At 38.9% G+C, this 144,179-nt stretch overlaps 5 protein-coding genes, 1 long non-coding RNA gene and 1 other non-coding gene across 11 annotated transcripts in view; 4 read left to right on the top strand and 3 right to left on the bottom strand.

The window, feature by feature from the left end:
- The window catches only part of LOC148851611 (uncharacterized), a 9,370-nt gene extending 193 nt beyond the window's left edge, over window positions 1–9,177 (top strand). Inside the window, exons 2-5 of one of the 2 annotated variants that reach the window (XR_016099386.1) lie at window positions 804–936; window positions 1,087–1,147; window positions 8,689–8,798; window positions 8,891–9,177. This is a non-coding gene — a long non-coding RNA (uncharacterized LOC148851611). Of the gene's footprint in view, window positions 1–803; window positions 937–1,086; window positions 1,148–6,413; window positions 6,553–8,688; window positions 8,799–8,890 lie in introns of those variants that run through there. The other variant, XR_016099387.1, reaches the window with a different exon arrangement.
- A 688-nt stretch (window positions 9,178–9,865) lies between these two features.
- Window positions 9,866–10,517, bottom strand: LOC148851610 (histone H3.2). The gene has a single exon (XM_088945538.1). It carries the CDS (start codon window positions 10,427–10,429, stop codon window positions 10,019–10,021), a length of 411 nt encoding a protein of 136 aa, XP_088801664.1. The 5' UTR covers window positions 10,430–10,517; the 3' UTR covers window positions 9,866–10,018.
- A 20,257-nt stretch (window positions 10,518–30,774) lies between these two features.
- LOC148851609 (exocyst complex component SEC5A-like) lies at window positions 30,775–98,946 on the top strand. The gene is made up of 21 exons (XM_088945535.1): window positions 30,775–31,345; window positions 44,679–44,830; window positions 45,807–45,901; window positions 58,493–58,687; window positions 58,899–59,026; window positions 59,138–59,296; window positions 62,214–62,318; window positions 64,697–64,771; window positions 64,942–65,079; window positions 65,195–65,386; window positions 82,011–82,154; window positions 83,203–83,329; window positions 83,445–83,655; window positions 88,388–88,503; window positions 88,602–88,839; window positions 89,638–89,734; window positions 91,034–91,111; window positions 91,222–91,278; window positions 96,615–96,764; window positions 97,502–97,717; window positions 98,452–98,946. The coding sequence occupies exons 1-21, from the start codon at window positions 30,947–30,949 to the stop codon at window positions 98,671–98,673; spliced, it is 3,294 nt and encodes a 1,097-aa protein (XP_088801661.1). The 5' UTR covers window positions 30,775–30,946; the 3' UTR covers window positions 98,674–98,946.
- A 7,830-nt stretch (window positions 98,947–106,776) lies between these two features.
- LOC148851608 (pre-mRNA-splicing factor ISY1-like protein) lies at window positions 106,777–108,404 on the top strand. Its single transcript, XM_088945534.1, has 2 exons — window positions 106,777–106,960; window positions 107,371–108,404. Exon 2 carries the CDS (start codon window positions 107,388–107,390, stop codon window positions 108,273–108,275), a length of 888 nt encoding a protein of 295 aa, XP_088801660.1. The 5' UTR covers window positions 106,777–106,960; window positions 107,371–107,387; the 3' UTR covers window positions 108,276–108,404.
- A 6,871-nt stretch (window positions 108,405–115,275) lies between these two features.
- Window positions 115,276–115,359, top strand: TRNAL-CAA (transfer RNA leucine (anticodon CAA)). The gene has a single exon. It is a non-coding gene; the product is annotated as a tRNA-Leu (tRNA).
- Window positions 115,360–116,087: 728 nt separating this feature from the next.
- LOC148851606 (Plastid-lipid associated protein PAP / fibrillin family protein) lies at window positions 116,088–118,012 on the bottom strand. Of its 2 annotated transcripts, XM_088946299.1 has the most exons (7): window positions 117,476–118,012; window positions 117,233–117,348; window positions 117,023–117,145; window positions 116,755–116,853; window positions 116,598–116,642; window positions 116,390–116,463; window positions 116,088–116,276 (listed from the first exon to the last, which is right to left on the bottom strand). In XM_088946299.1, exons 1-7 carry the CDS (start codon window positions 117,774–117,776, stop codon window positions 116,192–116,194), a joined length of 843 nt encoding a protein of 280 aa, XP_088802425.1. In that variant the 5' UTR covers window positions 117,777–118,012; the 3' UTR covers window positions 116,088–116,191. The 2 variants fall into 2 exon arrangements, with proteins under 2 accessions (XP_088802425.1, XP_088802426.1); XM_088946300.1 differs by lacking the exon at window positions 116,755–116,853.
- A 12,036-nt stretch (window positions 118,013–130,048) lies between these two features.
- On the bottom strand, window positions 130,049–140,799 carry LOC148851605 (sm-like protein LSM3B). Of its 3 annotated transcripts, XR_016099212.1 has the most exons (4): window positions 140,609–140,790; window positions 134,521–134,616; window positions 130,521–130,601; window positions 130,049–130,324 (listed from the first exon to the last, which is right to left on the bottom strand). XR_016099212.1 is itself a non-coding variant. In XM_088944572.1 (3 exons), the coding sequence occupies exons 1-3, from the start codon at window positions 140,723–140,725 to the stop codon at window positions 130,244–130,246; spliced, it is 294 nt and encodes a 97-aa protein (XP_088800698.1). In that variant the 5' UTR covers window positions 140,726–140,799; the 3' UTR covers window positions 130,049–130,243. The 3 variants fall into 3 exon arrangements, 2 of the variants coding, with proteins under 2 accessions (XP_088800698.1, XP_088800697.1); XM_088944572.1 differs by lacking the exon at window positions 130,521–130,601 and having other exon boundaries at window positions 140,609–140,799; XM_088944571.1 differs by lacking the exons at window positions 130,049–130,324; window positions 130,521–130,601 and adding an exon at window positions 130,814–131,498 and having other exon boundaries at window positions 140,609–140,799.
- Between the last annotated feature and the right edge of the window lie 3,380 nt (window positions 140,800–144,179).

The following is a 144,179-nucleotide window of genomic DNA, read 5'->3' as shown; positions in this document are numbered from 1 at the left end:
AGTTTTTTGCTTCATTCTTCCTTTAAGATCATGGTAGTTTTATGTATAAAACTTTGAGCTTGGTATTCTTTAATTATTTTTGTCCTGTTTGAGCTTCTGACTCCTTTGGTTTGCAATTGTATATAATTGATGTAGCCTGCACTATATCAATATTATAAAACACATTTTCAGTAATTTTAGAACTTGCCATTGCAATAGGTTCACCAGGGAAACTCTCCAGTACCTGAATTTGTCCTAATATGATGCTTAATCCTGAACGTCCAATTTGTCAAATGCTCAAAGACATTAAGAATACTTTACAGAAGAATCTGTTATATGGTTATATGGCTGAATGAGGAGTTGACACAGAATCCTTAGGCCATCTAAGGGCATGCATGTACTAGGTTGTAGGTGCTTATTCCATTGGCATGAATAAATATGTCAAGGGAGCTTCTTTCTTTTTATTTTTCACTTAGGCTGTGTTTGGTTTGAAGGAAAAGGTAGGTTAAGGAAGGGAAAGGTGGGGAAACCTATACAAGGTTTATAAAGGTTTTCCTACCTTTCCCTTCCTTTCCCTACTTTTTCCTTCAAACCAAACATAGCCTTATTGAATTTAGGCTGTAAGTAAAGAGATCTTAATTGTTTAACTGATTCCAACTAGACATGCAGCTTTCATATCCTAGAAAACATGAAATTCCTGTTTTAAGTTATTTCTCCACATATGGAAATTTCTACATTTACTCACGTTTGTACTTTGTATTTAATCACAGTATATTCTGTTCAAGTCAAATTGATTTAATTTTTCCCTTTCCATCCTAATGTAGACTTGGGGGAAAGACCATAGAAGGTAGCAGATGCTAGAGTTGTACTAGAGGATGGTTCCACATGGAAAGCAAAGTGTTTTGGTGCTCCAGGAACCCAAGCTGCTGAGGTGGTTTTCAATACATCTCTGACAGGGTAGATTGCCTTTTTCTACTTTTTTTCTCGCATTTTCATTTATTTCAGGGATTTCTGGTTAAAAATGATTATTTTTACTAGATGGCAAGCATATAACTTTTTTAGCAATCATTCCTTCAGACTCATTTCCCTAGACCTACTGTTTTGCAGGTTTGGGGGTGCTAATTACACTGTTTCAAGTATGATTAGAGTTCTACTCACACCATTGCATGTACAGCTCTAATTCTCTATTTTTTAACTGTATACAGCTCTATTTTTTTTCTGAGGAGGATTAGCATTCCTCTTTGCAGGTTTCCTGTCTATGAATGACCTTTTTCCCCTGTAACTACTTTTTGAAAGTTTAGTGCCAATAAAATCATATAGAGGCCCATTCAAGGTTGTCAATTTCCTCCATCATTTTGTTGGAATACGTGTGCCTTTTCCTAATTTTTTGGATCCTAGTTCCTAGACTTCGGTCTCTTTAACCTAACTGCTATCTTCCTAATCTTTCTTGAAAACCGTATTTTCATATATTTCCTATTTTTTGTTATAAGAAAATCTAGAACTTCCATGTTCTTAGAGCCAAGCATTTGCCTGGCTGATAAAACGAATAAGATAAATTCTTTTGATATACTTAGAGAAAGAACGCTGATCAAATACACACACACAAAAGAAGAAAAATAAAATAAACCAGTAAACCTTCTTCATAAAATAATCGAGTCCTCAGAGGAAAGGAAGACTTTGGCTGCTATAGTTGTTTCTGAAGGGACTGTAAAGTGGTAGTAGTATTTTCTAGTATTTTCTTTTAATTTTCTAGTATTTTTTTATCAGAAATAAAGATTGCTTCATTAATTAAAATATGTGGAGTTAATTACAGTATTTTCTAGTATGTTGCACAATGTTTTTTAGCTTCTTTGTGGTAATGTTATTCTCTAATGCCTCGTTTTATATCCAAATTTCTTGTTCAGGGCCTTTGGGGTAATTCCCCTTTCTCCTTTCCTCTTTGTTCTATATTCCTCCTTTTTCTCATTCATAGAGATAATTTGATAACAGCTGAAGTGGTTGATCTGAATGACTTATTGCTTTACCTTTATTAGATGAAATGGTATTATAAATTTATAATAAGATATTTGAGGGTATAATAATAAACACAACATTTCATTTGGATATTAAGGAGATCGTAACCTACTTAGGGCCTGTTTGGGAGGGCTTAAGCTTAAGTTAAGCTGTTTACCAATAGCAGTTGGTTAGTACTTGGAAGCTTTTGTCATTAAAAAAAGGGAAAATTCCCAATTAGTACCTTGTACTTTGGGCCTAGTGTCATTTAGTCCCCGAACTTTAAAATGCAACAATTCAGTACCCGAACTTTTAAAATGTGTCAATCCAGTACCTTCCGTTAACTAGCTGTTAACCAGCCAGCCATTAAGTAGCATTTGAAAAAGACACAAATGCCCTTCGATTTTCATCAAATTTTCTTTATAAACCATCCAAACATTGACAAAAAATTAACAGTCCCAAATCCTTGTCTCTTCTATTCAAGAAAGTTGGAGTCATCAAGATGCCCACTGAGACATGACCCCAACTTTCTTGAATAGAAGAAGCAAAGATTTGGGACTGTTAATTTTTTCTCAACGTTTGGATGGTTTATAAAGAAAATTAGATGACACTCAAAGGGCATTTGTGTCTTTATCAAATGCCACGTAACAGCTAGTTAACAGTAGGTACTGGATTGACACGTTTTAAAAGTTCAGGTACTGAATTGTCGCATTTTAGAGTTTGGGGACCAAAATGACACTAGACCCAAAGTATAGGGTACTAATTGGGAATTTTCCCTTAAAAAAACATTATGGTAGCTTAAAAGAAATAAAATTTAATGAAAAGAGAGGAAAGATAATTTATCTTATATGAAATGTTTAAAATGAAAGACACTAAAGCTGTGGCAAAGCTACAAAAAGAAGCTTCAGGTGAGAACCAATAATGTGGATGAACAAGGCACCTTTGGCTCCTTGTATGTAAAGTTGAATATTGTCGTTCAGCTTCATGTGCTTCAAAATTCATAAAAGCTGAAACGCAGTGATGAGACCAACTGATGGTGGCTCAGTTGTTAGAATCACTGACTCGTTGTATGTTAGGAACCTGCCTAACTCAGGGCTCTTCGAGGGGCCAACCTCCTGAATTCTTGGAAGGAGAGAGAGAGAGAGAGAGAGAGAGAGAGAGAGAGAGAGTTTAATGCTGAAAGAGTCCTCCTCTATTCCTTTTCTGCTTTACTACTTATAGTGTTACAATCTTGACTGTTACAGCTGTTACAAGTGAATGGCAGTTGTTACAAGTGGCTGGTTAGTTGAACTGATGTGGCCTCCTCTTGTAAAACTGACTAACTGCCTTCTGTTGGTCTGTTCCAACAGTCTTGACAATCCAATTGGATGCCAGTGGTTACAAGTGGATGGCAGTTATTACAAGTGGCTGGTTAGTTGAGCTGACGTGGCCTCCTCTTGTAAAACTAACTGCCTTCTGTTGGTCTGTTCCAACAGTCTTGACAGTCCCCCCTTCCTTTAGGGCGACCTTGCCCTCAAGGTCTAATGTGGGAAATTTGATTGCAGATCTAAGTAGGAAAATTTGAGTCCATGTGCATGAATATGGGCTGATCTGGGTCTCATCTTTGCTTTGTCAGTGTTGCAAGACTAATGGGCCTTGGGCCCTTGCATGTCTTCCCTTGTAGATGGACTGTAGAGTTTCCTGATGTGAAGTCCATGGTGAGACGGGCCCAGTCACAGACCACGGGTCCTAGCTGCCTTAACCATTGAATGCCTAGCACCACGTCTGCTCCACTGAGATGGAGAGGATATAAGTCCACCGCAAACTGATGACCCTGAATCTTTAGTGGTAGGCCCATGCAAATGCTATTGCAAGAGAGACTGTTACCATTGGCCACATGAACCGTAAAGGTCGTTGTTGGTTGCACCGGAAGTCCCATTTTATCCACCAAGACTTGAGTTATGAAGTTAAGGGAGCTGCCACTGTCTATGAGGATTGACACTTGGTGTCCTAGAATCAGCCCTGCAACTCTCATTGTTTGAGGGGACGCAAGTCCCATAAGGGCTTGTAAGGATATTTCAGGTGTGCCATTGGACTGTATTTCCCATCCTAGGTTAGATTCTCCGCACCCAGGGATGTCATCTTCCTCTTCGGCATCTGTTTGGAGGAGAAACGCTTGTTGTTTCTTGCAACGATGGCCCGGCCCAAATTTCTCTTTGCAGTTGTAACAAAGACCTTTGTTTCTGCGGGCTTGCATCTCTGCCCAAGTCAGCCGTTTGAAAAGAACCAGTGGGCCTGGGCCCAGTACTCCTTCCTCCTTGTTTGGTGTTGTTGTCTTTTCTTGCTCCCTTCTTGCTTCTGGACCCCATGGTCGCTGCACCTTTCTTGCTAGACTGAACTTGTCCTCATACAATCTTGCTAGTGCTGCCACATTGATGACCGAAGTGGGCTGCATCGCCTTCACTTCCAGTCGCAATTCTTCTTTTAGGCCGCTGATGAAGCTTCCCACCAATGCCTTCTCCATCCACCCTTGGACTCTCACGGCTAGCCTTTCGAACTTCACCTAGTATTCTTTTACTGATCCCACCTGCCGCAACTTTGCCAAATTTTCATCAAGATCTTTGAACCCAGATAATCCAAAACGGACAGTCATGGCGTCCGTGAAGTCTGCCCAGGTTTGACGAGGGTGCCCCCTTCGGTACCATTGAAACCAGAGGATGGCTTCCCCTTCAAGATGCGCAGAAGCCAGAGCTACCCTATCTTGCCCCGGTGTTTCATGGTAATCGAAATACTTTTCAGCTTTGAGAATCCAGGGAGTTGGGTCGCCGCCTGAGAAGATGGGGAAGTCGATTTTGGCTATTCTTGTAAGTGCCCCTGTTCTGCGGTTGTTTTCATTGTTGCGCTCTTCTTGGCTTCCTCTGTCAATATTTGTTGTCCCCTGCTCCAGTCGAAGGAGGAGAGCAGTGAAACTTTCCTTCATTTCTTTGAGATCTGAAGACATTCGATGGATCTCGACTTCCATCTAATCCACTCGGGTGTCTATTGATGTGTTTCTTGTGTTGGTCATGCTGGCTCTGATACCAAATTGTTAGGAACCTGTCTAACTTAGAGCTCTTCGAGGGGTCAACCTTCTGAATTCTTAGAAGGAGAGAGAGAGAGAGAGAGAGAGAGAGAGAGAGAGAGAGAGAGAGTTTAATGCTGAAAGAGTCCTCCTCTATTCCTTTTCTGCTCTACTACTTATAGTGTTACAATCTTGACCATTGCAGCTGTTACAAGTGGATGGCAGTTGTTACAAGTGGCTGATTAGTTGAACTGATGTGGCCTCCTCTTGTAAAATTGACTAACTGCCTTCTGTTGATCTGTTCCAACAGTCTTGACAATCCAATTGGATGGCAGTGGTTACAAGTGGATGGCAGTTATTACAAGTGGCTGGTTAGTTGAGCTGATGTGGCCTCCTCTTGTAAAACTAACTAACTGCCTTCTGTTGGTCTGTTTCAACAGTCATGACAATCCAATTGGATGGCAGTTATTACAAGTGGCTGGTTAGTTGAGCTGATGTGGCCTCCTCTTGTAAAACTAACTAACTGCCTTCTGTTGGTCTGTTCCAACAGTCTTGACATTGTAGCAGAAACCTGGGATCAAAATCATCAAATCCTGCTGCCACCAGGGTTGGGGGTGGGCCACCCCCTTTGTGTAGGCCCATGAAGCCAAAAAAAAAAAAAGAAAAGAAAAACAGTGACGAGAGGTACTCATGTTCACTAAGAGACACATTCATTTAATTCTGCCACTTCAGCCATTATCAAACGGCCCCTTAGTGTGTGTGTGTGTTTTGATAAGAAGTATAGTATCAATTCATTCAAAAAGAAAAGTACAATCAGAGGCTGTAATGAGATACAAGAATAGATTCAAACCACATCACCATTGGGGGATACAAACAGACTTTCAAAATTAAACAGAGAGCTACAAAAAGAACTGTCAACTTTAACTTATTTGATGACCAAGAACAGAGCTTCCCCACAATCTTCTGCCACACTTCATCTTCTTGACAGCTTTTGTTTTGAAATATCCTTGAATTTCTTTCTTTCCAGATCACCCATAACACTGCTTCATTACAAGTGCCATAATAATAATGCTAGTTTGCATGAATAGAATTTGTAGCAAGAGTTTTAGACAATCAGTCAGTGAAAATGATTACAATGATGAGTTATTGACAATTATCACAGATGTGGTCAATTGTTGTTGGACCGAAGTTTGGTGCTGACAATATCAATTGTAGAAATGACAAAATTGCAAAAACTAAGTACACACCCCCCCCCAAAAAAAAAAAAACACTCTAACCAACTCTATATGTGTTTTCATTACAGATACTGATAGTGCTTATATGTGTGTTATTCATAATGTGGCGTTTGCTGTGCTATGGACCAAAAACTGTATAGGCCCTTACTTTGAGTGTGTTTCTGTAGGTATCAAGAAATCCTTACAGACCCTAGTTATGTTGTCCACTTTGTCTTGATGACAATCCTGCATCTTGGGAATACCGGCATTAATTTTGATAGGTTTTGTCGGTTCAAGTTATGACCTATATCTTCTACTGTCATACAATGCTTCCTGGATGGTTTAGTGATTAGAAGTTTAAGTATCAGGTAAGCATACTCTGCTATTGCTCTAATATTACTTTAGAAGCATATATGAGCTCTGATGGTATTTTCAATGAACTGTTCTCCACTACCTCAAACTGGTGATGCAAAGAAACTCTTGGTAATTATTTGGCACAAAGGAACACCATGGAATAAGTGACTATCAGTATTTTATGTGCTTTTCTTTTCATACAACTTGATGTAACCGTTGTCGGCCACGTACCAATGTTTTGTGATGTAAAATTTTTTGGCAAAGTACCTCGTTATTCGACCCGGTGGTGGCGTACCTTAGTGACGAGCTACTTGGTGGCGAACTTCCTGGTGGCGAACTGCCTTGGTGGCGAACTACCTGGGGGCGAACTGCCTGGGGGCGAACTGCTTGGGGGCGAATTGCCTGGTGGTGAACTCCCTGGTGGCGAACTGCCTGGGGGCGAACTGCCTTGGGGCGAACTGCCTTGGTGGCGAACTGCCTGGGGGCGAACTGCCTGGGAGCGAACTCCCTGGTGGCGAACTGCCTGGGGGCGAACTGCCTTGGAGGCTAACTCCCTGGTGGCGAACTGCCTGGGGGTGAACTCCCTACTAGGCGGTCGATGCCTTAGAGAATGTTGGAGCTCCCTGGTGCAGCGCAATCCGACTACCCTCAGCATGAGGCAGTCTTCTTTCCTTTGTAGGCTGCGGGAGATGAGGGACCTGTGAGAACTTCATCTTTTCCTCCTCTTTGTAGGTGGCGGGAGCTGAGAGACCTGCGAGAACTCCATCTTTTCCTCCTCTTTGTAGGTGGCGGGAGCTGAGAGACCTGCGAGAACTCCATCTTTTCCTCCTCTTTGTAGGTGGCGGGAGCTAAGGGACCTCCGAGAACTCCATCTTTTCCTCCTCCTTGTAGGTGGCGGGAGTTGAGGGACCTCCGAGAACTCCATCTCTTCCTCCTCCTTGTAGGTGGGGGGAGCTGAGGGACTTCCGAGAACTGCATCTTTTCCTCCTCTTCGTAGGCGGCGGGAGCTGAAGGACCTGCGAGAACTGAATCAGAGGTCCCGAGGGTACTTTCCCAGTGGGGGCTCTCCGATGCTTAAGTTAGCACTCTTATTGTAGAGAGCTTTGAAGATAATATGAGAGAGCTAGAGAGCAGGGTTACTTCCCTTTCTTTTCCATCCCCTTCCCCTTTGGGGGGTGAGGTCTTTATATACCGGAGTCTTCGCGGGTTAGGTGGGTGAAAAGCCTCCAAACGGTAAGACTCGTCGCATCCGGTCAGAACCGGGGTACGGTGGTGAACTCCTCGAGGTCGTCAGGCTGGCGCTTGTGTCAGGCAGCCAAGTCGGCACCTGGGCCGGGTTGTCAGAGGGGTGCCTGCGTCAGTCGGCGGGTCAGTGTTTAGGTCAGGTCGTCAGGTCGGCGCCTGTGTCAGTCGGCGGGACAGTGCCTAGATCAGGTCGTCAAGCTGGCGCCTGTGTCAGTCGGCGGGTCAGTGTCTAGATCAGGTCGTCAAGCTGGCGCCTTGGCCGGATCATGCGCTAGGCTGGTCCAAGTCGGCCAGGTTGCGCAGGCCGTGCACAATTCGCGCACAGTTCGCGTAGGCCGCGCGCGCCGTGCAGTTCGTGCGCGCCGCGCGCAGGTCGCGCCAGGCCGGCCAGACAGGTGCCCGGGTGGGTCACCAACTTCGTAAGTTTGTTGGCTGGGTGTTTTCCTAGTTGTCACGAGGTGCCACGTGTCAATTTTACTGGAGGGCCAAATCTGCCCTCATCACAACTCATTAAATATTCTATGGTTATCATAGATCCTTTCTCCTGATTCTTTAACTTTGCCCTCCAATTTATTGTTTTCAATGTTATTCTCGTATATAATAGATGTTGTGGACACTAGAGCAATTACACGTAGATCAAGAGATGGAAACCTTATAGCTGTTATTAAAACACTGATGAATCCTAACTGTTGGAATTGTCCTGCAGATGGGATATTGTTGGTAAGATTAGGTTCACTGGTTAAAAGGTCGAGAAGCACTAGTTTTGATTCACATTGTTGCAGCTTTCTTCTATGATCTAATTAAGATTATAAGGAAACTGTCTGAGAAATCAAACCTCTTGATATTTCTTTTGCAATTTTGCAGGTGTTGATTTGATTAGTGATGTCTTCTGCAAGGCCCCATATAAATGGGTTGATAAAACAGATTCAAAATGAAAATTCAAGAATTGTGCTGGAGATGGAGAAAGCTTTCATGTTAGTAATCGCTGTGTCAAGAATTGTTTCTTATGCTGTTGAAACAGTGAAGGAAATTCTGGGAAAAGTTCATGTTTATGGAATTTGCACAGGTCATCAATTGCTTGGGCAGGCATTGGGTGGTAAAACCTATAAAATGAAGCTTGGCCATAATGGAGGAAACCACCCAGTTCACAACCTTAGAAATGGCTGTGTCAAGATAAGTTATCAGGCATGTTCATTTTCTTGTGCATTTATGTGTATTTGTTAATAAAACCCTCTTAATTTAATTTGAATTTAAAGGTAGATGGGTATTAGCCTGGTAATTACTGTAAACATCACCTCAGATTTAATATTAATCAAAAGATAATATGGCACATCAGTGTCTTCTTCCTGCTTATTGTCATTTGTTCTGTTAAAAAATCTGTGTTGCAGAACCATAATTATGCAGTTGACCCTGCATCTCTTCCAGGGGCTGGTTGAAGTAACCAATCAACCTGAACGATGGAAGTTATGCTGATCTTGCTTTCCCTGGCTTTATATATCATGTCTCTGCAGTATCACCTAGAATATCCTGGGCCTCATGATTCAAATCCCGGTAACGAATTAATCTTAAACCCTTAATCCCCAATTAGAACATGATTAACATAGTCAAGTATGCCACGACATAGTTTTGCACGAAGCACACTTTGGGCTTTCTTGTAGGAAAAAAAATGATGGGGTCAGGTAAGGAGGGTTTGTTCTTCTACACACACACACACTGCATTACTTGACATCCATGCTTCACCACGTGGAGCTGCTGGTGTTGCAGGCATACACATTTGCTTGCTCCGCATGCACTAACGTGGGCATATTCTCACATAAGTTACTATTTTGTCGTATTTTTACTCATTTTGTAGAACTGCAAATACCACATAATGATTGATCGGATCGGCTGCCCACTGAGTGCACACCACAGCCCAATTCAACTACCTCTCCTCTGGAGTAATGTCCAACAGATCAAAGTTAGTTTAGAAGCTAATAGATTCTGGAATTACGGATCAGTAAAGAAAAGGAGAAGAAAATCCCAATTTAAGTACGATACGCAGGTTTGGTAAGAAAAGAGAGTAAGAACTAACTAAACTGAACAATCGCTTCGGTCATTACATTCTTCATTTGATGTTAATAGATAAGTCTGAACCCTAGACGGAAACATATAAAACCAAGTAGCAAAGGAAACAAAAGAGAGCAATTGAGTAAAATCAAGCCCTCTCTCCTCTGATTCTCCTAGCCAATTGAATATCTTTGGGCATAATAGTAACCCTCTTAGCGTGGATGGCACATAGGTTGGTATCCTCAAACAAACCAACCAAATAAGCCTCAGCCGCCTCCTGCAAGGCCGCCACAGCGCTACTCTGGAACCTCAAATCCGTCTTAAAATCCTGAGCAATCTCACGAACAAGCCTCTGGAAAGGAAGCTTTCGGATCAAAAGCTCAGTACTCTTCTGGTACTTCCTGATTTCCCTAAGAGCCACTGTTCCGGGCCTGAACCTGTGGGGCTTCTTTACTCCTCCGGTCGCGGGAGCGGACTTACGAGCAGCCTTCGTCGCGAGTTGCTTCCTTGGAGCCTTTCCTCCGGTAGATTTTCTGGCAGTTTGCTTGGTTCTTGCCATTTCTCAGAACAGAATGATGGATAATGAGAGAAGATAAAAAGGAGCAACAAAGGATTCGCCGAACTGCTTCGATTGGAGTTATAGGGGGTTGCCTAGTTTATTTATAGGCAACCTCTCAAAGCGTGAAATCTTTTAAATTTTAGGAGATGTGGCGCGAATAGATTATGATCGTTGGGTTTAGAATGAAAGGAACAATCAGGATTCTCTATTAGAAAGTACACGGATCGCGATCCGTGACTTTTGGCTTTCCTTTCATTCTTTCGCGGTCCTTTTTCTTTCGTGCCTCCTACGGGTCCTTACGGTTTCGTGCCTCTCCTACCACGTTTATGATTCTCGTTTATTGTTGATTTTCGGATATCATATCTTTTCCATATGATAGTCCAATCCTAACAGAAAAAAGGAGGAATAAAGAAGTCTGTTTATAAGAATAAAAAGTCGGTAAAGACTAAGCCATCAACCGGAAATGATGAAACGGCCATGACATTAATTAGGAGAAATGGAAAGGAGGGAGGAGAAATCAAAAAACATCGACACCCTATAACATAACATCTCCCAAATGATAAGTATGGATGATGTTTCCAATGCACACTCATATGTGCCTATGGGGCATGGGGCGATCTCTATGGGGGCACTGATGCAAATTTCAAAGCCAAACATTCTATTAAGTCACTTAAAAATTATTGACGCCCCATCTAATGATCCATGTGGACTTATGTGATTGGATGAAATTTTGGCTTCACCATCATCCGGAATCGACTAATAATTGGAGGAAATTGTTGGGTGTTGAGTAGGGATGTTCATACTCCAATTTGGTGCGGTTTAAAGAATATCTCAAACCAAACCAGTAAATTACGCTTTGGCCATTTGAGAAATTTTTAAACCAAACCATTTTGACATGGAAACCAAACCAGACCAAACAATTTTATTACGGTTTGGTATGGTTTCCAATACGGTTTGGGGAACTTTGGACCATTATTTGATTCTATTTGGCTTAACCCAATTAGAAAGTCCAAATAAAACTCCTCTAAAAATTAAAATTTAAAACTTCTATTTTTTTTTATTTTATTTTTTTATTGTAAAATAAGAGAGTTTATTATATATTTATAATTCTATACATTCATTTAGATATGCTATATTATATATACATCATTTATTTATATAATTATATACATACATACACCATTTCAAAGTTTGGACCGAACAAAACCACAAACTTGTTTTGGTTCGATTCAATAATCCAACTCAGTTTGAATTAAAAATGGATCAATTTGAGTTGTGTTGTTCCTCTATTCTAATTTGAATGGACCCAAGCCATTTTGGAGTAGATTTCTATCGGGTCGGACCAAAACCTGGTCCATTGATAGTTGCAATTGTAGGCCTTTTTTTTGGGTTTGATAGATAATATGAAAGTATTGTATTAATGAAAAGGAGGGCGAGAAGCCCTCAATCGAATACAAAAGGAGAGTGCCTATTGATGGAGCGCAATCTGGCCAGTCTTAGCTGTTAACGATTTCGCCTCTAACTTGAGCAACGAGGAGTCTGAAATGGAGAAGATGAGGGAACTCCGGGGGGAACCCGATGAGATAACTCCAAAGCTCAATTTAGTATTCTCTCAAATGCAAAGTAAAGACCAGATGGCGCAAAGTTCACATACCTTGTTGTTGGGGGTAAGGGCCTTTTATAACCACTTTGCACACTCACTCCGAGGCCTTTGTCAGGTCGAGTATGATTACCTCTGTTTCTACCGATTCGGGTGTCATCCTTTCTGCTGGGACAGAACGGCCACTGCTCCTTGTCGAAGCCATCTCTATAACTGGAGATGGCGGTGTCAGGTGGTCGTTTGAAGTGCAACCGTCAAGCGTCAGATCCCAAGTCAGACAGGTGCGCTGCCCCTGGGTACGAACTTCCCCGGTGTCAGGCATGGTACGGTTTGTTCAGTTTGGCATCCTGGAGGCGAAGTGTTGGAGTGGTGAGCGAGGTGAAGTCTTGAGTTCGGAGGCATGTCCTGTCTTGCCATAGTGCAGGTCTGTTCGGTGAGGTGTGTCCCGAATTGCTATAAGGCAGGCCAGTTCGGTGAGGTATGTCCCGAACTGCTATAAGGCAGGCCAGTTCGGGTTACTGTCCTTTGAGTGGCTTGGGGCCTAAGGGAGAGTTCGGTCCGCTGGTTTCTCCCCTTGGTGCTCGCGCCTTAGGCGTGCTTTTGTGCCGAGTTGTTGCCTTTCCCACGTGTTGCGTAACTATGAGGTCGGGCCAAATCTTCCTTCATCAATTGCCCCCCACTCCTCGCGCCAAGGGTCTTGCCCTGGCGCGGGGTGTGTGCGAGGTAGTAGGTGGATTTGTCTCATTCTTCGAATCTTGATAGCGCGAGGTGCTTTGTCGAGGTTCTTCAGTTTTCTGGAGTGTCCAAAAAGGCGGGAGACGTGCCTACCTGCTTACAAATGTTGGCAAACGTGGCGGCGCGCGTTTATTTTAAATTTCAAAAATCGCGTCGTTGGGAGATGTGACAACGGGTCTTTTGATTTTGAAAAAAGCGTGCCACTACCGTTTTGAGGAGACGTGCGTTGGCAGTTGTCAGTTGCAGAAAGACGTGCATGGCGCATTGTCAGTTTTAGAAAGACGTGCACCGGTGCATCGTCTGTTTTAGAAAGACGTGCGATGACATTTCATCAATTTCAAAGAGACGTGTGACAATCACGTCTCGGTCTCAAGGGACGTGCGGTCAGCGCGAATGCAGGTCGTCGGATTGGCTTTGATCTGCACTGTTGGTTCTTGGTTACTGTGGCTATAAATAGTAGGGGACCCCAATCGATTTGTCACTTCTGCGATTTGCTTCTTGAGCTCGCGTCCAACTTTTCAGCTCGAGTCCAGGCTTTCCAGTTCGCGTCTAAGCTTGTTATTTTGCCTCCAAAGTTTTCTTGCTTGTTTAAGTTTTCGGAGCCTTCAAAACTTTTTTCGGGTGAGTACTTTCTTGAATCCACCTTTTCTCCTCGATGTCTAGCTTGGATAGCTCAGACGATTCTTCAAGTAGGTCTAATGTAGGTTCTACGAACCGAGTCTCATCCCCTGATGGCCTTAGTGATCCTAAGGTGGAACTTGAGGACAAATTCGAACCCGTAGGCTGAGCCGCTTTGGGCACTTTAGCGTCTACCTCTCGTTGAGGTCGGATGCTAGATAGGTTTGGTCCTTCGACCATGATGCCCGAGGAGCTCCAATCTCTTATTATTTCTAACAATTTGCCTGGTAGGTATGCCTATTTCATTCCTTCGGGTAGTTTTCCTTGGGAACGCGGTCCTAATGAGATCGTGATATTTTGGGAGCAGCTCGTTGCGGGGCTGTGATTGCCTTTCCACCCCCTTCTCGTCGAGGTCATAAACCACTTCGGCGTTACCGTTGGCCAGCTTCATCCAAACTCTATTCGGAATTTGGTCGGGACAGCCTCCCTTTTTCGCGAACAGGGCTTCCCTTTAGACTTGAAGATATTCTCCTCTATTTTAATGCTCAAGAAACAAGCGGGTTCTCTTCCCGGGGGAAGGCGGGCGTATTACCTGTCTCATCGCCCGGGTTTTAAGCTTCTACTCGAACTTCCCAACAAGGTCCCGCACGTGGAAGCGGGACTACTTCGGGGTGCGAAGTGCACAGGGGTGGCCTTTCCAGACCGGGTGGGGGGAGACCGCTCTTGATTCTGGTGTCACTCTCAATAAAGAGACGGTGAAGGGCCTCCGGCAATGGGCACGGCAGGGGTTAAAATGCCATCAGTACCTAACAGAGGGCAAGCTTATTGCGGTTGGCCTGAGTTCGGGTAGGTTCCTTGTTCATAGGTTTCTTGTTCGCTTTGTTCCTTTGTTTTTTTCTGATGTTGAACTCTTTTCTGTAGGTGTGATGGACTCAGAGAGGACTCATGGGGGGTGCCTGTTCCAAGGCAAGAAGAGGAGGAAGCGGGTCGCCAAACGAACTCGTACCGAGCTGCCCCAGGATGAGGAGCCTCAAGTTCCAGACCACACGTCGGAGGATCTGCCCAGGGAGCCTGAGGTGGCTCCTTCAATGCAGGAAGCGGTAGGGGCCCCTTACGCCGAGACCACTCACACGGGTGCTCCCGCCTACTCTAGTATTCCTGCTTACTCTGGGTCCGCTCATACGCGAGCTGGGCCCTCAGGCTCGGGAGCTCAAGTGGAGTTCAGGAGCGTGTTGTCGCCGAACTACGCTCTTCAGAAGAGTAGGGAGGCCACTTTCCCCGAGGAGATCGCAGTGTGGACCAATCTTCCCTTGAACCAGGTCGTTTGTCGTGTCGTAACTCGTGCTATGGTGGTGAGTCAAATTTCGTCTTCCCTCTTTGTTTTCTATCCTTCTTTCTGTCATTAATCACTTGTTTCTTTTGGTAGGTGAACTCTTCTATTCACGCCTTAGCGGCCCAGGTGGAGATGAGCTCGAGGCAAACGTGAGCTGTCGAAGAGGCTTTTCGTGCCACTGAGGTGAATGCCCGAGCTGCTGAGGCGGCCGCTCATGCTACCAAAGAGGCTGCTCGCGTTGCTATGGCTAGGCAGGCGATGTCTTAGCGGGATGCCAAGGCCATGGGGGTAGTCGTGAAGCATATGGCGGACCTAAGGTTGGACCTGCAGCATTAGGTTGAATATCTTCAGAAGGACATCAGGGAGAAAACGCATATTTTTTTCCAAGGTATCGAAGATGCCAAAAAGAAGGTCGTTGAGGACTACATCACCTCGCCGCGTTTTGACGACCTGATGGTAGATTCTTATAGAAGGGGATTCAAACTAAGCCGGTGGATGATCCGAAACACGTACCCCGACCTCGATATTAGTGCCATATCCACTTCGCGTATAACTCAGGAGATGGCCAATGCTGCTGATGGCAAACTAGATTCCGAAGGCAAGGCAAGGCCTTCGGGTGTCATTGAAGTGCCTTCTGATGGGGAAGAAGTAGCTCCGGGCTTGTAAATTTTTTTTTTAATGTACTCTTCCTTTTCTTGCAATGAAATAGACAATCTTTTCAGTTAAGTGTTGTTCTTTTTTTCGAACTGATAATATGACCGATTTGTTTCTTGCCCGGGTTATTGCACTCGCGTGACATGTTTCGGTGTTTAATACTTAGTCTCTGCTTTGCTTTAGACTTGTCTGATATTTTGCCAAACTGATAGTATGCCCAACTTTTCTTTGCTTGTCTATGCCGAGGTTCCTCTTATTAGCTTGGCATCCTGGCCCTTTGTGGCGATTTCGTTCACTTCGCTTGGCGGTCTATAGGTAGTATCGCCTTAAGTTAACGATGTTCCACGCTCGGGGTACTTGTTTGCCTTCTAAGGTTTTGAGCTCGTATGCCCCCCCCCCCCGAGCACTCTCTTTACTCTATAGGGCCCTTCCCAATTTGGTCCAAGTTTGCCCACGCCGGGTTCGGGCACCATAATCTTACGGAGAACCAGGCTGCCAACTCGGAAGCTTCGTTTCTTTACTCTGGCATTGTAGTACCGAGCTACCTACTGCTGATAGGCCACTGTCCGAATGTGCGCGGGGTCTCTTACCTCGTCCAGTAGGTCGAGGTTGGTATGTAGCTCATCTCCGTTCGTCTGATCGTCATATGTTTCTAATCGCAGTGTAGGTACTTCGATTTCCGCTGGGATTACCACTTCGGTGCCATAGGTGAGGTTGAAGGGGTCTCTCCCGTGGCGGTTTTTTCTATAGTTTGGTGAGCCCATAAAACACTTGGTAGCTCTTCCGCCCACAACCCTTTAGCTCGGTCTAGACATGCTTTCAGTCCGCGTAGGATGGCTCTGTTCATTACTTCTCTCTGACCGTTTGCTTGCGGGTGCGCGACCAATGTGAAGTTCTGCCAAATTCCCATACTCTGGCACCATTCTTTGAACTTTATATCCTCGAACTATTAGCGGTTATCGAAGATCAGTACCCGAGGTAACCCAAAGCGACATACTATGTTCTTTTCAAAAGAAGTTCTATATATTTTGGGCTGTAACTGTTGCTAGAGGTTCAGCTTCTATCCACTTTGCGAAGTAATCTACTGCCACCACTAAGAACTTTCTCCCACCTGTTGTTGACGGGAATGGCCCCAGGAGGTCGATCCCCCATTATGCAAAGGGCCATGGGCTGACGAGGTATTTGAGGTCAGAAGTAGGCTGATGGTGGATATCGGCGTGCTTCTAACACCTGTCGCATTTTCTAACGAGCTCGACGGCTTCTACCATCATCGTTGCCCAGTAATATCCTTGTCGAAGTGCTTTTTTGGAAGAGTGCTCTGCCTCCCAGGTTTCCTCTGCACAGACCTTCAAGAGTGTCGCAGAGTACGAACTCGGCTTTGGTAGGTCGCAGGCAACGCAAGTAGGGGAGCATGTAGGACCGTCGGTACAGCCGTTCGTCTATTATGATGTATTTGGCTGCCTGGCGCTACACTCTCTTGACTGCATTGCGGTCTGCAGGGAGGGTTCCATCTAGCAAGAAGCTCGTGAGTGGGTCAATCCAGCTCGGCTCTGCTTCTAGGATGAGAGCGACCTCCTCTGCCCCACCGAGAATGCTAGGCCGATGTAAGTCCTCTATATACATGGTTCTCATGGTGTTGTGACTCGTGCTGGCTAACCAGGACAGAGCGCCGGCCTCAGTGTTCTCTAACCTTGGGATTTCCCTGATGAAGTGTGACTGGAAGTTGAGCAGGGCCTCTTTTCTTTCGCTAAGTATGTGATCATGGAGAGCTCGCGTGCTTCGTACTCACCCGTAACCTGGTTGACCACGAGCTGGGAATCGCTGCAGATGACTATGGGCTTTTCTCTTACCTTTTGTGCTAGGTTCAGCCTGGCTATTAGTGCTTCGTACACTGCCTCATTGTTGGATGCCGCGAACTCAAAGCGTAGTGCATATTCCAATTTTGTGCTACCCGAGCCGCATAAGACTATTCCAACCCCGCTGCCCTGCTGGTTCGAGAAGCCATCTACGTGAATGATCCAGGGCTCCTCATCCTAGTTCGCACTTGGCCTGACCAGGAGAGATGCCACACTGGCTGCTACTTCACGAGGTTCAGACTCTATTGGCTTGGGAGCTCCGGGTTCACCCGAACTGGGGATCTCGGGATCAACCGGTCCAGGGGCTTCGAGGCTAAATGTGCACTCGACGATGAAATCTGCTAAAGCTTGGGCCTTAATGGCAGTCTGTGGCTTGTACTGGAGGTCATACTCACTGAGTTCGATGGCCCACTTCATCAGCCGACCGGAGACCTCGGGCTTGAGCAAGGCTTGTCTCAGAGGTTTGTCAGTCAGGACGACGACGGTGTGAGCTTGGAAGTACGGGTGAAGTTTTCGAGCTGAAATCACCAGTGCGTACACTATTTTTTCTATCTGCGGGTATCTCGTCTCTACACCCTGTAGAATTTTACCAACATAATAGACGGGTCGCTGGACCCGATCTACTTCCTTTATTAGTACCGAACTGACCACCTCGCCGCTCGCCGATAGGTACACTTCTAAGACCTCGCCCTCCTCGGGTCTGGCTAAGGTTGGCACTGTGGCGAGGTGGTTTTTAGCTCGTCGAACGCGAGTTGGCAATCTCGGGTCCATTCGAACCCTTTGCCTTTGATTGCCTTAAACAAAGGCAGGCAGCGGTCTGCCTATTTGGACATGAAGCGGCTCAGAGCGGCTATGCGGCCGTTTAGCCTCTAAACCTCTTTTACTTTTCAGGGTAGTCTCATATCTAGGATGGCCTTTATTTTGTCTGGGTTGGCCTCAATACCGCACCGGTTGACAATGTACCCTAGAAACTTACCCGATGTGACACCGAAGACACACTTGTTTGGGTTCAGTCTCATTCTATATTGACGCAGAATTTGGAAGACGTAATCTAAGTCTTTTATTAATTCCTGTGAAAACTGTGTTTTGACGACCATGTCGTCTACATAACATTCTATTTTCGTGTCAATTAAGGGCCGAAAAAGCTTATTTACAAGTCTTTAGAAAGTCGCCACAGCATTCTTTAGTTCGAAGGGCATGACCTTGTAACAGTACAGTCCGAACTCGGTTATGAAGTTGGTTTTTCCTCATCAAACTAGTCCATCTTGATTTGGTTGTAACCTGAGTAGGCGTCCAAGAAACTTAGCAGCTCATGTCCCGAGGTCGCGTCCACTAGGCGGTCAATTCGGGGCAGGGGGAAGCAGCCTTTTGGGCAAGCTCGGTTTAGGTCGGTGTAGTCATAGCACTTGCGCCACTTGCCATTTGCTTTTTTCACCAACACTGGATTGGCTACCCAGCTCGGGTAATGAACTTCCCTTATGAAGTCCGCTGCGAGGAGCTTTTCGACTTCTTCATCGACCGCCCTCCAGCGCTCTTGGGCTAAGTTGTGTTTCTTCTGTCTAATGGGTCTAACTACAGGGTCAGTGTTGAGTTTGTGAGTTATAAGGCTAGGGTCAATACCGGGCATATCCGCTGCGGACCATGCAAAAATATCTAAATTTTGAAGTAAGAAACTCACTAGTTCAATTCGTAGAGGCTCATTCACGGAAGCACCGATCTATAGCATTCGCGCGGATCTGTAGTCGAGGTCGGGACTGCGACTATTTCCTCGGTGGGCGAAACTCATTCCTTGCCCTGCTCCGTAGGCCGCTCCAGTTTGAGGTCGTCAGCTGCCTTGGTTTTTCCCTTTAGGGCGGCAACATAGCATTTGCGGGACTCAAGATGGTCGCCCCGCGCTACCCCCATACTGAAGTCTGTGGGGAACTTTCTTGCCAGATAGTAGGTGGAGACCACTGCCCGCAGAATATGCGTAATTGGCTGCCCTATTATGGCATTGTACGGGGAGGGGGTCACGACCACCAGGAAATCGTGGTTGAGTCTTACCCCGCAAGGCCATGTGCCGACTTCCACAGGTACTGTTATCTTCCCCAGGGGCCTGACTTCCTCTCCGCTGAAGCCCACCAGAGGAGTGTGCGCAGGCTTCAACTCGCATCTATGCAATTGTAGTTGGTCGAACGCCAATTTGAAGAGGATGTCCGCCGAACTGCCTGAGTCCAGAAGTACGCGCCGGACTTTGAAGTTGTTGATCCTTAGTTTTATGACGAGCGCGTCATCATGGGGATAGTGAACACCTCGCGCGTCGTCTTCTATGAAAAAGATCGGTTCTTCCGTCTTTGGCCTCTTTGGAGGGTTTTGCTCATCTCGGGCCGCCTCGCGAACTAATGTCCGTGCTGCTGCCGAAGTGCAACCTGCTACCACCGAACCGCCCACTATCACGTGGATGGTTCCCCGAACTGGCTTCTCTTCTGGGGGAGGTTGCTGCAAGGCTTCAGCCGGTCTGCTGCTGGACTTGGGGGCATCCTTTCCGTGCTCCCCTTGCCAACCTGCTTTATTATTATTGTCATTATGTACAAAATTTCTCAAGTATCCGCGACGGATGAATCCCTCTATCTCGTCCCAGAGATTATTACATTGTTCAGTACTATGACCGTGATCTTTCTGAAAACTACAATATAGATTTTTATTTCTCTCGTTTGGATTACTCTTTAGGCGAAGTGGCCACTTTATGTAGGGGGCGTCCTTGATCGTCATCAAGATCTCGGTCCGCCTTGTGTTCAACGGTGTGTAATCCGTCCGAACTGCTAAGGGAGCTCGGGACGACTGGCTTGGTTTCGCCTCTCGGGCCTGGCTTCTTCTATCGCCTAGGTTGGAGGGCTCGCCTTCTCTTTTTCTTTTCTCGACCCCGCCTTCGGTTCTTTGGTTGATTTCTTCCTCTGTTCTCATGAACTTGTCCGCGAGCTTGAGAAAATCGCCCATGGTTGCTAGCTGGCTGGCCACCATGTGCCATTTGAATTCTTTGTGCGTTACCCCTCTTTTGGCCGCTGAGAGCTGTACCGCGGGGTCTAACCGTGGTATCTACAAGCATGCTTCATTGAACCGCTTGATGTAGCTCCAAATGGATTCTCCTTCCCTCTGGATTACCCCGAAGATACTTTCCTCGGTTCTGGGGCACCGCTTGCTGGTAACAAAGTGTGCAGTGAATATCTGCATGAACTGGGCCCAACTTCTTATTGACCCGGGAGCTAGGTTTCGGTACCAGGTGTGGGCCACCCTCTGAAGGTGGTGGTGAAGGCCACACACATGCATGACTCACTGGCCCTAGCGAGATTCATTTGTGACTGGAATGCGTCGACGTGATCGTTGGGGTCAAATGACCCATCATACTTGTCCAGAGTGGAAGTTTGAAGTCTCTAGACACGGGGACTGTCAGAAGTTCTGATGAAAGGGAGGAAGGAATTGAGAGAATTGGGATAGTTTTTACCTCATCCGAGCTTGTCTCTTCCTTGCCTCTGAGCTCGGGTAGGACATGGGTAGCAGTTCGGCGACTTCGCCGGTGCCTTCTTTGAGCGGGCCTGGTGCTGTCATTGCTGGCCTCCATGTTTTCGAGCTCGATGGGCCCGGAATTTTGGTCTATTGCTAGGGCACTGAACCGGTTCTCCGTGAGTGGGAACTCAGGCTTGGAGCGCTGATGTGACTTTGTGGGCGAGCTTCCTGACCCGCCTGCGAGCTGTGAGGCGGGGGTAATTTTTCTTTGCTTTCGGCCTGGGGATGAGGCCTGACTATTAGGGGGTTCTAGGGTTGGGAAGCTTCTCCTCGGTGAGGTCATCTACCTTGAGGGGAAGCCTTAACTGGTTCGAAACGGGGTGCCGGGGGGGAAGCAGTGACTGGTTTAGGGGTAGTTGAGGGAACTGCTGCTGATAATGGTGTTGGGAGAGGTGGTGTAGTACCTGTTGTTGCTGGAGTTGGTGCTGCTGGAATTGTTGCATTTGGGCTTGCATTGCACGCATGCATTGCATTTGGTCGTCTAGCTAGTTCTGGCGGGTCGCTAGTGGGACAACAGTTGGTTCAATGAAGTTTGTTTCAATAGGGAGTGGAAGAGGGGTGTTCGACAAAGGAAGGTTCAGGGGCGCCACTGCTTGTGGCACATTTAAATTGGGGATCCCATCCACTGAAAGAGGGATGGTGAGCTGCCCAATGCACACCACGGGAACTTGGAGCTGCTCTCCGATGATGGTCATTTCTGTGCCACGTCCGGCATTGTTGGAGGAAGCCATGGGTGTTGGAGTTTTTTGGAAGAAGAGTGGTAAGAGAGGTAAGAGGGATTTAGAGGGAGGTTTTTAGAAGCTTTCCCACAGACGGCGCCAATTGATGGAGCGCAATCCAGCCGGTCTTAGCTGCCAATAATTTTGCCTCTGACTGGAGCAACGGGGAGCCTGAAACGGAGAAGATGAGGGAACTCCGAGGGGAACCCGGTGAGATAACTCCGAAGCTCAAGTTAGTATTCTCTCAAAAGCAAAGTAAAGACCAAATGACACAAAGTTTACATACCTTGTTGTTGGGGCCTTTTATAAGCACTTTTATTCGGTTTGTATATATAAGTAGGAACTACAACAAAACAGCCACATTTTTGCTTATATTTCATGTAAGGGCCGTTTATCACTACACTACGATATCTCTCACACTCCTCATGTAAAATTGTTTTAAGAAAAAAAAATCATGTACGAAAAGAACTAAAGATACCAACAGAAATTAACTAAAAAAAAAAATGATGGACAACCACTAATCAAAAAGGAATTAGCAAGCACGTCCATAAAAAGCTTCGAGCACCTAACCCAACTTAGAAGCACCCTTTCCACTTTTTCTAGAACCTCCGCTTCAATGGATTTAGACTCAAAAATCCTCTAGCTGCGCTTTTTCCACACCACCTAGAAAATTGCTAAAGGCTGATACTTCCACAAGATTTGGCCTTTCTTTGAGAAGCAATTTACCCTCCAACCTGAGATTAGATGGGCCACAAATGTGGGGAACACCCAAGCCACTTGGAACAGCCTGAAGAAATGGCACCAAACTTGGTAGGTGTAGGGGCAGTGGGTCAAGATATGATGAATGGACTCATAAGCTACTCCATAAAGTCTGCAAGTGGAATCTAGCTCCATTATGCGTCTCAACAGATATTTAGTAGATTGAGCCTTGTCCTTAATAGCCAACCAAACAAAGAATTTGATATTTGAAGGGACCTAAACTTTCTAAATCCAAAACCATGGACCCTGACCACCCCTGTTAGTAGAAGCTTTGTAGCAGCAACTAATTGAGAATTGACCCTTCTTCCCGATTGCCTGACATCCCTAGAGTTGGGATTGGGTTGGATAGCACTCAAGCCGCTTAACAACACTCCGAAGAGATCCACTTCCCAGTCATTTAAATTCCTAGGAAATCTGGGAGCCCACACCACTTACCCACTAATAAGTTCATAAAAATCCTTAACGGCATCATCCCTATTCACAGAAAAGCACGAAAAGAGGGTGAAACAATTACGCCGGAGGAAGATTTGAACACCAAGTATCATTCCATAAAGAAGCCCCCCTAGACAAGGCCGAGTGTGATAAAACAGTCCACAATAGGTCCAACCTTCCCCTGAAAAGTCTATTTTCTTAGAATTAATGCCGATGTCTTTGCTTGGTTTGCTGCTGACATGCATGGAATCGACCGTTCGGTCATTACTGAGCGTAGACACGAGTTCTAAGTCAGTCCGACAAAGAAAGATGAATTTTGCACCGAAGCATTGGAAGCTATAGGAGAGGAAAGTGACGAGCTACTCAATGTCGGGGGTTCATCTGAGAGGTACATTACCCTAACTGGTTGTGGTTGTCAAATGTGGTTATGGTAAAGAAAGCTAATGGGAAATGGTGGATCTATAATGACTTCACAGACCTTGACTGAGCCTGCCTCAAAGACATTTTTCCTTTGTCGATGATAGACCACCTCGTCGACACCACCGCAAGGTACAAACTACTCAGCTTCATGAATGCCTTCTCTAGATATAACCAGATCAAGATGCACCACGAGGATGAGGAGAAAACTTCATTCATCACTAAGCACGGCACTTACTGCTATAAACTCATACCCTTCAGCCTCAATAACGCCAAGGCTACCTACCAGCACCTTGTCAACAAAGTTTTCAAGGACCAGATGGGGGGAACGTCGAAATCTACGTGGATGACATGGTGGTGAAAAGACTGAAGGCCAACAAGCACACCGTGGACCTAGCCGAGACCTTCGACACCTTGCAAAGATACAACATGAAGCTCAACCCCAGAAAAGTGTGCCTTCGGTGTCACATCAAGCAAGTTCTTAGACTTCGTCGTCACCCAACGAGGCATAGAGGCTAACCTAGAAAAGATCCGAGCTATATTGGATATGGCACCACCCCGATCGGTCAAGGAAACTCAACGACTTACCAGTCGAGTAGCCGCCCTCAGCCGCTTCATGTTGAAATCGGCCAACTGTTGCCTACCCTTCTTCCAAGCCATCAAGAAACTAAACAACTTCTAATGGACAGAAAAATGTCAACATGCCTTTGTAGAATTGAAGTCCTACCTCGCCTCACCTCCCATCCTCACTCAACCATTTCCAGAAGATGTCTTGTACTTATACTTATTAGCTGAAGTCATCATCTTGGAATTGATCAAAGAAGATGGAGTACAGAGACCAATTTACTATGCCAGCAATGTTCTATTTAATGTTGAGACCCGATATCCCGAGGTGGAGAAGTTGGCCTTCGCCTTGGCGGTCTTGGCCAAGAAGCTTGGGCCAGATTTTCAAGCCCACGCAATCACAGTCCTAACCAACCAACCCCTCAAAGCCATCCTCACCAAGCCCAAGACCTCGGGACGACTAATCAAGTGGGATATTGAGTTGTTTGAGTTAGAACTCCAATACCAACCGAGGCCTACAATCAATGCCCAGACCTTAGCAGATTTTGTGACAGAGTGCACCTACAGCCAAGCCCTCCATCGAGCCCTCGAAGAAGAACTAGAAGAAAAACCTCGGCCAGATGAAGGAGCTCGGCCCACCTGGAAGTTGTTCATCAATGGATCATCCAACTCCAAAGGAAGTGGAGCCGGCCTCATACTCCTCACCCCGGATAACACCAAAGTGGAATACGCGCTGAGGTTCGACTTCTCGACCTCCAACAATGAAGTCGAGTATGAATCCCTCCTCGTCGGAATACAACTCATAAAGGACCTCAACTCACAGTACATTGAGGTCTTCAGTGATTCCCAACTGGTGGTGAACTAAGTTAACGGCGAATACGAGGCTAGGGAGCAGAGCATGACCAAGTACCTCACCAAGGTGCAAGAACTAAATCGCCACTTCCAACACTTATCCTTGTGATAAGTTCTACGGTCCGAGAACATGAGAGCCGACACCCTATCAAAGTTGGTGAGAACCTCGGGTACAGCCGTTAGTTGCACTATTCGCATGGAAAAGTTAGTCTGGCCCTCCATTAAAGAAGCCCAAGTCCTTTTGGTATAGGTCGAGCCGTTTGCGGATGGATCCTATCGTCAACTTCCTTATGACCAAGCAGTTGCCCGATGATAGAAAAAAGGCCAGACGAATCCGACGTCAGGCCGCACACTACACTTTGCTTGAAGGGAATCTGTACTAAAGGTCATTCCTTTTGGTACAACACGTCCATGAAAAGCTGAGAGTGAGTACGTGCTCTGAGAGATTCACGAAAGCAACTGCTGCAAAAAGCACTAAGGCAAGGGTATTTCTAGCCAACAGTTCAGAAGGATGCAACCGAGTTGGTGCAAAAATGTGATAAGTGCCAATGACACTCCAAGATCTCCCATCGACCGACAACAACCCTATCGGCCCTTAACAGCCCTTAGCCCTTTGCCAAATGGGGCATGGATCTCCTTGGCCCCTTCTCGCAAGCCACAGGCAATAGAAAAGTACATCGTCATCGCCGTCAACTACTTCACCAAGTGGGTCGAAGTCAAGCCCCTAGCCATCATCACAGCTAGGATGATACAAAATTTATTCTAGAAGAACATTATCTGCCGCTTCAGCCTCCCCCACGTGCTAGTCATTGACAATGGAAAGCAGTTCAACGATGCGTGATTTCGAGAATGGTGCGCCTCCCTCGGCATCAAGCAGCAGTACACCTCGGTAGGCTATCCTTAGACCAATGGCCTAACTGAGGTCACAAACCAAACTAATGTGGAAGAGTTGAAGACCAGACTCGACAAAGCCAAAGGCCTATGAGCCAACGAAATGAACATCGTCATGTGGGCATAGCGGACGACACCTCGGACAGCTATGGGAGAAACCCCGTTCAACCTAACTTATGGCACCGAGGCTATCATCCGAATAGAGATCGACCAACTGATGCTTCAAACCGAGGCGTACAGTGAAGCCAAGAAAAGAACTTAGAACAAATTTAGACCTATTGGAAAAGTCAGAGAACAAACGCAAATAAGAGTAGCAACCTATCAACAGAGAGTAGCTCGCTACTATAATTCAAGGTGAAAGAGAGACACTACCAAGAAGGAGACATCGTCCTTAGAAAAGTCATGGTGCCCGAGCCTGGTGTAGGCAAGCTCGGCCTCAATTGAGAAGGTCCCTTCAAAGTCAAGCAAGTCATCGACCCTGACACATTTTGGCTCGAACACTTAAATGGAAGACCAGTCCCTCGGATGTGGAACTCGGAGAATTTTTGGACATATTACTAATGAATGTAACCCTTAATGACCGAACAGTGAATGTTAGTGCAAAGTTCTTCCCCCTCAGCCTAGTGATTTAGTATACAAGTTCTTTCTTTTTACAAGCGGCCAAGACCCCTCAGCCACACGATCGCCCGACGCGTATAGCCTCCTCAGAGGCCCCACGCTCAGACTGGACTATGGTCAGGACATACACTTCTTTACGAACTAAACGTTCGCCTAGCCTTTGCGCTAAGGCAAAGAGTAACAGGGGCTTTGGCTACAAACATTGGCTAGTATCCTTAGCCTATAACAAACAAACACACTAAAAGTAGTCCAAGTACCTTGCCAAACAAGAAAAGATAAGCCAGGTCGACCAAGGTATTACACACCTCCCCCTGGTCCTCGACGGTGGCAGGCCACCTCGGCTTCATAATACTTAGCGCGACAAAGGTCCAGTGGGATGCAACCCCAAGCACCTCAACCTTGGCAAACCGATCCCTAGGGGGACAAGGAGCATGCCAAGAGAGTTGACTTCAGCCAATGCCCTCGGCGGCACAACTCGACCTTGGCCAATACCCTCCAACTTCCTAGAATGAGCGACTAAGTAATGGGACACTTCGGATAACAACTTTTACTACTTGTGACCTCGGAGGGGGCATAGACCCCTCAGCAAAAAAGAAAGAAAGAAAGAAAGAAAGAAGAGAAGAGGAAAAAAACAACAAAGGCACAAAAATATGAACATAAAAACAAACAAAAATTAAAGTAGAAAGGCGGGCCGCTTACATACTACCCTGGAAACAGAGTCCTCGACAGTAGAGGGGACCTTAGGGGGAAGGGTGTCGATGTCCAGGAGCACCTTCAACTCTCCACTTGGAAGTCTGGCATCCGCCTCAACAACTCCTTCTTTGTGTCTTCAATCCGTTCCAGGTAGGCTTCGTCCACGTAGTCGACGAGGCATTTTTGATACTCCATTGTCATCTTCCAAACAAGGATGGTGTCTCGAAAGTTTTCCTCGGCCTTTGTAGCCCGCTTTTGGGCCTCCAACGCGAACCCATCAAGATGGACATGCTCAAGCTCGTACTTCTTTAGTTGCTCTTGAAGCCTGGCAGTCTAAGCCTTCTTCGCCTTCAGGTCGTCCTCCAACGTCTGCTGGGGCTGCTTCTCTCCCGAAGTTGAGAGGGTCTCATCTCGACTACTCTTAGCCGAAGCCACCCGCATTGTGAGCTGCTCATTTTTCTTCGCAGCCCGATCCAGATGATCGAGGAGGAGCCCGAATCGATCCCCCAGACGATCAAGAAGGCAAATAAGAGCAAAAGTTAGCCACAATTCACCTCGGCCAGAAAGTCTAAGCCTTGATCCCGGATGATGATGGGGTCCGTGTTCATCATACCGAGACAATCCCCCTAAGTGATCATCCCCTTAATTAAAGCTCTACCGACCCCCTTGGTATCAATAGAGCCCCCTTCCGGACATTCCATCTAGGGTGGAACACTCATGTGAGGAGTTCCTCCTCTTTGACAATCTCCAATGAAGACGATGGTCAGACAAAGGCCAGGTCGCGAGACTCCTTGCCAAAGGCCCCCTCGGAGTAGCAGGGACCTCCTTCCTTCGCTCGCCGCCCCTGATCGAGCGGTCTTTGTGCGCTAACCTCTTCCCCGGAGGAGGATGAGGTGCCTCGGCCGGTCTCTTCTTGCTGGTCCCCTTCGGCTAGTCTCTTCCCTCCGTCACCCCCTCCACTAGCGGGGGCTTGAGGCCAGGATGTCCTCTCGACAGGTTTGGACCCCCTCTCGACAGGCCTCCTTGGCGTCTACCTCCCCGACATCACCTCAATCGGGGCCTTCTTCTTGGCCATGGCGCTCTCTAGTAGCATCATCTTTGCATCCACCGACATCTCTGCAAAAAGACAAAGTGGGGAGTCAGTACCTCCAAGTAAAAAGAAAGATCGACATGTTAAAAGTCGGCAGCAGGACTTCTCCTACCAAGGGGGGCAGGGCTGAGCCCAACGAAAAACAAAGGAATCTCCACCTCCACTAGGGGCTTGGCCCAGAGCGTCCCCAACCGGAGTAGGTGGGATACCGCAGTGGGTTCATTGACCCGAAGTAAAGGCACAACCTTCTCGGATGTTTGGTGCATCTCCCCCCAACCCAACCTAAACGGCCAACCCTAGGGACAGGAAATGAAGAAGAACTTGCTCTTCTAGTTGTGGATAGATGAAAGGTTGTCTATAGGTCGGCCTCTCCGATGGTGAAGTAATACACGTCAGCCTCGGTTGTGTGTGACCTCGGCACAAACATAGCATGAAATAACTTCAGTGTCAGTTCCATGTCCTGAAGCCAAGCCACTACTTGTATGGCAATAATAGGCCTAAGGGCGTTAGGGGCTAGCTGGCTAATGGTTACCCCATACCACCTCAACAGCTCGGAGACTAGAGGATGAAGGGGAAATTTGAGGCCGAACTCTAGGAAGTGCTGATAGACACGGATTTCCCCCTCCTTTGACGTTCATGGCTGATCACCGGTGTCGGGAACCCTAAGTCTTTAGGACACGAGAATGTAATATCTCCTAGCTAGGGATTTCACTTGGTCGAAGTCAAGAATACTGTTGTACTCCGAGCATGGCAGACAACTTATCATCACCCCTTGGGCAGCATACTCTGCCACCGTCCTTGGGCTGGGCTCAGAAACCTCTTCCCCCACTACCACTTGGGGGGACCCCTCGACGTCACGGACGCAGCGCTCTCACAAGGAGAACCATTGCCCCATTGGCCACACTAGGTGCCTTTGGGGGCAGTCCTCTCCCTCAACACCTCGACCTCATGCCTCGGAGCTGGGACCTCGGCTACCGATGAGCCTTGACCAGAACTGGCAGGCGAAGGGTCTGATAAGAGCCTGCTCCCGAGAGGTCAGGAAGCTTGTAGCATTCGGGGCCGAAATCGAAATAAGACATGATGAAGTGTTTACCTAGGAGAGGACAAGGGCTGGGAAATTCTAAGGAAAGTGAGTAAGTCGAGGGCTCTGGGAAGCAAAGGTCTCTTGAAGGCAAGGGCACCCAAAAGCAAATGGCGAGAAAAAACATGACTAAGGCCCCTATTTAAAAGAAAATGGATGGTCTAGATCACACCCCATCCAATGGCTATGCAGCGATCCCCTATACGACCTTGTTCGCTGACCAATAGGCATCGCTTACCTCGGGAAGACGAAACGACGCTGAGCGAACCAACCGGTCCTCTCGCCACAACTCGTTGGTTCACCCAACTGTGCTGACCTAGTGAACGCACAACCCGACTCGCCTAGATCCCATCTCCTCTACGGTTCACGGGCCGACGATGGTGAGTTCCACCTCACAAGTAGTTAAGTTACCAACTTGGGCACCCAAGTGCCTTGCCCTTGGCACCCACAGCCGAAGACGTGGCCTCCACCGACTTGCCTCCACACCAACACGGAAACAGGGCAGGGGGGCAAGGTCTCCCCTCGTCCACCTACAACAATGACCTTGAGGCCGAGGCTGAGGCCTCCCAACAGAAGGAGCCTCTACGGCATCCCTTAGAGAAAGGAATGAAGATCAAGTTGACACCACCGCAGGCCACGTCATTCTCATCCCCGACAAACGAGGCCAAGGCCCTTACCCAGAAGGCCCAATGGCGCCTCCCACAACACAACTAACACACTCCCTTTGGCCGAAGCCGAGGCCCTCATCTCAAACCTCGAGATTGGGGGGCAAATGATGTAGGCGCATGTGACCGCGCCCAATGGCAGGGCGGCACATCTTAGGCGGTAGCCTTCAAAGCAGACCTAATCAGGGCGCAGGCAAAATAGAGCTCGACGTGCATTCCATAACCAATGGCATGGCATCACTTGGCGACCTCGGATGACTGCGCTCCTCGCGTACGGATAGTATCCGGACTGTCTGAGCTCACCTACCTCCTAGTGGCCTCAAGTATAAATAGAAGGTACCCCCCTCAAGGTAAAGGATTGAAACTTAGACTCTCTAGCTAGCACTTGAGAACTCTTGTGGCCTCGTTTGGTTGCTTACACCTCAGACCTCATCCATCTTATACCTTTCATACTAACTTGAGCATTGGAGGCTCCGCTTCGGGCACCACATGGAGACCTCTTACGCCCTCCTTCATCCACTCCTTGCAGAACTAATCTACTAGTCCTTGGCCACATTGGCTTACGAACGAATTGATAGTATTGTTCTCAGCCCATTCCGAAAAAAATATTAATTGATTAGAGCTAGTCAATTGTGAAAAACAATAGGAGTGAGTAAATCAATTTCGCAAAAAGACAATAGGGGTAGTTTTAAGAGATTTACCTTTTTTTTTGATAGGTTATCCAATAAGTTTCTTAAATTACCTTTTCACTAAACCTTCGATCTACCTATATCCCAATATCTAATCGATTCATTTGCACTCCTATGACAATAGAAAGAATGCTAGACGCGTAGACCACGGTCAAGTCAGTAAATTTTATCCATTGAATTTTTGCAGAAAAACAGACCTATATCGACTGTACAGGTGGCTATTTCTAAAGTGTATCAACATGCCCCGTGCAAATAATTAATAATTCATGACTAACTGCCGTTGCACAAAAATGAAAAGAGGAAGATGATAATCTGTTGCCAAAGATCAACATTTAAATCCTTCGTGACCATAAGATTTTATTCATATAACAACGAACGGCATCTGACACGATAACAAAAAAAACAACAAAGATTCATATCCAAGGGCACACGATACACATTGAGAGGCATTCCAAAGATTGGAAAATTATAGCCGTACGATCGTACACAAGCATTACGACAGATAAGTAAAGCCAGCAAGAAGAGGGGAAAAAAACACGCTCCCTGTCTCAAACCTCAGACTTTTCCGTATTCATCACTCATCATTTCATTTCATCACCTTGCTCGTTTCACACTGTATCCACAAAGAGGAAGGGAAAAAGGCAAATTTGTAATCACTGTTCATAGACAGATCCAGAGAAGTAACAGAAGAGAGATAAAGCAATTGAAATGTCAAGCGACAGCGAGGACGAGCTTCTGCAGATCGCTTTGCAAGAGCAAGCCCAGAGAGATCTCAATTACCAGAAAACCCAAGCTTCGAAGACTTCGAAGCCAGTCGTTAATCTTGTTCAACCACCTCCACCTCCTCATAAGGGTTCTGCGCCGAAAAACCCTAGCGTAAAACCTGCTCAGATGCAGAAATCTCGTCGAGCTGCCGATGACGATGATGATTCTGAGGTTGAATTGCTCAGTATTTCATCTGAAGACGAGGATTCTTCTAAAGGTCGTGCTTTTGGTACTAAGAATCGGGGTGCCGGCGGTGGTGGAAGAGGAGGGAGAGATGATACTGGTGATCGGGGTTGGGACGGAGAAGAACCGACTTGTTGGAAGCACGTTGATGAGGCCGAGGTAAGTGATAATTTCCCATTGTTTAGTTTTCTTAATTTCACGATTCGAATGGAACTAAATTTTCAATCTGTGAAGTTATTGATTCTCGCTTTAATTTTCGAAACTTAAAATTTTCCACTGATACGGGCGTTTTGCAGATAATCATAAAACACTGGCTATTCACTGCTAATTCGAGTGCTCCTTACATGTAGAAGCCTAGAATAATACTATAATAGTTAGTTCAGGGCGAATTTTTAAACTTCAAGTGCTTCTTACATGTAGAAGCCTAGAAGGTAGGACTGTATGAGCTTTGGGTTACTTGAAAATTTTCCATCATCTTGTTAGAATATTAAAAAACTTGAAGTTCAATTATTAGCATGTTGATGACGCGTTCCACAACATATTGGGATGCTTTATATTCATCTTCTCTATTCCCACTACTTGAGATTTGATTAAGATGAGAAAACTACAGGGTGATGAATAAAGGTAGAAGTGAAAGAACAATGAGGTGGATAAAATAAAAGCATCTGAAGTTTGTTTAGACTACTGGACTTGTCATTTCGTTAGTTGTAGGGGTGTTCAGGGTCCAGTTTGGTTCGGTTTGGAGGAGATCTCAGACCAATCCAGTAAATTACGGTTTGAGAAATTCTCAAACCAAATCAAATCATTTTAGTATAGAAACCAAACCATTCTATGTTTTGTCCAGTTTATAGTACGGTTTGAACCATTTTATTGGGCTTAACCAAGTTAGAAAGCACAAATAACATGCATACCTACATGAATAACAAATATAATTCAAATATCAAATTGAAGTGTTAACTAATGTCACTTATATATAAATTACATTTACACTTTCTCAAACATACACAGCTCATTGGGCATCAAATTACAAGTTAAAAAATTGAAACAAACATCAATAATGTATGAAATGTTAAATGAATACATACAATCGTACATGCATATGTTTAAACATATTGTTATATACTATATACATTAATAAATAAATATATCCTTAATAATTTGGTTTAATACGGTTTACAGTTTGGTCTTGTTTCTAAAATTTAGAAAATGAAACCAAACCAAAATATTACGGTTTGAGGAATTCTCAGACCAAACCAAACCATTTTAAGTCCAAACCAGACTAAACTTCTAATAAGGATTTGGTTTGGTGTGGTTTCACAGTCTAGACCATTTAACGAACACCCCTAGTTAGTTGTTATCCTCTTCTAACTTGAGGTAAACTATAAACACAGTTGGGAATTCGGAGTAGTTTGCTCAAAACTTACAAACCACAGGTTTATCTTTGACCTGGAAAAATATACGTGGGACAAAACAATAGAGGTCAAGGGGACCCTTGATTTTCTTTTATGTTGGTTAGCTTATACTTGTATGCAGCATAAGTAAATAGTGTTTTGCAAATTAGAGGCTACAAAAGTTGCCTTGTATTCATCTGGGTTTTATTAGTCATATTTGCTTTTTCTTTTGGATATCCATGGAGGAAAACTTTTGTAAGATCAAAAAACAAGAGACACCCCTAAGACAATGCCCATGTTAACCAGAAGTAAGGAGTAAACAGTGTTTTTAAAATGCAGAAATGTGATGCATAAGCCAGAATGCAAGAGGCATAAGCCTCCTGACAATATTTTCTTTATTCATAAACAATTAAAGATGATATAAAATAAATACAAAAGTGGGGAGCTTTTCTTAACAAATTTCCAAGCAAAATACTTTTGAGGCTTTCTAGAAACAGATACAATGAATGGTTGTAACCAAAAAGAAAAAAAAAACAGACAAGAAGAGCTTATCAACCATTAATCATTGCATTCTAGTTCTTACTAGGTAATTCACAAGCAACAAATTCACAATTAACAAATTTCATAAATTTGTATAACAGAACAAAGCATCCTAATATTAATAGAAATTAAGAACAGAAAATTAGTATAACAATTAAGAAATGACAATGACAGAAAATGAACATGTTCAACAAAGCTTTATTGGGGAAGTCGGTTTGGAAGAGAAAGGGAGGCCCTTTGGAGGAGAGTGGTGGCTTGTAAGTATGGGGTGGTGAACTTTGGGTGGGATTCAAGGGAGGTGAAACACTCGTATGGAGTTGGTGTTTGGAAAGGAATCATGCGTTTCAACTCTTTGATGATCCCTTTCTATACATGGAAAGTGGGGGGTGGGTCGAGTATAAGGTTTTGGGAAGATGACTGGTTGGGGGTTGGGAAATTCTGTGAAATATGCCCAAGGTTATACAATCTGAGCAAGAAAGGATTACCTATTTCAGAGTGCTATAAAGTAGTTAATGGTGCTGTGGTTTGGAATCCAAATCTTAGAAGACCCCTTTTTGATTGGGAGGTAGAGTGTTTGGAGTTGTTGGCAAAACTTCAGGCATTGGAGATCAATCCCTCAGTTGCAGATGTCAGATTATGGAAAGAATGTAAGGATGGGAAGTTTACAGTCAAATCAATGTACTCGGCTTTGATCAGAAATCAGGTGGAGGCTGATCCAGTTAGGGGTGTTTGGGGGAAACCAGTGCCACCAAGGGCTGAAGCATTTGCTTGGTTGATTGTGAGAGGCTGCATTCTAACCCAGGATAACCTAAAACTCAGAGGTCTTCAGTTTCCAAGTAGGTGTGTGCTGTGCTTTGCTGGAGAGGAAGATGTTTCTCACTTAATGCTTCATTGCAGCTTTACATATTCAGTTTGGTCCTATTTCTTCAAGTTGTTCAAGGTGGACAGGAGCTATATGGCAGATACAGCTGAAATTTTTAGTTGTTGGCCAAGAATCCGAGGTGGTGTTAAAACCAAGATTTTGTAGACCTGTATTCCCTTTGTCGTTTGCTGGGAGATCTGGAAGGAAAGAAACAGAAGAATCTTCGAGGAGAAAAAGAAAAGTATGGAAGAGGTGGTGGCTGTTATCAGTTTGACAGCTATTGGATGGGCACTGCTGCTTCCAGAGTTTCAAGGGATGAAGAAAAAAGATTTTGGTGCTGATTTCTGGACTTCTCTGAATTCATTAAAAGAATGCTGATGTCTGTTTTTGTTCCTGAAGTGTTGTTTTTGTTTTGTTGTGATCTTGCAATGTTTCATTTGTATTCTGGTGGGGGTGGCATCTTGTCACCTAGTTATATTGTACTGTTTTCATTTTAGCAATAATTTTTTCTTTATTTATCTTCAAAAAAAAAAAAAAAGAAAAAAGAAAATGAGCATAATGTTTTAAAGCAATTGATGAAGAGGAAATTGCATAAGGAGGCAGTCATACCATACTGTGAAGGCTAGAAGTTCCACTCTTGGCAAATCTGTTGGCATTACATGGCTTCTGTGTCCAGTAGAACTACCTGTCAAATCTAAATGTGATAACTCTGGCTTTTTTCTGATGAAGTGTGGAGTTTTCACAGGCCTATAGTTGACCTGCTAAAATCACCCTATCACAATAACTGAATTCCCTCATCTAGCATTCCTCAGAAACGGGTAAAAGAAAGGTTGTGGTTCTAGATAACAGTTAAATCTCTGCCCCGATGAAGCTTCTGATAATCACAAGCCCAGAAAATGCATAGATGAAAAATCTATGCATTACAAGGAATTGTTTGCTACATTGCAAGGAATTCAGATTGCTCACCAACTTAGCCTAGTAAATTTGATAATAGAAGGAGATTACAAGGTGGTGATGGGATGGCTACAAAACTTGGATTCTGTTCCTTTGTAGTACAGAGATGAAATTCAAAAATTTAAATGGTATATGAGGGGCGTGAATGTAAGAGTACACTGGGGCAGATGATCAGCAAATTCTTTGGTTGATTGTCTTGCTAAACAAGGGACAAACAGGGATACTTTATATTGGGCTCAGCTGTAATTTGCTTTTAATCTGTTTCTTTTGTTTTAAATTTGGGGGAGGTTGCAACTCGTGCCTCTCAAAGGGATGCTTGTACTGATTTAAGCTCTTTATATCAATAAAGTATTAATCATTTATAAAAAAAATGCATAGATGAAAATCTTAGAAACTTAGAACAGTTGCTGGTGAAATCACTATGTCAGGAGAGCCAGGGTTCCCAACTCAGCAATTACAAAAAATTTAGTTTAATTGGTACTTGGAACAGAAGGTGGCCAAGACCAGACTATCTGCAAACGCAGTGAAGAGGACACGGATATGAGGAAACAATCTTTCACTGTGGACACCATTTGGATGCCTATGAAATAATCAATTGTTGAGACTGAATGAGCAACCCTTGTGATGACCTCATAAAAAATGTCCTTGGAGGGGGATGATCTAGGTGTCATGGTGGACATCATTTCCTGAAATCTTTTATCTTTGGCAGAGGCAAAGAGGGTATTTTGAAGACAGATTCAGAGTGGAGGAGTGGTATGAGGGAAGGGTATAGAGAAAAGGTGACAGCGAATCTCCTTGCCTTATACCCCTTAGAGCCTAAAAAGATCTCTGACTACCCCATTTAGCACAATTGAAAACTGGCAAGATTGTAAGCAACCTTTATCCATTTGCCCCATCTACTTCCAATCCCACATTTCTCCAGCACTTCTATCAAAATCTCCTAGTCCACACAATCATAGGCTTTTTTCCAGATTCAATTTGCACACAATCCCTTTTCTTCCTGGATTTTCTAAAATCCTCCACACACTCATTTGCAATAAGTATTTGATCCGCACTTTTCCTTTCTTGAATGAAGGCCCCTTGGAAGTGAGAGATAATCGATGGGAAGGCCTTTTTCAAGCAAAGGGACAGGACTTTGGCTAAAATCTTGTATTGACTTGTCACCAAACTAATTGGCCTAAAGTCCCTGGGTGGCATGCATCCACTTTTTTAGGAAAGAAAGCAATAAAAGTAGCATTTACTCCCCAATTGATACATCCTCTGTAGCAGAAGTTTTAAAAGCGCAAGGCGCAAAAATATAAATGCTAAAAAATAAAAAAAAATGTTAAAAAATTAAAAAATGCCAAAAAAATAAAAAAAAGCAAAAAAACCAAAAAAATATTAAACATGATATTAATAAAAAATAGAAACTTAAAATTTAAAATAAATGTTTTAAAAAACTTATTATCTAAAATTAAAATAGATAAACATAACATGTAAAGCATATTCAAACGAGAATTTAAAAATAAAATCAAACATATAAAACATTTTCATGCATGTAAAACTCACAATCTCTTTTTTTCTAAATTGCATTACTTCAAGTAGCTAATGTGATGAAAACATATTACATTCCTGATTCTACGAGTTGCCTTTGTGCCAACGCCCCTTGAGGCAAGCCCAAACAAGTCTATGTTAGGGTCTTAAATTCTTAATTCTCACACAGAAAATAATGATTTTATAATTTTAATTGCTTTTTAAGAAGATATTTTATTAGGATGAATGAATGAACAACATTATCAAATAGGGGGGGGGGTTCTACTTCGCTTTGGTCCCGGTCTAACCTCTAGGTTCAAAAAAAGCAAAAAAGTGTCAAATTTTCAAAAGGCGCACACCTAGGCTGAGATGCAAGTGCGCCTTTTGAAAGGGCTTCTCCTAGGACTTGGGTGAGGCACCTACCCTAAAATGCGCCTTGCCTGTGCGCCTAGGCACACCTTTTAAATCATTGTAGAACTCCTTAAAAACTCTCATGAGGTCTTTTTTAGCCACTCCCAACAATCTTGGTAAAAAGCCATATTGTAACCATCTAGGCCCAGGGCCTTAGAGCGGTCCATAAAGAAAACAACTTCCTTAACCTCCTCTTCTTCAAAATTTCTCTCTAATTCGCATCATAAAACACTCCCTAACAATGGCCAATCCAAACCTTCTAGCCTCCATTTCTCCAGAACTGGCCTTTTATAGATTGATTTAAAGTAGTCCACAAAGGCCCTTGCAATCTCTTCTTGGTTAGTGATTCTTGCACCTTCTAACTCCAACATAGAGATGAAGTTCTTTTTCTTCCTTCCATTTGCAAGCTTATGGAAATAACTGGTGTTCCCATTCCCCTTAATTCATTTTGCTCTAGATTTTTGCCTCCAAGATATCTCCTCCCTTAATAAAGTGATCTCCAATTCCTTTTTCATTTGAAACCTCTTTTGCTCCCCCCCCCCCTCAAATTGACCTAATCCTTCTTTCTTAACAATCTCCTCAATTCTCCCAAAATGCTTGAGATTCCAATCTTTGATCTTTGCTCTAAGATCTTTTTATTTTATTTTTTTATGGAATTTTAACCCTTCCCACACATCCTCTGCAGTATCCCTTTCCCACCATTCTTTGGCTTTCTTCAAAAACTCTGTTGAAGTTTGCCACATATTCATGAATCTAAAGGGTGTTGGACCTCCTTCATTTAGCCTCTTCCCAATACAAATTGGCCAGTGATATGAAGTGAGTCTAGGCAATACTCTACCCGTCAAACCCTCCCAAACTGAAGAGACTAGAAATCTGTCCAATCTTGAACAAATGGGGTTCTCTTGGCAGTTTGACCAGGTGTATCTAATCTGCCCCAATCCAACTTCTTTAAGCTCGAACGCTTCAATGAAACCATTAAAATTCCTCATGCTTGTAGTAATTCGTTGTCTTGGGTTGTTGGATTCTTCAGTAAATCTGATGACATTAAAGTCCCTGCCCATGCACTACGGGCCTTGCCATAGACCTCTTGTGTCTGCGAATTCTTCCCAAAACTCATTCCTCTCCCTATATGAATTTGACCGGTAGACATTTGTCAATATCCACATGAAATTATCGGCCACACTTCTCAGTTTAACAAAGACAGAGAATTTGCCTGTCAGTTCCTCTACACACTCCATTGAATCTTCATTCCACAAGGTTACTACACTCCTAGAAGCTCCCCAAGGGTTCTTCTCCATCTTCTTGCTGATGCGAAATCCTCCATCCTCGTGTACTACAAAAAATACGTAGTCTATTTTCCCTTATTCAATCATTCTATTGGAGATACTTGAAATTTTCCATGGATATACTCATTCTAGTTTTGTTCTTTCCCATTGCCATTTTTTTTGATTGGAAACAGTAACTTCATTATTACAACTTAAAAATAGCTTTCTAGAGTTAAGTACAGCTGTCAACCCCTAAACAGGTGTTGAGCCCCCAATAATCTTTCTTACAAAACTGCCTAGAACATTCTCTCCCTCACAGTCCTTTGTTTAGCCAACGTGTTGGCTAAATCATTAGCTGATCTCCTTGTCCATTTGAAGCATGCACCGATCTCCCTTGTTGTGTTGAGGATTTCCCTTATGGGCTGTCTATAAATCCAGGCTCCCAACTTACCCGATTGCAGCCACTCAATCAACAATTTAGAGTCTCCCTCTATCCCAATTTGGTGTAACCCCAACTGTTTGGAATATCTTACACCTTGAAGCAAGGCCATCACCTCTGCTCTCAATGATTCCTAAACTCCTATTGGTCCTGAAAACATAGCCACAATTCTGCCATTTTCATCTCTGAATACTCCTATACCTGAAGGGCCCGAGTTACCTCTAGAACTCCCATCGAAGTTCGGTTTCACTCTTTGTTGTGTTGGTGGGGACCACAATTCCTGTACAGTAGGTTTTATGGAAGTTGTAGATGCCACCACTTCCCAATTCCTATAAATGTCTTCAGCTGAGAAGTCTTTAAACAAATCCAAAGTTTTCAACCATTGAACAGTCATAATGATTATCCTTTCTACAATTTCCTCCTTGGATTTCTCCACTTCTTTAAAGATCCTATTGTTCCTTTCTTCCCAAACTGATTACTTCCCATCTTGCCATTCGTTCATCATAACATCTTTCTTCCAGAAATAGTTGTCTCACATAGTCACAATAATCTGGAGGAGTGTTTTAGAAGAGGACTGGAGATGAACAGATGAAATCCTTGGACCTATTCACAGACTTTACCTTGATGATCTGCTGAGAAACTGTAAAGGAATAGCAAATTCTGCCCAGATTAAGAGGGTCACAAGCCCTTGGATCTCTCCTCCCACTAGTTTCATAAAACTGAATTTTGATGGCAGTAGCATTGGGAATCCAGGGAAGTCAGGTATTGGGGGTGTCTTCAGAAATGAGGAAGGGAATGCTTTAGCTTTGTTCTCTGGCCCAATTGGAGAGGGTGACTCTCTCAGGGCCGAGATATATGCGGCCAATGAGGGAATCCAAAGAGCAAGGGACTTGAACATTAGGAGGCTGATTACTGAAGGTGATTTGGAGGTGGTGGCAAGATGGTTAAAGGAAGATAAGCCTGAATTGTGGAACTACAGCAATGAAAGGAAAAAGTTAAAATGGCTGGCTAAGGATATTGAGATAAAATATAGCTGGGTGAAGAGATCTGCTAATTCCTTTGCTGAGTGGCTAGCTAAGCAAGGGGTGAATGGAGATTCTTTGTTTTGGTCTTATTTCTAATTCTGTTTTTTTACTTTGCTTGTGGGGGAGTTAAGACAGTTTACCTCCCTCTGATTGTATGTATTCTCTTTTTAATTGAAATTCAATGAAGCTATTTGTTATTGATCTGAAAAAAAGAGGAGATCCACTGACAGCAACAGCATAATTATTGGCTCTACTTCAAGGGCTGAAACTTGCAAAGCAGTTTGGGTTTCAGTTGCTATAAGTGGAAGGGAACTCTCAGGTGGTAATTTCCTGGACACAATTTCACAGGCAAATTCCTTGGGTTTAATGGCACAGGATCAGGGAAATTGAAAGCTTAACAAGGGAATTAAATGTTACTTTTAAATGGGTGAGAAGAACTGCAAATGGCATTGCAGATTCTTTAGCTAAACAGGGGGCAAATAGGCAGCAGTTATTTTGGGCTAAATTGTAAGGCTGGGTATGGGGACTGAAGTGTCTAGTTGTATTTGATTATCTCTATGGGTGTGGGTAACTTACCCATGTTAGACAGTTTTGTATGCCCTTAGCTTCAATCAAAATTGATGTACTTTATGAGTTTATTGTAAATGAATAAAAGTACATATTTGATTCAAGTTCCCTTGGTATGTTTCTGTGTAATACCCTTAAACTGGACACTTATTGAGACTCGTGTTAGTTTAGAATGTTCACAGCCAGTGGGTCGGTCTGGGGAGACCTATCCTGACAAGGCTGACACTGTGGTGCCACCAAGTCGGTTGGGGTGGCTTGTCTCACCTACCGGGGTGAGACCCTAGGCACATACAGTGTGGGATTAATTGAATCTTTGAACTGGACCAGATTTCCAGTATTGCCCTGGACCTTGGAGATTGATGGGCAAAACTGGAAAGTTACACCCGACCCCTAGACTCGATTATGATACTGCACTAGGTGTCGGATCGGGCTGTCTTTGATGTACCAATCAGTGAGATCCTTAGCGGGGGTCAAAACCTGGGTATGTTGGGACAATCCGAGAATTCATCTGAGTGGGTGATCATAGTGACATGATCGGCCCCTTTGTCGGACAAAGGTAATGATCGGGGATGCACTCTCACTGTTGGAAACCAAGACTGCCGGCAGCTGATTTCAACCGTTGAGATTTGTTTTGCAAAGTATATTTTATATGAGATATAAAAGTATATATATTATGGTTTCTAAAATGTTTGCAAAAGGGTTTTAATTCCCGGGATCCATATAAGTGGAGAGTGCAACACTGTTCCTTGCAGCCGAGGGAGATGTCCTCTCTTGTCGGGCAGTGTATGATCATTATGGGCTGAGAGGTTAAGTGTAAGACCATTGAGGATAATACCTGATGGGCTAATCTTGCATCTGCCCACAGTCCCTGGGTGTTACAAGGTGGCTTGGCCCAGGGACCACTTAGGGTAAGTGTTGGGCCCATAGAGCCCATTCGATGGGTTTCAGGGGGTGCACTATCTTAATAGTGTATTCGACCAGGCCTTGTAACAAAGGCTGGGCCGAACCCATGTGGCTGATGTGTAGATCAATGCTTGGGTCCCACGCCATACAAGGAAGCCCAACTGGGCAGCAGTTAGGAAGGTTAAGTGAGCACATAAGCTTAATGGGCCTAAAGCCCATTTTGAACTGGGCTATTAATTTAGTTAATTAAAGGGGCGAATTCTGAGATGGATTAGCAGTTATGATAGGGTCTTTATCCTATCCACTCAGAGAGTCCAGATCTGAATGTGATTCAGATCTAGAAACCTCCTAATAAGATTAGGATAAAGCTAATCTAATCTGCAGATAAGATAAGGGTTTATCCTTATCACTAGAAGAGAAGGCTGATCCAAATATGATTTGGATAAGCACCTCCTAATGGGATTAGGAGCTGATCTTTTCAAGTTAACAAAAGGAAGGAGGGGGCGGCAGCCTTGAGAGAACAAGAAATACATCAAATCCTCTTTAGTGCTGAAATCAAGAAGAGAGAATTCTGCACCCTGCGAATACTCTCTTGCCGCCTCCCTGCTCTTGCCGCCCTGTTTGCCAGTTCGATCTCCAATTGTGGGAGAAGTCAAGATTGGATCTTGACATCAATTCTTTGAGAAAGGATTGAAAAGGAAACTGTGCTCACGTTCCATCCTGCTGTTTCTTGCGAAGGACAGAGTTCTTGGGGAAGAACACTGCTGATTCTGCTCCATCCTGCACTGTGCCATCTTCAGTGGGAGCAGTCTTTGGATCCTTCCTTGGGCGTGAACACCTTCGTTGGGAGATATTGCTTCTCTGTATCAGGTATTATTCTCTCCCATTCCTTTTGGTTCAGATCTGGTTCAGTTTAAGGTTCAAGATTTATCCTTGAAAATGTGATTTTCTAAATAGGGAATGTGATTTCCAGTTGAAGGGAGAGAAAAATTTTTGAAATTCGCCCCTTATTCCGCAATTTTTGGGCGTCCATGTGATGGATCTCTCAACCCTTCAACCCACACATTTGTAACCTCAAGTTTGATATATTGTTTAATAATATTTACCTTTACTACTCAGAAAAAAGGGAGGTTATTGGGAGGGTGTTGAGGCTAGATGAACCATATTGGAAGAATTTCTTTTCTTTGGATGGGAGGTAGGGCAGTGGTGTTGGTATAAATGGTGGTTTTTGATGTCTGTGTTGTCATTTTTTTGCCTTTTCTGTTTCTGGCCCTCCTTAGTAGGGAGTTTAGCTCTATGCTGTTTCCTTTTTTCTGATGACTTCTTGCCACTTGGTCGTATTTTCCTATTTTCTCTTTCTCAAAGAACCATTCAACCTAAAAGTTTCAGCTTTTAAGTGAGGTCCTTGAATAGGTTTTATTCTCTAACATGCCCCCTCACAAGAAAGCCCATTGGGCTTGAAATGTGGACAGCACAGGCCCACCCATAACTTGTGCTGAAACTTAATTAATTATAATGGGGGTGACAAGAAATCTATTCAACCTAAAAGCTTAAGCTTTTAAGCGAGGTCTTTGAATAGGTTTTATTCTCTAACACTCTTAATAAAACTTCCTTCTTCATCAAACAAAAATCTTTGAGGCCTTTGGAATTCTTCTCATTCTAAATGTTCATAGACTGATGGTCATGGTCAGGGACTCAGAGTATTCTTAAGATCTTACAGTGGTTCACCATACCAAGTCTATATCTATAACTCACAAATATCACTGAGAGATGCCTAGATCACATCAAGAAGTCTTGAGAAGTGGGAGCAGATCTTGGGTGTAGTTGCCAAGTGGGTGAAGAGATGGTTGACTGAATTACAATTGACCTTCAACATCAGGTAAATGTAAGGACAATTAACTGATTTTAGCATCTCAAATCATTTAAAATGCGATATCACTTTTGGGTGGAATCTGATATTGAGCCTAGGTATTCCAGGAACCTTGTTGATTGATTCTTTCTTGACTAGAACAAGGCTGTAGTTATAGAGGGTGAAACCTTTGGAACCTCCTCTGCCCCTTCATGGTTTATTGGTTGATTTGAAAGGATTGGAGTTGCTGTAGTTGTGACAAGGGAAGTAGAGTGGAGGACATTATAGTAGCTAAAGTCCTAATTGCTTATTTATGGTCATTTGCCATCTATTGGGGACTTTGAAAGGAGAGGAATACTATTTCAAGTGAGAGTGGAGAACTCCCATGTGTTTTTGTTTTACTGGGTTCTTCTTTATATAGGGCTGTTCATGGTCCGGTTTGGAGAAGATCTCAGACCAAACCAGTAAGTTACGGTTTGAGAAATCCTCAAATCAAACTGAACAGTTTTAGTATAGAAATCAAACCGTATGGTTTGGTCTGGTTTCTAATACGGTTTGGGCCATTCTATTGGGCTTAACCCAATTAGAAAGCCTAAATAGCATGCATACCTACATAAATAACAAATGTAATTCAAATATCAAATTGAAATATTAACAAATGTCACTTATTACTATTATATAAATTACATTCACACTTCTCAGACATAAACAACTCCTTGGGCATCAAATTACAAGTTAAAAATTGAAACAAACAACAATAATGTATGAAATGTTAAATGAATACATACATAGATATGTTTAAACATATGCATTATATATATTATATACATTAATAAATATATTATTAATAATTCGGTTTAATATGGTTTACGGTTTGAGAAATTCCCAAACCAAACCAAACTGTTTCAAGGCCAAACTGCCAATTATGGTTTGGTTCGGTGCAATTTTGCAGTTTAGATCATATAATGAACACCCCTATCTTTATTGGTTGCATTTTAGCATTTGGATAATTCAATGGGATAAACAGAGTCAACTTTGGGAAGGACTGGTTCTTGTAATTCTTGTTTTATTTCTTGTATTCTTTTCTTTTTCCTCAAGGCTGGCTATAATTTTGTGATGAAAGAGTTGTGGGGAATGGAAAATATCTTCAAGGACTGTGTGAGTAAACTTTGGTTTTTGGTTTGTTAGCAAGAAATTGTGGCATGTGTGCTGAAAGATGAATTTCTTTCATATGCCAATTCTGAGGTTTTAAACTTTTGGACAAGTTCAGATGTTAGCTTTCTCTCAAGTAACTTCTCTCCAAATTGATTGTGGTGGAAGGAGGTTGAATTACTTACTTTATTTTGACAAGCAGCTATATTTGATTGAACCAAGCTTCAATAAAGATGTAGTTATTGTGTTATCTCTTTCCCTTAATGGTCGATGGGGTCAAATGAATAGTAAACGTGCCAAGGAGGGATTCCATAATTTTTGTTGGTTTGTTATAATGACCTTCTATTATTTTAGCTCCTTCACCTTCTTGTTCTATTATTGTTGGTTTGCAAATTCTTTTATAACTACATTAGTTACCAGTTTGGGGAAAAAAGATCAAGCAGTAGGGATCAGAAGTGACATCTTCTAGGTATTAAATTTTTTTACTCTTTATATTCTGTATTTACTGAGGTTTTGTTACACATTTTAGTGTTTTATAGCCCACTCCACCTTTCCATTTTTTGTTTTCTATATATAATACATGCCAAAGGATGAAATATTGATTCCACTGCCTTTATGACAGCTTGCCCGTAGGGTTCGTGAGATGCGAGAAACAAAAGCAGTCCCAGTAGCTCAAAGCTTGGAGAGGAAGGTATCAACCTTGGGTCAGAAAGGGCTTAACAGTTTACAGTCTTTTGCTCGTGGCATGGAATGTATAGATCCTCTTGGACTAGGGTAAGCTTCTCTTTCATTGATAGAACATTTTCTTAAATTTCACGCCCACAAATGATTGCGGGTATTGGTGATCATTAACTTTCTATTGATATTTCTTTTATCAATTTATTGAGATTTAGAAAAGAAAATGATTGAAAGAATATATCAGCAAGAGTGCAAGACACTGCTTTGACTACTATTAGAGTTACTTGAACTTAATGAGAGAGAGTAGGGGTGCAGCCTGGGAGGGCCTGGAACCTCCTGTGGCCTACCGTGCTGGTTCCCTATAGTCTATATGATTGTTGTTCTTTGGTCTATAAAATTGAGCTTTGCTATGTCAAGACACTTCTTCTTCTTCTTCTTCTTCTTCTTCTTCTTTTCTGGAGTTACTTTAATCAGTTAACGTTTTAATGCCTATGTTAATCCCAGTGTTGCATGATAGGGGACACGAGTCAGAATCCAACACATGTCAACTGACTTTGTAAGATGAGAAAACATGGACCCATGGACATGTCTATGGAAAGTATATACTATTAAAATAGCTCATATTTTTAAATTCTAACATACCTGCAAAAGGGTCTAAAATGTTGCTTTATTACTAAGTAACTTTTGATATGAAAATGGCATTCATATTGTACATTATTTGTTCATTTATGTCAAATAAACTAGGAGATAAAAAAGGAAATGATATGTAGAAGTGTCCGTAAGTGTCTGTGGAGTGTCAGATTTTGATGTGTGTTTGTGTTGGACTGTTGGATACATCATTCATTTAAAACAGTCTATGCAACATTGGTGTTTCCATTTCAATTCAATGTTAGTGTAAGCACTTCATTTGAATATTACCTTGATTTTGAACTATTTGAGGTAATCAAAATAATGTAGTTTGTGTACCTGCCCCTGAAATTTTTATTTTTCTATTTTTCTTTTTCTTATGGTTATCCTTATCGTGTATTAGCTCCACTAGTTTCCTTATATAGCTTTCTGTGTACTCTGACAGGATAATAGATAACAAATCATTAAGATTGGTTACTGAGGCTTCAGAAAGTTCTCCAGCTAAGCCTGATAGAGATTATTTAGATGCAGCAACTCGTGGTATTCCATTGTTTTTCCATTTGATTTATTTAATTCATACAAAAATATTGATTAGTCTTAAGTTATTTTCAAGAATGTTCTGTTGTTGACTAACTTTTTCTCTTTTGTCCAATATATACATTGTGATTTACCAAGGCCAACTAAAGAGGGTGCCTGGCACTTTAAATTGTAATGTAATTCTTTTACATACACATAGAGTAAATGGTGGAAGCCAAAACCTTTGAGTCCCTAATCATCTTTCTAAGGGGCAAGGGCCTTCTGCCCTTGAAACAAACCAACTAACCACTTCTTGGCATTCCCCTTTAATCAACAAACCAACCCAGCCTGAAGACTAAGCTAATTTTATTCCTTCAAGGGGAAAACAAGGTTCTGCCCTGAATGAAATTCCTGCCCCATCTGGGTCTGGATAACCTAGTAGTCAAATGATCTCTGCATTGCCCCTACCTAGGGGTGATCATGGGCCAGGATGGACTGGCTTAGCACCTATAATAAGGAGTGTAGCCTAGGCCTGGCCTGGCCAGACCCCAAGCCTGAAATATAAAGCCTGGACCAATGCTGGCCTTTTGGGCCTATGACTTTAAATATAGAATTTATAATTTATGGAAATTTGTTGGCCTTTTATGTATAATATTTATGTTGTAATTTTTATAATATAACATATGGAAGTGGATAAATCCCTGGCGTCGGATGGTCTAACTAGTCTTTTCTATAAAAAGTGCTGGGAAGTGGTGAAAGAGGATTTGATGAAAGCGTTTCAAGATTTCCACCAACTGCAGCTCTGAAAAGAAGCCTTAATTCCACTTTCATATCTCTAATTCCTAAGGTGGAAGGGGCCACTAACATCAAGGATTTTAGACCCATCAGTTTGCTGAATAGCTTTTATAAAATTCTAGCTAAGGTTCTAGCAGAAAGACTGAAAACAATGCTGAGAACTGTGATTGCAAAGAACTAATTCACATTTATGCCGGGTAGACAGATGCTAGACAGTGTGCTGGTGGAAAATGAGCTGATAGATTCAAGGAAATGGGAAGGGAATCCAGGGCTGGTTTGCAAACTGGATTTGGAGAAGGCCTACATGACCATGTCAACTGGAAGTGTTTGGATTTGGTCTTGGAGAAGACGAGTTTTGGTCAAAAATGGAGGAACTGGATCAAAGTATGTATTTCCTCACCCAAATTTGCAGTTCTAGTTAATGGAGAACTGGCTGATTTCTTTAAGAGCTCTAGAGGTCTAAGGCATCCTGTTTATTTGTATAATGGAGATCTTGTCTCTGTTTGTAAACTGAGTGAGCGAAGAAGGTTTGTGGAAAGGGTTTGAGTCAGCTCCAGGAGGAGAAAAAGTTCAACTTCAGTTTGTAGACGACACCTTGTGTTTTATTGATGCAGATCTAGATCAAGTGGGGGTCATGCTTGGGGTGCTGAGCTGGTTTGAAGTGGTGACAGGCTTGAGAGTCAATTGGACCAAGAGTAAAGTAATTCCAGTGGGGAAGGTAGAGAATCTTGAAACCCTTGCAGAAGCTCTTGTTTGTTCGGTTGGTTTCTTGCTGACAATGTACATTGGCCTCCCCCTAGGGGCCAAATGCTCCTCCTCACTAATTTGGGAACCAGTGGTGGAAAGACTAGAAAGGAAATTGGCTTCCTGGAAAGCCAAACATCTTTCCTTGGGGGGGGGGTAGAATCACTCTCCTAAAAAGCTCTCTCTCTCTAATCTTCCCTTCTACTTCCTCTCCCTCTTTCCAATCCCCACTAAAGTGACTTAGAAATTAGAAAGGCTTCAGAGGGATTTCCTGTGGAAAGGTTGGGAGGAGAAAAAGAAAATCCATTTGGTTAGTTGGAATCAGGTTTGTACCTCAAAGGAAAAAGGTGGCTTGGGGGTGAGGAGTCTGAAAACTTTCAATAGTGCGTTAATGGGAAAATGGATTTGGAGATTTGCAAGAGAAAGAGATAGTTGGTGGAGGAATTTACTTGCAGTCAAGTATGGAACATATAGAGGGGACTGGTTAGCGAAGCCAAACCTTCCTTCCCTGGGGTGCTCTCTTTGGAAGAGGATAATGGAAGTCTACCTTCTTCTCCACAATGGTCTGTCCCCTAAGTTGGGCTTAGGGCATCGCCTGAGTTTCTGGAAAGACAAGTGGTGCAATAACAGGTCCCTTGAAGAGATGTTCCCCCAGATTTTTCAACTTGCAGAAAACCAAGAGGTAAGGGTGGCAGATTGTTGTGAAGTGATTGGAAATAGATTTGCCTGGATTCCTGCTTTCAGAAGACCTTTTCAAGACTGGGAAGTGGATCAAGTGGTGGAGATGCTGGGCTTGCTCTCCAACCAGATGTTGAGCCCCTTGGAAATTATTGGATCTGGAAGTGGAATGCAGATGGAAGCTTCACCGTGGATTCCTCTGTCAGAAGGTTAGTGGGTGGATGAATTGAAAACTTTCCTGCTATTAAAATTTGGAACCAGATTACCCTCTTCAAAGTGAATGCTTTGCTTTGGGCTATAGTTTTGGACAGAAATCTATCTAACCAGAATCTGGCCAGAAGAGGAGTCCTGATTCAGAACATGATGTGTGAGCTGTGTGGTCAAGCAGAAGAGGATAATAATCACCTGTTCATCCATTGTCCTATTTCGGCAGCACTTTGGGATCACTTCCTTTCTTTTGAAGGTCTTTCCTGGGTCATGCCAAAGCAAATTTCGGATCTGCTATCGAGCTGGGACCTGCAAGGCCTCTCTAAGCTGGCTAGAAGTGTCTGGTGGGCCATCCCTGCAGCTGTGATCAGTTCCATTTGGTTGGGGAGAAACAGAAGAATATTCCAAAATAAAGCTAAGAATGTAGACTGTCTTATCTCCTACGCTGTGGGAAAATTAGTGTCTTGGACTGCAGGTGTAATGTAATCTGGGAGTTTGTTCTCAGTGGTTGCTCCTCTTTTGGGGCTTACTTGTATGATTTTGTTTCAGTTAATAAATTTAAGTTACCTTTTTTCATTTTTTTAATAATATCAAATATTATATGTAAACTAAACTAGGTATTTATAAACTAGAAAAGGCGAGAGAAAGGAAAGATAGAAGTTTAAACTATGTTAGGTGCATTAAAGAGGAAGATCAAAGAGTCTTGGTAAAAGATAAAGAAATCAAGGAAAGATGGGAAAACTGTTTTGAAAAATTATTAAATGAACAACATGTAGAGGGTGCTAATGGAGGAGAGTATAGATCATCAATGCTAATAGTGTTATAAATAACATGTACCTTTGCGAAATAACATGTCCTTTGGTTAAATGATCTATGTTATGTTGTAATTGGCTATGGAGGAAACCTCTCCCTCAACAACATCTTTTTTATTTTCTGAATATCAATGAAATCTTCACTTTTCAAAAAAAAAAAAAAAGAACCATTGAAGTGAAATAGATGTTGAATAAGATGAAGGGAAAGACATTAGGACATGATGGTATTTCGATATTAGTGTGGAAAGTATGGGAGAGGTAGGCTTCTTATGTCTATCTAAGGGGGGTGTTTGACAATGTGAATGCTTTTATTTTTACTTGCTTTTGAAATTTCTCTGTTAGCAGCAAAACAAAAACATTATCTAACGTTATTTTTGTTTTGAGAACTGAAAACAATATGGTTTTGTTTGGTTTAGCTTCCCCTTGAGGATTAAATTGGGACTTTGGTTTTAAGAAGGGTTTAAGGGATAATGAATGTGATTCCCTCATTTTGTTATTAGCCAAACTGGATAAGGTTTTCTTGGGTCAAGATTTGAAGGACACTAGAATTTGGTCCACCTCCTTTGATGGTGTCTTTTCTTGTGCATCCTTTTTCAACCTCCTTATCCACTTTATTTCCTTGGGGGTGAACTTTCCAGTGAAAGAGATTTGGTGTAAGCTTATCCCTTCAGAAGTTCAAGTTTTGTGTTGGGCAGTGTTCCTTGGAAAGATCAATACTTGTGATATGCTACAGAAGAGAAGGCCTAACATGCGTCTCTCTCCTCATGTGTGTGTGCTTTGCAAAACTAGTGGCGAGACCAGTTGTAAGAATGAAGAAGGAAGAAAGGGGTTCATTCGAATGTATTGTGTATTCTATTGTTCACTCCCACAAAAAAAAAATCTAATATGAGAACATTTCTGAAAAAAAAAACACTTCTAAGATAAGTAGGGTTTTGGAAAGTTGACGAGGGACTTCTTGTGGAAACCAGGGGAGGAGAGGAAGGATCATAGGGTGGATTGGGAAATAGTATCTCAAAGTAATGCTGGTGGAGGGTTATGATTAGGTAACATTTGGAAGAAAAATGAAGCTTTGTTGGGGAAATGATCGTGGAGGTTTGAAGGTGAGAGGGATAAGTTGTGGACTTGGGTAATTTTGAGCATTCATGGTTTTTTGAGAAAATTTAACCAAGATTTATTGAGAATAAAAAGGGGGGGGGGGACAAGAGGAGATATACAAAACAGGGGGGAACCCCTACAAGTTACAAAGGAGGAGGCTTGTCACTATACAAATGCTCCAAATACAAACCAAATTTATCTAGGCCATCTGCAGTATGATTGTATTGCCTAGGAATCCAAACTAAGTTAACATTCAATCCATCCAAAGAATACCAAGCTTCAGTCAGATAGTGATAAAGTCTCCAAGGGCCCCCTTTTTTGTCTCTTAACCATTTTATTGTATTTGCTGAATCACCTGCAATGATCAAATTCTGAATATCCAAATTCTTAATTATCCTGATTCCGGTGAGAGCAGCCATCACTTCAGCCTTTGTGGAGTCGGCCCAATCGATTGGGCCACTAAAAGTCCAGCAGATATTGCCCCTTTCGTCCCTTACTGTACCACCAATACCTGCAAAACCGGATTGCCTAAGGCACAACCGTCAAACTTAAGGGTTATTACACCTTCACTGATGGAAACGGGATGCCTCAAGGGAGTTTGCTGAGGATGAGGTAGAAACAGAAAGGGGTGAATATTTCTGATAATATCATTAACTGAAAGTCCTTTAAATAGATCTGAATTCACCGACCAAAGGATGCAAAGATAGGTAATATCTGAGATTAACTCCTCCAAGGTTCTGCTTTTATTGTCAAAGATACGGGTGTTTCTTTCATCCCAAACGCCCCACATTACTGCATGAGGTACTGATTGCCAAAAGACTTTACCCCTTTTGCTAAGCCCTATTCCTTGCCATTGGTTCAAGTTGTCCATAATGTGTTTTGGAAAAGCCCAGCTGTACCCTGACATATTCAAGAAATGGGACCATATCCTTTGAGTGAAGCTGCAATGAAGAAGAATGTGATCTGCAGATTCACCCTCGCTGAGACATAAAATACAAACATGAGGAGAAACGGAGCGTCTTCCCAAAAGCTTTTTCTGAAGGAGATCACAAGTATTAACTTTCTGGAGACAAGCTTCCCATACAAAGAAGCAAATTCTTTAGGGGATGTGGCTGCACCAAATTTTCTTGTAAGGAAAAGAGGGATGCTCATCTTCAGCAGTCGAAGCCCTGAACATAGACTTAGAAGAGAATTCGCCATTTGGGTGAAGGGTCCACAGTCGGGTGTCAGAATGAGAGGGGGATATATAGGCATCTTTGAGGGTTGGATTAAAGCTATTAAATCAGAAATCTCCGTAGTCCCTTAGGGGTCTTCTGAGGTGGAGGTTTAAAGAATTCTTGGCGGACTGGTTTGGGAGGCAATCAGAAATACAGGCTTCTTGGACAAGGGTGAGGTTAAACATCCTAGGGAAAGAGGCATCCAGGGTAGATTCCCCCCCGCCAAAGATCTTTCCAGAATTTAATTTTAGAACCATTTCCCACTTTATACCTTATAAAAGGAAAGAAGGAAGTATGAATGGAACATATACCTTTCCAAGGATTGATGGCCTTTATCCTGTTCAAATGGAGATTGCAATCCCACCTGTTTGTATTTCGTCCATATTTACTTGAGATGACAGCAGTCCAAAGAGCATTAGGTTCTTTCGGAAATCTCTAGAGCCATTTGCCTAGAAGAGAGGAATTTTTTTCTTTAAGCTGTCCAATACCCAAACCGCCTTCCTCTTTTGGTCTGCATACTTGTTTCCAGCTGACTAAATGGTTTCTCTTATCTTCACCACCTTCCCAAAGAAAATTCCTTTGTAGCTTCTCAATCTGATTTCTGACCTTGGTCGGAATCTGGAAGACAGGGAGAAAGTAGACCAGCAGATTTGAAAAGGAGGCCTTTAAGAGGGTAAGCCTACCCCCTTTGGAGAGATAACACTTTTTCCAAGTCGATAGTTTCTTCTCGCATTTCTCCAACATAGGACCCCAAAGTAAGGGATTTTGGATTCCCTCCAAGAGGCATCCCAAGGTAGGTAATGGGGAGATTCTCCACTTTGCACCTCAATAAAGATTTGAAATTTTCTAGAAGATCCACTTCCACCGAGTTGATAGCCACAATACTGCTTTTGCAGAAATTAACTCTCATACCAGTGGGAATCTCGAAACATTCAATTACCATTTTAGTGTTTGTGATGTTGGTTATAGAGGCACTTAAGAATAGGATTATGTCGTCGGCGAACTGTAAGTGAGAGATGTGAAGTTTATCCCTACCCACTTCGAAACCTTTCACCATGTTGAAAAGAATTGACTTGTCAAAGAGATAATTAAATATATCCATCACCAAGGTGAAAACTAAAGGGGAAAGAGGGCAACCTTGTCTTAGGCCCCTGTTTGCCTTGAAATAACCTTTCACTTCACCATTTATCAATACTGAAAACCATGGAGAGCCAATACAACCTTTAATCCACTTGATCCAGTTTCTCCCAAAACCTCTTAGCCTTAAGTAATCAAGAATGCAGTCCCAATCCACTTTGTCGTACGTCTTCTCAAGATCAAGTTTCACAAGGACCCCCGGGATCCCAGAGGATTTTTTGTCTTCTACACACTCATTTGCAATAAGAATGCTGCCTACAATTTGGCTTCTTTTAACAAAAGCAACTGATTTGGAGAAATTAGATCTTCAAGGACTTCTTTAAGTCTGTTGGCTAGAACCTTCGCCAAAATTTTGCATATGCTCCCAACCAAACTTATGGGTCTAAAGTCTTTAACTTCCAAGACTCCCCCTTTCTTAGGGATGAGGCAAAGAAAGGTAGAGTTAAGGCCCTTGTTGACAATGGCAGATGAATGGAAGTCCCTGAAAAACTCCATGAGATCCGACTTTACAATTTCCCAACGTTTTTGGAAGATGATGGCTGGGACATTGGGACTTTGGCAAGGTCTACTAGAGCTTTTCCTTGGAAGTCTATACATGCCATTCTTCCTTCCTTTTTGCAGCATATCAGGTATGATCTCTGCTTTGGGAATCATGTAAAATTCTAGGAGCACATTTGGGTGGGTGATGTACCTTTAAAAGACCAAATTCCTTCCTTATTTTCCCTCTCCCACTATAAAGACAAAGTTGTATCTAGTTTTTTGGTTCCTTCTAAGTCTAACTTTGGGTTGGATTGGGATCTGGGGTTTAGAAGAGGTCTAAGGGATTAGAGGTGTAAAACGGGCCATGCTTGTGGCCTGTGCAAAGTGCAGACCGTGTCCCCCCTCCCCAGGGATAATTTGGGGGCTTGGCCTAGCATGACCCACGGCCCTAGCCCATGCGAGCCCATGCCATGGGCTTGGGCGTGCGCCGAATCGGACCAGACTAGTTTTTTTTTGACATTTTTTTATTTCTTTGCTAAGTAAAACTAAAACATTTAACTTTCCTTTGGGAACTATTTGAAAAAATAAGAAATCTAACAAAGAAATGAAAAAAATACTTAACCAAATAAAAAGTCAAAGAGACAACGACTCAAATTGGAAGAAAAATAGGAATTTTATTTCATTTAAATTTGAATGATACAAAGCATACAATGGTCGAATGAATGAAATATGAAAATTGGAAAATGGAATAAATTAATAAAATATAAAAAATGCAATATAGTTACAAATCGAAAATAAAAAATTACATTATTAAAAAATATCAAATAAATAAAATAAAATAAAAAAATTACAATAATTTGAAAAAATGCTATACAACTATTGAGTATACAAAAAATATTGACTTCATCATTTTCTCCTATTGTTCTTGACTTTAATCATCTGTTTCAGGTGAAACATCAAGTGTAGCTATTGGAAGGGGTATTTTGGTCATTGTGAAGTTATTTATCACTTTACCCAAAATGCCCCCCAAACTAGCTGTTATATAGCTGTTGGGGGGCATTTGTCTCATTCTTTCTCCCCCCCCCCCAAAAAAAAAAGAAACCAAAATACATAAATACCCCCCTATATGGTTGTTGGGGGGTATTTCTGTAACCCTCTCCAAAAAAGTCTCCAATGACTAGTTCATCGGGCGAGTCGAGTGCGACCCGTGTCGTGTTGGCCCATGGACCTGGAACCCCATGCCCAGCACGGTTTGGACCATCTTGCCGGGCCTGGCAGGCCCGCGTGCCGTTGTGCCATGCCGGTCCAAATTTGGGCCGGGCCACGGGTGGCACTGCCCGATTTACACCTCTATAAGGGATTTAGAAGTTGAAAATATCATGAATCTGATTAAAATCTTAAATGGGGTGGTGTTGGATCCCTTAGAGAGGGATACGAGATCGTGGACTCTAGCTCCCTTGGGGACCTTCTCTTGTGTTTCCTTCTTTAAGTCCCTCTTGCGTTCAATCAGTAATTTTGCACAAAATTTTCCAGTAAAGGAAGTTTGGAGTGAGCCAATTCCTCTAAGGATTGGAGGTTTTTGTTGGGAATCCTTCTTGGATAGATGTAATACTTGTGACTTACTCCAAAGAAAAAGGCCTTTTTGGTGCTTGTCTCCAAATCGATGCATTCTTTGCAAAGCTAATGGTGAAAGCTCTTACCACTTAGTAATTTCTTGCCCCTTTGGTGCTTGTTATTTGGGACTGGTTTCTTTCTCTATGTGGTTGCAGGTGGACTCCACTGCCAAATATTCAAAGCTTGTTTAACTCTTTGTTCCTTAGATGGCCAAAGAAAAGGGTAAAGATTATGTGGAGGTGTGTGAGGGCTGCTATTTGCTAGACTATTTGGGAGGAAAGGAACTCCAGAACTTTTTTCTTAAAATGATTAAAATCTTTGGACTTGTTTGATGATGTTTCGACGGATATGTTTCTGAACAGTTGGATGGAGGTGGTTAATTCTGCTCTTGCTCGTTCTTCTGCTTGTCTTGTGTGGTCACCACCAGGCTGTGGCTTTATAAAGTTAAATTTTGATGTTAGTAGCGAGGGCAATCCAGGTCCTTCAGGTGTAGGAGGTATCTTTAGAGATGAGAATGGGGAGGTGAATGCAATGTATTCAGGTCCCATTGGGGTTGGGGACTCTCTTAGAGCTGAGGTCTATGCTGTACTGGAGGGTATAAGGAAGACCAAAGAACTAAATATACAAAGCTAGTTGTTGAAGGGGACTCAAAGCTAGTGTTAAGCTGGTTATAGAAGGAAAGTGGACTTTGGGAATTTGCTAATGAGAGGAGGGAAATTAAATGGCTAATTAGGGGGTTGGAAATCTAATTTCAATGGGTGAAGAGAACACTAAATGCATTTGCAGATGCTTTGGCAAAGAAGGGGGTGGGAAGGGATCAAATGTCTTGTGCTGTATTGTAAGTTTTTATGTTGTTTTCTCGGAAAGAGTTAAGCCATTTTATCTCTCTCTGGAGTGTTGTAACTAGTTTATTTATTAATATAATGAATTCCTGTTATTGATAAAAATAACAGATTACAAAAATGCCCTTATTTGGGTGCCCAAATATAAAAGAGGGTAAAGAAAAAAAAACCTCTCAATAAATTATCTATTATTTATCAAAAAAAAAAAACCTCTCAATACAATGTATTCTCAACACTCCCCCTCAAGCTAAGCATAGATGTCTATCATGCCTAGCTTGCCTAAATTACTGTCAAACTTTGGTTTGTAGACCCCCTTGGTGAGAGAATCAGCAAGTTGGTCTCCTGATTTCATGAAGGGTAGGCAAATCTCTCCACTGGCTATCTTCTATTTGATGAAATGTTGGTCTACTTCAATGTGCTTTGTACGGTCATGTTGCATATGATTATGAGCAATGTTTATAGATGCTTGGTTGTCACAGTAAAGTCTCACTGGAGTATCTGTCTGAATTCCCATTTCTATCAATAAGGTTTTTAACCAAAGCAACTCAGACATACCATGCGCCATTGCCCTGTATTTTACCTTTGCACTAAAATGAGCAACGACTGATTGTTTCTTGCTTCTCCATAAAACCACATTGCCCCTACTAAAGTATAGTATCTGGATGTAGATCTCCCATCATCAACAAATCCTGCCCATTCTGTATCTATATAAGCCTCAATTTTCAACTGTCCATGATTGACCAGGACATCCCTTCAAATATGTAAGAATTCTATTGACAACTTGCATATAAAAGGTCCTTGGCTCATGCATATATTGGCTTACCATACCAACTGCATAGGATATGTCAGGTCTAGTCAAGCAGAGGTAAAGGAGCCAACCAACTAATCTTTGGGATTGTTAGTTAGTTCCACCCTATTGGACATTGGCCACTGCTTAGCTACAACAACATGACCAAATTCTGTACAAATGATAAAAGCATTCAAACCTTCCAAATTTTTAGATGAAAAAGAATGAACCTTGTTGTCTTCAAAATGTTTGAGTCTCAAATGCACATACCACAACCACCTACTCTGAAATGATTGGCAAATTGACAGAAGCCTGAAATACCAAACCAGTCTCCAAATCCTTTTCCTATCCTTCTTCACATGTTTTTACTTTGTCCTTCCTGATGTAGCCAAAACCTCTTGCCTCAATAAATTGTTGCAACAAATCAGCCACTTTCTTCCTTTCAAAAACTTCCACTCCAGCAAACAATGCTACATACAAAAATCCTTTAAACCGCATCACCATCTCTTTAGCAACAATCACCAAAGATTTTCTCTTTCTTTGATTTTCAATAGAATTCCATCCTCATCTTTTATTTTATCCAGAAAAGAAACTCTTTGCTTCAATATCTGCAGAATTTCTCCACCCCTTCAAGTGAGGCAGAATTCCATCCTCAGAAGTCCAAGCGAGCAAAAGACACATCTACTAACACTTCCTCTACTGTTTGTGGGCAACAACGAGACATCATTCCTTCCTAGGATACCCTAACTTTTTTTTAACCCAAATTGGCCACCGCCCTGCATATAACCAGTACAACTGAACCAAAACAGCTTTGAAATACACACTAGGTTGAGATATTTTTTATCTCCTTAAAGGATATTATTGTCAAAATGTGGCTGATCAGAGATGAAAATGGTTCTTTTTGACTTAAGAGGCAACCTTCAACTTGTTTTGTAAATCTCTCTGAGAGGGTTCCGTCATGATCTTCTCTCCACCCTATATTCATGGAAAAACTTTTGACCTATTTGACCTGGATAAGGCACCCTTGTACAAGTATCTGGGTATCATAGGTTTTGGCCCAACAGAATTGCCATTTGGTCAAAATAAAAACCTTTTATGGACAAGTTTTATTTTTTTGATAGGTTACGGACAGATTTTATTTTAAAAACTTGAAATCTTTAAACAGTTAATATTAATGGGAAACCACTGGTACAAAGTTGGGTATATGATATGGTAAGGTTGATTTAGATTGTGGGAATGAATGCATGGCTAATCCAGTGGCCCCCCTATCTGAGTTTGATAGTTGGTTTAGATGGGTCACCAAATTCCTCCCTGTGGCAGAAATAAGTTTAATCATGTAGAGAAGGTTCCTACTTGATGTAATTAAGAAACCTTTTTGACAATAAGTGTGGGTGTGCACACACACACACACATATGACCTGTGGAGATAAAGACTCCAAGGATTCAGCACTGACCAGTCTAAATAACGTGATATAGAAACCATAAAGAGAGAAGAGAGAAACCAGAAGCTAAAGGGTTTTCTAGTACCATTAATCTCCATTCCAAGGAACCTTACTTTATTGAAGAGACGCTACATATAGGCCAAAATGAATAAAAAATATATATAAATATACATATACAAGGTGCTACTGCTGGACAGTAGTGCAGTAAGAAAACTATGTACAACACTTACTTTCTTGTCTGTACAAGATGGAAACAGTATGAACTATGAGTTACCTTCATGGTGCTTCATTGATTATTTTTGTTTTTAGTTACATTTTTTTTATTGGAAACGGTAACTTCATTAATACAACTTAAGAATAACTTTCCAGAGTTAAGTACAGCTGTCAACCCCTAAACAGGTGTTGAGCCCTCAGTAATCTTTCTTACAAAACTGCCCAGAACATTCTCTCTCTCACAGTCCCTTGTTTAGCCAACGTGTCAGCTAAACCGTTAGCTGATCTCCTTGTTCATTTGAAGAATGTATTGATCTCCCTTGTTGTGTTGAGGATTTCCCTTATGGGCTGTTTTTAGTTACTTTTCTCAAGAAATATCTTCCTGGGATGTTATCAATTGTCTACAAAATGCAAATTTTATATTTGTAAGCATTGTATTAATGTCTTGTCACTTGCTATTGGAGCATTGTTGGTTATTTTGATATTTACTGGCCATTTTTTTGTGGATCATGTCTGGGCATCACTATGGATGTCTGTGTGCATTTTTTTCAGAGAAGTTGATGTATTTTTCTGAGAAGTTCGATTCAAAGTTATTCTTATCCCGGATACACCAAGAAACAAGTGCTGCTGACTTGGAGGCTGGTGCTCTTGCTTTAAAAACTGATCTTAAAGGAAGGACTCAACAGAGAAAGCAATTAGTAAAAGAAAATTTTGACTGTTTTGTCTCCTGCAAGACAACAATTGATGGTATGCTACCATTGTATCTCATCTGGATTTGTTGGTATAATCTTTGTGATAACAGTATATTCGAGTTTGTTTTAGTTGTCACTAGGTGGTTTTTCACTTCTTATTTTAAATAATGCTTATTGTGCTTCTGGTGCATCACTTTTCTTGTCATTTGAATGTTTCTCAGTTAATTTTATTGCGAGGACTTCTGACAGTTTTAATTCTTGAGCAGATATTGAATCAAAATTGAGGTGGATAGAGGAAGATCCTGATGGTGCAGGAACTACTCATTTGTATAATTGTATACAAGGTGTTAGTTCACAGGCAAAGCGTGCTTTTGAACCATTATTTGAGAGGCAGGTTGGAAAAATCTTAATACCAAATTGATCATCAAATTTGAAGATTTTGGATATTATTTCGGTCAAATGAGCTTGATATGCATTTTATTTTCCTACACTGACATCATGGTAGGTTCAAGCAGAGAAGATCAGGTCTGTTCAAGGAATGCTCCAGAGGTTCCGCACACTATTTAATTTGCCAAGTGCAATTCGTGGGAACATCAACAAGGGTGAATATGACTTGGCAGTTAGAGAATACATGAAAGCAAAGTCGATTGTCCTGCCTTCCCATGTACACATGAATTTCCCTCTTTTTTAAGCAATTATAATTTGCATGTAATATTGCTTGAGGCAAATAATTTTTTTATTGGTAACAGCAAGTTTTATTAATTTATAATAAAAGAATGAGGTACAAAATTGGTAACAGAAAATATTTTTGATAGGTTAGCATCTTTAATTTTTGAGAAAGAGCAACTTTCATTAAACCAAAAGAGAGGGAGGGGTGTACATGATCATGAGATGCTGTACACGAAGAGGAGGTCTTAGCAACAAAAAGAACAAAAACTCACGATGCAGGTAAAATATTTGCACTATACAAAAAATCCCTTCCCGATCCTGATTCAGCCAGCCTCCAAGGCTTAGTCCCTTTCTTGTTAATTCAGCCAATCACATTCCTGGAATCTCCCACTAGAAGAGACTCCGCCTGGAGGGATTTAGCTATCTGGTGGCCTGTTAGTTGTGCTTGGACCTCAGCTTCTGAGGCATCAGTTGCAGTTGTTGGTCCACTGAAGGCCCACAGGCTCCCACCAGGATTTAAAATGACTTCTCCAATTCCAGCAGCTGGTGGAGACTCATGATTTCTTCTTAGATTACTATCAAGAAGGTGGGTAAAGGCACTGTTTGGCCTTGGAGAGAGAGCAGATTGTAGGATTTCCAAGAGATTTCTGTCCAGATCACCATAGTAAATGCTTCTGAAGCTCCTATTAGTCAGCATCCAGTAGTTAAACAAAGCCAGGATACACCTTTTCAAAACCCTCTAGAGAACTGCACTTGTTTTCAAAATTTCTTTTGTTGTGCTCTTCCCAGATGCTCCACATGACAGCATAAAATACTGCAGTCCAATACACATTACTCCTCTTTCCCAGAGTTGGGAGAGATCCAGTGGAAGCTGTCTTCTCTAACTAGGTCAAGAAAAAATTGCCAGACTACAAGCCACCTTACAGTTGATAAGATGGTGACTATGGGTTAGCATCTGCTATCCATCCTTTTTGTGCCATGCAAGATTAATTACTATTCATTGAATGGTTGTCACTTGAATCTCAGGATACAATATATGAGTTAATGATAAAAAAATCTTATGATATCTAAGATTTTTTTTTGAAAAAGGTAATGTAATTTTATTAAGAGGAGACAAAGATTACAAAGCGCCCTCTTCAGGAGGAACAGACCTGAATCAGGGGCCTAGGAACAGAATTACAATTTACAACTCAAATAAACTGTTTTTTCCTTGATATTTGTTTATTTGGCCACCAGATCAAAATTATATTAAAATGAGAAAAAATGAGAGATAAGTAATGGTACAAGGAAAAGGAACTGCAGGTGAAAGGATGATTACAGACCACTGGGTTGGCATTGGCAATCATACCTCCCATACCCTTTTAATACAAAAATACATAGGACCTAGTCCAGAATGGACAGGCCCCAAATTAATTCATTTTCCCCATCCACTTATAGCTAGAGAATTTGCTAACTCATTGCAGATCTCCGTACCCAATCAGATGTTCCTTCTTGCTGCTAGAGCTCTTGCTTATTTAAGACGAGGATAAAGAAACCAAGGGACTTCCTGTCCATCCAACATCCAGCCAATCATAACCATGTTGGTTCTCCTTGACCTCCAGTCTATTGTAGCCTAGGAAATGGATCAAGTGATGCCCCTGCACCAGTGGAGCCTCAAGGCCCCAAACAAATAATCCATTACCTGTTGGATTTGAATGGAATGCAGCAGTCACCCCTCAAAGCTTCTCAATGCCCCAATATCCAAAGTTCCTTGAATATTCAAGTATCACCCATTAAATGGTTTGATATCTCCCTACAAGGGAGGGGACTAACCTGATGAATAATATATCTGGAAACTGATGATGAAGCCCCCAGTTGACTGCCCTCTAAGCAAGGCTCTAAGGCACCTTGACAGCATGTCTTGATCTGCACATTGTAGATGTCAACGGTTGAGGATACTATGTGGTATCTTGTCCTGCACTCTCAATGTATTGCTAATCCATGCCAATTTTTTTTCATTGGTTGTGCTTCAATCATTCATATCATATTAGCACCCATATCTACATTGTAGACCAATGATTTATTTTCTCAAAAGTCAGTTGTCATCTTCCCACAGATGAGATGCAGCCTTAAACCAATGGAGTAACATTAGGTAATGTGTTCAATGGTATGGCTACTGCCCTGTGGCCCTCATCTGAAACTCTGATCTCCACCCAGTTAAGCCTGTCCTTTTGTGTATATGTCTATGAGTTAAGTGCCTTTGTCGATGTCTCAACTGGGGCTTGTCCAAAAAGAAGTTATCTGCATCAAAGGTTCTCTCTGCCATCTGCTCTGGGTACCTGTCAGTTACAAGTGACAGAGTGAGTACCTAGGAGTTCTTTCAATTTCTAGAAAAATTTCTTCTCAGCCTCCATACTTTTATTTTTTATTTTTTTCTTTTCTTTTCTTTTTTCCATAGATGGTTGTTAGATGGATACCCTTCAGAGAGTAATTAATCATGGTATGTCTTTTGTTGTCCTCTGCTGGTTACTGCCAAGTAATATCTGGTCCAAGCTTTTCAGTAATAAAACTGATAGAATGTGATTATGAGTCCTTATTTGCAGGCAGGACCAAATTCAAACTGCTTCTAGCTTGCCACAAAACAAATTTAAATGTTCTCCCCACCCACCCTTTTCTACTGATGGGCAGTAAGATCAAGAAAAGTTTAGTAGAAACAGAATTATATGAGTACAAAGAAAGATACTCGCATAATGGGACAACTGAGAGACTAGTACAAGAGCCCTATCTCATCTCAAACTATTGAAGTTTAGCTTGATCAACCAGCCATGGGGGGGTAGGTGGGTGGGTAGCTGAAGTAGGATGTATATCATTTGCTTTCAGATGTGGTCTTTCCACCGTAACCATGTTCTCATGATGATATCATTTGCTTTCAGGTTGGAATACTTAAACGTGTTCTTGAGGAGGTGGAAAAAGTGATGAAAGAGTTCAAAGGCATGCTTTACAAGTCAATGGAAGATCCACAAATAGACCTAGCGGATGTAAGTTCTTATTCACTTTGTTTGTGTTTGTCTGCAGTATTTTGTCATTCTGAATCCAAATACATGTGAAGAAGCATTTGACATGAAGCATGCTTCATTTCTTGTTGAATGGGTAATTGTGTTATAATAAATATATAAGTTTGGGAATAGTATTCATGGTTGTAAGGAGAACTGCAAATGGAATGGTTGATGTATTGGATAAACAGGCAGTTAATAGACCTAAGGTTGCATGGGCTATAAGCAGCCTTGCAATATGAGAAATGATGATGGCGTATCATCATCATCATACATGCCTTACCCCAACTATATGGGGTCAGCTACATGAATCCTGTTTTGCCAATCCGTTCTATTTAAAGCTATATCCACTGTTAAACTATTAGTGCTTAAATCATTTCTTACTACTTCTACCCATGCCTTTTATGGTCTACCTGAGCTCTTCTAGCTCCTTCAATGTGTAGCAAATCACTTCTAATTGGCACAATTGTTGGTCTTCTATGCATGTGCCCAAACCATCTTAGTTTTCTCTCTCTCATTTTATCACATATTGGAGCTACTCCTAGTTCCTAGGTTCTTATGGATAACTTCATTCCTAATCCTATCCTTTCTAGTTTTTCCACTCATCCATCTTAGCATTCACATTTTTGCCACATTCTTTTTCTGGACATGTTTTTTGACTGTCCAACACTTTGCTTCATACAACATAGCTGGCCTTACAACTGGTTTATAGAATTTTCCTTTTAATCCAAGTGGTATTCGCCTATCACATAAAAGTCTAGATGCACACCTCCATTTTTCCCATCATGCTCTAATTCTTTGGGTGTCATCCTCCTCAATCTCTCCCTTGTTATGAATTATTGAACCAAGGTATTGAAAATGGTCACATTGAATTATCTCTTGGTCTCCAATCCTAAGTGTATCTTGATTTACATTCCTATTATTACTAAATTTACATGTCATATACTGTTTTTTTTGATAATTCATGTCATATACTTTGTTTTGGTCCTACTTATTTTAAAACCTCTTGTTTCTAAGGCATTTGTCCATAAACTTAATTTTGCATTTAATCCTTCATTAGTTTCATCAATTAAAACAGTGTCATCCGCAAACAACATGCACCATGGAACTTCCTCCTGAATATGTTTAGTTAATTCATCTATGATCAGTGCAAATAGATAACTATATTTTAAAACCTCCTGATGATGGTGATCCTGTCCATAATTCTTTAATATAGTTGAGCACATGGACATGCTTCCTAGAACCTTTCGTGCATGTTATTTAATATGGTCAATTACACTAACTGCATGTTGATGGGCATCCAGAGATTTGCCTGCGTTTCAAGAGGATCCTGAAACTGGTCCTTTATGATATTGAGATCTTTAAGAGGTATAAGAGGTGTGGGATCTATTTTATATACAAAGCTAAATTTTCATGTAAAAGTACGAACTTAAATAAAAATAAGACTGGCTTTCATTCACAGGTTGGAAGTAAAGACAGAGCAATTAAGTAAAGTCTTGTCAAAACTTGAAAGATTGGATAATGAAGGTGAAAGAAACATGTTTTCTTTCACTTTTTAGCACATGCATTTTGATCACAAGCACCACAGGCTTCTCTATACTTAAATAAAAGTAAGACTAGCTTTCAATCACAGGTTGGGAGTAAAGGCATGGAGCAATTAACTAAAGTCTTGTGCAAACTTGAAAGATTGGATAATGAAGGTGAATTAAACATGTCTTCTTTCACTTTTTAGCACATGTCTTTTGATCACAAGCACCACAGACTTCTCCCTACTATATATCCCTAATTTTAGCACTTTGCCTGCCACTAGCTGCTCTGATCTGTGAAATAAGTGACACATAAGAATATAAATTGCAATATCAAATATCAATCCGTCTTTATATTAATTATGTATTAGGAAGTTGTTTCAAAATTTTGGAATTTATGAACAATATAAGATAGGTATTGGAAAAGCTGACGGACCACTGCTTGGTGCATTGATAAAATCTTCAGGCTGACAAGCATGAAAGAACACATTTTGTAGTCTGATAGTGTCCACTTTTTGCAAAAAAAAAAAGTTAAAAGTTAGGTCTGTATCCAGTCCAGCCCTCCCAAGACCCTGGATAGGCAGGACAAAATGGCTCTTTAGGTATTGGAAAATCTGGGAAAAATTGGTTGTACTCCATTTTACCGGTATCCTTCTGTTTGATAGAGAGTCTTGACAGAAAACTTGTGAACTTTGCATGTATTATAGTTTGCATGATTCCATTTATATGAGTCACTAGTCTTATGCTTGGTAGCTAGCAATGCATGCTTACTTCCATGAAGATTTTATATGTCTATTATGGGCTAACCATCGTAACTTGTCTTCAAATCATTATCAGCTTGAAAACACTGTGAGACTGTTGTTGGAGTTGGATCCTGAGTCAGATCCAGTTTGGCATTATCTAAATATTCAGGTTAGCAGAACTATTATGTGTTGGTGAGATCCATAACCAGGTCATATTATTGAAGTTTTTTTTTTTTGAAGGCACTTATCTATTTGCTTGCTGCATGGGGTTTAAATTCCTTAGTCTTTTGCACCACATATTTGGATTCTGATTAAGTTACCTAGGTTTATCTTTTGCAGAATAACAGGATTCGGGGCTTGCTTGAACAATGCACCTTAGATCATGAAGCAAGAGTGGAAGCTTTGCGTAATGAGATCCGTGAGAAGGCACTTTCTGATGCAAAGTGGAAGAAAATCCAACAAGATTCAACTGAATCTGTAAGTGCACTTGTTGATCTTAAATTGTGTGGAGAAAAGCTAATCTATAGATCACCACGTCTAATTGCATTCAATGCTTAATGCACTTGATACTTGTCTTTTCTGTTATCATCAGTCAGATGTAGCCGATTCAGATATTGTTGGAGATGCTCATTTCTCAATAGATTCATTGTCGGTAGATTTGGCTGCTGAAGATGTGGATGCACTGAGAGGAAGGTATATCCGCAGGTTAACTGCTGTTCTTATTCATCATATACCTGCCTTTTGGAAAGTAGCAGTTTCTGTCTTCAGTGGGAAATTCGCAAAGGTATTTCCAAATCTTAAACATAAACCCTCTAGCATATCAAATATGAATATTTAATACAATGCTGCTTCAAAGATCTTGAAATTGCATTTCAGGATACATTCATTTAAGTTTGTTAGTTCGTTGTCATTAAAGCTTTATGACTTATCCTTGTTTCCTTGTAGCTTATAGTTGCATCTCTTTGCTCCAAAACATGGCAAAATGTAGGATTCTAGACTGCAAATTTGTACCTTGGATACCAGTGTTTTCTCTAATTGTGGGAAAACTATCATATTTCTCTTTTCTGGAGAACAATTGGGGATTACCACAACAGATATATTTCTCTTTTTCTTAATCTCTTTCAACTTGACCTAGCCAGTGCTCCCTTAAGTTTCATTGTCATGTGACAGCCAGAACCCCTGTTCAGTTAGCTGCCAATTTATCAACAAACGAGATAGCCTCATTTTTGTTGTTGCTACTTGCTACTGCTATCATGTATCACTCGTGCTATTGCGGCCAATTTATCAACAAACTCTTGGCTTTTGTTCTTGACTTAAGTATGCATGGTTGCAACTACTACCACCTTAAAACCATTAGGACTTGAAAGCCAAAAATTAATTGACTGTTAGATTCTGTAAAATTTGCAGTTAGCAAAGCATTAATTAAAAACATTTCCACCTGTCACTGAGGTTGGAAGTGGTTTAGATCTGTAGAGAAACTCCATTACCGTTTCTATTATACATACTTAAAAATGACTATACTGCATATAGTTTGATACACATATTTATTATTTATAAAATTATTCTGTTACTGATTAAACAAAATCTGTTGAGAAACTCAATGTGTTGGGGATGGAATCAGGGTGATCATGGGCTAGGCTTCTGGGCTTATGACTTTAAATACAAAACGTTAGATATATATGATATTTTATATTATATGACACCTAGTATGTGCATGAAATTTATGTCATACCTTATTTATATAATACAAATTGCAATATAAAATAACACAGACACATACAAAAGTACAAAACCTAGGGCTAAGCCTGGAAATTTCTGGGCCGAGCTACAAATGGTCGCCCCTAGAGCGGATGAAGGAGCAACTGTGTAAATTTCCCTAGTTGATTTCCTATTTGAATTAATAGAATGATTGAGTGGGCTGATTAGGTTAATCTATTCTTTCTCTCCAAATCTCCAATATCTTTTCTTCTCTATTTTCCTCCTCTTCTTTATCCATTTTCTTCAATCTGGTTTGCAACTAAATCACCAATTCACCATTAATAGTTGATGTTGATGTCTGAACAACTTCAGGCCTGGTTGGATAGAAATTGACCAGGGATGATATAGTGATTACTGGTGATAAAGAGACTTCAGGAAATTCATATTAACTCTTTTTTTTTCCTTTTCTGAGAGTCTATTTGTAAATAGCTAATTTTTTTATGTTTCTTTTTATATATTCCTATTGTACAAGGCCTTGGTGTATATGGGTGCTGATGTATTCCTTTGGATGAATTTGTACATGAATATAATACCTATTAAGAAATTATAATGCTGTCTCTCATCATCGCAGTGCTAGAGATGTTATAGAAATGGAGAGGGAGGTGTATTGATCATTAAGGGTTGGGGTATTCATGATCATGTGGTGATCTGGGGTGTTTGGGAAGAAATGAATAATTACACATTTGATAATAAGGCCAGGTCTCAGGAAGACTTGGTTTCACACACTACTCATAGCCAAGGATCAAATTATCAATGCAATATCAGTGACCATGGAAACACATGGATACACCAATATAAATAGTGTTGGGAGGTTTTGAAAGTTTGGGAGCAAAAGGTAACCCTCTCATGCATTGAAAATAAATAAAATAAAAAAACCAAGAGTGTTTCTTTTTGAAAGAAGGTAAAGTATGATTATATTAATAACTGGTCCTTTGTACAACGAGAATCTGTACAAAAAAGGACCTAAAAAAAGGTCCACTCTCAAAAAAGTATGATCAGAAGTAACATCTTTGAAATTAGAATGTATTAACAACCAGCTCCTAATGGCATCTATGGCTAAATTAATGACCTCGGCTTCAGAAGAGGATTTCTTCTCAAACAGCCTTGTATTTCTTTCTGACCACACAAAAGCCCATAGCACTTCTGGAGGGACAGAAGCCCAGCAAAGTCTCCCTTTTTTTGGAAAGTCCAGAAATCTTCCATTCTTCCAAAAGAGCTTTAACTGATGCTGGCATGCACCAGTTCAGATTCAGGGATTTCAAAAAGTGGCTCCATACTGTAGTACTAAGCTTACAATATAGGCAGAGATGCCCAACTGACTCCACCTCCTCATTACATAGACAGCACCTGATATCTGGAATGCTCGTTCTTTTTTTTATCAACATTTCCTTAGACAAACATCTCTCCAAAGCTGCAACCCAAACAAAGAACTTAATTTTTGTAGGAGCTAGGTTCCCCCAAATGGCCTGACTAGGAAAAGGAGATTCAGTCCTCCTCACTAGCTTTTAGTAGAAGGATTTAACTGTGAAAACTCCAGTTTTGGTCCCTTTCCAGATTTTTTGTGTCTTGGGATTGGAGATTTAGTTGCTGGCTTTGTAACAGAGAGAGAAGGTCAGCAACCTGCTGAATTTCCCAGTCATTGAAACTCTTTCTAAATGAGGGAGTCCAACACATGCTATTCTCCTGAAGTCTGAATGTGTCTGCCACTAAGGCTTCTTTTTCTAAGGCCACATTGTACAAGTCAGGAAACATCTCCTTTAGGGGCCTGTCACCAATCCAGTGGTCTGACCAGAATTTCACTTTTCTTCCATCTCCCACTTTAAAACTGATGCAGTCGGAGAACTTTCTAGCTGCCTTACAAATTCCTTTCCATACTCCACAACCATAGGTTTGAGGGGGTGGTCCAGCATCCCACCCATTGTTCCTTAGGCCACTTCTCTATTACTTTTCTCCAGAGATTATTTGGTTCAGTTGAGAATCTCCACAGCCAACTTCCCAATAAAGCTATGTTGAACAACTTCAAATGTCTTAACCCTAAATCACCTTGTGATTGAGGTTTGCAGATTTGATCCCAGCTCACTAAATGATACTTGTGAGTCTCTTTCCAGCCTTTCCAAAGAAAGTTTCTCATCTTTTTCTCCATTTTCTTTGCCACCTCCGATGGGATAGGAAAAAGGGTCATAAGGTAAGTTGGAAGACTAGCTAACACACTTTTGGTTAGTGTGACCTTTCCACCTTTAGAGAGGTACCTTGACTTCCAAGTTGACAATTTTTGATCCATCCTTTTTAGAACTGTTCACCAAATAGCTTTGGAAGTACATTTAGCTCCAAGGGGCAGACCCAAGTAACTTGAGGGCAGGTTTTCCACTTTGCATCCCAATAACTCAGCTAAATCATGAATGTTAGGGACTTCCCCCACAGCTATTATTTTACTTTTTGTCAAATTCACCTTCAGGCCTGAAATAATCTCAAACCAGAACAGTAGATATTTCAGGTTTATAATTTGATCCTCTGAAGCATTGCAGAAAAGGAGGTATCATCTGCGTATTGTAACATGGGGATTTTGGTCCCATTGGGCCTTACTTCAAAACTGTCTAGAAACTCCAAATCTGAATCCCTTCCCACCATTTTACTTGGGCCTTTCATCACAATTAGAAAAGGCAGGGGTGATAACGGGTCTCCCTGTCTCATCCCTCTTGAGCTTGTGAAGTTTCCTTTTACAGACCCATTTATTATTAATGAAAACCTTGAGGTTGAGATGCGGACTTTAATCCAGCTCCTCCATTTTGAACCAAAATGCATCCTATCCAGCATATAGTATAAGAATGCCCAATTAACATGATCGTAGGCTTTTTCTAAGTCAATTTTGCAAATCAGCCCTTTCCTCCCATTTCTTAACCTGGAGTCAATTAATTTATTTGCAATAAGAACTCCATCATGAATTTGTTTATTATGAACAAAGGCACCTTGGTGAGGTGAAATCAGAGATTCCATCACAGCTCTTAGCCTTGCTGCCAGTACTTTGGCTAGGATTTTGTATACACTACCAATCAGGTTTAATGGCCTAAAATCCTTCATCTCTTTAGCTCCGCTTTTCTTAGAGATCAGAGATAGGAAAGTGACATTCAGACTTCTCTCTAAAGCAGCCGATTCATAAAACTCCTCCAAAACTTTCAACAGTTCTATTTTAATTAGTTCCCAGAATTTCTTGTAGAAAAGGATAGTAAATCCATCTGGTCCAGGGGCTTTTTCCCCTTCCAAACTGTCAATAGCCTCCTTAACTTCTTTTTCTGAGAAAGGTTTTTCTAGATCCTTGGCCTGCTGATCCGTGAGGGTGTCAAACTGAATACCATTCGGCTTTGGTCTTCATTTGCAAGGTTCACTGAAGAGATTTTTGAAGAAGAATTCACAAGTTTCAGCAATTTCTTTTTCTTGAGATAGTCTTATCTCCCACCTCTAGCTGGTTTATGGAATTTAGCCATCTTCTAGCATTAGCTAACTTGTGAAAGAAAGCTGAATTGCTATCTCCTGCTTTTAGCCACATAGCCCTTGACCTTTGTCTCCATTTAATTTCATTTTGGTAAGCTAAGGATTCATAATCCTTCTTTGCCCCTGCCCTTCTCCTTCTCTTCTCCTCATCCAAAGGTCCAGTTTCCTCCTCTGCATCCAAATCAGCAACTAATTTCAAGAAAAAGTCCTTTTTCTCCTCATCTTTCCTTGATCTTTCTTTCTGCCACTGTTTTAGTTTAGCTTTCAGCCACTGGAGTTTTTTAAAAAACACATGGCTGGCTGTGCCTTTGAAGAAACTTTCAGCCCACCATTGCTGGATATTGGAAACCAGCTCCTCTGATTCCAGACAACAGTGTTTAAGTCTAAAGGGGGGTGAAAATTTTCTCAAACCACCTGTGTCTAATAGAAGTGGAATGTGGTCAGAAACAAATCTTGGAAGGGCTTCCTGCTTTGAGTTGGGGAAGGCATCTTCCCAATCAGTAGAGATCAAGAATCTGTCTAGTCTTACCAATGAAGGCCTATCTTGATTATTGGTCCAGGTATACCTAGCTCCTAAGAGGGGCAAATTGATTAGCTCCCAATTTTGAATAAAATCCTTGAATAGACTCATGCCTTCGTTTCTCCTTTTACAACCTTTCTTGTCTTCTGGGTCTACTATGGCATTGAAATCCCCCCTGTCACCCAAGGGTCTCCCCAATCTCTTCTAATTGAGTTAAGCTCTTCCTAGAAAGCTTCTTTCAGTCTGTAGTCCACCGGCCCATACACCCCTGTTACCAGTAACTGTATGTTCTTTACTTCCCACAGAAGTTTGACTGATATGGAATACAAACTTATCCTCTTGTCCAAAGGTTTGAAGGCACTATTATTCCACAATAAAGCTACTCCACCAGCAGTATTCACTGCTGGGAGTTTGACCCAATCAACTGGGTCAAAACCCCAAACACTACTCACCTCTCTGAAGGTTAAATTCTGTAACTTAGTCTCCTGTAAAATTAGAATATCAAGTTTCCTGTCTTTTATAAAGTCCCTGATTACCATCCTCCTTCTGCCCGAGCACAGGCCTTGAACATTCCAAGAAAGTATTTTAATTCTCTCCATTTATTGATTTTTAAAATTTCCTATTATGTCTCCCACTTCCTGTTGGGTCGTTTAAACCCAGGCTAGTCTCAACATTTCTTTCGATTGCCTCCTGTTCTTTTTTTTTTTTTTTTCCTTTTTCCACCAAAAATCTATTTTCAATGGCAGCCAGCAGTGCTTTCATTTCCTCCTCTAACCCTTTGAAAGAAACCCCCAGAAAATCCTGAAAACTCAAAAACTTAGAGAGAACCCAATTTGAAATTTCATTTTCTTTTACATACCTTAGATTTACTGATTGCGAATGGATCTGAGAGCATCCATCAGCTGGTAGGAGCACTGCAAGAGGTTCTGGAGTGTGTTGCAACAGTGTTTGACATAGCAGTGGAAAATCTTCTTTTTCTCCAACGTCTTCCACTGCTGTAGCAACAGTGTTATTTTGTTCCTCCAAACTCGCCGTCATGCCCTTTTCCTTCTCTTCCGAGCCTCTGACTGCATCTGAGAATGACTTGGCTTGAACAAGGTCCTTCAGAATAATTAACCTGCCCCTTGCCTTTGGACTTTTACTGGAGGAACCTTCTTCTTCACCAGCTTCACCCGAGTCTGATAGGACATTCTCATATAGAGTATCACCACTTCTCTCACTATTGCATTGATACGCAGCATCCCATCTCTCCTGAAAGCTTGATCCTTCTCCATCGAATACAGTATCTTCAGTCTCTGAGGAGGATGAAGCCAAAAACACATTTTGGGCTTTACCTTTGCCTTTTCCTTCAGATCCACCTGTTGTGGGCTTCCGATTGATGTTTTAGGCTGGGCTTTTAAAATGGACTAGGCCTGGGTTAAAAGAATGGGCAGGCTTGTCCTTTTGCCTGAAATCGCGGGCTTCAAAGCCCAACTCCTGAGTGTGATTTTTTACCCAGTCTGCTATTGCGTCAGCCAGCTTATCTACTTAGGCCACGTCGGCATATTTCAAACTAAAGGGATTTGAAATTTGAAATTGACCTGGCCTTGTCCTTTTTCCTTTGTCAGCGTGAAAAACTCCAGACCGTAGGATTTGTTTGAAGGTCTACCGCTAGAATTTTGTCTTCTTCTTGTTCTCCTCTCCACTTTCTTCCATCCTTCTTTCTCCTGACCTCCGGTGAGTTCTGCACTTCGCTGGTTACCAGAAGTGTAGACTGGAGCAATCTCCATGTCTTTTTTCTCTGAATATTCCAACACTGCCCGTGCTTCTTCCTCGGCTGATTTCCCTGTTAAAATCTGAGAGATACAGTCCATGCCTATCGAGACTGCCTCTTTGTAATCCGCTGGGGTTTTCATTTTTCAGCTTTGATTTACAGCCAGATCGTTACTGCATACATTGTCTCCCCAACCACTATGCTAACTGTTTGTGGAGGCAGCCCCATCGATTGTACCTTTATTCTCATACATTCGAAAGATTCCCTGAAGCTTCTTGAGTCGTCCACTTCCATGAAACCCCCACACATATCTCTGATCTTCCGTCCTGTTTCGTTATTCCACAAATGTACCGGGAGGCCGAACACTCTAATCCAAAAGTGTCTCTGCTTATCCTCTCTTTTCTGCCAAACCCCGGTGTACTCCGTCCAGGGTTCTAGGTGCAAATGTGTTCCCCCAAAACACCTTGCACTGGTATTCAAAATTCTCCGAGCTTCTTCCTTAGAGGTTAGGAAGAACAGCCAATTTTCTCCATCCAGACACCTCACATTGAAGCCCTGATTACATCTCCACACTCTTGAAGACCAGGAACGTACTTTCTCCAGATCAAGTTCTTTCAAGTCGAAACTTCTTACCAAACAAGATTGCAGGAACTCGGATTGTTCCAGCATGCTTTTCCTGTCCAGTTCCAGGAAAAGAGGATCTGGAGTTAGCTTTGATTTGCACTTCACCCTGGGAAGGCCAAAGCTGGATTGTCGAAGATATCTCAGTCCTTGAAATCCTCTTCCCTTCTGCGTATTTCTAAGAAAACAGCGCTAGCCCCAAAGATTACATCTTTTTTGGCCCAGCCCCATTGGGGGCTGGGGACCCCCGTGCCTCCGGGCTCCGGTTAACCGCTGCCATCTCCAGTTAACCAGTTTTCATAAAAACCTAAGCATTTTGCAGCTAATATACTGATACCCATCTTTTGGGTATCAGGTGTCTCAATATTTTGATGCTTGCTCATAGCTGTAATTTGTGGGTCACCAGCTCTGATCTATTCAAAGGTATCTCTGTTAGTGACCTGCACAGCAGTGTATACAACTTCCTGTTCTCTTCCCACCCCAGCCATTCCCAAAGGCCCATTTACAATAAAGGAAGGAATGATGACACTAAACTTTGATGGAAGTGCTTTGGGCATGTTACCAGTTTGGTAAGATCTAATTTTAGCCCTAGAATAAAAGGAAAAAAAGAAAGAAGTAGAAGAGAGGAGAGATAGAAAGGAATGGCCACAGCTTGAGAGAATTGACCTCTCTCTTATGCCCCTGGTTATGTATGGGACACCCTACTTAGACAAAACACCTTTTAATAAAACAATGTAAAAGGACTAGAATACCCCTGGGCTGTCAACAACTCTAACAGGGCAATCTGGGAATAGCTGGAATTGGAGGAGTGTTAAGAGATGGTCATAGTAGAAATCTGCTGAATTAAAAAAAAATATAAAAGAAAAGTAGTTTCTTGAAGAGAGAAGGAAGAGAGAAGGAGAAGAAGAGAAGTTTGAAAGAAATGAGAGCAATAATCTGACCGCCCCTTCACTTATTATTTATACTAAAATAATAGAACAGTACAAAGACAACTATGCTCTTATAGGGCGGCAAAACATATAACAGCATATATAACACTCAAAAACATAACAAAATTTGGACTCACATAACTTCTGTGGTCTCCACCTCCTATCTAACAACTAACATAAAACATCTACTTAGAAAAAAATCATAAAACTAATTAATCTTCAACACTCCCCCTCAAGTTGGGAGTAAATGTCATACATTCCCAACTTGCGTAGATCATGTTCAAGCTTGTTCTTTGCCACCCCTTTAGTGAGAACATCAGCCAGCTGCAACTCTAAAGAGACATAAGGCAAACAAACTTCTCCGGTTGTTACCCTTTCTCTTATGAAGTGTCTATCAACTTCAATGTTCTTTGTCCTATCATGCTGAATTGGATTGTGGGCAATATTGATTGCAGCCTGATTGTCATAGTATAACATCATAGGTTCCTCTGCTTTCACCCCAATCTCACTTAAAAAAGATCTAACCCAAAGAAGTTCTGAGACACCATGAGCCATGGATCTATACTCAGCCTTTGCACTTGACCTTGCCACAACCGCTTGCTTCTTACTCTTCCAGGATATTAAGTTTCCACTTATAAAGGTACACACTCCTAATGTAGGCCTCCTGTCATCTAAGCATCTTACCCAGTCTGCATCTGTATAGATTCTAGCTTTAGATTTTCATGATTTGAGAAAAGAATGCCTCTGCCAGGGTGCTTTTTCAGATATGCAAGTATTCTCTCAATAGCTTCCCAGTGCTGAACCCGAGGTGCATGCATGTACTGGCTCACAACACTGACAGCATAAGTAATATCTGGTCGTGTCATACACAAATACAACAGTCGGCCCACCATTCTTTGATATCTCCCCACATCCTTTACCAACTCACCATCCACACCATTAATTTTGTGATTTGGACCAGTAGGAGTGTTTGCTGATTTGGTCCCCAGCTTCCCAGTCTCCCGCAGTAGGTCAAGTACATACTTTCTCTGTGAAATGAAGATCCCATGCTTGGATCTTGCAACTTCAATCCCTAAGAAGTATTTGAGCTCACCGAGATCTTTGATTTCAAATTCTTACTGCAATGATTTTTTGAGATCATCAATCTTCTCGATCATTTCCTGTCACCACTATATCATCCACATACACAATCAGAATTGACACTAGGGCATCTCTCCTCTTCACAAAGAGGGTGTGACCATATTGTGTTTATGTGTATCCAAAACGGATGAGTGCCCCTTTGAACCTATCAAACCAAGCCCTAGGTGACTGTTTCAGTCTATATAGAGATTTTCTAAGTCTGCACACCTTTCCCTTACCAACATTTTCATAAAAGCCTGTTGGAATGTCCATATATACCTCCTATAAATCACCATTGAGGAAAGCATTTTTGACATCAAGCTGGAACAAGGGCCATGAATAGGTGGCTGCTAGAGATAAAAGGATACGAATTGAACTCATCTTAGCTACTGGTGCAAAGGTTTCCAGATAATCAATACCATAGGTCTGAGTATACCCTTTTGCTACCAACCTTGCCTTGTACCTCTCTATCTTGCCATCGACCTTATACTTCACTACGAATACCCATTTACATCCGACTGTCTCCTTGTCTGGGGGGAGATCAACTATTTCCCAAGTTTGGTTTTTGACTAAAGCATCCATCTCATATTGCATGGATGTTTTCCACTTAAGTTTGGAGAGAGCCACAGTAACATTCCTGGGTATAGACACAAAATCCAAGGAAGAAAGGAAAGCACGGTAGGAGGGTGATAAGGCACTGTAGGAAAGATGGTGTGAAATGCAGTGGGCTGTACACTTTCTCTTCCCCTTATGAAGTGCAATGGGAAGATCAAGGTCAGTGGGATCAGTTGCAACAATGGTGTTAGGGACAGAAACATTATCATCAGAAAACATAACAGGCTCAGGCTCAAGAGTAATACCTGGAACTGTATCTGCCGAGTCTGGAGTTTCAAAAGGACTGATAGAGAGTGGTGTGGGTTGAGGATGTGTGGAGTCAACCATCATCTGCCGGCACTGATATTTTTGTGAGGCTGCCTGTAGTGGCTTAGGTAATGAAACTGGAGGTGCAGGTGCTGGCTGAACTGATGGAGGCACCACAGAAACAGGAAGAGGAACAGATTGTGAGTTCTCCTTCCTAAAACTCTCCCCCTGAGGAGAAGCACTCGAGAAGAAGAATGTGGATTCAAAGAAGGTAACATCCATAGTGACAAAGCATACCAGCAATACCCCTTTTGGTTCTGAGCATACCCAAGAAAAACACATTTCTTGGCCTTTAGGATCCAATTTCTTGCGATGAGGGCCAAGAATGTGAACAAAAGAAACACAACCAAAAACCCTTAGAGGTATATGAAATATCTCTCCATCTGGAAAAAAGAAGGCTAAATGGCACCTTAAACCCCAAAGTTCGTGAAGGAACACGGTTAATCAAATGCACGGCTGTAAGAACTGCATCTCCCCAGAACTGCACAGGAACTGAAGCACACACCATGAGACTCCTTGCCACCTCCACAATGTGTTTGTTTTTCTTCTCAGCAACTCCATTTTGTTGCGGTGTATATGCATAACTGCTCTGATGAACTACACCATGTTCTAAGAGATACGTGGTCAGGTCCTTCTCGAAGTACTCTCTGGCATGATCTGATCTAAAAGCCTTAATTCTCACTCCAAATTGTGTGAGAACCATCTGGTGGAACTGTCATACCAAGTTAGGAACCTCATTAAGTGATCTCATCAAATATATCCAAGAATAACATGTATAATCATCCACAAACAAGAGAAAGTAACAGAATCCTCACATGGAAGGGATATGATATGGCCCCCATACATCAATGTGAACAATATCAAAAGAAGTACTTATTTTATTACTTGGTCTAAAAGACTGTCTACAATGCTTTCCTAACTGACAACTCTCACACTCCAAAATAGATAACTGAACAGACTTAAACAACTTTGGGAAAAGACATTTCAAAGAACTAAAAGAAAGATGTCCCAAGCGATTGTGCCAAAGCATAATTTGGTTCATCGACTCTGACCCACTAACATGATGGCCCTGATGTCTCGAAATCTCATCTAGAAGGTAGACTCCATTCACCTCACAACCACTCCCAATCATCTTCTTTGACTCCAGAGCCTGCAAAACACAATTACCAGGAAGAAAGGTCACGGAACAATTCAAATTTTTTGTCAAAGAACTAACAGACAGTAGGTTGGTATGAAGTCCAGAGACATGTAAAACAGAAGATAGAGTTATATCATTGGTCATTCTAACTGTCCCCTTCCCAGCAATGGGCATATGTGAACCATCTGTTGTAGAGACTGTCTCTACTAGAGCACAACTGATAGGAACTGAAAATGGTAGGGGCATTAGTCATATGCTCAGATGCTCCTGAGTCTATAACCCAGGGAGGTCCCTCCTTACCTGAAGTGGATGCAAGATTTGCAGTTGCATATGAACTACCTGTATGTGCAAAGGAAGTGGTGTAGTTGGCTCCTACATTCTGTTGTCCATCTGGAAGGCTAGAGCTAGGTGAATCTTTCTTACTCATAAGCTGTCCAAACCTCTCCAATTTTGTTCTCACAGCTGCTACTGCAATGGATTCCCAATAAGTTTGGGAGAGAGGGGCTGAAGAGTCTCTTGTAGTGGCTACATTTGCATTTCCCTTCTTGTTTCTTATCCGAGCGGGCATAAGATTTGGGTGAAGCTTTCAACAAGTGTCCCTGGTATACTTAGGCTTCTTGCAATAATCATACACCGAGTCCTTCTTATCTTCCCTTCTAGTCTCACTACTCCCCCTATCTCCATTTGGCTTAGGTTTTGTTGTACCAACCATAGCCGACTGGTCAATCCCAAGCTGTCTCAGCATTACATTCCTTCTACTCTCCTCTCCACAGACAAAGGCATAGGCCTGAGAGAGTGTCACACCTTCCCTAGAAAGAATATGCTGCCTAGCAATGTCAAATTCAGGGTTCAGCCCTGCCAAGAACTCAAAAACCCTATTCCCCTCTACCAATCTGTGATAAGTTGCTGCATCATTTACACTTACGCATACCACAGTTTTTAAGTGATCTATTTCCTACCATAGGTTTTTCAGCATGGAGAAATACACAAGAGGTTTTTCTCCCTGTTTCATTCTTATCACCTAATTTCTTAACTGATAGGCTCTGGCTTCATTTTTCTTATGAGAGTAGGTTTTAGTCACTCCATCCCAAATCTCCTTAGCAGTATTAGCCCATAGGAATTTTTTTGCAATATGAGGTAACATAGAATTACACAGCCAGGACATTACCATGTAATTCTCCTACACCCATCGAGAAGAGTCTGAATCAGGTTTCTTCTCCTCCCCAGTGAGATACCCTGATTTTCCACGGGCACCAATAGCTATCTTAGCTGATTGTGCCCACTCCAAATAATTTGTGCCATCAAGTTTTACTGTAGTAATGATCCCAGACCCAAAAATATCACTACTACCTCCAACACCTAGTCCCACAGTACCGGTAGATTTCATCTCAGTATTCCAACTCTCCATCTTACTTTAAACAGTTCAACAGTAAGAAAAAAGTAGATTGGAGACCTTCAAAAAATAATTTAATATCACACACACAAAAACCAACCCTTCCGGAAGAAGAAAACCCTAATTGGAGGCAAAGTTCAAAGTATCGATATGATACGCATATCGGCCGTATCGTATCGGTACTTAGAAACGGCCGAAACAACTTTTTTTTTAGTTTTTTTTTTTTTAATTTTGGTTTTTTGGGAATCTTAAAACATGTTTTTTTATTATTACAAAAAGTTGGGGGTTCGAAACATCTGGAAACAGGCATTTCGGACCGTACCTTTTTCAAAAGATACGATACGATACGCCCGATACAGGGCACATCGTATTGATACTTTAAACCATGGCTGGAGGGAAATCTCTCTCCTCCCCACGCCTCCCAATAGAGAGAAAAGTGAATCGATCACTCCCAGAGGCCCAGAAAATTCCAGAAACCAAACCGCCATCTTCAAAAAATCAAAAGAAAACTAACAATACCTGGGCGCCCAAGATTAGATAAAAAACAAAGAGCCCACCTTTTTTGGGAGTCTTCCCCGTACTCCAGTTCTTCCTGATTTTGATGCCGAACAGTAGATCACCTTCCTGATGACTAGATCCCACCAAAAACTCCAAGAACTAGGCAATCTATAGCAGATCGATCAGCCCTTTACTACTTCATGCAGTCAGCTGATCTAGGGCTGCATTAGAATGCTTCAAGAAATCCTAGCCGATGCTCTGATACCAAGTAGAAATCTGCTGAATTAAAAAAAAAAATATAAAAGAAAAGTAGTTTCTTGAAGAGAGAAGGAAGAGAGAAGGAAGAGAGAAGGAGAAGAAGAGAAGTTTGAAAGAAAAGAGAGCAATAATCTGGCTGCCCCCTTCACTTATTATTTATACTAAAATAATGGAGCAGTACAAAGACAACTATGCCCTTATAGGGCGGCAAAACATAAAACAGCATATATAACACTCAAAAACATAACAAAACTTGGACTCACATAACTACTGTGGTCCCCACCTCCTATCTAACAACTAACATAAAGCATCTACTCAGAAAAACATCATAAAACTAATTAATCTTCAACAATAGTCATAGTAGTAGTATATGCTGGGCTTTTAGTGGGCCGATTGAGGCTGGTGACTCTACTGAGGCAGGGGTTTTGGCTGCTCTCACTGCTATCCGTATTGTTAGAGGCTTGGGCATTCAGAACATAACTATTGAAGGTGACTCTGCAAATTCTATAAAATGGTTAGAAGAAAAGGAGGGTGGCCATTGATCAAAAAAAAAAAAAAAAGGAGGGCGGCCCTTGGAGACTGTCACTATTTGGCTGAGGCTAGATATATTCTGGGGGCCATGACTGTAAACTTGCACTGGATTCCAAGGAAATTAAACTCAATAGCAGATGGCCTAGCATAGTCTGGTGCTCATTTGGATGCTTTGTACAGTGACAGGTCTCTACCTGTGTAGCTCTTGTGGGGCTCCCTCTAGTTTTTTTGATTGTACATCATCCCATGTACCTTATTTCTTTCAGTTACTTTTTCTCAAAAAAAAAAAAAAAAAAGAGGAGAATTATTGGCACTTTTGCAAGGTATTCGTTTAGCAAAGCAACTGGGTTATAGACAGGTGGAGATAGAAGGGGATTCAAAAGTAGTTATTTCATGGGAAAACTGCAATAGGCATATCCCATGGACTCTCAAACACATTTTAAGGGAAGTAGAAAGAATTGTGAAGGACATAAATGCTGAATTCAAGTGAATAAGAAGAAGTGCAAATGAATTAGCTTGACTCCCTTGCCATACAAGGGGTATTGAAGCTAACAACTGTTTTGGGTTTCCATGTAACCTTGATTATGATTGTTGGGGGATAACTTTCTTGTCATTAAGTTGTACTAATCTCATTTATAATTAAATATGATAAAATAATTTTCTGCTGATCAGAAAAACAGAGAATGAATATGATATATCTGCATTTAGTTATGTTTATAAATGAGGCCATTTGGCATCATGTGGTGGGTGCAATATTTTTCTATGAGCAAAAGAAAATCATAATCATCAGGTAGCAAAATGAATCTTTTCCGTTTTTTTTTCTTTTTTTTTTTGCCGCGGGGGGGGGGGGGGATTTAGAAGGGGAAATTCAAAAGCATATATCTGAGTCAACCCAAATATTTTTATTTTAATCTATAGAAAACTCTAATTGGGTCATATGTTGTCTGAAAGACGGTTCGCTGCTTTCTTATACTAGAGAAGAGACTAGATTAACCAATTCAGACATTGAGACAGTTTTATTTCTGGCCTTGTCTTGTTGCTATTTTGAGATCTTGGGAAATGAAAGTTTACGAATATTCTAGAGGTTCTCAAAAGAGAGGATTTGAAGATTTTTTTGAGGGGAAGGAATGCCTAATCGAAGTCTCTGAAGTAGGTAATGGGGGAAGAAAGATCTCTTTGCTTCAATTTTCTGCTGATTCTCTCTTCTTCTGTGGTGACAAACAAGAACAAATGCAGCATCTTAGATTCCCCCTTCATTGGTTTGAAGTTGTGTCTGGGCTGAAGTCAATCTAGCTAAAAGTGAGCTGCTTCCGATTGGAAATGTTGCTAACTTAGATAGTTTGGTGGAGGAGCTGGGCTGTGACATTAGTTGTCTTCAGCTCAAGTATTTGGGCTACCATTAGGAGCCAAATGCAACTCCAGAAGCATTTGGGACTCTGTGATCAAGAGAATGGAAAGGACTTCAATCCACATAAAATGATATAATTGTAAACTTGACTATCAAGTTTAACCTACACATGATGGAAAACAAGAATCTTTTGAAAAAATGTTAAAAGAAACAATGAAATGACAAAATAAGAATGAGGTTTTAATTGAACTGATTCGAATTGCATGAATTGTAAGATTCATGAATTGAATCATAGGATTCAAACAATAATCATAAGGCTTTGCAGAAAAGGATCCAAACATGAGATCCATATCAAATCCCTTGATATTCATGGATCAAATTGTGAATCAGATTGTCACTCATAAGAGTTTGAAAACTATGCTTGGAACAGTCCAAACCCAAGAAAAAGGGCTGCTATACAGCATACCTGCAAGACAGTGCCAAGAGAAAATTAGATCTTCATGAGTACCATTAGCATGAGTGGTTCAATCTGGTTGTTTGAGACCACAGTTTACTGAATTGATGACCGAGTCTCCAAAGGCCCCTAGACCAATCTCCTGACTCAACTATCCTGGTTTTAGAATTGCCCTCAACGATAAGCCTCTTAACTCAAACCCCAAAGGAACAAAATATATGAGATTAGTTACACCATTTACTATAATTAGAATATCACTAATGTCTCCAGGTTTCATAATGTACAACAATCAAAATTTAATTTTATACTATTTGCAGCCACAGGAATTCACATTTGGTCGATCTCCACCTTATTTGTTTATTTATATATGTTTTTTGGAGAGGGGAACCAGAACAGTGGTGAATCTTGGGGCAGGAGACATAGTAATGCTTCTCCATTCAATAAGAGCAACTTGTCTTCAGTCTCTTTTCTTGTGGACTTTCTTGTGAGCTTTGATCAAATGATTGTATTCCTTGTTCTTAAGGTGATATAGAACTTTATCATCATATCATGTATTAGATGCTTGATGCTTCCCTTTGTTGACATTTTTTTTGTGTTTTTTCCTTTTTTCTATAGCCACAATTTGGTTTTCTCTTCATTTATGGGTTTCATTTAAAAATATACACTGTTTTGGAACAGTCTTCCCAGGTTTCTGCTGATCCAAATGTCAAAGCTTCCAGTAATAAGCTTGATGATAAAGCTGGTGACACAAAGTACTCAACTCATTCTCTTGATGAGGTTGCTGGAATGATATGCAGTACCATATCTGCATATGAATTTAAGGTAAGCATGCCTTTACTTTTCTGAGATAACCATAAATGGTGGCTGCATCTTCTACCAGTATATCACTACAAACCTTGTAGAATATGTTACCATTTATGTTGGATTTCTTAGTAACTATTGGCTTTGTAATGGAAACTTGGAAAGCTATTAATTCTTGTTCAAGGGATTAAACATTTCTGATATTTGCTTAGAATTTTTTATGGCTTTATGTAGAACTTGTAGTGATTGTATCTGTGATAAACTTAATTCCATTTTTGTCGATATTTATAGAATTGGAGGAATTGAAGATATTATAAGTTACGAGGATAGACAACTGGACAAGAACATCCATATTTTTCTTATAAGCATAAGTGTAATTTCTGTATTAATGAGAGGGGGGAACCCTTGAAATAAACATGCACAATGAGTTATCTATACATGATGAACATGAATGTACAAGATGTCCCTTTACTCAACTTACAAAACTATCATGGAGTGCTAATGTAATGGCACATGCAAAATGAGTTATCTATACACGAAAGACATTGTTTTCTTTCCTTGTTGCACAAGGATCTGGCTTCCCCTTTCTATTGCTGATGCCATGGAGTGTCATGTATTGTTAAAGTGCTGGCATTTCTCAAATTTTCATGTCTTCTGGTGTCTTAGTAACTTTGGACAAAACAGCCATAGTATCTTTAAACAAAAGAAAAGGCTTTTTGCATATAATATAATACAAATCATACTTGTATAGAAATTCATCAAAAAAAAAATCATACTTATATAGAAACTTAGCCTTTTAATTTATGCGAACTCTTCCCATTGAGACCTTTATCTCATCAGTCTCAAACCTGATCAATCCATATCATTTTCAATCTGGAATATATTTTTCCTTCTCATCCTTCACCCTTTATGCTAAAGAAGCTTTGGAGTTCTATCTGCTTGGTATTTTTGTACCCTAATGTGTTATTGTTTTCAGTCTGACTGCATCTCTTCTTGTTCCATATATGCTCTGCTTAGAGAATTAGTTTGGGCTAATGAAATTGATTCAAGTATAACTTACTCTGCATAGGTTCATAACACATTCCATGACCTTGAAGAATCAAATATTCTATGCCCATACATGAGTAATGCTGTAAAGGAAATATCTAAAGCATGCCAAGCTTTTGATGGGAAAGAGTCTGCTCCTCCTAGTGCTGGTACTTGTTCGTTCTGTAATTCATTTTCCTCTTGAATTGTTTATCTTGTACTTTGTTGTCTTCTCAGATTGACTCATTTCTTATTCTTGGTTGTATTATTGTTTGAGTGTGGCAGTTACATCTCTGTGTGCACTCCAATTAGAAATCACGAAAATCTACATATTGAGGCTTTGCTCGTGGATGCGAACAACAACAGAAGAGATACTGAAAGATGAATCATGGGTTCCTGTATCAATCCTTGAAAGGAATAAATCTCCATACACCATATCTTTTTCACCTTTAGCATTTCGTACAATGATATCCTCAGCAATGGATCAGATAAATTCGTAAGTTTTTAAGATAACTTTCTTATAAATTTCCATACACCACAACATGCATAATTTCTCTATATTCATTCTGTATCATATTTCAGTTTTGGAGATGTGAATCTTCGTGTTCAGATGATTATGGCCTTCCCTAATTATTTGGTGCTGGCAATTTGGATGTCCACGTATGGCCTTTCATAGTGTGGAATGGGGAAACAAGGTCTGTGTTGCAAATTCCATATGGTTAGAAACCAAGACCCATGTTTACCCAATGAGACTTGGCAGCTCCAGGTCCAGGTCCATTTACACTCTCTCATATTCAAGAGATGAATCTCATTAAGGAGCATCCAGAAAGGGGTTCAAATACCCTAAGCTAGTGGGGTTTTATTTAGGTTTGAGTATCAAATAATGTTTGTGGGAGAACATTGAAGGGCATAGCTCTCTTTTTCTGTATTTTTCAGGGAAGGCATGTCCTTAGGTTGTGCTTGTGGAGTTTTCTTCATTTTTTTTTTTCATTAATAAAGTTTTTGATAAGTTACCATAAAAAAAGAACCTTATTGAACTGAAAGAGTGAAGGCTTTCACAAAACTATCCACCCCTACCCTACTGGACCTTGGTAATGAATCACTCAGAAGTTTGGAGGTTGCCAGCGGGACAGTTGCCATATCAGTTTGATAATATTCTTCCCATGGTCGAGTTTCAGTCAGGGAGCCATCAAGCTAGGAAGTAAGAACCTATATATACGAAACCAGCCTTTAATGTTGTCACATGTGATAACCTCCAAAGATGTTCAAAGTCATTATCCAGTGAGTGCGTTGACCATAATCAAGTGACTAATGCCAGGCACAAATCAACTCTGACTTTGGAGAAAATGTGGAATTAATGTTGTACCCCACACTTCAAACTATTGTGAATAATAATGGAACTAATTGATGGATATCCTTTTTGACTTGTCTTAAGCAAGTTGTTCTTATTTGGTAAACATAGGGATGTTGATGGGTAGGGATGCAAACAGATTGAATCGAATTTGGATAGGGGTATATTTGAATCCGATCTGATAAATCCTATATCTGATTCGATGATCTTACACACACACACTAGCGGGGACCTGTGTGATGCACAAGATTTATCAAGGGAATACGAAATAACCGAAATTTATAACTAAGGATGGAATGCAATGTTGTTTAAAATAATTAAATCTTAATTTTAATAATTTGTTACAAAAATGATTTACTAATTTAGTAATTTGGATTAATTGTATTAATCTTTTTAACAAAAATAATAAATTATTGCTAATTACTTAATAAAATAATTATTTTTTCTATATTATCTATAAGTGTTATATTTTATTTATTTTACTTTATTAATGATTAAATGTTACAATTTTTTGTAAATATCACTTAAATATTTAAAATACTTAAATATTAGTAAATATATAAAGTTAGGCTATAGTCATAATTAAGTTAATCTATAGTTAAATTAATCTAAGCTCGAACTCAAGGTTTAGGACTTTGGATTAGGCTTGGATTGATCCTCATCTAGACCCAACCCACCCAAGTTGCATGCATTGTGACATTCGTAATTGGATTGAACCAAACCGAGTGCAACCTATGCATACATTATTTTTGGGTTTTAACTATTTTTAGATAATATTGAAGCTGAAGGAGATATGAGGAATGAGCTACCCCCATTGTGTAGCCCAATGAGCAAAAAAATAAAAAATAAAAATAAAACATACGAGCCAAATTTTGATAGTGTATTAACAATTTTTAAGGTTGCTTGGCCTAGCTTGGCCCACATCTCAAGTGTAATAATATTTGTCTGGGCCTAGGACATGGACATGCTTGCCTGTGTATTTAGATTTCTTATTTTTATTAGTGTTTATTAAGTTTGATTTTTAAGTTGAATTGAAATGTTATATTAAAACTATCAATTAATTGTTTTGTTAGTAGTTATTATTTTAAGTGGAAGTTTAGTGGATTTTTAAATTGATAATTTTAAAATAATATTTTTATTTTGTTGTTTTATGTTTGATTGTTTAACATCAATCTATTTAGATTATTTGATTTATTAATATTTTACTTTGTTATGTCATATTATTATTCCCACTCTCTCTCTATAATCATGTACAACTTTATTGGTCCAATCAAAATTGGCAATGATTACTTTTTTAGTTTTTTATATTTTTAAAATAAAAAAATAAGAAAAGTTGCTGGACTGGGAGCATGTTATTAAGATACTCCCGGACACAACTTAAAAAAATAATAATAAAGAAGAAAAAAGGCTTTCTTATAAGCCCAGCCAATCCTATTGGTGGGCTGAAACATTTTAGTAAAGAAAGGGGCCTACAGTCTAGTTTAGTGAACAACAGGCCCCAAGTTAATTGGGCTTGTTTGTAATGCAATAAGCATTTAATGGGCTTGCAGTAGAGCTGATTTAATGGAACAACAAGCCCTAAAAGAATAAAGGAGTGCCACTTGTCCTATTCTAACAAGAGAGCTATTTTCCCTCCTTTAACCACTTGAAGGGGGGGGGGACACATGTCATCCTAGGGGAGAGAGTTATTTTCCCTCTTCTAACCACTTTAAGTGGGTGTGGGGGGGATACATGTCGCCCTAGGAAGAAGGATTTATTTTCCCTCCTTTAACCACTTGAAGTGGGTGGGGGGGGGGACGCATCCTAGGGGAGAGAGTTATTTTCCCTCCTCTAACCACTTTAAGTGGGGCAACACATGTCATCCTGGGGGAGAGTTTTCTTCTCCCTCCTTAACCCACTTTAAGTGGGGGGACACTTGTCACCTTAGGAAGGAAGAGTTTTCTTTTCCCTCCTTAATCCATTTTAAGTGGGGTGACACTTGGCACTCTAAGAAGAGAGGAATGGGGAGTTACTTAACCACCTCCCCCCTCTATATAAACCCCTCTCCTACAAGGAGAAGGGGCTAATGCCATTTTATTGGCTAATTCTATTCAGTTGATAGAATTTACATCAACAAGAGACAAACCAAAGGAGAAAGAAGAGAAGGTTGTGGTGTGGAAGAAAAGGGAGAAGAGGAGAAAGAAGAAGGTAGGGATTGCAGTATTCCTCCTCCACCTCTTCATTATGATTCTCCTACAACTTCCTCTATTAGACTTATGTCTTTCCTTATACTCCTTTCACAGTTTCTTTCTTTGTTATTATTTTCCTTTTTTTTTTCCTTCTCCTTGTCTCATTTTAATCATATGTGAGGGAGACAACCATCTATAGCCTTGTTCATGAAACTTGGCTGATTATGGTTTCTCACAACCTATTAACCTATGTGTGAGGGGGAAAACCATCTACAACCTTGTTCATGAAACTTGGTTGATTATGGTTCCTCACACCATGATAATGCACATAACCACAATTTAAAGGCCATTTGTAGCCTTATTGATGAAATATGACTATTTGTGATACCTATTTACTTGTTATGTATAAAAAGTTTGTTTATTATTTGCTTGTGTTTCTCTCAACAAAGAGGGGATATATACCAGGAATTTTTAAAAGGAAAATTCTGTAGAAAAATGTTGCTTAGTTTAGTCTATTCATTTGTACTTCTGAATCAGAATAAAAGGGTTTTCTCTGCTCCTAGCAGAGATGTAATTAAGGGAACATCTACGTGATTTCCTGAATGGGGCTTACCCAAATAACAAAAAAACCTAGTTATTAGTCTAATTGGGTGAATTATGTTATGCGAGGCCCGATCCGATTAGAAAATCCGACAATAGGATTCGGATTCGAATCGGATCAGATTGGATCATGATATGGTCCATTTGCACCCTATCAATGGGTCCCGCACTGACCCGACCCTATTGGGTTAAGTTTGGATCAGACTTTATTGAGTTTTGGGTTGCGTTTGGGTTGAGGTTGACACATGCTAATCTCAAGCCATTGACATTGCAACATTGAACTATTTATATATATAGGCTTGGTTGAATGCAGATGCATTATATATGGGACAGGTTCAAGGTTTAAAGTGTTGGTGTTGGTTGTTCAAACATAGGAAACATGTTAGAAATATCATACAGGTATATTGTAAAAATTATAGACATGCTGGAAACATTGTAAAAATGCAAAAATATAGAATAATATTTTATGAAATGATAAAAGAAGCATAGGCACGCCTTTTTAAATTATTATTTTGTTCCAAATCATTAAATAAAGCTAAGAAACTAAGGTTATTGAAAAAATAATATGCTGTGAAGTTGCCTTGTAAACCTTAAGATCAACTACATGATAGAATGCATTCAAGCAAAATTTAAACTCATGGAACATTCAAATGATTCTAGTAAATTAACCAAATAATCTATTACATAAACAAAAACTAATATTTAACTTTATGTTTTAATACTATCTCTTGCACTTCAGATTGCTACTTCACATTTCTATAATATTTTCACCAAATATGTTATAATACTATCTCTTGCACTCCACATAGTGTTGGTTGTGTTCACTCGTGAGTGTGTTGACTCCAGTCAAATTTCATGTAGCTACCCATGGAAATGGAAACATGTTGTGAAATATTAGGAAATTTATGGACATTTTACATCGTGAACGGGTTGGGTCGAGTTCCTTCTTTGAGGAGCATGGTGTTAACTTTTTCTTTTTTTCGATAAAAGCAGTGTTTAAACTTTACAACATGGAGACCATATATTTTTCTTTATTCAGAACAATGTCTAGTCCTTCAAAGTGGAGTCTTCTTCCCAGATTCAATAATCTTGTTCTTTATCTATTCAAGGATGATAATGAGCCTGAGGAGTGAAGCCACAAAATCAGAGAACATATTTCTGCATCTTCAAGAAATCCAAGAATCTGTTAGACTTGCACTTCTAAACTGTTTCATTGATTTTGCAGGTATAGTTGTTCAATTACCATCACTATTTTTATTGGATCTGCAATTTTTTCTCTTCTAGTGCTAAGATTGTTTATCTTGTGATATACATATTAATCAGGTCAGTTAGAGCAGATTGGAGGTGAACTTACACAGATTAGATCAAGCCAAGAAACTTCACACCTACATAATGGATATTTACATGAACCTGAAGGGAAAGATCAGGGTCTTCAACCTAGCAATATTGCTGGTGATCCACATCAGAAGTTGCTGATAATCTTGAGCAATATTGGATATTGCAAAGATGAACTTTCTTATGAGTTGTACAACAAGTACAAACATATTTGGTTGCAGTCTAGGTGTGTTCTCTTCCCCTTTTTACCTGGTATATGGATGAATGTTTTAGGCCTTACATCTGTTTTAACTATTTCTTATCTGACCATATTTTGCATCTGAAAGGGTGATTGTTCTGCCAACTTTCTGGCATAAATATTTATTTTTTCCTTATTTTGTGAGTTCGGCTTTGGTCAGTGCAATGACTGTTTGAACAGCCTTTACAGCCTTGCATTGGGAATATCTCGTACTTATGTGCTTTATTCATGGGGAGATATTCCCAATGCAAGGTTTCAAGAGGCTGTTTGAACGGTGTGAGCATGGACTTGCACTGACTGAAGCCGGTATCTTATTTTGTTATTTTACTGTATCTACTAATTTGAACACCAAGAAATATTCTTCTCCAGCAAGAACTATTAAAATGTTATTGGCCAACTTGAAAACTGAAGTTGATTGGCTAGACAAATCTTATCTCAGTTCACATCCATGAATGTTTTCTTCTTCAACCCACATCCTTTCTGGCATTTCTTGGATTGTCTTTGTATTCAATGGGTAGTGGTGCTAACTGTCATTATTGTTGGTCTGCATGCTGAAAACTGTTCAACTGGTTAAATATTAAATAAATTAACAAATAAAATTGTGTCTCCTCATCTTTTATTAGGGGTTTTGTATCTCAATATGCTTAAATGGCTAGAATTGTCAGTTAGAGTTGCTTTACACTATAGGAATCATCTTACTCTCTGATAGAGTTCATCAAGCTGTGAAATTCATTCTAAAATTCAATTACCTTTAGCTGCTTACCTGCTGGAAGGGTGTTGTTGCAGGGAGAAGGATGAAGAAGAAGACAGTGATATACAAGATCTAATAATGTCTTTCACTGCACTTGAAGAGAAGGTCCTGGCACAGTACACTTTTGCAAAGGTATGTATTTCAATTGATTGAAGAAATGGTTGTTGGAATTCTTGTTTTGTTTCATTTTATTTATTGTTTTGATAGTAGAATCATTTGGTTATAATATTTTGTTTCATTTTATTTATTGTTCTGTACAATATCTTGAGATGCCTTTTAGTTTAATGAGCCTATTCAGGATATGAAATTTCAGCCATTGCAACAAAATTTTCTATTTGTGGATTTGATTGTGCTGGTATGAACCATTGTGCGACTCTTGTAAACTTAAATATCAATTATGCAGGGACAAGGGTGATTATTACTAATTTGCATTAGGTTTGTTCACATTATAAGCCAAGTTGGGAATTATATAGGCTTGTCATGCGAAGTTAAAAAGGTTATGGGAGAAAATACTATACAATCTGAAACTGCATAGGCTGGGAGCAGTTGCCTTTGTTCTTCTTGCTGAACTTCACCTAGCATTGAGCTGAACTGGATCATGAACTTCTCTGTAGCTAGTAGTATGTAATACCATGAAAAGCAGTTCTAGAAGTTGCAAATTTTCCATTCAATTTGAATTCTCTAAAAATCAGAAAATGTGTCAAACATTACCTGGCTGAAACCGGTTTCATTCTTAGAATTTCTCACAGACTGCTTCATGCTGTGTTGTAAAAGTTTTCGAATGCAACACCATTACAAACTTGGTTTGGAATATGGATTTTGGCAAGATAATTGTTTTACACATTTTGTTGCACTAATATCTAGCTATCTTGGAACTAGGCTTAATGGGGCACATTATCTTTGGAACTCAAAACTTATCTCCGCTGTATATGAATCCCCTTGGCAAGATATATGCTGCATCCTCTACCTTTTTATAATCATGTATTGATAATCTTCTATCCTTTCTTCACTTTTGTGGGGCAGGATGTTTGCGTGGTCATGGACATGATGCATATGTGGAAAAAGAGAAATTGAAGAAACTTTATTTCTTCTTCCATGGTTTCTTTCCCTTTTTCCATGTCTGCATCAGGTGCTTGTGATAGGATCAAACTAACAGTCATACGGTGGTACATTAACCTGACAAAATTTTGCTATAGGATGCTACTCTTGTATCTTTTTGACTGAGAAGTACATTTCAAAATTTTACTTTGACATGAAGTACTAAACAAACAATCAGAACTCCAAATGAACTTTATTTTAGATATGCAGTTATGCTGTGGACCATCCAAATAGTGAGAAATCTGAAGATACTATTTCCACTTTGTTATAGTAAATGTTGATTAAATAATCTTATTGAAGTCTTTATTCTGCTCTCCTCATGCTTTTCATCAGGCAAATATTATCAGGATTGCTGCAGTAAACTATCTACTGAAAGCTGGAGTTCAATGGGGAGGAGCACCTCCTGTCAAAGTATTGAATTAATAGAAACCTTAGTACTTGGCTCTTTTGATCTCTTTCTTCATCTAGAAAATCCTCTCTATAGCACTTCATTCATGAGTCTCATTGAAAGTACCTTGCAGGGTGTGCGAGATGCGGCCATTGAGTTACTGCATACTTTCGTTGCAGTGCATGCAGAGGTATCCACCACATGCTCTTGTTCTCAAACAGCAACTTAATTGGCTTCCTTCATATGTATGCATGCTATGCACTTCAATGTTTATGGATTTTCAGTGAAGCTGTTACCATGATGTCTGAAAGCTGCTGGTTAATGGATTTTCATTTTAGTGCCTATGCAATAGCAAATATTTATTCTTGTCTAAGAGATGGTTCAAGACTGCTTTTTTGGAATCATAAAATTGGTCATTTTATTGATTATATTACAAGCTGTAAAACCATATTCATAAAATTTCCATGTATGGTACGGAAGCTTAGTAAAAAATGCATTCCATATTCTTGCCCAAATTCTGGGTTAGACTGGTTATAACTATTATTGTCAAAAATGCATTCCAAGCATTCTGGGCAAGTATTGCCCAGATATTCTGAATAATGGTGCTCACATTTGGTTTTTAGGTGGTATTTTTAGGCTCTTAGGCACAAGTCTTCTGAATGACTTGTTATTGATTCGATCTGCACTGGTTTCAGTCTTAGAATGAGAAAGAAAAAGAATAGGAGCAAGAGAAGGAATGAAGAGTTAAGAGAGAAAACCCTTGGTTTGATCTAGAGAGGATTCAAAACTACTCTCTCTAATCGGCCAGGTTATATTTATATGTTTCTAATGTAAGTTACAATGACAGTTATGCTCCTAATTAAGGATGGGACAGAACACTTAAAGTGAAACATAAAAGACATAACACTACTCAATTAAAGTGAGACAAAATGACCAAACTACCCTTTGACAGCTGACTCTAATACACCATTTCTAGGCTTAAAAAACACCATTTTTTGCAAAAGCAAATGAGCCTATAATGCTTTGTGCGTATTGTGCAAAATCATATCATTCACATATTCAGTACAAATGTTGTTCATAACTTAGATCTTTGTGAAACTGAATTTTGATGAGAGCAGTCGTGGTAATCCAGGTCCCTCAGGTATAGGAGGGGTATTGAGAGATTCAGAAGGTAAACTTATAGCTTTATTCTATGGCCCTGTGGGTTTGGGTAATTTTCTCAAAGCAGAGTTGCTCGCAGCAATGCAAGGGGTGCAGATTGCCAATGAATTACATTTAGCAAATGTGGTGATAGAAGGGTGATTCAAAAGTGGTGGTGAGGTGGCTAAAGGATCCAGGCTCTATAATCTGGTGCTACAACAATGAAACAGAGAAGTTTAAGTGGCTTACTAGGAACATGAATCTCAGAATACAATGGGTAAGGAGATCTGAAAATGGCAGATGTTGGCTAAGCAAGGGGTGAATAGGGATTTGTTGTTTTGGGCTCCTTTCTAACTTTTTTTTTTTTTTTTTCTGTTTATAAAGAGGTATCTCGTGCCTCTCTAAGGGATGCTTGTAAAATTTTATCTTAAAGTTTAATAAATTATCTTATTCATAAAAAAAAAAAATGTTCATAACTTGATAAATTTGGAGAGATATTCTAAGAATTCTCAATATGAAGGTAGCAAAGATCTTTTTTTGGGGTTGTTCATGATAATTATTTCTTATATTTACTGAATAAGTCTAAATGTGTTTTGTAGTTTGAAAGTCGTAATTTTTTGTGGGTGATTAATAATTCTTGCTTTGTATTTGCTCTGGACTATATCTAATTCAGGTTCATCAGCTAGCTAACAAATATATTATGCATTACTTGGAATTTGAAGAGGTTAAACAATTATTTGGTGGGTTTTATCCGGGACACTTCTTTGGCATGGCTGGATCAGTAAGACCGTGCCATGACCGGTAGGATGCAACTATAGTTATGCCTGGTACTGAGCCAGGGCTGATCCATTTATATGAGATATGACCGAATATAGAGGTAGACCTAGTGGTGGTAAAAGCAACGGTCATGCACAACACCCAGTAAACAAGTACACATTATATGGATAACATACTCAGCCAGGTTCATACACATGATAAGATACTGTTGAAGGATAAGTTTTTCTTTATGTGCAGTATTTTGAGTAGTAGTAATGGTTAATTAGAGGTTGATATTATAAATGCTATAGAGGCACACACTTCATGCTTTTTTAATAGATAACAGAACCATTTTATTAAAAAGAAGACAGATATGTACAACAGATGAGTAGCCCACTACCAGAAGTATCTCCTTATTTATGCCCTGTCTGGCTAGGGAAACAGCTTGCCCATTTTCTGATCTCTGAATCCAGGTGAATCTTGTTTTCAAATCTCTTTGAAAGATGCCTGAGTTCCCTCACCACTTGTCTGAAACACCATGAACTGAGCCTGTTTGATTGTAACCATCTTATGACAGTCCTTGAATCACCTTTAATGTGGAGTTTTGTAATGTTGAGGGACCTGCTGCCATACATTAAAGTCTTCAGTTCTATAATGTTCAAATCTCTTGATGCATATACTCCATACTTTTTTGGTCCTCTTACAAATGTTCCTTTCTTATTGTTTTTTGGGCACATTTCTTAAACTACCCCTACTGTTTAGCTAATTGACTAACTGTACCCTTACTGTTTAATTATTGTCTTGCAGCACCCCTACTGTTTATGACAATTGACTAGCTCTATCCTGCCGTTAGCATCCATTAATGTTCCGTCAAAATCCGTACACACGTGACACCATGTGACGTATAGATTTTTTAAAATCCAATGTTACCCTTCATCCCTCTCCCTCTCTATTCTTCTTCACAGTCCCTCTCCCGGTGGCAGCTACAGCGAACCACTCCCCAATGGAAGTCGGCAGCACAACCATTCCACTCCTCGTCTTTCACTGTGCGCGGTTGAGCCGAAGAACTGTTGCAATGTTCCTCTGCCAATTTTGTCAAGAAAACACCTGGAATCTGAAGAAAACCTCTTCAGACATGAAAGACGAGGAGCTTGAGGACATGATGACCAGTCTCTCACTGATCTTCTGGTGGGACCTCCTCGTCGGTGAGAGATATAGTATCAAGGTTGCCATCCGGGTTGTTGTCTTTCTCTTTCTGCAAGAAAACCCAACTTCCCCAAAACTTACCTTGTAACCCAATCTCTGATCTTCTGGTTCACAAAACCATTAATCAGTATCAATGGCACAACTCCTACTCAATTCCTAATATCCAGTTAAGACCATCAAGGGCCTTCTCCTGATAGAAGATCCTCAAACTCCCAAGTCCTAGCCATGGCCACACTATTACCCATTGGTGGTTTCCTACTCACCCCTGCAGGACTAACCCTAACCGGCATGATCATTGGTCTCTTGGTGGTGACACCACTCTTCGTAATTTTCAGCCTGGTGTTGGTCCCTGCAACTATCACCATCGGTTTAGCAGTGATGTGGCTCCTCGCGGCGGGTGCCTTGAGGCTGGCAGCGTTATTGTCTATGTCTTGGTTGCTGAATTACTTGTGTGGGACGGGAGGGACAATGACTGAGAATTTGGATTATGTGAAGCAGTGCATGCATGATGCAGCAGGATACATGGGTCAGAAGACATGGTAGAGGACAACCGGAATACTGTCACTTGCATCATTACCGGCTGACTCACGGGATTCTTTTCCGTTATGATTTAACAACAATAGCAATTGTCAGAAACAATAGGGGTAGTTTAAGACAATAGTTAAGCAGTAGGGCTATGTTTGGTTTGAAGGAAAACGTAGGGAAAGGTAGGGAAAGCCATACAAGGTTTGTAAAGGTTTTTCTACCTTTCCTTTCCTTTCCCTACTTTTTCCTTCAAATCAAACACAGTGTAAGGGTAGAGTTAGTCAATTCGCTAAACAGTAGGGGTAGTTTAAGAAATTTGCCCTTGTTTTTTTCTTCTATTCTCATTTTCTGCACTTTCTCAGTAATAATTCTACACATAAGTGATTAGAAATTAAACAGGTATTAGTATCAAGGTCCTGGCGATATTCAACTAGTGAAACTCATGCATACTTAGGATCGGCAAGCTACATGGCATTTTGAAGAAACTGATAACTTATACTTGAATTGTCTTTAAGGATTTAGGAAATCTAATTTAAGGTTAGGTTTTCAAGAGTTCTTGATTCTAAAAATCAAGAAAACCATTGATGACTTCTTCCTGTACTTCTGTATTGGTTTTCAGGCATTCCTAGGAGTATTTTGGCACTACGTATCTGTGTGTGTGTTGGGGTGGGGGGTGGGGGTGGGGGTGGGGGTTCAGTTTGGAGAAGATTTGGGGCTTCTGGAAGAAGTGCCCACTTTCCACCAGTTTCTCTTATCCCTGCTATGGTAAATCTGCCTACCAATATCATCTTGACTTTTTTATTTTTTTGAGAAAATTTAACCAGGATTCATTAAAGGAAGAAGAGGCACATGAGAAGATGTACAGAGCAGGGGAAGAACCCCTACAAATTACAAAGGAGGAAGCTTGTTGCTATACAAATGCTTCAAATACACACCACATTTGGCTAAGCCATCTGCTGTATGATTGTGTTCCCTAGGAATCCAAACTACTTTTACATTTAAACAGTCCAAAGAGTCCCTAGCCTCTGCCAAATAGTGACTCAATCTCCAAGGTCCCCCCTCTTTGTCTCTTAACCATTTTATAGTATTTGCCGAATCACCTGCAGTGATTAAATTCTGGATTCCCAAATTTTTATTATTCTGATTCTGAGCAGCCATCACTTCAGCCTTCGTGGAATCAGCCAAATCAATTGGACCGCTGAAGCTCCAACAAATGTTGCCCCTTTCATCCCTTACTATGCCTCCAATACCAGCTAAGCCAGGGTTACCTAAGGCACTTCCATTGAAGTTTAGGGTCATCACTCCTTCACTGATGGGGTGGGGATGTCTCAAGGATGTTTGATGGAGGTGAGGGAGAAACAGAAAGGGGTAAGCATCTCTATTGAGATGATTGAACAGATCTGAGTTCATCATCCAGAGGTAAAGGTAAGTAATGTCTGAAATCAACTCCTCCAGGGGCCTGAATTTGTTGTCAAAGAGACGTTTGTTTCTTTCATCCCAAACTCCCCAATAGTTCTTTACTATGTCTTGTTGCCTACAGTATTCTATTGTCCTCATTTTCTGTTCTTGGGATGGGTAGATCGGAAAAAGACCTAACCTATGGCATATTCTTGAACAAAGTTGCCTCTCTCAGAATCAAATGTCCATTCTCATGCTTCTCATCTCAAGATTTTAGCATTGCACCAAGTCATGGCCCCTATTTCCTTTAGGTGAAGCAATTTTCTTGTCTCTTATGTTTCAAAATATCTAGTCTTCATGTTTCTAATTATCATATTTGTTGTTGATATCTTTAATGTCTGGATAATGTAAGAATCTAGGGACTCGGACAAGGATAGTAAATAGTTTGCCAATGTTGCCTTGAAAATTGCAGTTATGGCATAAAATTATTACATGCTGCAGGTTTTTGCTGGTGCTAAGCCCTTGCTGGACAAGACACTAGGCATTCTTATAGAAGGTCTGGTAGATACTTTTCTCAACCTTTTCCATGAGAATGATACGAAAGATCTGAAGTTATTGGATGCAAATGGTTTCTGTCAGCTTATGCTTGAGGTGAGCAGTCCTAAGAATTGAATTGTTCATTTTCCTGGGAACACACTTTAGTGGAACTGCTGAATGTTCTAAAACTTAACATGCAACATTGTTCACGTGCACCCTGTTCTTCCCCACCCCTAATTCATCTGTGACAAAAAAAAATGCAACATTTTTTGGAGTCACAAAAGTAACAGTCTCCAATGTCTGGCATTTATGCATTTGGTTATCTAAAAGCGTGCAACATTATTTGGAATCACAAAAGTAACAAATGATCTCTTTCTCTTACTCTCACAACCAGCAAAGAAATATTTTTTAATTATTTGAAACATCATGACATTGACAAGATTTTGATATTACACTTTTGACAAAAGACAAAAAAAAAGCAAACAATCATATGATCCATCAGAATTTTCCTTTTAGTTTGAAATTTTTTGGAAATAATTGAGGTTGTAGATTGAAGGTGGGCCTTGGCACAATGGTTGGGTTGCTCCATTGTGACCTGGGCAACCAAGGTTCAAATCTTGGAAACAGCCTCTCAGTATGTGCAGGCATAAGGCTGTGTACATCTGTCCCTCCCCAGACCCTGCATTGGCAGGAGTCTCATGCACCGGGCTGCCCTTTTAATTGAGTGTGTAGATTCTGAGAAAATTGAAGCTCCTATTTTCTAGCTAAATGGCATGAAATAGATTATGACTATTTGTTAGGCCTGTCTATTTGCCTTGACACTTAATTATGCACGTACATATGTTCTGCAGCTTGAGTATTTCGAGACCATATTGAATCCATATTTCACAGCCGATGCACGTGAATCTCTGAAATCTTTACAAGGGGTGTTACTGGAGAAGGCCTCTGAAAGTGGGACCGAGTCAACTGAGGTTCCAGGACATCACCGTCGGCCAACTCGTGGGAGTGAGGAAGCACTTGTAGATGATCGACAGCAAGGAATGTCTGTATCTCCAGATGACCTAATTGTAAGGAGTTACCTCATGTATTCCCTTATTGTGGATGCTTTAAACGTTGGTGAATGCTCACATCAACATAGATGGATTGGAAACAGTCCCTTGTTATCTTTTAGGTGTAACACATGCAACGCGTACATGGGAGACTTAGTACATCCACCATTTAGAGGGTTGCATCTTCAAAAGCTTATAATCCTCAATTGGTCCAATCTTAAGAGTTCTCTTTCTCTATTTTGCTTTATAGACTGCTTTTGTTGGGTTATTGGAACTTGTAAATGGTTAGGATTAGGATATTTAATTGGAATCCAGATTTCCTCCTAACAAAATGGTCCTTACACCTATCTCATAGCACTTCAGCTGTGCATTGGGAACATCTCCCCATGAAACATAAAAATATGGAGGCGTTCCCAGTGTGCGGCTGCAACGTGCTGTGAGGAAATCCGAACCCATTTGATTGGTTTACTCTTGTCATAGGGGGAGATCACATCTGCGCCCCACAAACGCCCCAAATCTCAGCGTGCATTGGGAACATCTGCCACTGGCAACATTGGGAGATGTTTCCAATTCACGGTTGGGATATGCTATGGGGCGCCCTGTGAATTCTCATAGGGGGTTTTCTTGGTGTGACCCGTCACTTGGCGGATGCCCCTTTGACGTTTTCCAAAGTATATGGACCAAGTAGCATGAATATGTTATGTTCTTTTTCAGTGTGTTGTATTAAAGTGATTCCGTTTTTTGTTCCGTAGGCTTTTGCACAGCAGTGTAGCTCTGAATTTCTTCAAGCGGAGCTAGAGAGGACTCGCATCAACACAGCATGTTTTGTGGATTCAATTCCATTGGACTCGGTTCCAGAACCTGCCAAAATTGCTTATGCCTCACCTAGAGGACCAGTGGATTCTCCCAGCAGAAACTACAGAGGAAGACAATCTGTTGGATCCCCAAGTTTCTCACGCCATAGGCGTAGATGACCTGGTAAATTACGTTTTTGTTCTGTTTCTCATGTTTTTTAATGTAATTTGTGTGTTGTAATCATTGTTAATTTTGTTATTTTTTTTTGTCATTTTTGTATTCTTTCTCTGCGTTGGTTTGCAATTGGCCTGTGATATCAAATGGATAGAAGAGCATAGTTTTGGGGATCCATCTTCCAATATCAAAGCTTGTGGTTATCTAGTGATTGTACTGTTATATCAAAAGGAAATAATCATGACAATTTTTTGAATAAAGTCGAAAAGATTCATATACTACAAGGTCTACAGGTTGAACAAAAAGAAATTTACACTCCTATTGCAGTTTTCTGTGCGGAACAGGGATGGGAACATCACAGCTTAGTATCTAGTAAAGAAAAAGTACTCTTCAGAACAAAGAAGCTAATAATCAATATGAATATTAAAGAAAAGAAAATAGTGTCCCCTATGCGTGGGTCCATGGCGGTCCAACATTGCCAAATAGCTTTTTCAGGGAAATCCAGCCCTCCTATAATCTGTGTCATCCATAATAATTTCTCTATCAAAGTTTTGCAAAAGCGGAAGCCACCTATTTGGCTATTTCCGTTTAATCCATTTCTGAGAGAAACTTCTCCTGTAAAATGTCCTAGACCATCATGGCCTTAACTGTTTTCCTCCCTCCAACTTTCAAGCTTCTAAGATGGAACAAACAAATTTCTAACCGTTCCTTCCACAAGTTTCAAGATTATTGGTTTGAACAAGCAAATCCTTAGGCCGTAGTCGATTCAATTGATTCTCCCCTATTTTTCGGATATTTTTCTTTGATAGCCCCTGGATTTTGCCCAAAAAAAAAGCCACTTTAGACCCTAAAGAATTAAGAAGGGTCATTTTTGCTCTCAGGCTATGGTGGAAAAGCCATCTTAAGGCATTAGTCATTGATGGATTAATTAGACAATGAATAAAATAATAAAAGCATGCTCTTGTGGCAATCCTTAAGTTTGAAAAACTTTAGACCCTGAAGTTTGAAAAGGCCATTTTAATAATGCTAATTAAGTAAATCACTTTAAGGTCTATGGTGGCGTAAAATTGATTAAGTAAATTGAATAAATTATACCAATTAAGATAATTTAATAAAGTAAATAAACAAAGTTAATTGTTCTAAATAAGTAAATTAAGCTAATTAAGCATGTTTTTAAAAACTAACCCAAAAGCAAAATTGCTTTGGCCATCGATTTTTAGGTCAATGGTAGCATTCAAAGTATCGATACACCTGATATGTCGGTAGAGTCTTATCAGTGTGTATAGGTACCTATTTTTTATATTTTTTATTTTTTTTTCAAATCTGGTTTAGAGGGGTCAGTTTAAGGTTCACTCACCCCCTGAACCAATCGAGACCTCAAAACACCCCCAATAGGAGCATATCGGGAAGTAGAGGTGTAAATCGAGCCAGGCTAGCCTGACCCGGCATGTAGGCCTGTAGCTGGCCGTGCTCGGCCATCTGAAGAACTAGTCGTTGGAAACCCTCCCCTGCCCTCACAACTATATAGGGGGGTATTTATGTATTTTGTCTTTGAGGGAAATAAAATGACAATAATGCCCCCCAATAACTATATAAGAACTAGTTTAGGGGGCATTTAGGTAAAGCGATAAATGACTTTATAATGATCAAAATACTCCTCTCAACATCTAAAAAACAATTAGTTTTTAAGGTATTTTGGGGAATTACATTATTTTTAATTTCTATAAATAGCCTTATCCTCTACCATTCTCATACACCAATTCTCATACTCTCTTAGTCTCTTGTACTCTCTCAAATCTCAATCTCTTCTCATACATCATACTCTCACATATACTCTCATTCTCTCTCTACTTTCCAATTCTCAACTTGATTCAAGTTTCAACAATAGAAGGGTTGCTTGGGTATCTTAAGTTAGCAATTTGGGAGACTTGGAGGCTTCAACCGTTCAAATCAAGTTGAAATTTTGAACTAGCAATCTGGGTTAGTACAATTAAATTTATAATTAACTACCTCTAGTAGTTAATGTCAACAATGTCGATGTTCAGTCGCAATATGATAGTGTTAGCACCAATATGGATGTTGCTGCTGATATTGCTGATGTTCCCACCCTAGTATTGCTACTAGAGGTAGGGGAAAGAAAATGGAGAACATTAGGTTGATTAGCCCGGGTTGGACAATATTTAAAATAGAGGAGGTTGAAGAAAAGGGAAAGAGAGCCGTTTGTCAAAAATGTAGTAGTAGTGGTGGTACTGACCACTTTGGCAAACATTTGAAACGCCATTTTGATGAAAGAAGAAGAAGAGAAAGAAACATCATAAACATTTTGATGAAAGAAGAAGAAGGGAAAGAAACATCATAAACACAAATATGAAGTGAGACTTTTGGTAGTTTTAAATATTCCCAAGAAAAAATGAAACAAGAATTAATAAAATATATTGTGAATGCTGGACATCCATTTTTATTAGCTGAAGATACTAAACTTGAAATATTTTTACGTAGATCAGTAAATCTATAATTTAAAAAATTTTCTAGAAATACTATTAGAATAGATGCTTTAAAAAATTTTTATTCATATAAACAAAATTTAATTTCTATGTTATCAAATCTTAATTCTAAAATTGCAATTACTTCTTATATTTGGACATCTAGATTTAATATAAGTTATATTTGTGTTATCAGTCATTTTATTAATGAAAAATGACTTTTACATAAAAGAATTTTAAGTTTTATTGGGCTTGAATGGCCACATACTAGCCTAATTATTGTTGTAAATATTTTAAATACTTTACATATTTATGGAATTGAAAATAAACTTTTTTCTATTAGTTTTGATAGTGCTAGTAATAATGATTCAACAATAAATATTTTAAAATCTAAATTAAAACCATTTTTAGATGATAAATTATTTCATATTAGATGTACATGTCACATTTTAAATTTATGAATTCAAGATGCCTTAAATATTATTTCTCATCCTATTTCTAAAATTAGAAATTGTATAATATATATTAAAAGTTTTGGAGCAAGAAAACAAGAATTTAAATATTTATATCAAAATTATGGTTTAAAGTATAAACATTTTGTATTAGATGTTCAACATAAATGGAATTCTACCTATTTTATGTTAGAAAGTTGTATTGCTTACAAACAAATTCTTAGTGATTTTTATAATGCAAAAATGTCATACAATCTTATACTTGAGGAAGATTGGGAAATGACAATTTGTATAAAAGATTCTTTACAAATTTTTTATGATGCAACTAATGAATTTTCAAGTGTTTATTACTCAACTATTTGTCTTTTAGTTAATCAATTATTCATAATTAGTGAATGTTTTGCAAAATATAGGAAAAATCCACAATGTCGAAGTATTATTGAAATAATGGAAAATAAATTTAAAAAATATTGAGAGAAAATTTCTCCCCTTTATTGCTTAGTTGTAATATTAGATCCTAGGATTAGGAAAGATTGTTTAGAAATTTTACTTGAATCATATTGTGAAAACACAAATATTGAAGTTGGAAATAAAATAGAAAAAAATAATTTATTATTTGAAATGTATATAGTTTATATGAATCTCAAGTGGCTAAGCATAAGAAATCTTGTAAAGTTCCACTTCTCAAACAACTAGTTCCATTTCCAATAATTGAGACAAAATTCGGTCTCTACTACATAAGAGGCAGAAATTTACTACCAGTTCATCAAAAAGTTCATTTACTGAACTTAATTTTAATTTACAAGCAAGTGTTTCTATTTTAATTGATTCCTCCGATAACGAGGGATGGGATAATAATTTTGATATTTTAGCATAGTGGAAAGGACGTTAAAAAAATATCCAGCCTTTGCTACCATGGCACGTGATATACTAACCCCTTCGGTGTCTACAGTTCCATCGGAGTCTTGTTTTAGTGCAGGTACTAAGGTGTTGGACGCCAAGAGAAACTGTATGAATGATGAAAGTCTACCTTGAAGATTGGTTGGATGCTGGAAATAGATTACAAGACAAAGGAGGGCATGCCATTACACCAGATGTTTCACCTGAAGCAGATGATGACAATTAAGGAGATAATTAGATGAAGATACAGGTGAGTTGGAAGTTGAAGAAAAATGATGAAGTCAATATTTTTTATTCTTTTGTATCAATATTAAATTATTTCATTTATTGTAATTTTTTTCAATTTTTAAAATTATTGTTATTTTTTCAATTTTATTTATATTAGTTCTCTTTTTTTCAACAATGTAATTTTTTATTTTCAATTTATAATTGTGTTATATATATATTTTTATTTTATTTCATTTTCTATATTTCATTCATCCATTGTCTATTAACCATTGTATTGTTCAAATTCAAGAAATAAAATTCCTATTTTTTCCAATTTGTTGTCCATTTTGTATTTTGTTAAGTATTTAAGTATTTTTTTTTAATTTTTTTGTTAGATTTTCTATTTTTCCAATTTGTTCCCAAAGCTCAAAGGAATTATTGGATTAAGGAAAGTGAAGTATTTTAGTAAAAAAAAATAAAAAAACATAATGCAAAAAAAAAAGAAAAACAGTTTTGCCCGATTCAGCCCAAGCCCATGGCACGGCCTAACATGGGGCTCGGGCCATGGGCCTTGTCGGGCCAACCCCCTAAAGTATCTCAAGGGAGGGAAGCATGGCCCGGTCCGGCCCGCACTTTGCACGAACTGCATGCGGGCCGTGCCATGTCAGTCCGGCACGACCCAATTTACACCTCTATCGGGAAGCCCCCAATACGATACGTGTCAGGTCGATATTGATATTTTGAACCTTGTTCAATAGTTCAACCGTTTGATTGAAATGGACCAACTTGTGATGTTTTGAAAAAAAAAAAAAGAAATCCCCAAAAACCATTCAATGAGTGCTTAGCAAATCAATCGTACGGGTTTGCTATTTGTTGACGAAGTCAACATTTTTTTAAAATTCTAAGCCAAGTATAAAATGGTTTGACTACCCAAGTGAATGATGATTTTAAAACCATGTAATTAAGTGAATTAACTAATTGATTAAATAAATTAAATAAATTAAGCTAAGAAAATAGAACAGTTAAAGAAATTAAGCTAACTAAACTAAATACATAAAGTAATTAAATAAATTGATGAAATTAAGCAAATTGAGTTAATTGACTAAGTTAATTAAGTAAATTAAGTGATTTTTAGTTTACTATTAGCTAAGCTAATTAAGTAGTGTTTAAACAGTAATTTACTCGTAATCATTGTTAATTTAATGATTTTAATTTGATAAAATCCTTGAAGTAATTTACATCACGGTTAAAGTGAGTCTTAACCTTGGAATTTCTTTACTAAACCGGCAGCACTGATCACTGAAGCCGGATCATTCTTAACCTTGGAATTTCTTTACTAAACCATATCAAAATGAACCAGTTTGAAATCTCCCTTGGAATTTCCTTAGCCATTACTGAAGAAGGTGACGTTGAATCCTTGATTAAGCTCTTATTGGAGGATCATTCCTAACCTCTTTTGGACTGTTTAGATTCATATTATGAGTAGCAACAGCCTTCTCTCTCCTACCCACAAGAACCCTACCCATGCGTCGATTTTGTACATTGAGAGTATCTCCCATGTTTGTATGGTACCATTCATGGGTAGAAATATTCTTAATATACAGCTGTAAGTGTCATGTGGGTAGGATTCTTCTGGGCAGGAGATTTGAATTGTTCTCTCACACCTTCAAAGCTATTCAGTTACCTATACCCCGAGAATCTATAACTGAGATGTTTATAAATTGGCTAGGTATGCGCTCTCCTGTAATTCCATTTGTATTTCTTAGGCCTATTCTGGACTCTGATGAACAAGGAATGAAATTGGTTTGCAGAATATGGAAGGTGTTGGCCAATGTATATGATTTTATTTCTTAAACCAAAAACAACTGCCATATCAGTAAAAACATTACTTTTTTTTGCTGATGTGGCAGTTATTTTTGTTTTAGAAAGTAAAACATTCACATTGGCGAGCATCCCCCGGTACCCACCCCAAAATTTAGGTTCATGAATATGGGGATATTCAATCTAAGCCAAATGTAACACAACTCGGTTGGGCAAGAGCATTGGCAGACTCAGGTGGGTTGGTAAAGTTTGAACTTTGAAGATTTTCTTGCTCATTTTTACCTATCGTTGGGTTTTACAGTCCTACTGTCCAACTATATAAAATAAAAAGAAGATCTCGCATACATGTATCATAAAGTATATATATGTTGTGTATATTATTTTGCAAAATAGATGCATGCATAAAATATGTGTGTACATGTTTATATGTTTTATGATATGCTTTAGAGGCGCATGAATATATACAATGGATAGATATGTCTAGGATCAAGTGCTTACTATTATACTGAAAGATTAAATTGATGATAAAGGTGCAATTTTATTTTCTTATCGCGGGTGGAAATGTTAAATCTAAACTGAATCAGCCCCTCACAACGTCCCACACCACATCCCACCAACTCCCAATGATGATGCCATCATTACTGATATTATTATCATCGGGAGATGTTCCCAATACATAATGGGAATGTGCTGTGGAACGTCATGGGAACAGTTTTGTGGGGGGCTGATTTGAACTCTGTTAAGTCCTATGAGTGAATCCTCAGGGCAATGCTGGCCTCAGCCAGGCCACAATCTCTTCCGCCCCTCACCCCGTAACTCAGGGACTCAAACCCATGACCTAGTTCCAATACCAAGTTTAGGATAAGTTTAAGCTAATGATGAGAACACAACTTTATTTTCTTAATGAGGATTGAGGATGTTAACCGAGATGAACCATAAGGATGATGATAGCCCCAATTAGGCCAACAATATGAATACATTTGAATATATCAGAGAAACTGATCTCAAGAATATATCAATTACACTACATCTAATGTTGAAAAAATTTTGAAAAACGATATAAACACATAAGAAATATATATATTTTAATAATTTATATGAAGAGATACATTGCACTCAATATTTTAATAATTTACTAATAATAAATAAAAACAATTGAGCTCCCAATCTACTAAAACTTGATTGCAAGACACATTAAATTGTTGTTAGGTTAATGGATCTATCAATCTTATAGCTTTTCCTTACCATGAAAATAATTAAGTTTATATAAAGTAAATTATTTTCTGGTTTTTGGATTTTCAAAAAAATAAAAAAGAATCATTTTTACACAAATTATTGTTAGATCAATGAATTTAATGTATCGTTGTTAGGTCCATCTTATAATTCTCTTCTGCCATGAAAATCGTTTAAAACAAAAACCATGAAAAAGTTAAGGTTTTAAGGTGCATTTGAAAAAGTTTGGACGACTATTGGCTATCAATTTATTATAAATTGAAGGGTAAATTATAAATAGGTATTCCGTATTTTGGGGTAGTAACAGATGGTATTTTTAACTTTCAATTGCAATACTTCAGCATCTTGAACTCGAAAAAATAGACATTTGGGTCCATCTAGTAGTATTTTTTCAATTAAACATTATATAATATCAAAACTACCCTTTTTTATCTTAAATTATAAAAATTAAATAATTAAAAATGATCAAAAGTTTAATTTATACATTAACCAAAAGTGGTTGATCCCTTAACTAATTTAATAACTTATGTGGTGATTAATTAGACTATATAAGTTTAATTGATGGAAGGCTAATTTTAACATTATGTAATATTTAATTGACAGAATACTAACGGTTGGACCCAAGTATCCATTTTTAAGAGTTCGGGGTGCTCAAATATTGCAATTGAAAAATTCAAAATACTCTGTCACTACCCTTAAGTACAGGGTACCTATCTATTATTTACCCTAAATCAAATCTAATCCGGTTTAGGTTTACAATACTCGAGGGCTCAACCCAAGCCCAATCCAAGCTAAGGGAAGAGTTTGAGACTTAAGTTTTTAGGTTCAAATCCAATACAAAGCCAATCTTAATTTCTTTCCTTTTCCATCTCCACCCAATGAAAAAAAGAACTACAGACCCGATAGGAGATTTATTCAATTTCGGGTGCTTGATATTTCTTATCGGGTCGGCTCTTATTTTTGTTGAACCCGAACCGTTGGCTTCAATTGAGTCTGCGATGCTGGAAACACTGTTTGGAAATTGCCCAGTTGTCCGCTCCATTTTTACAGGAAAGTGGAAAAACGAAAGCACACACCAAAGCGCGCTTTTGCGTCCCCCTCCCTCTCTCTCTCTCTCTCTCTCTCTCTCTCTCGGGCATTGTCTCTTTCTCTCTAATCGGCGAGTGAATAACTGCTTTAGCGGCTACCGTTCGAAGGTGAGTCTAGAGTTTCTGTCCAATCATTCTTTTTTGCTTTGGTTTTTCGCTTCCTAAAAGCGGAACTTCAGATTTTGCTTGATTCATTACTAGGTTTTTTTTTTTTTTTTCTGTTACATGACCAAACTTGTGAAACCTCCAGTACCAAATTAGACCAAAAGCCTTTTTATTCCCACCTCTGCGGATTTGTTATCCTTTTCTTGCTTCAATGTTTTGGCACGAGCTTGAATTGTTATTGATTTGCAGAGAAAAAAAATGCATCTTCAGATTAATTCTGCAGGCGTTTATTTAAAGTTTAGGCTCAAGAGGCTAAATTAGATAGTCCACTATAGCTTTGAACAAAATTAGGTTTTCAAGACTTTATTCTGCAGATTTTTTCTTACTAAAATCTCGGTTGTTTGTACTACTAGGGCTGAAATATTGAAAGATGGCTCGAAACGAGGAGAAAGCTCAGTCTATGCTAAACAGATTTATCACGTTGAAGAATGAAGAGAAAAAGAAACCTAAAGAACGCCGACCGTTTCTAGCTTCCGAATGCCGTGATCTGGCTGAAGCTGACAAATGGAGACAACAGATAATGCGAGAGATTGGTCGGAAGGTTGCTGATATCCAAAATGAGGGCCTGGGTGAGCACCGGCTTCGTGACCTCAACGATGAAATAAACAAACTCATTAGGGAGAAATGGCATTGGGAACGCAGAATTGTAGAGCTAGGTGGCCCGAATTACACCAAACATGCTGCTAAGATGACTGATTTGGAAGGAAATATTGTTGATGTTCCCAATCCTGGTGGCAGAGGTCCTGGGTATCGATATTTTGGTGCAGCCAAGAAATTGCCTGGTGTTAGAGAACTGTTTGAGAAACCACCTGAGCTGAAGAAGAGGAGGTCTAGGTATGAAATCTTCAAAAGGATAGACGCCAGCTATTATGGTTACCGGGATGATGAGGATGGGGTTCTTGAAAAGGCTGAGGCTCCTGCAGAAAAGAAGGTGAGAGAGGCTGCACTTAATGAATGGTTGCTAATGGAAAAGATTAAGCAGGAGGCAAAGATGGCTGTCAAGAGCGGGGAAGTTGCAAGTGCTGCTACAGTACTATTTGAGGAAGAAGAGGATATTGTGGAGGAGGAAAGAAGGGCAAAGGAGAAAGAGAGCGAGAAAGAGCAGGAGTTTGTAGTTCATGTGCCTCTTCCAGATGAAAAAGAGATTGAAAGGATGGTTGTCGAGAAGAAGAAGATGGAATTGTTGAGTAAATACACGAGTGACAATCTCTTGGAAGAACAAATTGAAGCAAAGGCCATGCTTAATGTTCAGCATTAGCTGTTTCAACAATTTTGCATCCACTGTGGTTTGAGGATATCATGTTATTCTACTGGATGCCAATTTCTCTCTTTAAATTTGTATGAAACTCTAAGGAAGCAAGAAATGTTTTATTACTCGTAACCTTAACATTACTTGTTCATTATCTTTTCATTTAGGTTGTAGTGTAAAATGAACCATTTGTTTTTCTGGTTGAAAATTTTGAGCTGTATTTTTCCTTCCAGGATGAAAACTTAACTTTTTTTCCTTTTGTCAAAAGAACAACTACTAATTCATTACTTCAGAAAAGTATTTACATGTACACCTTCTGAATCAAAAAATATATCCCTACCATACTTACAAGCTCTGTATGCTAGATTATGAGCAGTATTATTTCTTGATTTGTTCACCTACATCACAGAAAACTTATCAAAATAGTTAAACAGATTGAAAACATTATTTTTTTTTTTTTTGTCTAACAATTGAAAACATTATCATATAGAACTTTCTGAGACCATCCTATTTGCTTTAGCTCCAATTAAACTTTCTATAATGGATGCTGCAGCAGAAAGTAGAAGAACTTCCTTCATAATCTTCTCCCTAGCCAACTCAATAACTTGAAGAACTGCCCACCACTTACTTCCATGCTATCTGAAGCCTTGCATTGAATCCCTGGTGCATATATAATGGAACTCACAGAGTTCATAAAAATCATTCCCATTGGTCAAAAGATCCATCCATCCATATTTGTGGATCAAATATGTTTGTCCTTTGTTGTTGGGTCTCTCTTGATGAAAAGTTATCTTTTCATGCCATGCTTGTTTCGGCATAAAATTAGGGGAAAATTTTCTGCTTAAATCTTTGGGCTATATATATATATATATATATTTTCTGTTTGAACAAGCCTCTTTTTTTTTTTTTGTAAAAGGGACAGAATTAATAGCTCAAATATTTGTTTCTGAAAAGTTTTACATCCATTTTACAAAGAAAGAAACACAATTGTAATTGAATTCGATTACATAAAGGTGTTTAAAGTAGAAAATTTGGTTTCTGTGGTGCCATTCTATGGGACATACTTTAATGTGCACGGTTTTTGTTTTATAGCTACTAGCAGAAAGCATGTCTATTACATTTGGGTTAAAAGGTGGTGTAGGGAGGGTTTTTGATGTGGACACCGGCAGTAGCAACAGTAATTTAGTGCAGCAGCAGCAGCAGTAATTTAGTGTTCTCAGCAGCAGCAATTTAGTGTTCTCATCCTATCTTATCTATTCAATATTCTTGCCTTATTTGCTTTCAGTAGTAGGGATTAGTAGGAGTCTTATCTATTCAGTGTTCTTATCTTATCAGTTCAGTAGTATGGATTAGTAGGGAGTCTTATCTTATCTTATCAGTTCAGTAGGATAGATTAAGGGAGTCTTATCTTATCTTATTAGTTCAGTAGGATAGATTAGTAGGGAGTCTTCCTAAATGTAGGACTCTTATCTCTTGTAATCTCCTATTTAAGGAGTTGAGAATATTGAATAAAGGCATTGGAAATTTCAGTCAAGAAAGAGAGCAGAGGAGAGCTGGTGATCTCTTGAACAAATCACCATTAAGGCGCCAAGATAGGTTCCTCAAGAAAAGGGAGGAACAAAGGAAAACATGGGGTTTTTCCTGTGGACCGACCCGTGACGAGGTCCTATTCCCGGGCCCATAACAACTTGGTATCAGAGCAAGGTGTCATGGGTGACATTGAGTAGTTGACGGTTAGGGTTCATGAATTGGAGCTCAAGATTGTGGAAAACAGCACGAAGGTGCATGAGATCAAGGACGACGTCCGAGAATTAAGGCGCTTGATGGAGTTGTACTTTTCCAGCAAGGAAAGGAACCCGAAAGGGGTTGCAACCACAACCGGCCTTCGACCAGACGTGGCAGAATCGTCGGGCGAGTAGCAGGTCGTTGCCCTAGCGTAGGTTAGCAACACCCAGAATGTCCCGATTAAGTAGGAATCCGGTGTCGTCGAGGTGTTGCAAAATCTTGGGATTGCATATCTTCAAGTTGTTGCAAGTGCTAGGGCAAGTGTTGGTGAAGGAGCTTGTATGCCTCATGTTGCGGTTGCAAATGTTGCAAAAGAGTGTTTGTTAGCTGCAGTCAGATCAGATCCTAGGACTGCACATATCTGGGTGAATCTTGCTAATGCATACTATTTGGTTGGTGATCATAGAAGTGCTGGAAAGTGCTTGGAAAAGGCAGCAAAACTGGAGCCTAATTGCATGTGAACTCGATATGTTGTTGTGCTTCATCGTATCAAGGATGCAGAAAGGTCTCAGGATCCCACCAAACAACTTTCATGGGCTACGAATGAAATGGCTTCAATGCTCAGAGAAGAGAACTCTGCAACAATTGAGCTTCGGATAGCATGGACAGGACTTGCCATGGTTCACAAGGCTCAGCATGAAAATGCAACAACGTTTGAAATGGGACATAATGATTTGACGGAAGTGGAAGAGCGAGCTCTGTACGCACTAAAGCAGGCAATAGACGAGGATCCAAATGACGCAGTTCAGTGACACCAGCTTGGCCTTCACAATCTTTGTACTCTACAGTTCAAGACATCTCAGAATTACCTTAAGGCTACAGTTGACCATGGCAAAGAATGCAATTACGCATGGTCAAATCTTGGTATCTCACTGCATCTGTCTAAGGATGAACCCTCTTCATTGGAACCCGATCCAGGAGGGCAAAATCATTCCACCTATTCGGGATTCCTTTGACTGTGTTTCAAGACACCCATCCTGAATTCGTGCTTGAGGACAAGCTCGTAGTCCAAGAGGGGAGTAATGATGTGGATACCGGCAATAGCAACAGTAATTTAGTGCAGTAGCAACAACAGTAATTTGGTGTTCTCAGCAGCAGCAATTTAGTATTCTCATCCTATCTTATCTATTCAGTATTCTTGCCTTATCTGCTTTCAGTAGTAGGGATTAGTAAGAGTCTTATCTATTCAGTGTTCTTATCTTATCAGTTCAGTAGTATGGATTAAGGGAGTCTTATCTTATCTTATCAGTTCAGTAGGTTAGATTAGTAGGGAGTCTTCCTAATTAGCAAGGGGTCTTTCTGAAAGTAGGACTCTTATCTCTTGTAATCTCTTATTTAGGGAGTTGAGAATATTGAATAAAGGCATTGAAAATTTCAGTCAAGAAAGAGAGCAGAGGAGAGTTGGTGATCTCTTGAGCAAATCACCATTAAGGCGCTAAGATAGGTTCCTCAAGAAGAGGGAGGAACAAGGGAAAACAGGGGGTTTTCCCGTGGACCGACCCGTGACGAGATCCTATTCCCGGGCCCATAACAGTTTTCTATTTGGAAGTGGCTGCTGTTAAGCTGCTTCTAGTACAAGTTTAGGCACTATAGCATTGAACTGTGAGGAAATACCTGTTATGGCTGTTTTTCCATTATCTTATCATTCCGAGTTGTTTGGTACATTTTTTAATTTCTAATAATATGAATTCCTTTTGTCATCAGCTTAGCAATACTGAAAATTATTTTTTAAATGAAAGTTTTCCTGGAAATTTATCTTTATCTGTTTCCTTTCCTTAACCTCTTTTTGTTTCAGTAGGATGGTTCTTTTCACAAACATTCAATTGCTGATGAAAAATTGAAATCAATAATTGAGAAGGAAACTTACTGTGAAGGCTCAATGCTATTACCATAAAAAAGAAGGGGAAGCTCAGTGCAGAGAAAGGTGGTTAACCGTTTCAGGTTCATCAATGCAGATGACACAGCTGTAGCTGTCTAGCACCATTCCTCTTCTTAACAGATTGTCCCTGTCTAGCACCATTTTTCCAAAGTTGCAACTGAACCAAGAAAATCATTTTTTTCTGCATTGTTCCTTCATAAAGGCAGTTTAGCATATAGCTTTAAATACATTTGGGTGGAATGGTTGTTTTCCCAGCCACAGTAAGACTTTCTTAAAGGCTGAAATATACAAGGGCTTAAAAGAGGTAAGATTATATTTAGACATATCATCCTTTGCAGTTATTTTGTGCACATGGTCTGAGAGAAATGCTGACTTCTTTGAAAACAAGGCATTTGTATAAAAGGAAAGCCATGCTAATGGCTGTCAACAAGCAAGAAATTCAGGGAGCTTCTTACACCATTTTTTATCACTGTACTTTGTTTTTGCCATAGTAACGTTCTGATGCATACACTTCTGTGTAGACCCCACTGTACGGCCCCTCTATGTACAGGGGTGCTGATGATCTTCTTCTTATGTCTACTAACAATACTTTACCTTTAAAAATAATAATAAAAAGAAGCTCAGTGCAGAGACCTGAATCTCTTGACTCTAATAAAGTCTTCCCCAACTCTCCAGTGAAAATGTGAAATGAAACAGAAAGATCATTAGTTATGGAACTACTACATACAAAACTCGGTGTTGGATGAGAAATTCAGGTTGAATGCTCTCGTTTTGACACTATTTTATGTGAAAGCTCAAGAAAAATAACTTAGTAAGCAGCCATAAGAGTCACAATCGCATCTTGAGGCTGGTCTTGCATTAAGGGCGAGTTTTACATGTATGAATTGAAAATTCCATTTGTCAAATTGTTGGGGTCTAAAATTCTAATTCTTATTCCCTTAATTCTTTTAACTAATGTTTTTTTTATGAAACCTAACAATTTTAGTAGTATTTAGACCTTATGTTTTACTTTGCATCAAGAGATTTCTGATGGAGATTGAAGGTGCAATTCCAACAATAAGTTTGCAGTTTGCTTTTAAGCTACTATTACAAAAAAACATTCACACTTAAAAGCCAAGTTAGTGGGTGATGGGCATTCATTTGGAGGAGCATTTATTCTTGGAGATTAAAGCTTTTTTTTTAAGAGAGGGAGGATTTTAACAATTTATCTTACTCTTTGTTCCAAGCACTTGATTTTTAGGAGGTTTCTCTTAAGATGGAGCACTTAAAAAGAGTTAAGACGACCTCTCTCTTCCCCCACCTTTTTGTTTGCCATTATTCTTCTTCAATTTTATTATCTCCTATTTTAGTTACAACGGAGGTTCAAAGTGCCCTGCGATTTCGTATTGTATCTTTTGTTCAATGACACATCTGTTTTAATGTTGATGTAACCGTTTCTGGCCACGTACCAATGTTTTGTGATGTAAAATTTTTTTGGCTAAGTACCTCGTTATTTGACCTAGTGGTGACGTGCCTTGGTGATGAATTACCTGGTGGCGAACTGCCTAGTGGAAAATTGTTTGGAGGCGAACTGCTTGGTGGCAAACTGCCTGGTGGCGAATTGCCTGGTGGCGAGCTCCCTGGTGGCAAACTGCCTGGTGGCGAGCTCCCTAGTGGCGAATTGCCTGGCGGAGAGCTACCTGGTGGAGAACTCCCTGGTGGAGAGATACCTGGTGGCGAACTCCCTACTAGGCGGCCTATGACTTAGAGAATGGTGGAGTTCCCTGGTGTAGCACAACCCGACTGCCCTTTGCATGAGGCGGTCTTCTTTCCTTTGTAGGCAGTGAGAGCTGAGGAACCTGCGAGAACTCCATCATTTCCTCCTCTTTGTAGGCGGCGGGAGCTGAGGGACCTGCGGAAACTCCATATTTTCCTCCTCTTTGTAGGCGACGGGAGCTGAGAGACCTGCAAGAACTGAATCAGAGGACCCGGGGGTATTTTCCCGGCAAGGGCTCTCCGACACTTAAGTTAGCACTCTGATTGTAGAGCTTTGAAGATAATATTAGAGAAACGAGAGAGCTAGAGAGCAGGGATTACCTCCATATTTTTTCCATCCCCCTTCCCCTTTGGGGGGTGAGGTCTTTATATACCGGAGTCCTCGTGGGTTAGGTGGGTGAAAAGCCTCCAAACGGTAAGACTCGTCACATCCCGTCAGAATCGGGGTATGGTGGTGAACTCCTCGAGGTTGTCAGGCTGGCGCTTGTGTCAGGTGGCCAGGTCGGCGCTTGGGCTAGGTTGTCAGGGCGGCGCCTGCGTCAGTCGGTGGGTCAGTGTCTGGGCCAGGTTGTCAGGTCGGCGCCTGTGTCAGTCGGTGGGTCAGTGTCTGGGCCAAGTCGTCAGGTCGGTGCCCGTGTCAGTTGGCGGGTCGGTGTCTAGGCCAGGTTGTCAGGTAGGAGATCTTCCTGCGATACGTCATACTCTTGTACCGAGCTACTCTACAAGTGGCGAGCTGCCTGTGGCAAGCTTCTTATGGCGAGCTGCCTGTGGCGAGCTGCCTATGGCGAGCTGCCTATGGCAAGCTGCTTATGGCGAGTTGCCTATGGTGAGCTGCCTATGGCGAGCTGCCTGTGGCGAGTTGCCTGTGGCGAACTGCCTGTGGCGAGCTGCATGTGGCGAGCTGCCTATGGCGAGCTGCCTGTGGCGAATTGCCTATGGCGAGTTGTCAAGAGGCCACACTTAATTGGCATAAGGTGCCATGTGTCACAATTCCACTAGATGGCTAAATCTACCCTCATCAAATGTATTTTTAGAAATTTTTTAATAATTAAATAGAATAAAAGTGGCCTTTTGAAATTTTGAAAAGAAAAATTCTATGATGTCGGAAAGACAAGGTACCAGAAAGGCTTGATCAATCATGAATCACCCTCCTGAGTTTTAAGCATTTCCTGTTTCATATCTTTTTGGCATCAAGGTTAAACCCTTTAGTTCAGTTAGGAAAGAGTACAAGTACATGTCCGATGTAAATACATACAAAATAATTCAAAATATAAGGCTTTGTACTCTATGTATTTGTAGTCGTTCCAACCTGAGCCTTTGAAAAAAAAAACCAAAAAAAAAAAAGAGAAAGGTTTATTAATACACCCCCTCCTACTTTAACCTTAGTTCTCCTGTACTGTACAGGGTAAGGATATTGGAGATGCAACAATATCATTCATCTGCACAAGTTTTTCGACTGCACAGAATTCTTTCTTATGCTTTCCTCTATCTTGTTTTGGAATTGCTTGTACATGAATGTGTTAATTATTGAATTACTTGGTGAATGTTTCGCTGTCAATAAAATCTTTTACTATGAGCATTCTCTTAGTTGTCAGGATGGCCGAGTGGTCTAAGGCGCCAGACTCAAGTTCTGGTCTTCGTGAGAAGGCGTGGGTTCAAATCCCACTTCTGACAATTCATTTTTGTGGCTCCAGGTGTGAGGAGCAGATCCGGTTTCCCATCTTAAAGGTTATGTTTGGTTTGAAGGAAAAAGCAAGAAAAGGTTGAGCCTATGAGTTCAGCAGAGATTCACGCTCTGTTAAGGAAGTGATGATGCTAACAAGGTTGATAAATCCATCCATTCCTAACCATCGTGCCCTGGAGGAGGCCGGAGCACCCCCACACCCCCGGCTCTCAGTCTGCCCATTTCTTATTAGCTGCATCATAATGAGCAAATAGCTCGGTTTAGGAGCCCATGGCTTGACACCCAGCAACCACCATTTGATGGGTTCCATAGAAATTATGTGGATCAAAACCCCATCTACTCCATTAATTAACCAGTCACAGAATCATGTCAAAATCTCATGTTGAGCCTGCTATAAATTATTCGTCAAATGATTGACTGATTTTGACATGATTCTGTGACTGGTTAATTAGTGGAGTAGATGGGGTTTCAGATGATAGCTCTGCAGCAAGCCAGTAACCTGATTCAGTTCATTGACAGTTTTCCTCTTGGATACACACCTTGGCAAAATGAAAATGGAGGTCACCAATTTTGTTGGAATACAACTGCCCTGTCACATGAATGCTTCTATGTTTGTCTCAAGGGAAGAATTAATAATTTAATATTGTTAGCTCCCTTCTTTCCCTTGATTCTGAATTGACAGAATTGTTTAAAAATTTTTAGGAAAAAAAGCAATAGATGCCCTGTGTAAATTACTTTTCATTTATAAGCAATTGGCATGAATACATGGAATGTATGTTGGTTGAAAAAAATGGGGATAATGATTTCTCTCAACAAAACTATTTAGGAATTTTCCTGCTTTGATCTTTCCAGTAAGAAGATATTGCCTTTATCATCTCTTCCAATGCGCATGGACTCGTCAACATATCTGGATATAACTCGAGTCTAAAGAAAAACAATTAGTAGTTCCCATTTGAGTGTTGATTTCTGCAATAAAACGATACAAATTTGACTGAACTGTAAGTAAAAGAAAAAGGATACGTGATCTCCAGCCAACCCTCTGGATTGAAGATACCAAGCAGAAGATCATAGTTCTTCTGGAACACATTCATCAACTATTGTCTCACACATAACAATCTTAGTTAGCAACAGTTAGTTCAAGAGTGGAAGTGCTCCTTACAGGTAATATTTTAGTTTCTTTCCAGAAAATAAACCATTGAATGACAGTCTTTTGAAAAGCCCACCATACCTGATCAGGTGTAATGGTTGAACTTCCGTACTCTATATCAACTCTCTGCAACAAGAAGGAAAGATGACAGGATGTTAGGGACTTACAAGCCAAAAGAATTTGCAGAATCTGTAAAACAAAAGTAACTCTCTTGGCAAGGAGTAATAGAGTTGTCAACTGATTTGGATGTAATCTTGAAGGAGGCTTGAATGATCAACTCTCCATTCAACAAACTCAATCCTCTTGCGTTGAACTTTATCACATTAACTGCTTTACCCTGCATTTTTCCATCACATGTATCTTGAAAATAATCAATTAAAGACGAAGACTCTCTCTCTCTCTCTCTCTCTCTCTCTCTCTGAAGAAAAAGAAAAAGGAAACACTATCGAAAAAGCTAATTTTTTCATCTTCACTGTGCAATTTGAGCTGAAACTGGGATATAGTACCTCAGCAACGTAAATATTCTGGAAAAAATCTCCCAAAGTAATGAAATCTCGTAATCCTAGTTTGGTCCTTTTCGCACCCAGAATCGAAATTGTGCTGTAGATGAGTTTCCAGCATCCACCCACCTTGCAATTATCAGAAAATAGAAGTAACCAACCATCCAATTTCAGTTGCATAAAGCAAATACAGAGTAAAAGACCAACTACTCTTACCTTGTTTAGATCTTGGGTAGGATCAGGAGTTGGATTCTGGGCCTCCAGCAGCTCCACCAGACCTAAAATTTCAGACTTCTTTGCCGATGGGACTCCAAAAATGCCTCTGTTGATGCCTTTATACATGTTTATTCATTCCATTTCAACTCAACTTCCACTCGCATTACCCACATAAGCTAATAATTTTTCAAATTGAAGAGAGCGAAGGAACTAAAATTTGATACACAGGTCAGGTGAATATACCTTGTAAAACCTGATTAAGAGCTGCTTTGATCTGGGGGATTGCCTTGGACTCTTCTGATACCTCTACTTCTTGTTCCCCAACCAAACCAGAACCCCGTTCTGCAGCTCTAATGTTGTAAGTGGGTCTAAGCCCAGAAGCCTGCTCACCTAATCCTAAGCTCTTCTTGAGCTTTAAATGGGTGGCTGGGGTTGCTCTGCTAGTTTTTATCATCTTTCTCATCTTGTGTGTTGTAGGTACTACATGACAAGCTCTGACGGGTGGCTGTATGAGCTCGATAGCCATGAATTCAGTCACAAGCATACGAAGGAACAGTTTTCCTTACAATGGGCAGGAAGGAGGAGTTTGGCGACATACAGCCATAGGAGGAGGAACCAGGTCTATTAATAATCTCAAGACTCGGACTTTCTTGCTTATGTTTTATAAATACATGGATCATTTATTAAATATAAAAAAAAAAGGATTGAAAAAAGGGTTGATGATTTGGGACCCTAGACCAGTTAGTAGTTGCCTCTTGTCCTGATAAAGCGGTGATGTCTTCAGACTTTTTAGTGACTCTATTAATGTAGAAGAATATAGTTTATTATTTATTTTTCTTTTATTGTATTATTGTAAAGCGAGAGAGAGAGAGAGAGAGAGAGAGAGCATCTTTTGTCTTTTCCACTGGGATATGCGAGGTGTATAGACTATAGACTATAGCAAATTGTATGGGCCGAAATTAACCCCAGAAACAAGAAATAAATAAATTGATCCACATGTCGCTTTTAAAAGCTTTATTTTTACAATGGATAAATTAGGAGGATGTGTGGCCGAGAGAGCACTTGGGAGTACATCTGCAAATTAGCTTGAGCTGACTTGACTCGTTCATCAACATTGATTGATCACCGGCTCACCGCTCGCTTATTGAACCAAGCCTGAGCCCAATTTTCCGGCTCCTCACTCCTGAGCCAGGAGTTGGTCTTACTTCTTAGAATTTCTGATTTTTAATCTAAGTTCATTTGGGCTGTTTTGCCAAACGAGCCTGAGCCGACCTTGGTCCTTGCCTTGGATATGTTCTATCCGGTAATTTATTTCTATCCAAATCCTTACAACATAGGGAAAGGTTTTTTGTTGTCATTCAAAGTTTTCAAAAAGTTCGGGATTGAAAGCGCAAGAGGAATGTCTTTTTTATGGGGAAGTAGAAGATATGAGTTAGGGGTGAGCAAATAGGTAGGTTTTATCTGGAATTGAATGGAATTCACTTCTAATTGGCTTTGAATTGATTATATCCAATCTGTTATAAGGCAGGATCTGATTCTAAATTCTTGAAATCAATATCTATCTAGGCCAGTTCCAAGGTCTAGGGGTTACCCTACCCAAACCAAGCCAATGAATTGACCTTGGTTGGCCTTGGTGGAACCTGCCTTAGTACTGAACTTGTCTTGAAATAAACCCTAAAAGTACTTTTGGATTGTAAAGATTTGAATCCAAGCATTCATGGTTACAAAGGCCAATGTCTCATTTGGCCATTGAGTTATTTAACTTATTTGATCATTTGTTTTCATTAAGTTTTGAACCACATAATGATAATCTACATATCAAGTTACTTAATTTAATCAATAAAAATAATACACATTTCAAACTATATATCATATTTATCGAAAATCAATTTTTTAAAGAATATGCTTCCTTTTTCTTTTTAAGGAGGGGAGTGAAGAAAGAAAAAGGTTCCACAGATAGACATTGGAATTAACCATGAAACCACCAGGCTAGAACTGACCTGGAACCATCCTTCACAGGGTAGGTTCTAGGTTTTGCCATGAAACCAAACTGAACCACCCATACTCACCCCTAATATGAATCATATTTTTAAACATTAACAAATGGCAAGATAAATTTGGATGACAATGGATCCATTAATCCCTAAGCCAATGATCGATGGAGGTTGGTGGTGGGACCAACTAGAAGAAAAGAAACATAAAGGTGATTATAAATAAGAGAATGCCATTACACTCCTTTGGGCCTTTGGAATAAATTCATGCCACTTGAACAAGCATGTAGTAGCTACAACTGAGGTTTAACTTTTCAAATTCAAATTTAATGACTCTTAATTAATTATCACATTTAATAACGCGTTATTAAAATCAAATTGAATAGTGCATTTAAGGCAATATTCAAATTCGAATTTGAATTTGACATGCCACTAACTTGCCTATTAAAAATCACAAATAGGGGATAAAGGGATTTGAACCCTAGTCATTTGATTCTAACAAATACAAGTCCACCACTACGTTATACCACAATGTTTATCATATAAATTTGTATTTTAATTCTTAATTAAGTTTTTCTGTTAGTGGATGACTACCAATAAAAAATAAAATTCATCATTAAAATATATATAATAAATATCAATGTTTAAAGAACCGGGCTAGACATCAACCTAGAAAAGGAGAGATTCAATTGAGGTCAAATTGTGATGATGTAATATTATATATATAATTGTATTCTTTTATAACATATATATTTTATTTTTATTTTAATTTTTTATGAGGCACGTATCTCAAAAAGTTACCCAAAATAAAAATAAAGGTCACCGCAATAGGACATCTGAGCAAAAAGTTATGGCCTTTAGAAGTTTGCATTAATGTGCTAAAACAATTTAAAAAATCGGTTATTTTTCTAAAACCATGATTGATTCACTAGTTTTCGAGTTTGACTAGTCGGGTCAGCAATTTTGGAAAAATTTTAACTAAATCTAGTCATGGTTCAACTAGTCCAATAGGCCAATCAGTCATATTTTCTAAAAAATGATAAATAATAGAAATTATATTGATTCTTTAAATACTATGGTAATGTATGCATACACAAACATTTTAATTCTTTCATCATTTTTTCAACAATTTCCAATTATGTCTCAATATTTCACACTTTGTATAAATCATTGAAATATGAGTTTTTATGTTTAAATAGCTTATTTATAGTGATATAAAACTCATATTTATTGTAATTAACATAAGTTTTTAGGATTTATATGAATTTCTTAGTATATTCATATGTATCTTCATTTTTCGTCTGTATCTATGCGACTAAGTGTATCTTGATGCATCTCTTAAAATTGTCTTTCCAATACACATTACGTTTCTGATATTTTTAACCTTGACTGCAATGAGTTCATCTATGATAAAACCCATCTACTCTACACGATTCTTTGTTTTTTAGTAAGTCCACTATTCATAGGTTAGACTTGTACCTAATGGTACTATACTTCACTATTTTTCTGGATGTAAACTTCATTTTGGTCCAACCAAACAAGCTGTATTGTACAACCAAAGCTGTACTGAAAAGGGTGGTGAAAAGAAATAATTGAGGAAATTGAATGTAGACAATAGACTTTTTTATGGAGGTCCTACCAATAAAAGGGTGACCCAAATGAGGTAGGTACCCCCCCTTTGGATTATTAGTTGGAGATGGAACACCCCAAACCGTCAAATCAACTCTAGGGGAAACAATCATCGTTAGTTGCAATAAACATTTGTATATCATAGTTGCTAACCAAGGTTCAAAATATCTCGATATTATCGCTTTTTTTCTTACCAAAAAAAATATTATCAGCTTTTAAATCCTTGGAAAATTAAATGAAGGTATTTAAGACATGTGGCGATTTCAATGCCTTTCTTAGAGATGCCCATGTTCAACTTTTCAATCAAAGGTTGTGTTTAGTTTGAAATAAAAAGTAGGGAAAGGAAGGAATTGGTTTGAAAGATAGGAAAAGAAAGGGAAAGATAAGGTGTGTTTGGTTAGGAACAATGGGCAATATTCTTAGACTGTCTTTGGTTTGGAAGAAAAAGATAGTGAAATAGAGGGCTTTCAAACTAAACACAACCTAAAAGTATTGCCCCTTTGAATTGCGAGTGTCAATGTTCCTAACCAAGTTCATAGCTTACAATTTTAGGAGGTTGGGTGAAGACCCCATGGCCATGGCTCATTAATAAGTACTAAAAAAAAGATAAGTGGCTTTGAGAATAAATCATAAACCAAGAAAGTGCTAGCTTGACAATTGTATTTTAATATATAGATATAGATTAAGTAGGGCTGTTCATGGGTTGGGTTGGGTTGGTTTATTGGTGTTTTTCCAACTGACCTGACATGGTCGGTTTACCTAGAAATGAAACCAAAACCGACCCAGTACTAAGTAAAATTGACCTGATCGGTTTGAGTTAGTTTGGATCGGTTTTGTGAATGATTCTCTCGGTGTGAACGGTAAAGGATTCAAGTCTAAGAAGCGAATGTTGGATGCCTGGAAATTAAAAATAATTTGATGGATTAAAGCTGAAAGTTTATGTATCAAAAATTTTATATATAATATGTATCTTTTCGAAATAAAGTTGATATATATATATACACAAATATATATCTGAAATATATTATATATAATATATATCTAAGTCGATTCGGGTCAGTTCGGTTTTGCTTTTCACATGAAAATCAAAACCAAACCAAACCATCGGTTTATGTTTTTTTATAACCCAAAACCGACTGATGTTGAAGAAAAGCCGGCCAACTCAGGTTGGATTGGACCGGGTTGGTTAGTTTGTGTCTTGTTATGAACAGCCCTAGGATTAACCACCACACAAGGCATTCACCAATCAATTTATGGTCATCCATGGATTGCTCTCCCACGTATTTCACCCATGGAAGGAAGGTCATAATCCCTATGACCTTCCTTTTCTTTAGGATTTGAAGTCCAACAGATCTATATTTATATTAAAACAAAGCAGTCAATAAATTTTCTCATTTTTTTTTAATTTTTTGTTTTTTAATTCCATGTCATTTTAAAAACAACCAATGAGATGCACTTTCCCAATAACCTAAATAATCTCTTCTCTTAAATTTTATCCTAAACTACCTCCCCACTTTCTCCAGAATTGTATCTAATTCCTATTTATCTTCTAAATTATCTCTAATTCTTGTTTATCTCCACAATTATCTCTAATTTAGTAGAGAGTTTCTCTCCTAAATTATCTCTAATTTTTATTTATCCTCTCCCCTACTTTTTTATCTAATCTATCTAAAGAAAGTTGGGATTAAAAAATTTAAGAATTATTTAAATACTCTAACAAAATTATAATATAATAACTTTAAAATATTAATTAAAAATACAAAAAAATAATTTTATATTTTTACATAATATATCACGAAATTATGTACTGGCAATTTAAATGATGTTTTTCCAGATTATCAACTTAATTGCTTTTCAAATATTTAATGATATATAATAGCTTTAAATAAATAAAATTCAAATAATAAAAAATTTTAAATATTTTATATATTATTTAAATAACTAAATATTTATCATAGCTATATTTTAAATAGTTAAATAACAAAATTATCTAATAAATAATTTTATATTTTTACAAAATATATCACGAAATTATGTACTAACAATTTAAATTATGTTTTTCTGGATCATAGATTTAAATGTTTTTCAAACTTTGAATAATATGTAATAGATTTAAATAAATAAAACTCAAATAAAAAAAATTTAAATATTTTATAGATTATTTAAATATTTAAAAACTATATATTTATCATAACTAGATTTTAAATAGTTAAAATAACAAAATTATGTAATAAATTTTAAAAAAAAATCTTTAAAGCAGAAAAATAATTATAAGATAATATTGAAAATAATAATAATTTAATATATTACAAAATTAATAATTAAATTATGTAATAGTAGTATAAATTATGATTTTATGGATAATTAAATTCCATAAATAACTAATATTTTAAAACTTAAATATTTTACATATTATTTAAGTATTTAAATAATTGGGTATTTTAAATAACAACATACTTAACATAACTAGATTTTGAATAGTTAAAATAAAGAAATTATGTAATAAATTTAAAAAATTTCTTAAAAGTAAAAAAACAATTATAACATAATATTGAAATTAATAATAATTTAATATTTTTACATAATATTGTAAGTAACTTATTTCCCTTATATCAAGTAATAATTTGAGAAAATAAATTTTAAAAATCAATATTTATTAATAATAATTTAAAACTCTTAATCTGTATTTATTATATAATTATATATACTAAAATTGATACTTATTGTATTCCAATAATTATTTATTGTTTTTGTGAATTGATACTTATAGTAGAAAACTTTCAATAATTATTGGAGATTAAACTATTATTAGTTAAATTTTTAAATTTAATTTATTGTATTTTTGTTATAACTTATTTATTAATATTTATTAAATATTAAACTATTATTTGAGATTATACTATTTATTGACTAAGTTAATATATTTTTAGTACTTATTGTATTTTTGTAATTATCAATATATTTTCATAATTGTGTATTTTTGCTATAGATTTTCAATAATTATTGGAGATTAAACTATTGTTATTTATCTAAAATGAGACTACTAGTTTAGCTAAAATTATGAGTATTCATGAGTTGGTTCGATTCAGTCATAGGTTATTTGGCCAAACAAATTGACCTGGTTAGGTTGGGGAGTTTGTTAGTTGAAATCGGCCGACCTTTTATGAAAATCGACCCACTCAAGTTGTATTTTGGTTTGGTCAATTGGTTCAAAAGATTTAAACTTAAAATTAAATTAAATTTTAAAAATTATAGTACAATTATTAAAAAATAAATCTAAAAATTAGATTTATGATATAAAATATTTTATAATAAGAAATATGGGAAATTTCCCACTTTTCCATATTAAAAATTTAAATTATAAAATATTAATATATATATCCATGGTTAGGTCGTTCGATTTTGGTTGGTTTACAAATGGCCAAAGTGAAATTGATCCAACTTGGTTGAATTGGGAAAATTTTGAGCCAAATCCGACCTAAAATACTAGAAAACCAACCAACTTGGGTCGAGTTGATCGGGTTGATCGGTTTCATCAGTTTGATGAATAAACCTAACTGAAATTAATTATTGTTGCTTTTGTATTATAAAAAAATTATTAAAAGTAATATATAAAATATGAATAATTATTAATTATTTAAAAAGTTGAAAATATAAAATAATTGTATACTCTCATGTGATTCTATTTGGGTTATTTACTAGAACACATCTTATAGTTTTACATATTTACTTAAACTTAACTTATAGTTTTCATTTTATTAAAACATCCCATATATTTTACAACATATTTACTTAATTAACCTTTCATTAAGGAGTGTTTGTTTTGCCATTAGGCCCCTGATTTTTATTCCAAAAATACCCTTAACATTTTTTTTGTATAAAAAACAAAATTAACCAAATATAGCCAATATAATGGTTACTTGTGTCTATAAAGGGCAAAAATGGTATTTTTATATTATTTTATTTTGATTAAATGTATTTAAATAAACATTAGGGTCAACACTGTCATTTTCCACTATCATCTAATGAAAGATTGATTAAATCCATTGCAAATTATAAGTGGTGTTTTAGTAAAATTTTAACTATATGGTAGATTTTAGTAAATCCATGAAATTATAAGGGGTATTTTAATAAATTATCCTTTCTATTATTTAGCTTTTGCTTAATAAATCTCGTTTATCGCATGGGTCCCCGCTAGTAAAGTTCATGTAGCATAGAAAGCATCCCACTAGCATATGAGAGGTTTAGATTAACAGTAAGGTGCAAGGGATAAATGTGATTTTCCCTAAACGATGATTTTGGCATGTCTTTACATATCCCAATCTATCTATCTATCTATCTATCTATCTATCTATCTATCTATCTATCTATCTTATATATATATATATATATATATATAAAGCAAGGTTGTCCATGTCACCATGCCTCTCCTTATATATATATATATATATAAAGCAAGGTTGTCCATGTCACCATGCCCCTCCTTGCTTCAAACCCCCTTCTCCATTTTCTAATTTTTTTAATTTCACATAATTGCCCATTAAACCAATAAGGAAACAATCAATAGATAAAGAAAAAGAAATTTGCTTTTCTAATGTCTAGCCAAGTGGCACCACTATTCCCCCCACTTTCTCCTAAATTGTCTCTAATTTCTATTTATCTTCTAAATTATCTCTAATTCCTATTTATCTTTTCCCCAACTTTTTATCTATATCTTTTTTTTACTAGCATTTTTTATCTATATATCTAAAGAAACTAAAATTATGTAAGAATTATTTATATATTATAACGGAATTATATAATAACTTTAAATAATTATAAAAACACAAAAACAATTAAATTAGATTTAATAATATTCATATTATTAATAAATTATATTCTTACAAAATTCATCACAAAATTATGTACTAACAATATAAATTATAATTTTACGGATTTTTCAATTTAAATGTTATTCAAATGATAAAAATTAACATTAAAAAATAAAATATTATGTAAATATTTCAATAACTAAATATCTTAAATAACAAAATACTAAAAATAGCTAAATAATTAACATATAAATTTAAAATAAATAAAATTCAAATAATGACAAAATTTAAATAATATATAATAAAATAAATATATTAAATAAAGAAATATTTAACATAACTAAATTTTAAATAGTTAAAATAAAAAAAAATTATATAATAAATTTAAAAATTTATTAAAATTAGAAAAATAATTGTAATATATTTCATAAAATTCAAATTAATAATAACTTAATATTTTACAAAATTAATAAGGAAATTATGTAATAATAGTATAAATTATAATTTTATGGATTATTAAATTCAATAAATAATTAAAATTTAAAATTTAAAATAATGATATTATTTAAATAACTAAATAATATTTAAAACTAATTTCACTTATATCAATTAATAATTCTAGAAAATAACTTTCAAAAAAATTGGTATTTATTAATAATAATTTTAAACTCTTGTTCTATATTTATTATATATAGTAAAATTAAGATGTATTGTATTTTCAGAATTATTTATTATTTTTTGTGATATATTTTCAATAATTATGTAGAAATCTATTTTTTTTTTCTATTTAACACAAAATTTTCAATAATTATTGGAGATTAAACTACTAATATTTAACTTTTTAAATTTAATTTATTGTACTTTTGTTGTAAATTTATTTTTAGTAATTATGTATTTTTGATATAATTTATTGATTAATATTTATTATAGATTAAACTATTATTTGATACTACACTATTTATTGATTATTTTAATATATTTTTTAAGTATTTACTATATTTTTGTAATTATTTTATTCATTATAATTTTATTAGTTCTTTATTGTATTTTCATTATAAATTTATTTTCAACAATTGTGTATTTTCACTATAATTTTTCAATAATTATTGGTGATTAAACTATTATTATTTATTAGAGATTTGACTATTAGTTTAGCTGAAATTAGGAGTATTTACATGTTGTATCGATTTGACTGCAAGTTGTTTGGCCAACCAAATCAACTTGGTTAGGTTGGAGAGTTGATCACTAGAAACTGATTGACCATTAATGAAAGCCAGCCAACTTGAGTTGTATCGGTTTGGGTCGATTTTTAGTTTCGTTGGTCAGTTCATGAACTTAAAAATTAAATTTAAATTTGAAAAATTATAAAGGTATTATAAAAAATTTTAATTTAAAAATTAAATGTCTAACATAAAATATTTTGGGCTAAGGAATATGAGAATTTTCCCACTTTCCTATATTAAAAAAATATATTTAAAATACAAAAAAAATAATATATATCTATGGTCATGTTAGTTCAGTTTTGGTCAATTTACAAATGGCCAAACTGAAATTGATCCAACCTGGTTGGGTCAAATTGGGTCGGGTTGGTCGGTTTCATTTGTTTAATGAACAACCCTTGCTAAAATTAATTATTGTTATTTTTGTATTATAAATATTATTAAAAGTAGTATAAAAAATATAAATAATTATTAGTTATTTAAAAAATTTAAATATAAAACAATTGTCTATTCTTATGTGCTTCTATTGTTTAATTGTCACTTAACAAAGCATATGCATCGCATAGGTCCCTACTAGGCCGCTAGTATGTGAAATTTTAGAGTCACTGAGGCAGGTGTTGCATCATTCTATTTCTGTTAGGAATGGCAACAAGGTAGAGCGGGGTAAGGCAAGGCTGGGCTTTACATATCCCGTTCCTAACCTTAAGGTACATGTAACCACTAGGAATTTAGCTTTTTTCTTAGCTTTAAAGATGCTTGTTTTGTGGTATTTCATGTATCTCAATGGGTAACAACATAAATACCGTATGTAGACGTAAGAAAGTTGCACATCATAACAAGTAGAAATGGCTTATATGAGTTGATGCAATTCTTTGTTTCGTCATGCTTTTTTCTTAGTTTCATGTAACTGACTGATGCATCTTCCAACAGGAACAGAAGAACCTTTGTATTAATAATGGATAATTTCGCGACAGAGGTGTTTATTCAGTCGGTTCGGTTCAGTTTGTAATAAAACCTAATCGATATTTTGAAAACCAAATCGAACTAAAATTGATTAATTTGGCTAATTAAAATATAAATGTAAATTATATTTATATAAATAGTTATTATTAAAATATATCAATGTTTATAATTAAAATGCATGTTATGTATTAATATTAATATAAATATTATAATTAAAATATAAATATATGTATTTGTTTCAGTTAACTCACTTTTCGGTTCAATTCCGTTAAATTTTTTTCTCAAATCAAACTAAAAGTTGAAAACTGATACTTTTAAAATGGATTCGAGTCATTCAACTATGATGCCAAAAAAGACATGATACTGGAAAAACTTCCAAGTTACAACCAATCAACCAGCATAACCTTTCCGGTATGATGTCTTTCCAGCATCATAGATTTTTCTTTTTAAAATTATCAAACTAAACTGAACCAAAAAGGCAAAAACTAACGTAATTTCAAACTGAATGTTAACACTTCTAATTTCAAACTCGTCATCGTTCATCAAGATCAACCACTATGTCTTTAGTTCGTTTGACGTGGAATAGAACTTTGAAGAAATTAGAGAAATGTTAGAACAAATGATTCTTGGATGTCTATTTGGTCTATGATATGCGTCCCCTTCCCATCATATAAGAACTTTCGATGCTTCAGGTTCAAGTCCGGTTGTTTGCCTTGATCAAAGTTCAAAAGCTTAGACAGTCCAAATCCAAAGCTGCCAAGAATATATAAAAACCAATGGAATTGAACCCACGTCCTATGATTCCATCAAGCCACCTCAAGTAAAATTCTTGAGTGAGAATAGTGGAAGAGTATTTAACGTCAATTACGTGCTCCAAAGCTAGGAGTGAGAGAACTCTTTCCCAGAACTGTACTGCCGTGACACACATCACAACTCACGTGCCCCACTGCACAGTTCAGTGCGCATTGGGGAGAACATCTCCCGTACTTGTCATGGGGAGATGTGCTCAATACACGGTTGAGATGTCATATGCAGCACGTGGGGTACGTTTTATGGGGAGCCAATGAGAATTCCACTGCTGTGAACTAAAAACCGCCGGCGGCAACCAAACTGAGGCAACAACCTGAGCCCATCTCCTCTCCTTCCCAATCTGTTCTACCACCTCCTCCCCTTTCATCTTTGCCACCGCTGGTTTGGTGTTTGGATGCTATAAGATAACTGCCGCTAAATCTCACTCCCATTAATTTTGAAACACAGTTTAGATGACATGGACCGTTGGGTCCGTAGGAAGGAGGTGAGTCCAATGGAACTTGAGTGAGCCTCTCACTGTACCAGTCTAAAATATCAAGGGTCTGATTGAAGTTTAGAACTTTCCACATTCCACTCATATTTCTCCATAAAACTACGGGTGCAAATCTGGTTGAAGGCCAACCAAAGCCTAATCCTAAGGATTCAAACTTCAGACTCGGATTTGGTCCAACCTAATGTTAAACCCAAATTTATGAACCCAGGCCCAACCCGGTTTAGTCCAATAAAACTAAGATTGGGCTTGGACTTGGGCTCAGGCTTAGACGGGCTGGTCAGGTTTGAAAGAATTTATATATTTATATTTTTACATAGCCGTCTTTTTCCCAACCTTGTTAAGACCGATCCGGCCCATGATCACCCCTAAAGCCGAAGGATCCCAATATCCCATCCAACATCCAGGTAAAAGATTGCCAGCACTCAGCAGTAAACGAATTCTTCAGAAGGGAGGAAGAAGAGTATTTAAGCCAATTTTCGAAATTTTACAGAGAATTTCAAAATCAATATAAACACCCTCAAGAGAAAGAATTAATGAAAAAAGAAAATTTAATAGATTAATATATTCTCAAATTCTAAGTCCCTAGTAGCTCAGTCTGATTCCAAAAGGATCAGGACCCACTACTACTACTAACAGTTCGTCTAAGTGCTGGAGCTTCATTTTTTTCCCTCATTTTTGCTGTCCCTAGTATAGATTATTTCTACAAATACAAGAACCCTCATTTCCTACCAAAATATTACCAGATAAAATGCTACATCGTCCTTCAGCCCTGCATAGAAGATCATTACATAATGGCCATGGCAAGCAGTAATATGACGAGCCATGGTTCATTAAATAAGAGGATCAACCCATTCAATGATTTATATTGATGATAAATAAGTCACCCTAGGCAAGAACGATTAAGGGAGCCCATAATATATTTTCACCAAGAGTAAACGATTTCAGCATATTGATTGGACAAGATAGTGATAAAATTGATAATGCACAATAGAGCAAACTAACTGGATCATAATAATATCAACACCTTAACATGAAAATAGTTTTTGGGAGGACCTCCAACTAAAAATATCCTAACATGTGCTCCTCTATCAATATCAAGCAGTCCTTAACGGGGGGGAAACTAATATTACACCATCCCCTCTCACAAAAAGAAATGGTATTGTGCGCCTTGTTGTCTGAAACAAAAACAAGCCACGTCAATGAGGTCAGCAATGAAGAAAATATAGTTTTCAAGAAAAAATGAATCTGATACAGGATTCCTTCTTTTGCCATTTTGAAGATGATCAGTAGTGAAGGTAAGATGCATGCTTTCTTTCTTTTTTTCTGATTCAAACTTCAAAGTGTTAATAATTTTTGGGGGGGAGAGGGTACCATTATGCTAAAGTAGAAACCGATACAAATCCATATGATTTTACAAGTCCTGGCATAGATCTATTGCTTCCCCAACTTTCTCTAGAAGAATGGTAAGAATTAGATTCAATTATAAGCTCTAACCATACAAACACTATGTATCTGGAGAAAAGAATGCAAAACCATTTTATTGATTGAGACCAACAATGCATCCCAAATGTGCATAGGCACAAGGATCCATACTGCATTCATCACCCTAGTATGTGTTTTTAGATTTAGCTTCTGGTCATTTATGATTCTATATGCACATTCACTTTCTACTAAGCAAACTGTAATTATAATTCTTATTGATTTAATTAAAATAGTGCTTATACCACAGTTATATGCAGGTAGACAACCACCTATCCCACCAAAGATTTAGATTACATTTCAACCTTGATAATAAACATTCCCTATTTACCCCTTGTTTGGTCAGTACATTAGCCAAACCACTTGCTGATCTCCTTACCCAACAAAAATCTAGCTCCCATGCTAAATAGCTGATTTCCTTAGCAAAAAACTGTACCATCACAATCCTTGTCTCTTACCCTTCAACTATCCCACTGACCACCACCACTTTTCAATCTCCCCCCACCCCACCAGAGTCCATAAGTTCAATCTTTGCAATACTTTTAACATTTCATGAAAATCTCTACCATCATCATCCTTGGTTCTTGCCCACTTTCAATCTTTGCAATACTGTTAACATTTCCACCCTTATTGAGAATCTCCATAACCAGCTGGTCCCAAGAATATCACTAGTATGACACCATGCTTAATTCTAAACATTTCCCCCCAATCCCTGAAGGACCCAGATTACCAAAACAGCATCCCTCAAGGTTAAATTCTATTAATATTATCTCTATGAGGACCCCATTGGACCTGTCTCAAATTCCTTGTTGTTAAGAAGCCAGCCAACCATTGCCACCCTCTGAAGATGTCACCCATAGACAGCTGTATCTGCAAGACAGACGATTTTTCCCAAATGTAGATATTCCTTAATCTTCTAAGGTTTAAAGAAAATAAGGCTATGAAGAAGCTATAGAATTATGTTATGCCATGGCAATAAGTAGAATGCATTGGTAGTTCAGGTCCCTCAAATGGTGTATTCAATTCAGATTGTCTTTACAATAATTAATAAAATGGCTTAGGCTTTAGCTATAAAAATTGTGTTACATTACAAAGAAATTACCCAAACATCCTTTTTTCTACTTTTACCTATCAAAACATCCTTTCCAATGTTTTTTAATAATGGAAGAGTCAGTTTCCACTCGCTTAGTTTTTAGAATTGTATAGGAGTCCTTTTAGTAGACTCCTTGATGTGGACGCCGGCAGCAGCAATTTAGTGCAGCAGCAGCAGTAATTTGGTGTTCTCAGTAGCAACAACTTAGTGTTCTCATCCTATCTTATCTATTCAGTATTCTTAGCTTATCTGCTTTCAGTAGTAGGGATTAGTAGGAGTCTTATCTATTCAGTGTTCTTATCTTATCAGTTCAGTAGTATGGATTAGTAGGGAGTCTTATCTTATCTTATCAATTCAGTAGGATAGATTAAAGGAGTCTTATCTTATCTTATCTTATCAGTTCAGTAGGACAGATTAGTAGGGAGTCTTCTTAAAAGTAGGACTCTTATCTCTTGTAATCTCCTATTTAAGGAGCTGAGAATATTGAATAAAATCATCGAAAATTTCAGTCAAGAAAGAGAGCAAGGAGAGTTAGGTGATCTTTTGGACAGATCACCATTAGGGCGCCAAGATAGGTTCCTCAAGAAAAGGGAGGAACAAGAGAAAACAGGAGGTTTTCCCTGTGGACCGACCCGTGACGAGATCCTATTCCGTGGGCCCATAACAATTTGGTATCAAAGCAAGACGTCTTGGGTGACTTTGAGCAATTGACGTCTAGGGTTCATGATCTGGAGCACAAACTCGTGGAAAACAGCAAGGAGGTGCGCGAGATCAAGGATGACGTCTGAGAATTAAAGCACTTGATGGAGTTGTACTTTTCCAGCAAGGAAAGGAACCCGGAAGGGGCTACAACCACAACTGGCCGCCGACCAGACATGGCAGAATCGTCCGACGAGCAGCAGGTCGTTGCCCTAGTCCAGGTGAGCAATACCCAAAATGTTCCGATTAAGCAGGAATCCAGTATCATTGAGGATTCCATTGACGAGAGTTCAAAGAAGAATAAGAGCAACTACTCCAAGGTCGTCATTGCTGGTGAGGGAGCTTGTATGCCTCATGTTGCGGCTGCAAATGTTGCAAAAGAGTGTTTGTTAGCTACAGTCAGATCAGATCCTAGGGCTGCACATATCTGGGTGAATCTTGCTAATGCATACTATTTGTCTGGTGATCATAGAAGTGCTGGAAAGTGCTTGGAAAAGGCAGCAAAACTGGATCCTAATTGCATGTGAACTCAATATGTTGTTGTGCTTCATCGTATCAAGGATGCAGAAAGGTCTCAGGATCCCACCAAACAACTTTCATGGGCTACGAATGAAATGGCTTCAATGCTCAGAGAAGAGAACTCTGCAACAATTGAGCTTCGGATAGCATGGGCAAGACTTGCCATGGTTCACAAGGCTCAGCATGAAAATACAACAACGTTTGAAATGGGACATAATGATTTGATGGAAGTGGAAGAGCGAGCTCTGTACGCACTAAAGCAGGCAATAGACGAGGATCCAAATGACGCAGTTCAGTGACACCAGTTTGGCCTTCACAATCTTTGTACTCTATAGTTCAAGACATCTCAGAATTACCTTAAGGCTGCAGTTGCCCATGGCAAAGAATGCAATTACGCATGGTCAAATCTTGGTATCTCACTGCATTTGTCTAAGGATGAACCCTCTTCACTGGAACCCGATCCAGGAGGGCAAAATCATTCCACCTATTTGGGATTCCTTTGACTGTGTTTCAAGACACCCATCCTAAATTCGAGCTTGAGGACAAGCTCGTAGTCCAGGAGGGGAGTAATGATGTGGACGCCGGCAGCAGCAACAGTAATTTAGTGTTCTCAGTAGCAACAATTTAGTGTTCTCATCCTATCTTATCTATTCAGTATTCTTAGTTTATCTGCTTTCAATAGTAGGGATTAGTAGGAGTCTTATCTATTCAGTGTTCTTATCTTATCAGTTCAGTAGTATGGACTAGTAGGGAGTCTTATCTTATCTTATCAATTCAGTAGGATAGATTAGTAGGGAGTCTTCCTAATTAGCAAGGAGTCTTCCTAAAAGTAGGACTCTTATCTCTTGTAATCTCCTATTTAAGGAGCTAAGAATATTGAATAAAATCATCAAAAATTTCAGTCAAGAAAGAGAGCAAGGAGAGTTAGGTGATCTCTTGGACAAATCACCATTAGGGCGCCAAGATAGGTTCGTCAAAAAAAGGGAGGAGCAAGGGAAAACAGGAGGTTTTCCCCGTGGACCGACTCATGACGAGATCCTATTCCGTGGGCCCATAACACTCCTATATAGCATTTTCAATATCCCCCCTCCCAAAAAACAAATGTAGTCTACCAAACAGAGGCCCAAGCAAGACCCTAAGGGAACAAACTAAAAGTTATAATAAGATCAAACAAACTTAGTGCACGAAAATTTAAGTAAAAAAAAAGTAATAGAATATTTGAACAGAAAAAAAAAAGACATGGAAGATTGATGGAACATGGAAGCTTCTATGGTTGAAGAGTATCCAGAGCCCATAAAAAAAGGGTTATTACCCAATGTTGGTCCCAGCCATCTAGGGTCTTGGGAGGGGTAGACTGGAATGGTCCTATTCTTTGGCATTTTTTCTCACAAAGTGGCCACCTAAGACTCAAACACACATTCTCACGCTTGCCAACCCGATATTTTACCATTACACCAAGTACATTAGCCTATGTGGAAGTGAATCATCTCCTTGCATTTTCCTCCCTAATTTTAGTTTGGCATGTACTTATTCTTAGTTATTTGTTTTACAATTAACAAAAAAAAGTGCAAAATGTTATACCCGAACAATCTCTTCATAAGTTTCATCATCAATTTCTACTGTAGTGATGATTTCTTCAACATCTCCTAGTATCATATTCAGGTGCTGGTCGTATGCCTGCAAGACAAGACCAACAAGCAAAAGGCATAATTATTCCAAGTCAAGACATAACTACTCATGTTCAGCATGCAAGGAGAATTGAAGTAAAAAAGGCTAAAATCTATCAAAATTACAAGAGATTTGCATCAAGAAGTACAATAACTTGGTTTATTGTAGAAGAGAGCAAGAGGCACAATTCTAAAGTCTTCCTATTTTAGTTCTGCCCCAGTTTGTGATATAACTGTCAGCTGCCTCCACTAAGTGTAACTAGTTGGTTACAAGATACTAAACAATGACAAATCATTTTTCTGAAATATGTCCATGTCATTATTTCTTTGCCAATGAAACTCAATACATTTTTTAAGAAGTTAACTGCTTACAAAATGGTTATACACACACGGCTTCTAACTACATAGAAGACATTGGAGTTTATACATGATTTTTGGGCTTTGCTGCCTTCCTGTATTGAAAGTTGAAACACTTACCTTGTCATTCTCAAGAAAAGGAAGAAAAAAAGTGCTCAAAACACAGGGAAAAAACTCCAAAAAGGCAAAAGGACATGCAGGTAGAAAGCTATTGCTACACAAACCTAATACATAGTTCATCACATCTCTTGCTTTCAACTTTTATGCATATGGTTTGTGTAAGATATGAACATATAAATTATATATCAGCTATGTTGACTGCACTCTTTCTGCATTTTAATATGACTTTTATTGGTAAATGTGATAATTTCTGTCTACAATATGCCTTGCATCCCATGGTATAAGCTGGAATTACATATCGTTTTTAATTGTATGCATTGCATTGCAGATTTGCTCACCCACTTGAAAATTAATTGTTTTCTCGATTTCCTCCACCCAGTTGAAAATTGTTTCCATGTCCCTTGCTAGTATTTCCATTAATGTTTGCCTATAAGTCCTTGCTGCCTGGCTGTTGTTTTTCATCCAACTCACTACAAACAATTATGGAGTCACCTTCCATCTCCCTTTCTGCAGTTTTGTATGATTGCTTGACCAATCAACAAGACTTTAAAAGCATAAGCATTTTTTTCCAATGGATAGTGGCAAATTTTTAGGTGCATATTCTCAAAAACTAACTTTATGTGCACCCACATGTCAGATTTACCTCTACATGACCCAAGCCCTTTAAAATCATTCCACATCTACATCTGATGTACACATGTATCTGTTTCCAGCTAGCATAATTTGCAATTTGCAAATTAACCTACAGCCAGTAGGAGGCTATTTCTCTGCCAAATTCCTCATGTGGTATTAATATCACGAAGACCTGGAAAACTACTCCTACATAGCCAAGCCCTCTAAAATCACTCCCCATCTACATTTGATGCAAAAGCATGCATCTGTTTCCAACTAGCATAATCTGCAAATTAACACATGTCCACTAGGAGGTTTGCTTCTCTGCCAAATTGCTCTTATGTGGTGTTGATATCACAGAGACCTGTAAAATTACTTCTAAATTACCCAAAATCCTCTAATATTCTAAAGTTTTCATTGTTTTCCATCATAAAAATAAAGAGTCACTGCTTAGAAGTTTCAGGAGAGGAAGAGAGAAACAAATGTTGAGTTTGTTTATTAAATGTGGATCTTATCATCTAGTCAAATAAATAAGATAATAAACATCATTTTAGGCTTTTAGCAAACTTGAAGTCTTGAATAGTGTTTCAGATGGTAATACAAATAAAGACCAGATAAGTTAACAAGAAGGAAAGTCATGTACCTAGTGAAAAGAAAAAAAAAGACTGATTAGTAATGGAGCTTGTCAAAAACTTTTGTAGTTTATTAAAACAGAAACTAAACTAACCCAGGATGGTGGTCAGTCAATAAAATGAACTCTTTAGTCTACAATTACAAAAACTTAACTCAACTCAACCTTGTCCCAACAATATGGAGTCAGCTACATGAATCCTTATTCTATCATTCCACACTGCTCAGTGCCCCATATCCACCATTAAGTTATGGGCCCTTAACTCATTTTTCACATGACTACAATTATTATAAGAAATTGTATGTAGCTATAAGAATTTGATCCCAACTATAATGAGGTTGGCTACATGAATCCTGTTTTTCTATTTCATTCTGTTTAATTCCATGTATAATGTTAAATTTACTTCAACCTATGTCATTTTTGGTGCCCCTAGCCCTTCTATCCCCTTCAACTTGCAATTGATCGTTTTTTTCTTCCTATGCATGTGACTGAACCATAGTCTACTTTCTCTCATTTTATCACCTGACACCTATTGAAGCTACTCCTCGGTTCCTTTGAATGACTTCACTCCTGAGTCCTGACCCTATCCTTTCTAGTTTTTTCCACTCATACATCTCAGCATACACATTTCTGCCACTCTCATTTTTTGGGCATGTTGTCTCTTGACTACCCAACACTCAACTCCATACAGCATTTTTGGCCTTACAACTGTTGTATAGAATTTCCCTTTTAATCTATAAGTGGTATTTGCCTATAACATAAGACACTAGATGCACCCCTCCATTTTGCCCAGCCTGCTCTAATTCTATAGGCAACATCTTCCTCAATTTCTCCCTTGTTATGAATTACAAACCAAGGTACTGGAAAAAGGTAAAGTAATTTTATTAGAAAGACCAGCCAAATACAAAAAGTGGGAGTTCAATCATCTAAATCCACAACCCCCAGAACCACTAGTAGTCACATATACCACAAAGACACAGATTGCAAGACACAACTAGGCTGCTGGGAAGGCTCCCTGGCAGCAGCAGCCCAAGAACTCAACCTCCCCACAGCAACACTAATTAACTCATCAGTCTGCAAATGAAGCCCCTGAAAAGCCTTTTTGTTTCTTTCCAACCAAACTGTCCACACCACACTTAAACCTTGTGGGCACCAACCAGCAAGCATCTTTTATTCTTTGAAAAAAAGTGACAACCAGCAAGCAACTTTCTCAGATTTTTCAGACAGACCCAGGACAGGCTCGAAGCTTTTACGGAATGAAGCTAGATCTCATACACCTTTGGGCAGTGGATAAGGAGATGATCCAGGTTCTCATCAGACTGATTTCACATTGGGTATGCATGGTCTTGAATCGGCACCCCTCTTTTAATCAGACAATATTTAGTTAGGTCCTACCCAAGAAAAACAACCCAGAGCAGGAAGCAAACTTGAGGTTGAGGGGATTGCACTTATACTAGGAAAAGGACCCAGGCAGATGGGAGAAGGTTCTTAGCCATTGAATTTACAGAAAATTTCCCAGTCTTTTCCCACTTCCATATCCACTCATCATCCCACCCCTTCTAATACTTTGATTGTTGAGCAATTGAAGAAACCAAAACAGTATTCGCCTCCCAATCTTGAGGACTTCTCCTTAGGCTAGCAGACCACACCACATCATTCTGCCACTCATACGAATTAGCAACCAGGGCATCTTTGTCAGTTGCACTATTGGAAAATCTGCAGGTATAACCTTTCAAGGGGTTCGCTCAAACACCAAGAACTCTTATTATTGTTAAATTTACAATGCATATATTCTGCTTTACTCCTACTTATTTTAAAACCACTTGTCTTTAGGGCATTTGTCCATAAACCACACACTAATTCATATTTATCAAAAAATACTAATTTATTGTTGTGTTGTAATGGAGATTTGGCATCACTTTCCCTCTTTCATGTACATAAATTTGTTCAGGGAACATAATTTTCTATGCTGTCCCTCTAGAGAAGAAGGGCATGATCATGTTTTGGACCTTTTGGTGCATATGCCCATCCAACTTCTAGGGTACCTAGGCAAAAAAGAATCTAGGATAGATCATTGTATAACTCTCAATCCTCTCAGACAATCATCATCATCAAATAGAATGCTTTAGGACAGCCAACTGTGTAAAGATGGTGTACAATTCCTGCACAATTTCTATGAACAATTAAACATCACTAGAAACTAGTTTGTAACAACATCTACTTCATCCCTTCATTGCACCAAGATCATTCTGCAATGGTCCCCACCTCTTGGGAGAAGACCATAAAACTAAACCTCAATGTGCTTGGGAACCAAGAGCTTTCAGGTATTGGTGGCATTTTCAAGATGAGCTCCAATCAAATTACAAACCATGCTCCTTGGGCTAGGGATGCAAACAGATCGGATCGGATCGGATTCGAATCAGGGTATATCCGAATATGATTCGACAGTACAAACAGTAGATCCGATCGGATCTCATAAACACATATTCGAATTTGAATCCATTGATAATGCTGGATATCCGAAACAATCCGATTCAATTTAATTTCTGAAAATTTTAAATACATATATATAACTATTTTCATCATATATATATATATATATATATATATATATATATATATCAGATAGGAGGCTGATTCAAATTCAATCTGATTCGAAAATCTGACAGGAGTATATCCGAATCGGACAAAATAGGATTGGGTCAGATCATGATCCGATCTATTTGCACCTCTACCTTGGGCCCTACAAGCTGGGAAATTTAGTGAAGGGAACCTCTCTAGGGGTGTCAATTGGACCGGATTTTGTCCAATCCAATCCAGTCCTATATGAGTCCATTACAAATGGACATCATGGACCAGGTCCAATCCAATTTGATGAATACTTTGGGCCATTCTGGACCAGTCCAATTCAATGTCTCTACCATCCAATCCGTTCAAATTGGTCTTAATTTAGATTGGTACCAACCCAAACCTGGTCCATTGACACCTGTATTCTTATCTTCTATAAATGGACCAGGTATTGGTTCAATCCAACCCAATCCAATATAAATCCATTATGGATGGACCAGGTCCAATCCAATCCAGTAACTAATTTGAACCATTAAGGTCCAATTCAATATATCTTATTGGTTCGTCCAATCTGTCCAAATTGATTTTTACTTGGACGAGGTCCAACAGAAAGCCACTCTATTGACACCCCTACCTCTCCCCATACTCATGGCCTAGGTAAAATTTCCTTTTCCATTCATATGGATTATGGAGTTCACTTGTTGGCGCTGACCCCCTCCCTCTCATGATAGGATAGGTCATAGATGGAAGTGGCAAACCATGGCAACATTGTTAGTTCTTAAAGATGGCTCAATCCTTAGAAAATTAACTCCTAGGTCTAAAACCTCCTTCTAGAGGATCTTGCCAAGTGTGACGTCGTCCAATTGAAGTTAATGTCAAATCCATATGGGAACATGGACTAGGGGTTTGGAGGGTAAGGTTGTTATTCTTCTAATTATTTTACTAGTTATTGTTGTTTGGGGTGGGCATTCTCTCTACATATTCTTGTTTGTTTATCAGTAAAGTTCCCACTGGAAACAAAAAGGGTATGTAGAGTTGACTACTTGATTTACAACTACAATCATAAGACCATCCTAAAATACTCATAAGACAAATTAGACACAGTGCTACTACTTCATTCATCCCAAAAATATTGAGGGCTTTGCCTCCTTCTAAGTCAAACACAGAATGGTACATATAAACCTACTGGAGCTAAAATATCAAGTTAAAAGCCCAAAAAGAAAATGCAAACAAACCGAATAACCGATAACCCACGTAGAAAATCTCATCGGGCACACAAACACCAGTCAACCATACCACTCATCAGAATAAGCCCTAGAAAATAACAAACTAAAACTTGACAAATAACGAGAACAAAGGAATCACTTTCATAGCAGGATGAAATAACTGGACCAACTGAAGAACCAAACCCCTCCCAAAAGGAAGGAAAGCCAAAAATACAGCGGAACACAAGAGAAAAAGAAACTCCACAACTAAATGAGTACCGATAAACGGCAATTTCCACTAAAAAAAAGCCATTGCCCAATGTTGGTCCCAGCTATTTGGGGTCTTGAGAGGGGTAGAGTGGATAATACAATCCTAAAAACAAAGCAAATCGATAAAAGGAGAAGAAGAAGAAGAAGAAGAAATTCATCGTCGTGAAGAAATCAGCAAAAAAGATAAACATGAAACAAAAACAAGAAAAAAAAAAAGAGTAGAAAAGATCGAACCGTACGTGCAGTTTTCCTCTGAGCTCTCTGTCGGAGCGAAGCTTAACGTAGATTCTCTCGTCGAGGCTGAGTCTAATAAGATCGAGAGGCTCTTTGACCGCGCTTTCTTCTTCGGTCGCCATTCCTTCCCTCCTTTTCTTCCCAAAAACAGGTTTTTCTTCTCTCGCGTTTGTTCTCTCACTCTCAAATAGGCTAATAGCTTGGAACGTGGAAGTTCGGGGTAAACCTGTTAATGGGCCGGATAGCCCGACGGGATGGACCGGACCGGCCGTTCTAGGCTTGGGCTCGGCCAGTAGAGATGTAAATCAGGCCGTACCACCCGCGGCATGGCACGACAGCCCGCTGGCCATGCCAGGCCTGGCACGATAGTCCATGTCATGTTGGGCCTGGGGTTCGAAGTCCATGGGCCAGCACGACATGCACAATCTAGCCTGCAGCATGGCCCACAGGGCCCATAGTGGGCCACGCTTGGCCCATCCGAGAACTAGCCATTGGGGACTAGTTTCAGCTTTTGGGGTTTTTCTCACATAAATACCCCCCTAACAGCTATAAATAGCTATATAGGGGTAATTATGTATTTTGGTTATGAAAAGAGAAAAAATGACACATGCCCCCCAACAGCTATATAACAATTAGTTTAGGGGGCACAATGGCCAAAATACCCCTCCCAACAACTATAAAACAACTAGTTTTTAGGGTTTTTTGAGCAATTGAATTATTTTCAATTCCTATAAATAGCTCTATCCTCCACCATTCTCATCACACCAATTCAATAATTCTCTTAATCTCTTCTCTTTCTTTCATATATTCTCTGCAATTTGAGTAAATTTTGATAGTTTGATTGGTTGATTGTCTGATTCTCCAATTATCAAATTTATTGAAGTTTTAGCAAGAAAAATATTTGCTCAAGTATCTCAAGTTAGCAATTTGGGAGGCTTGGACGTTGAAAGGCTTTAATCGTTGAAATCAAGTTGGGATTTTGAACCGGCAATCCGAGTAAGTCTAATTAAATTAAATTTTATTCTTTTAGAATTAAAAAAAAAATGACAAACTCTTCCCAAAACCAATTACCCAACATCTTCATTGTTGACGATATTTAGTTGCATCATGATAGTGTTAACACTGACATGGATACTATTGATATTGATGGAACTTTCACCCCTAGTAATGATACTAAGGAAAGAAAAAGAGGGCCTCTAAGTTGAGTAGCCCAATTTAGAAAATATTTAAAGCATATGATGTTGAGGGGAAGAAAAAAAGAGCAGTTTGCCAAAAATGTAAAAAAGACTTTAGATATTGTTACAAGGGTGGTACTGGTCATTTGAGCAAACATTTACTCGCACATGTGAAAGAAGAAGAAAGGAGAAAAACAACACAAACACAAATCAGGAGGGGGTTTTGGTACATTTAAATATTCACAAGAATAAATGAGATAAGAATTAGCAAAACACATTGTACATGCTGAACAACTTTTTTTGTTAGTTGAAGATACTAAACTTGAAAAATGGTTACATAATTCTATAAATCCACAATATAAAAAAGTTTCTAGAAATACTATTTGATCAGATGCTTTAAAATTTTTTTATTCATATAAACAAAAATTAATTTATTTATTATCAAATCTTAATTCTAAAGTTGCAATTACTTCTTATGTTTGGACTTCTAAATTTAGCATAAGTTATATTTGTATTACCAGTCATTTTATTGATGAAAAATAGCTTTTAAATAAAAGAATTTAAGTTTTACTGGGCTCGAATGACCACATAATGGCCCAACTATTGCTGCAAGCATTTTAAATACTTTACATGCTTATAGAATTGAGAATAAATTATTTTCTATTAGTTTTGATAATGATAGTAATACTGATTATACAATAAATATTTTAAAATCTGAATTAAGACCATGTTTAAATGGTAAATTATTCCATATCAGATGTGCATGTCACATATTAAATTTATGTATTCATGATGCTTTAAATATTATTTCTATTCATATTTCTAAAATTAGAAATTGTATTATATTTATTAAAGGATCTAGAGCAAGAAAACAAGAAATTAAATATTTATGTCAATATTATGGTTTAAAATATAAACATTTTATACTATATGTTAAACATAGATGGTATTCTACTTATGCTATGTTAGAATGTTGTATTTCTCATAAATAAATTTTTACTTACTTTTATAATGAAAAAATGCCTAATGATATTATATTTGAGGAAGATTAGTAAATGGTAGTTTGTATAAGAGATTTTTTAAAACATTTTTATGATGCAACTAATGAATTATCAGGTATTTATTATCCAACTAGTTGTAATTTACTTTATCAATTAATGGTGATTAGTGATTGTTTTGCAAAATAAAGAAATAATCCACAATTTAAAATATTGTGAAAATAATGGAAAATAAATTTAAAAAATATTGGGAGAACATTTTTCATCTTTATTGTTTAGCTACAATATTAGATCTAGGATTATGAAAGATGGTTTAGATATTTTGCTTGAAACATATTGTGAAAATATGAATATTGAAATTGGAAATAAAAAAGAAGAAATCAATAATTTATTATTTGAAACGTACAATTCATATGAATATGAAATAATATGAAATAATTCTACAAATTGTAAACATTTTCTACTTCTAAACTTGAGCCTAGTAGTAGAAGAGAATTTTTTTTATTTAATAAGTACGAGGCAAAAATCTACTACTTGTAAAACAAGTTCATTTATTGAACTTAATTTTTATTTACAAGCAAATTTTTCTAGTTTAGGTGAATGAGCAAATAATTTTGATATTTAGCATGGTGGAGTGAATATTCAAAAGCTTATCAAATTCTTGCCGTCATCGAGTCTTCTTTTAGTGTAGGTACCAGGGCATTGGACGACAAGAAAATCTGCATGAACAATGAAAGTATAGATATGTGCATTGCTTGAAGGATTGGTTGGATGCTGGAGATAGACTACAAGACAAAGGAGGACACGACACTACACCCGATATTTCACCTGAAGCAGATGATGAAAGTCATGAACAATAGTTGACTAGTTGTATAGAATTTTTTGTTTTTTTTCAAAAAATTGTAAATTTTGTTTTAATTTTATTTAATTTATTTACTATTTTTTAACAATGTAATTTTGTATTTTCAATTTGTAACTATATTGTATTTTTTTTATATTTTATTAATTTATTTCATTTTCATATTTCATTCATCCAAGTATCCAACCATTGTATGCTTTGTAATTTGTATCATTCAAATTTAAATGAAATAAAATTCCTATTTTTCTTCTAATTTGTTATTCCATCATCCTTATTTTGTTAAGTATTTTTTCATTTATGTGTTAAATTTCTCATTTCTTAAATTTTCAAATAGCTCCCAAAGCTCAAAGGAAAGTTAAATATTTTAGTTTTACATTTTTACTTAGAAAATAAATCAAAATTATAAAAAACAAAAAATGTCAAAAAACCAGTCTAGCCCGGTTCGGTCCAAGCCTACGGCACGACACGGGCCCGCACGGGCTTGGGCCATGGGCCATGTCATGCCGATCCCCAAACTTTTCACTGGGGAGGGCGGCATGGCCCG

The sequence above is a fragment of the Nelumbo lutea genome, chromosome 5, assembly GCF_056320005.1.
Source record: "Nelumbo lutea isolate HS-2025 chromosome 5, American lotus-T2T, whole genome shotgun sequence".
In the NCBI taxonomy this organism is placed as follows: domain Eukaryota; kingdom Viridiplantae; phylum Streptophyta; class Magnoliopsida; order Proteales; family Nelumbonaceae; genus Nelumbo; species Nelumbo lutea.
The sequence above is the reverse complement of the archived record's forward strand: the minus strand, read 5'-3'. Positions and strand labels throughout refer to the sequence as shown.

What these genes read in the sequence shown, in the direction of transcription:
- LOC148851610 (XM_088945538.1), bottom strand. Translation starts at nt 10,429, where the DNA reads ATGGCAAGAACCAAGCAAACTGCCAGAAAATCTACCGGAGGAAAGGCT.
- LOC148851609 (XM_088945535.1), top strand. Translation starts at nt 30,947, where the DNA reads ATGTCAAGCGACAGCGAGGACGAGCTTCTGCAGATCGCTTTGCAAGAG. An exon ending in TTTAGATGCAGCAACTCGTG is followed by an intron (nt 45,902 to 58,492) that starts GTATTCCATTGT and finishes CATTTTTTTCAG; the next exon opens with AGAAGTTGATGTATTTTTCT. An exon ending in CTGCAAGACAACAATTGATG is followed by an intron (nt 58,688 to 58,898) that starts GTATGCTACCAT and finishes ATTCTTGAGCAG; the next exon opens with ATATTGAATCAAAATTGAGG.
- LOC148851608 (XM_088945534.1), top strand. Translation starts at nt 107,388, where the DNA reads ATGGCTCGAAACGAGGAGAAAGCTCAGTCTATGCTAAACAGATTTATC.
- LOC148851606 (XM_088946299.1), bottom strand. Translation starts at nt 117,776, where the DNA reads ATGCTTGTGACTGAATTCATGGCTATCGAGCTCATACAGCCACCCGTC. An exon ending in AGAATATTTACGTTGCTGAG is followed by an intron (nt 116,854 to 117,022) that starts GTACTATATCCC and finishes GGAAAAATGCAG; the next exon opens with GGTAAAGCAGTTAATGTGAT. An exon ending in TCAAGATTACATCCAAATCA is followed by an intron (nt 116,643 to 116,754) that starts GTTGACAACTCT and finishes TTCTTGTTGCAG; the next exon opens with AGAGTTGATATAGAGTACGG.
- LOC148851605 (XM_088944571.1), bottom strand. Translation starts at nt 140,725, where the DNA reads ATGGCGACCGAAGAAGAAAGCGCGGTCAAAGAGCCTCTCGATCTTATT. An exon ending in AGCTCAGAGGAAAACTGCAC is followed by an intron (nt 134,617 to 140,608) that starts GTACGGTTCGAT and finishes CTTGTCTTGCAG; the next exon opens with GCATACGACCAGCACCTGAA. An exon ending in CTTATGAAGAGATTGTTCGG is followed by an intron (nt 131,499 to 134,520) that starts GTATAACATTTT and finishes TCTGTCTTGCAG; the next exon opens with ATACAGCTGTCTATGGGTGA.